Source organism: Populus nigra, chromosome 12, assembly GCF_951802175.1.
Source record: "Populus nigra chromosome 12, ddPopNigr1.1, whole genome shotgun sequence".
Lineage (NCBI taxonomy): Eukaryota > Viridiplantae > Streptophyta > Magnoliopsida > Malpighiales > Salicaceae > Populus > Populus nigra.
The window spans coordinates 5,956,245-6,100,423 of NC_084863.1; the positions used below are offsets into that span (position 1 = coordinate 5,956,245).

At 32.3% G+C, this 144,179-nt stretch overlaps 10 protein-coding genes and 1 long non-coding RNA gene across 23 annotated transcripts; 6 read left to right on the forward strand and 5 right to left on the reverse strand.

Annotated features, from left to right (window-relative positions):
- The first annotated feature begins 28,428 nt into the window (after positions 1-28,428).
- On the forward strand, positions 28,429-45,230 carry LOC133669721 (uncharacterized). Of its 2 annotated transcripts, XM_062089957.1 has the most exons (26): positions 28,429-28,714; positions 28,797-28,877; positions 29,106-29,243; positions 29,678-29,788; positions 29,882-29,932; positions 30,044-30,144; positions 32,043-32,136; positions 32,441-32,572; positions 32,669-32,929; positions 33,041-33,119; positions 33,887-33,978; positions 34,095-34,178; positions 34,956-35,030; positions 35,130-35,177; positions 35,718-35,813; positions 36,209-36,438; positions 36,736-40,241; positions 40,351-40,430; positions 40,642-40,722; positions 40,979-41,050; positions 41,136-41,241; positions 41,366-41,420; positions 42,033-42,161; positions 42,252-42,369; positions 42,839-42,921; positions 44,498-45,230. In XM_062089957.1, exons 1-26 carry the CDS (start codon positions 28,550-28,552, stop codon positions 44,922-44,924), a joined length of 6,495 nt encoding a protein of 2,164 aa, XP_061945941.1. In that variant the 5' UTR covers positions 28,429-28,549; the 3' UTR covers positions 44,925-45,230. The 2 variants fall into 2 exon arrangements, with proteins under 2 accessions (XP_061945941.1, XP_061945942.1); XM_062089958.1 differs by lacking the exons at positions 28,429-28,714; positions 28,797-28,877; positions 29,106-29,243; ... (3 more) ...; positions 32,043-32,136; positions 32,441-32,572 and having other exon boundaries at positions 32,775-32,918.
- Positions 45,231-47,833: 2,603 nt separating this feature from the next.
- LOC133670076 (xylulose 5-phosphate/phosphate translocator, chloroplastic) lies at positions 47,834-49,464 on the reverse strand. The gene has a single exon (XM_062090501.1). The coding sequence runs from the start codon at positions 49,346-49,348 to the stop codon at positions 48,023-48,025; it is 1,326 nt and encodes a 441-aa protein (XP_061946485.1). The 5' UTR covers positions 49,349-49,464; the 3' UTR covers positions 47,834-48,022.
- A 1,540-nt stretch (positions 49,465-51,004) lies between these two features.
- On the forward strand, positions 51,005-53,563 carry LOC133669644 (uncharacterized). 2 transcript variants are annotated; one of them, XM_062089861.1, is made up of 2 exons: positions 51,005-52,292; positions 52,719-53,563. In XM_062089861.1, the coding sequence occupies exons 1-2, from the start codon at positions 51,685-51,687 to the stop codon at positions 53,398-53,400; spliced, it is 1,290 nt and encodes a 429-aa protein (XP_061945845.1). In that variant the 5' UTR covers positions 51,005-51,684; the 3' UTR covers positions 53,401-53,563. The 2 variants fall into 2 exon arrangements, with proteins under 2 accessions (XP_061945845.1, XP_061945846.1); XM_062089862.1 differs by having other exon boundaries at positions 51,005-52,289.
- Positions 53,564-55,291: 1,728 nt separating this feature from the next.
- Positions 55,292-70,438, forward strand: LOC133669669 (DNA-directed RNA polymerases II, IV and V subunit 8B-like). 7 transcript variants are annotated; one of them, XM_062089896.1, is made up of 8 exons: positions 55,292-55,543; positions 55,655-55,742; positions 67,217-67,297; positions 67,400-67,513; positions 68,457-68,539; positions 69,178-69,335; positions 69,885-69,979; positions 70,144-70,438. In XM_062089896.1, exons 5-8 carry the CDS (start codon positions 68,473-68,475, stop codon positions 70,253-70,255), a joined length of 432 nt encoding a protein of 143 aa, XP_061945880.1. In that variant the 5' UTR covers positions 55,292-55,543; positions 55,655-55,742; positions 67,217-67,297; positions 67,400-67,513; positions 68,457-68,472; the 3' UTR covers positions 70,256-70,438. The 7 variants fall into 7 exon arrangements, with proteins under 7 accessions (XP_061945880.1, XP_061945881.1, XP_061945883.1 ...); XM_062089900.1 differs by having other exon boundaries at positions 55,301-55,376; XM_062089897.1 differs by lacking the exon at positions 67,217-67,297.
- Positions 70,439-71,643: 1,205 nt separating this feature from the next.
- On the reverse strand, positions 71,644-73,743 carry LOC133670057 (uncharacterized). Of its 4 annotated transcripts, XR_009834002.1 has the most exons (4): positions 72,703-73,743; positions 72,525-72,592; positions 72,314-72,391; positions 71,644-71,989 (listed from the first exon to the last, which is right to left on the reverse strand). XR_009834002.1 is itself a non-coding variant. In XM_062090479.1 (3 exons), exons 1-2 carry the CDS (start codon positions 73,416-73,418, stop codon positions 72,352-72,354), a joined length of 756 nt encoding a protein of 251 aa, XP_061946463.1. In that variant the 5' UTR covers positions 73,419-73,743; the 3' UTR covers positions 71,644-71,989; positions 72,314-72,351. The 4 variants fall into 4 exon arrangements, 3 of the variants coding, with proteins under 3 accessions (XP_061946463.1, XP_061946464.1, XP_061946462.1); XM_062090479.1 differs by lacking the exon at positions 72,525-72,592; XM_062090480.1 differs by lacking the exons at positions 72,314-72,391; positions 72,525-72,592.
- A 7,885-nt stretch (positions 73,744-81,628) lies between these two features.
- Positions 81,629-88,261, forward strand: LOC133669342 (AUGMIN subunit 7). Of its 2 annotated transcripts, none has more exons than XM_062089435.1 (9): positions 81,629-81,940; positions 82,142-82,227; positions 83,718-83,779; positions 84,205-84,296; positions 84,439-84,564; positions 84,946-85,036; positions 85,543-85,650; positions 86,402-86,500; positions 87,787-88,261. In XM_062089435.1, the coding sequence occupies exons 1-9, from the start codon at positions 81,711-81,713 to the stop codon at positions 87,982-87,984; spliced, it is 1,092 nt and encodes a 363-aa protein (XP_061945419.1). In that variant the 5' UTR covers positions 81,629-81,710; the 3' UTR covers positions 87,985-88,261. The 2 variants fall into 2 exon arrangements, with proteins under 2 accessions (XP_061945419.1, XP_061945420.1); XM_062089436.1 differs by having other exon boundaries at positions 81,631-81,844.
- Positions 88,262-95,348: 7,087 nt separating this feature from the next.
- LOC133670219 (glutathione transferase GST 23-like) lies at positions 95,349-96,449 on the reverse strand. The gene is made up of 2 exons (XM_062090733.1): positions 95,999-96,449; positions 95,349-95,907 (listed from the first exon to the last, which is right to left on the reverse strand). Exons 1-2 carry the CDS (start codon positions 96,308-96,310, stop codon positions 95,542-95,544), a joined length of 678 nt encoding a protein of 225 aa, XP_061946717.1. The 5' UTR covers positions 96,311-96,449; the 3' UTR covers positions 95,349-95,541.
- Positions 96,450-108,657: 12,208 nt separating this feature from the next.
- On the forward strand, positions 108,658-109,614 carry LOC133669912 (benzyl alcohol O-benzoyltransferase-like). The gene is made up of 2 exons (XM_062090243.1): positions 108,658-108,678; positions 109,123-109,614. Exons 1-2 carry the CDS (start codon positions 108,658-108,660, stop codon positions 109,612-109,614), a joined length of 513 nt encoding a protein of 170 aa, XP_061946227.1.
- An 8,841-nt stretch (positions 109,615-118,455) lies between these two features.
- LOC133668908 (uncharacterized) lies at positions 118,456-120,532 on the forward strand. Its single transcript, XM_062088913.1, has 4 exons — positions 118,456-118,802; positions 119,173-119,299; positions 119,429-119,501; positions 120,048-120,532. The coding sequence occupies exons 1-4, from the start codon at positions 118,775-118,777 to the stop codon at positions 120,315-120,317; spliced, it is 498 nt and encodes a 165-aa protein (XP_061944897.1). The 5' UTR covers positions 118,456-118,774; the 3' UTR covers positions 120,318-120,532.
- Positions 120,533-121,086: 554 nt separating this feature from the next.
- On the reverse strand, positions 121,087-123,722 carry LOC133669469 (uncharacterized). Its single transcript, XR_009833898.1, has 4 exons — positions 123,551-123,722; positions 123,426-123,479; positions 121,519-121,588; positions 121,087-121,416 (listed from the first exon to the last, which is right to left on the reverse strand). It is a non-coding gene; the product is annotated as an uncharacterized LOC133669469 (long non-coding RNA).
- Positions 123,723-131,885: 8,163 nt separating this feature from the next.
- On the reverse strand, positions 131,886-139,962 carry LOC133669391 (mechanosensitive ion channel protein 10-like). The gene is made up of 5 exons (XM_062089502.1): positions 138,496-139,962; positions 133,468-133,591; positions 132,772-133,065; positions 132,494-132,696; positions 131,886-132,251 (listed from the first exon to the last, which is right to left on the reverse strand). Exons 1-5 carry the CDS (start codon positions 139,752-139,754, stop codon positions 131,978-131,980), a joined length of 2,154 nt encoding a protein of 717 aa, XP_061945486.1. The 5' UTR covers positions 139,755-139,962; the 3' UTR covers positions 131,886-131,977.
- Positions 139,963-144,179: the final 4,217 nt, after the last annotated feature.

Here is a 144,179-nt window from a genome sequence, read left to right on the forward strand (position 1 = left end):
AGTTCTTAGAAGGCCTGGGATTAATAAGACAATGCTCACGGAGTGGTTTGAGCGCAACAGAGTTGATGTCGATGCACGAGATCTATATTACTCGCAGTTTCCAAGCAAGTATGTTTGGGATGCTAGGCAGAAAGAATGGATTATTAAATAACATGGATTTTGCCTTGGTCGCATTGTGTATGTCCATCCTGTTGCTGGGGAGTTGTATTTTCTCAGGATGTTACTTAACCATGTTAAAGGAGCAAAAAGCTTTGAAGACTTGCGGCAAATCTTTGGTACAGTGTTTCCAACTTTTCAATTGCATGCAAGGCTTTGGGGCTATTAGGAGATGATAAAGAATGGTCAGATGCGTTTAGTGAAGCTATTCCAACAACTTCCTCTCCGCAACTAAGGCAACTTTTTGTTAATATTATTATGTTTTGCGAGGTTGCTGATCCGAATAGTCTTTTCGATCAATTTTGGCATTTTATGCATGATGACATTGAATACCGCTTAAGATCTTCTTTTTCAATGTTGAACCTTCGTTTGTCTAATGACGAACTTAGAAACTATGTACTTTATGAACTCGAACAACTTTTAAATGCTTCCGCAACTTCATTGAAAGATCATAAACTTCCAATGCCAAATGGTCGATTGATGGACCAAACTTTTAAGGGAAGAACTTGACTATGATCTTGCTGAGCTTAGAAATAACCATTCATTGGCTATCCCACATCTTAACCCATGTAAAAAAAACATATATGACTCTGTTATTACATCAATACTACAAAACAAACAAGTGCTCATATTTGTTCATGGTCATGGTGGGACAGGAAAGACTTTTTTGTGGCATACAATTATTAATCGGGTTAGATCTGAAGGTTTAATTGTGCTTGTTGTTGCCTCATCTGGAATAACTTATCTTCTGTTACCTGGAGGACGAACATCCCATTCTAGATTTAAAATTCCATTAGAAGTTAATGAGAATTCAACGTGCGAGATCAAACACAACACTCACCTTTCACGACTACTGGAGATGACATCACTCATTGTTTGGGATGAGGCTCCGATGAATAATAGATTCTGTTTTGAAGCTTTAGACAGGTCTCTATTGGATATTCTTAAAACACCAGATGGGAGACGACTCAACAATCCATTCGGTGGTAAGTCCGTCTTATTAGGTGGGGATTTTCGACAAATTCTTCCTGTTATACCTGGAGGAACAAATGAAGAAATAATTAATGCTTCTTTTAGCACTTCATCGCTTTAGTCTGCATTCACATTCCTCACTTTGAATCAAAATATGCGACTATCGGCTGTGGTTTAAGCCCAGATCAAAAGGAAAAACTTAGACAGTTTGCAGAGTGGATACTTTTAATTGGTGATGGACAACTATGTGATTTGGTTGTTTTGAATGATCATGATGCAACATTTATCAAAATCTCATGTGAACTTCAAGTTCAAGTAATGGATTGTCCGATTGCAGTTATTGTCTCTGCCATATATCTTGACATTGAAAGGGCTTATCTTGACCCATTTTATTTTAAAGAGAGGGCAATTGTTACACCAAAGAACCTAACTATTTCTGAGATTAATAATTTTATCCTTGATATTATACATGGTCATAAATACAACTTTCTTAGTTGTGATTCTATCCAAACAAGTTTTGGTGACATTGACAACATAGATTTATTGTATTCAATTGAATTTATCAACCAGCTTGACTTTAATGGTGTGCCTCAGCACAATATTTCTTTGAAAATTGGCACACCAATTATGTTACTTCAGAACCTTAGTCCCTCTGTTGGTTTATGTAATGGGACAAGACTTATTGTTACATAGCTTGCCGAGCGAATTATTGAAGCCCAAATTATTACTGGTTCTAACATTGGAGATCGTGGAATAAAAAATTAGTTTAATAAGTTTAATTCTAGGATCTGATTGCTCCTTAAGCTAACCCTGTTGTGTGTACCTTTTTTCCATACATTTAAGGTCCATTCTCTTACCTTTCCGAGCAAATAAGACAATTTGATGTTTCCTAGTTTTTTTCCTTTTTGATGTACAGAGATAGTGTTTATGTTGCAAAAAAAAAAAAAAAACACTTAATGAGCAAAGGTTGCTTCCCTTCTAAATATGATTGCAATTATATTTGTTTCCATGTTGCATAGACTGACCCACAAGAAAATATAATTTTAAAAGATATCAGAAATTGTTTGATAAAATTCAATAACAAAAAAATATAGTCCCAAGGAATTAAGAGGAAAGACATCTTACATCACTCTGCCTTGAATGAAGCAAAGGATGCAATATAGGAATGAGAAGCAAGTTAAGCACCTTCTGCGTCACTACTTCACTCAAACGAGATTCACCAACACAAAGAATATCCTTTAAGAAGTACAGATCATCAACAATTCTATCAGTTTTTAAAAGTAGGTCCTTCCTTCTTTGATTAATGCCCATCTCCCTGCATAAAAAGGAAACATTCTTCATATAATATAATAATTATTATTATTATATTATAACTATTATTATTATTATATTATAATTATAAACTGCTCATTTTTTTTTGTTTTTTTTTTCATTCTTTTTCCTTTTTTATGCCTTTATGGCTTTTTTTTTTGCTTTTTTCTTTGTGTTTTTTTCTTTTAATGAGTTTTTTTTTGTTTAATTTAGTTTGTTAATGTTAAATTTTATTTTATTTAGTTATCAGACTTTCATGACATGGATCCCGAGTTAGACGGGTTAACCTGGTTTGACGAGTTAACCCGAATTTTTTTCTCTTTTTAATTAATTTTTTTTGTTTAGTTTAGTTTGTTAATGTTAAATTTCTTTCTATTTAATTATCAGACTTTCATGGCACATCTTCTGAGCTTGATAGGTTAACCCAGTTAATTCTGGATTAACCCGTAAATTTTTTTTCTATTTAGTTATCAAACTTTCATAACGCGAATTTCAGGTTTGACGAGTTAACCTGGTTTGAAGGGTTAACCCAGTTAATTCATTTTTTTTCTTTTTCTTCATTTTTTTTTCTTCCTGTTAGTTTTTTTTCTTTGTTTTTTTCTTTTTAATTAATCTATTTAATTATTACATTTTTATAACACGACCTTGCAACCAGACCCACATCCAAGGCTCTTGGGTCCGCTGTTGCAACTAAACTCAATTAAACTTGAGTCGTGTAAGTTTAATATTATTATTAATATTATTAATATTACTCTTGGGTCAAGCGTTGCAGCTAGACCAAAGACTCTTGAATATATCTTTGCTGAAAGACTTAACACTCTTAGATCTTAGTATTTTTTGATGTTTTTTATGCAAGGAAAAAAATGACCCGTGGCATATGCCTTTTTTTTTTCTTTTCCTTTTTAAGTAGTGTTTTAAGACCCGGCCCGGCCCGGCGGGTCGACCCGGGACCCGGGCGACCCGGGTCTGTGGCCGGGCCGGGTCCAAGTAAAAAACAGGCTGGGAATTGGCCCGGCCAGACCCGGTCGACCCGGAGGGTCGACCCGGGAACCGGCCGGCCCGGCCAAACCCGGCTGAGACCCGGGTATATTTTTTTTTATATCCTCATGCCCGAAACGACGTCGTTTTGGCCTTTACAATTAAAAAGCCAAGACGACAACAGCAGAGGGACGAAAGCATTGCAATTTACAGAGCACCGAACTGCAGAAGTGAGAAGAAGGCCTAATTAATTTCAAGAAATTTTCAAACCCATTTCACTCTCAGTCGCGAAGAAGAGCAGATGAGCAGAAGACTCTTGAATCCTTGATCGCCGTTTCAATTCTGAGCATAAGGTTAGATGAGCTTTTACTGGTTTCTTTCTTCTTTTGCCTTTCGCTATCCTCTATTTCATCTTCTTCCCTCTCGATTGAACTTGCAGGAGAGTATAACAGTGGCATCGGTTCTTCCCTCTGTTGACCCATCAATTCTTCCCATCGATTGACCCAACGATTCTTCCCACAGGTATGTATCTCGTTTTCTCTGTTCTTTTATTTTTCTGCGATTTCAAAGCCTCGGTCGGAGACCTTTACAGTCACCTCCTTTATCTTTATAGTTAGTGGTTCTATCTTAGTTTCTTTCCATTTTCGTTTTAGATTATTATTTTGTGTTTTCGACAGTACTGGATTGTGAAAACTGAAATGTGAATATTTCGTTCTTTAATTTTTGTAGCTGTGAATATTCTGCAAGTAGCTGTGAATATTGTTGTTAATTTTTGGCCGTCCCTGTTCGTTTACTTCTGCTTAAGTTGATATTGGTTGACTGTTCGTTTGCTTCAGCTTCAGCTTCTGCTTCTGCTTCTGCTTCCGTGATGTTGATATATTGATTTTATGAATGGTGTTGGCCATTTTAGTTTTCTGTGATGTTGATATAATGGTTGGCCGTTTAACTGAATTTGTGAGAATTAGTTATTAGTTATTGTTGAATTGAACTTGTTGAGTTCTAAGATAAGACAGGATGAAGTATTGTGTGCAGTAGCATGAAATCAGAATTTTGTTATAGAAATGAATTGAAACTTTAATTATGGTAGTAATTAGTAATCTCGTTGAAAGAATTTTCCAATGATATCTTATAAATTATGCCAGGTCCTTAAAATGTCTTCACATGATGGTAGTACTCCAAGTAGTGATCCTTCAACGGCCCAATCATCTCAACCTTCAATTTCCATGTCAAGTGGTAGTAGAGGAAGAACAGATTTGGCATGGGGTCATTGTAGAGAAGCTCCTGAACTTAGTGTTGGATGTAAAAAAACTAAATTAGTATGTTTATATTGTGCTAAAGTATTTGCGGGTGGTGGCATTAATCGATTTAAGCAACACTTAGTTGGAGCTAAAGGAGAAGTTGAACAATGTCGCAAATGTCCTCCTGATGTTCGACATCAAATGCTTTTGAACCTTAAAGGAAATGTTGAAACAAAAAAAAGAGTTAGAGAAATGCAAGCAGATTTCAATCCATTTAATGCACAACAAAGAGAGCATGAAGAGATGATGATTAGGCAATTAGAAGATGATGGTGATGATGATGATGAGGAGGAGGAGGATGAGGATGTCAATACTAAAAAACATATGTTACCACCGAAGGTTGCAAAAAAGAAAAAGATTCAAAGCACCAGCACTGTAAAACAATCAACTACAAGTTATGGAAAGCAGAAGAAATCTGCAACATTAGGGACATATTTCATGCTGAGAACAACTCCTGGTGCTCAAAAGTCTCTTCAGAATTGTTGGCAAAGGAAAGAAGCAGTTGAACGGTGTGATCTTGCTTTAGCGAAGTGGATGTTTGATGCATGTGTGCCATTTAATGCTGTTAACTCTGTGTATTATCAGCATGCCATAGATGCTGTAACAACCATGGGTCCTGGTTATAAAGGACCAAATTTACATGCTATCCGTGGTTATTACTTGGCAAAAGCGGTTGATGAAGTGAAGATTTATGTTGAGAGTTATCGAGAGATTTGGAAGAAGACTGGTTGCACATTAATGGCTGATGGATGGACTGATCAGAAGAGGAGGACTTTAATTAACTTCTTAGTATATTGTCCTAAAGGAACAGTTTTTTTAAAAACCGTGGATGTATCAGATGTCTCAAAAACTGCTAGATTGTTGTATCAGTTGTTTAGAGAGGTTGTTTTATATGTTGGGGTAGAAAACATTGTGCATATGGTGACTGATAATGCTGCAAATTATGTTGCTGCTGGCAGGTTATTGATGGAAGAATTTCCTTCAATATTGTGGTCTCCTTGTGCTGCTCATTGCATCAACCTCATACTCCAGGACATTGGTAAATTGCAGTCAGTTTGTTGTGTTGTTGAGCATGCTTCTGGTATCACAAAGTACATTTATAATCATTGTTATCCATTGTATTTGATGAGGAAGTTCACTAGAGGAAAAGAAATACTTCGTCCAGCTCCTACTCGTTTTGCCACCAATTTCATTGCATTGCAAAGCATTTTAGCTCATAAAGATGAGTTGAGAGCTATGGTGACATCTAGGGAATGGGTCTCATCTGCTTATGCTAAAGATATCAAAGGAAAAAATTTTGTTGACAGTGTGCTAGACTCTTTGTTTTGGGAAGAATGTGTAATAATTGTGCGAATGAGTGAACCTTTAGTTCGAGTTCTACGATTGGTTGATGGTGATGATAGACCTTCTATGAGATATTTGTATGATGCTATTCATCATGCAAAAAAAGAAATGATGAGGAGATTTCAAAAGAGAAAGCCTAGAGTGAAACCTTTCATAGACATTATCAATAATCGGTGGGATGGACAATTTTATAGAAATCTTTTTGCAGCAGCATTTTGGTTGAATCCTCGATTTTAATATGATGCAAATATAATGGATAAACATATGAGAACCATTTCTGGACTTCTAGATGTTCTTGAGAAGTATGCACATGGAAATCTACCATTGCAAAGTAAGATTACAAGTGAGATGAAGTTTTTTAGGAATGCTGAACATGACTTTGGTCGAGCGTCTGCAATAAATAATCGCACCCTTATGCCTCCAGGTATATAATTTTTATATTTAAAAATATTATTTGACATAGTCTTTCACAATTGACATAGTTTTACATTACTTATTATTTTTTTGTATAGATGAATGGTGGATGACATATGGAACCAGCGCTCCAAATCTACAACAATTGGCTATACGAGTGTTAAGTCAAACTTGTAGTTCTTCGGGATGTGAGAGAAATTGGAGTATGTTTGAACATATTCATTCCAAGAAGAGAAATAGATTGGAGCACCAAAGGCTTAATGACCTTGTTTACGTCCACTGCAATCTAAGATTGAAGCAAAAGTATTTTTCTTTTCTCTAATTCCTTAAATATTATTTTATCTTGTTTAGTAGCATTATTAATACTTATATTGTGTTTACCTTCACTTTTAATATATAGGAATTATTGGAAAGGAAGAAATTATGATCCAATTAATGTTGAGACAATTTTTGACATTGAAAATTGGGTAGTCGAAGATGACCCATCAATCTTGACAACGGAAGAAGTAGAGAGTTTTCACCAAGCTCTATCAACTATGACCATACAAGATACTTTAGATGATGGTAATTAATGATTGATTATTTAGTGATAAATATTATTTAAAATAAAGTATTGTTTAACACATAATATTTATTTGTTAATTATGTTTGAAATGTAGATGTCATAAATGTTAATGAGATTGAAGATGATTGTGATGATGAAGTTTCAAAGGAGCATGCTGATGATTTATTAGGTGTTGACAAGATTGGCTCATTTCCATCGACATTTGATCCAAATTTTGCTGCCATAGACACAGAAGAACTTAATGTGTTCATTCAACAAAAGTGAATGTGTTGTTGATTTAGAATTTATGTTGTTGGATGTTTTGTTTAAAATATTTTAGAATTTAATTTATGTTGTTGGATGTTTTGTTTAAAATATTTTAGAATTTTATATTTGGTTTGTGCTTTGGATATTGAATTAAATTTATGTTGTTGGTTTAAAATTTAAATTTGGTTTATGTAAGTGTTGCATTGTAAATTTGTAACTAATTAGGTGTTTTATATATGTGGTTTTTTTTTTTTTGGGTTGACCCGGGTCAACCCGGGTCAACCCATCTGACCCGTGACCCGATCACTGGACCGGGTCGATGACCGGGTCGGGTTTTAAAACTATGTTTTTAAGCCTTTTACTGTGGACTGCACAGTGCAGTCCACAGTGAAAAAGCTGATGCCTTTAGTTTTTTTTTTGTTTTTTTTGTCTTTTTTAATTATTTTTTTAATTTAGTTTTTTAATATTAAATTTTTTCTGTTTAATTATCAGACTTTCATGACATGAACCCCAAGTTTGACGGGTTAACCCAGTTGATTCAGATTTTTTTTCTTTTTCTTCATTAGTTTTTTTTCTTCCTGTAGGTTTTTTTCTCTTTGCTTTGTCCTTTTTAATTAATCTTTTTTTACTTATATATAATAATAATAATAATAATAATAATAATAATAATAATAATAATAATAATATTATACTATATTATTATTATTATTATAACATATACTAAAAGTACTCAGTGTTTCACTGTGCACTGCACAGTGAAACGTTGAGCTGTCTTTTTTTAAAAAAAATTTTTGTTTTTTTCCTGTTTTTATTTAAATCTTTTTCTATTTAGCTATCACACTTTCATGATTCGGATCTCAGGTGTGACGGGTTAACCCAGTTAATTCAGATTTTTCTTTCTTCATTAGTTTTTTCCTTCATGTTGGTTTTTTTTCTTTGTTTTTTCTTTTTAATTAATCTATTTAATTATCATATTTTAATGACACGGCCTTGCAGCCAGACCCACATCCAAGACTATTGGGCCTGGTATTGTAGCTAGATCCATTTAAACTTGGGTCATGTAAGTTTCATGTTATTATTAATATTATAAATATCACTCTTAGATCAGGTGTTGCAGCCAAACCCGAGACTCTTGGGTATAGTTTTGCAAAAAAACCTAACACATTTAGATCTTAGTGTTTTTTCATATTTTTTATGCAAAAAAATTGAAATTGAGGGAACATACTTTAAAGCATGGACAAGGTTGTCTACATGGGTACAATACTCTTTCAAGTTATGAATCAAATATGAGAAGTAACTTGAAACTGAAGGAGTTGTTATGAACTGATAAACCATATCATCACTAACTGCAAAATCAAAAGAGTAATGTTGCAAGCTACCGATGACCTGTTCAACATTCATAAGGAAACAAAGATAATAATAAAATACCATTATATATTTTGAGAGTCAATGCACGTATAACAGTCTGAATCATCTTTTCCCTGTGCTGAGCAAATTTAAGAGCCTCGTTGTATAGGGAGAAAGAGACAACAGCATCCTGCAGTAGGATAAATACATAATAGATAGACTTAGGTCAGGCCTCGCAAAAATTAAATCTTATTGGTACAAAAACACAGAAAAAACACAGTAATGTTGAATGCATGCAAGCAAGAGTGCTGGAAAAACTGGTAGCAGCTCCAATACACTCCGGTTCCAATTAAAACGTACATGTGCATGTTTGAAACCCTGCTCTTCTGCTAAGTGAATTCAACACATGGACCTGGGGGGGAAAATGAATCATAAACCTTCAATTTAATCAAAATGATGACCGCTGATATTTCATAGAACATCAGATCAACCACACACAGCATCCTTATCTGACAAGTATATAACAAAGGGCACTGGGAAGCGAAACTATTTTTGCTGTAGTTTAATTAAACCAATTTCCTAATTTGATTTCGTTAGCATAACATTACACAAAGGGAACTTATGAAAAACTTTGACCTCTTAATTTTTTTTGCGAAGTCTTCATAAAGAAACAAATATGTGCTTGATAACACTATGGCTGTGTGGAAGCATTCTGTATGTTTTTGCAGCCTTTATGCTGCTTTGGATTGATTGGTATTATTTAAGAATAATTTATATATTAAGTCAATTATGTTTCTTAATGTCTCTGCTTTTAGTTTGGTGGCAATAAATTTTCAGATATTGGTTCAATATCAAATGATTTGTTTTTGAATTGTGTTTTGCGGTTTCATTGTTATATACTGAGAAATTAATAGAATGCATGGTCAAACAACTTTTTTTATTTTAGTTGCTTGATGATTCATTTTTCATTTACAGGACATGTAGCTATGGACGATCATGACATACATGTGCTGGATATTGTTTTGCAGCTTTTGCTAAAACTCACTTCTTTTAACAGCATTCGACTTGATTCTTGCTAGCACTGCTATATCCACCTCTTTTTTAATTTATTAAGCGCTTTTTTGTTCTAGAATTGTTGGATGCCAAATATTTTTAACTCAAGATATTATTGCTTAACAATTACATTCATTACCTTTTAATGAATTTAGATCCTACTTGCATGCTAGGAAAGTTCTTCGTTCTCTCTCGTGCTATGAGATTTAGGTTTCATAAATTTATAATTATCAAGAAAGCTACGGCAAGATTGCCCGCAGCAGCGCGCGGCCATACAAATCATTTCAAAAAATAGTATGAAAGATCTGTTAGGCTAATTCTTGATTTTTATTGTTTCTAACCATTTATTTATTTCGTATACTAATTTCACCTCTGCCATACATGTATATATATATATATATATATAAACAACTACCATACATGTATTAATAGTATGAATAACATTTCAGGAAATTACATGGGATTTATGCTTTTATGATGACACTTTCTTACCATATTGTCTTTATATTTAGGGATTTAAGGTCCATTTGGCTCTACTATTGTCTTTATATTTTAATCTCATATTTAGCTATTCGCTTATTTGTTCAGTTTTTGCTTGCTTTTTTTATGCAGAGTAATGGCTATTCATTTGTAGAACATTAAAAAATATGTTTTCTACCCTTTAATCTGAGCTCGGGTATGTCGTGTTTGGATTCCAAAACAAAATGGACAAGCAGCTAACTTCAATTGTCTATTTGTTGATCGCGAGGTATGCAACATATCTACTAATATGACCTTTGTTATTATCTTATTCAAAGTCTTGCCTCTGTTTACATTCTATTTTTTAAACCGCATCTTTTAAAAGCAATGATGTATTAAGCTTTTATAAAATTTGAAATGGAATCAATCCCTTGAGCATAATTATGTTCAAATACTTACATAATATAGTACCAAATTTGCTCCATTGTTTAGTTTGCCACCCAAATGTTTTTCCTATTTCTATACTCTGTTCAAACTTAATAAACTGACCCTAACTATGTAGAGATGCTGAGAATAATTCATTCATTAATAATGGTGGTTTAAAATTGTTACCGCAAGATAATTATGCAGGGAAGCCATTAAACAAAATTCTCTTCATTCTTCTTCTAAGATTATAACCAAAAACAACCACCAGTTGTTGTCTACATTAACAAAACAAATTCTTAACAATAACATATACATACATGCTATCCAAGAGGAAGATGATTTTATCAATGTCACCTAAAAACCAAAGGTTATGATTTTACCATGCTCAAAATTACTTTTTCTACTCATCCATCATTCTACATATTTTAACCTTACCATTATGCATTCACACCAATTATTGCCTCTTTTTTTTCTGAGCAAGGGTGGTGCAATACAAGGATCAGCTAAAACTAGAGATGTTGCACATTTTGCTTCAATCATTACTGAGGGTGACTATTATGAAGTTAAAAATTTCTACACCTTTAAAAATCGATATATGAATACTGTTGTTAGCCATGAAGCTATTATTGATCTTAAGTCTGACACCAAAGTCACTCGCCTCGATTCTCTCTCACTTTCCATTCCACGATATTACTTTAATTTCACTGATTTCACACATGTCCTTAACAAAGGAAAAGAATCACGACTTTTCATAGGTATTCTTCATTGTTACCCTTCTATAGCAAACTGTATCATGTATAAATTTTTTCATTTCGCTAATATGATTATTCAATGAGTTATATAGATGTTCTTTGTAGACTAAAAGCAATACAACCGATTGAGAAGATTTTGGTTCGGGGGCAAACACTTGAGGACAAGAGGGAGTTCATTCTTGAAAATATACGGTTGATAATAAATTAAAATTATTTATTATATTAAATTCCTCCTAGCATTAGTCTAATTTACTTTTATTTTGTTTAGAGGTGAAGAGCTTCGCATTACTTTATGGGGTGACATTGCTAGAAGCTTTGATGAGGCTTCTTTGGAAAAACAAGATTCTCCGGTCATCGTTGCTTTTACTGGTTTTCGTGTTTCTGAATTTAGGGGTATACTTAACTCTATGATCAAAGCTACCATGATTTCATTTTCTTAACTTTTCAATTAAAATTTCATAACCTCCAGACATTAAACATACACCAGTAAATATGTATTTGTTGCATTCTTTATAGGATCTGCAAATCTGATTGGCACCGCAGCTTCACTTTGGTATTTTAACCCAGACATACCAGAGTTATTAGCATATAAACATTAGTAAACTTCTATATTCTTCAAACTTTTTACATTTATTCAAATCCAATTTATGTATTAATATTTAAATTAATTCTCAACAACTTTTTCTTTATCTTTATGTAGTTATGCTCAAATGCCTGTTCACTTGCACCAGCTGCCTCCATCATCACGAGTTGTTCTATCATTAGAAACTCAAATAAATTTAAATAGAAGAACAATCAGAGAGATCCTCTGTATGAACCCATTCAAGCACAAGGTATCTATTGTATTTGTTTTTAAATATTTCTTATTATAAGCAAAACAAAGCTGTAGAATTATTTCTAGGACAAAAATGACTTATAAATGACTTGATATGATCTTACATATGAGAATTAAGTTAATGTGGTTGCCTCATGTTGTTGATTTATTGCTTGGAAAAAACATTCCTTCATGATAATTTAGATATATTTGTTCGCTTACCATGAATATATATAGATAAGTTTTAATTTATATTCATTCGATTTGCTAATACTCCAACTAAATACTATCATTATGATTATAGTACTATTAACAATTGCCAACACTGCATCACCTTCATTTTTATAAAAAAAATTGTATGACTTTCTACTTTACTTGGCACGTGCAGAATGAAAGATTTACATGCAAAGCTTTCATAGTGGATTATGATCTCTTCAAGGGATGGTGGTGCAAGAGTTGTCCAGATTGCAACAAGCCACTCTCTGGACTGCCTAATAATTTGCGATGCATGGAGCATGACTATCCAACCTCTGCTCCAGTTCCATGGTTCAACTACCATACATACCAAGACAACCTTGTATTTTCAAAAGTTTTAAGCGATTTTTCCCCTTGCTTTTATTTCGTTATTAACTAAAACACTTTTTCATGTCTTTTAGGTTCAGAATTAATTGCATCGTCAGCGATGGTCAAGATGTCATGAACTTTCTTCTCTCCGACAAGATAGCTGAGTATTTTTTCAATACTTCAACTCATCATTTGGTGTTCGACAAAAAATTCACTGACCCATTTATTGTTCCACCTCAAATGATTGAGAAATTAAACAAAACAAAAATATTTCAACTTTGATCTTGAGCCTACAAATTTGTACTCAATAGATGTGAAATATATGTTTGCAACATCTTCGATGACATTGCAACTGAAGCATATATTGACCCGGCTAGCCCCATTAAAGTTGCTGACGCAATAGGCCCGATAGCCACTAATGCTGGAAGTTCCATACCTGTCACCCCTCCAACACCAAACCTTGCAGATCCATTGAGTGTCGATCAGTCTCAAATTCAAACTCCAGCTTCACAGCAGCACACCTCTCAGTAAAAAGACACGTTCTATGACAGCTGTCATACCTAGTCAAAAAGAGCATTAATCTTCACTGATGCTAGGCCGCACGACAGGTATGGTTCGCTTACTCACACATAAACAATATTTCATGTATTGTGCCATAAATTTCTCATCCTACGCGATGCTCCTTCAACCATGATAATTTTATTTGTTATTTCCCAATACAATGATTATGCACCAGCCGAGGCCACTGTCTCATTTGCTCTACGTACATTCCTTTAACAATTATTGCTTGACTGTTGTGCGAATATATAAATGGTTTTCCCTTTCATTATTAATATGTTATTCAACATCCAAATATCATCATGTGGAATCCTTTTTCAACCATATCATTGTTTTAATTGTTATTTTCTAATTTCAAGATGTTGGGCTGACTGACACCACTATCTTATAATTACTCCACATTCGTTCCTATGACAGTTATTACTTAAGTGTTCTACTAATAAATAAATTGTTTTGCCTTTCATTCATATTGTTTACACTTGCCATTGCTTAAGTACTTCCTTTTAATATATGATTTAGCACCTAACTTCCCCAGCCAAAACCCTTGAAAGATTATGTAGACTCATCAAAGGAAAACGTCTCTACGAAGATGACGATGATCCTACACCAGGACTTTTAAAGAAGCAACGCCTCTCCATTTCATCACCTGAAAAGGTATGCATCTACAAACCACCTCTTTGTTTAACAAAAAATAAATCAATCACAATTAGCTATACCATTCTCACTTTCTATTTGCCTTCCCTTCTTTATGAACTCATATACTCAGCAACAATTATATCTTTATTTCTCATTTCTAATTTATCTTTAAGAATATTTAATGTTTATTGCTTTATGGAAAAATTATAACTTACAGTTACACTTATCTTTTGCTGTAGGGAAAAAATTAGCATTCAGTTAATCAATGTTTTCTTATCCAACATCGCAAGCTGATTGGATGTCTTCATCATTTGCTTTGTTAATACAACCTACCACTCATTGACGTCCAATTCTCTATCTATATGTATAAAGCATAAAATAGTTAACTTTAGATACTTTTGTTATACTTCGATTTAACTATATTTACTTAACTTTTGCAACTAACTTTATGAATGTGATATCTTTTGCTATATAACATTTCTAATTAATTTATAAGTGTTTATCAACAAAAAAATATGTTTGTCCAAAAAATAAAAAAAAACTTGTGAATTTTAACACCTGCAGCATCGCGCGGTATAAAGCTAGTATGTGTGCTAAAGTGTGTGTGCGGGAAGAGAACATTTAGGGACATGGAAGGCATTTTTAAAAAAGTTATATATATATATATATATATATATATATATATGAGTGCAAGTGAGTGTGTGCTGGAAGGAGAAAAAAAAATAGAACAAAACTTGCTTTTCAAAGAGAAAGAGCCATTCGGCCAAGAGAGGAAAAACCAATTCAAGCAAGGCAAAATTTTCAATTCAAAAGTGTTAAAGCTTTGGGTATTGCTTGGTAAGGTGCCTTCACACTTTTAAATAAGATTCTTGAAGAATTAATGCTTTAAATTGTTTGAACTTTGTGAAATGAGGAATTAGGGTTCATGATAAATTTTGAGGAAAATTATAATTGATTGTGAAATTGTGTTAAGATTATTAAAGTGAGTAGAGAAAGTAAGAAATTATGGTAAATGAAGCAAAATTTTAGGTGCTCTTGAAGAAGGGATTTTTTTTTGTTGAAAAAAATGATAATAAGAAGAATAAATTTTAAGAATTTGAATAAGATGATGAGTTTGTATAGGAAAGAGATGATATTAATGTTAAAGAGTGAATAGATCATGAAATTTTTTTATGTTTTCCTTTAATTTAAATTTTGGTAAAATAAATTAAATAAATACATTTAATATATATATATATATATATATATATATATATATATATATATATTGTTTTGAATGATGAAATGAATTGTGTTACAATGTGGAAATTGAAAGGATAGGAAGGAAATAACAAAAGGAAAAAGGGAATTTTCATGTTTCTCTCTAAATTTTATTTTGGCAAATGAAAGGATAATTGAAAGGATTTTATTTATTGAGTGTGTCAATATGGAAAGTAGAATAATGATGTGATATACTTGTCAATTCAGGAGAGGCTGCCAGGCCGACACCACAGCAGGGAACTTCGGCTTGAGCTTAGTCGTCAGGTAATTACACGATGCCTGAATTTAATATTAGTCAATATTAGAAATTATTATGTTGATTACTTGAGAAAATAAGATATGCGATGTGATGAAATAATTCCTGAATTAATTGGATTAATGCCCTGGTGAATGGGCGTGATAAGGAATTAATTTCCTGGTTAATGGGATTAGAACCCTGATGATTGGGCAAATCGTTGAATTAATTACTAAATTAATGAGTTCAATGTCCTGGTGAATGGGCGTGATGAGGAATTGAGTCCCTGGTTAATAGGATTAGTACCCTAGTGAATGGGTAAATTGTTGAACTAATTCCTGATTTAATAGAATTAGGGCCCTGGCAAATGGGCGAGATGAAGAATTAATTCCCTGGTTAATGGGATTTGTACCCTGATGTATGGGTGAAACGTTAAACTAATTTTTGGACTGATGACAATAGTGCTTGTTGAATGGACTGGTAGAAAAATTAATCATCTATTGGTGAATGTAATGTCGTGTTAATTGGGCGATAGGAATAATTATATTTTGTTGATGTTAAAAATAAAAAATAAAAACAAAATCATAGATTATTCTGAAATTTAATTGATATGTAATACTAGATGAGTAAGTTAATTTAATGATTTTTTGACTAAATTTACAATAAAGAAAGAAAGAAAGTACAAAGAGTTTTATGGATATTTTTTTTCATTTGTCTAATTGAATTATTGTATTAAATCTATTTTCAGGTACATTCCCCTATCGGACTGAATAGTAGATTAGTTTCCTTATATTTTGTTGGATATCATGTTGTAATGAATGAATTTATCATTTTATTATGTAATATAATGCTTTTACAGCTTATTGAAAGCTTTTTTGTGTAGTATAATCTTAATTATGAATTTTTTCTTTAATTATGAACTTATTTCGATTATAATTTCGTTAATGGTCCTTATTTGTAAATCTTTTAATGGTGTAATATACTTCAGTTACAATTTTTAGAATAATTCTTTAGATTGCATCCATGCCAATATGGGATATTTAATTGTTTTAGACATGTGTAAATTTGATTATTGAGAAATTATGATGTAATGAGAGGAGGATGTCCTGGATGATAGGATGAGTAAGAGATTTGTTAATTGGGGATTGTGGAAGAAGAGTCGATAACTTGGTACCTCAAAATATAGAGGAAACTCTGCCGAATTTTTATTGATTACAGGAAAAAAAATCCCTAATTTTCATTGAATTGTTATGTCCTTGCTCTTTGTTTAAATACAAATGTTGGGATTGTTACATGTTATCTTTGAACCTGGTGATTAAGTTTGGTTATATATGAGGAAGAAAAGATTTCTAGCCTATAGAAGATCAAAGTTGTATCCTAGAAGGGATGATCCATTCCAAGTTCTTGAATAGGTTGACAATAATGCATACAAGTTGAATCTTTCAAGTGAGTATAATGCTAGGCATTACATTCATCGTTTCTAATCATTCTCTTTTTGATGTAGGTGATGATTTGAGGTCAAATCCTTTTAAGAAAATAAAGAATTATAAGAATCAACAAGCAACACCATATGATCTATTATATGTTTTGATTGGGCCAATTACAAGGGCAAAAGCCAAGAGGATCAATATATTATTCAATAGGATTATTCAAGATATTTGAGCAAAAAGAACTTTGAGAATTCCTTTTAAGATGAAGTTGAGCATTAAGTTGAGTTTTAAGGATGATCAAACTCTGATTAATGTAATCCAAATTACAAATAAACAATTTTAGCTTGCTAGATAAGACTTATTTTCCTTATGGCTTGCGAATTTGGGCTAAATTTTGGTTTAGAGCTGGTTTTCCTTGTGACTAGTAGATTTGGGCTAAAACTCATTCTAAGAGGCGGTTTGGGCAAAATCCTAATTTTATGTGGATTAGCAACTTTTTATCAAAAGACTTATAACATAAGTCTTATAGTTATTAAGCCTAGGGCTTTTTTATTTTATTTTAAAAGTATTCTTAAACTAGTTTATAATTGGGTTTTAATTTCAACCTAATATTCTACTATGGTTTATTTTATTGAACTATAAACTCTTTCTTTGGTTTGTAAGTTGTGACAACTTGATGATTTCATAAATAATAATGGAGATGATTTCTCTTGTTATTGGTTCTTCATTAAACTATACATAACTTATCAAATATTCGTTCTTTGTGGCATTCAACCTTTATAACTTTGGTTCGGGTAATCATTATAACTTTGATTTTGGCTTTTTTATGATAGTATTCAATCTTAATTATGGGTTATAGGAGTCTTACCCTTTGGGTTTGTATAGGTTAGTCTACACCTTTTTGTTATTTCAATTATTTAACAACAAGTCTTACTTTATATTCATCAATAGTTTCATTATCTTTATTTTTCTCTTGAAGATCCACTTATGACCTAATAATTTACTTTAATGTGAAAGATTCACTAGTTCCTATGTATGATTTTACATAAAGGATTCAATTTTATTATTGATTGCCTCATTTCAATAAAAAGCTTCATGATAAGATATTACCTCAGAGTAACTTCGAGGTTTATTTTCTAATAAGTGTGTTATAAAACCAAGACTACACATTTTTATTATTCTTTACCCTGTTACTCATTATTGGCTCAACTTCATAATTTTCTATTTGAGGATGACTATTTAAGCTTGCTTCGTTCATTCTTTTAAAAGAATAAATTTTTTGTGACTTCTTAAAAGAGAACATATATTCAAAAAACGTAGTATTTCTTGATTTCATTATTGTTTTGTGATGAATATCCTCAAAACTTGACTTTTATACGAGAAATTGATATGTATTTCTATTGTAAGTGTATCCAATAAACATGCAATCCATAATTTTATGTCTTATCTTGATCTTTCTAAGATTTTATATTGTCATATATACAAGACACCCTTACACTTCGAGGCATTTGTAAAAAAAGGTTTTCTATTTTGTCATAACTTATATGGTATCTTTTCCAACTTCTTATGTGATACTTTATTAAGTATATAGTTGGTAATCAAAATTTCCTCCCCTACAAGTTTGAAGGTGCTCCCGAATTTATTGACATGACATTCATCATTTCTATAAAACTTAGTTTTTATGTTCATCAATGTTGTCACACCGGACATTGTGGCGACCCGTAAAAAAATTTATCAATCTATCTTGATTTGGAAAAAGAACAGATATCTAGCATCTTGTTGTTTTCAGAGAAAATGTCTTGTTCAATGAGTCGCCACCTAATATTATGGTCACTAGGAACCCTAACTGGTCAACAGAGATTCTACGGTATAGGACTGGTTATGCGAAAGGAAAGATATTATCACCCCTTAAGCATCCTACCTGAGGCAAGCTGCATTGCTGGTTTTGTCTTAAAATTGCTAAGAGTTTGTTGTATTACGCTTTTCATGGTCCACCTAGGATATTCCTGACTCTGGCGTCAGTGAATAATCAACTCCAAATATTTCCAACTCTGGCGTTGATAAATATTGCACAACCTAAAAGGTGCAGTATTCCTGACTTTGATGCCAATGAATAAATCCGCAAAATTCTGTATTAAAAGAAACATAAACTATTATTTTCTTTTTCATCATTTTTTTGTTTATTTATGTAGCCCGGTCTTAAAACTAAAAAAAAGGGTTGGGTCACTAGTCCAAACCAGTGACCCGGCTGGCCATTGTTGCATGCATGCTTGAACAACTCACGCATGCATGCTACAGTAGTAAGGTAATTAATTTGGCAAAACAGGGGAAGAAAGACTTAACTGGCAAGGCAGCGGCTGGAGGTGTTGGTGGAGGAAGACTGGCCGGCTGCTTTCTCTTCCTTTTTTGTTTCTTCTTGTTCTCCACTGATATTCCCTCCTCTCTGTTTGTCCTGTGCTTCCTCATTTTTATGAATCTGTTTCTGTAACAATACAGGACAAAGACACTGGCGACGATCAAGCAACCGCTCACGATTGAAAATCTCGTTTGCTGTTCTCTGTGGTGTGGTCGTTCTGGAGTTGCATGTCGCTGCTGCCAGAGGGAAGCTTGTGGTGCTGGGCCTGTTGAAGACACTGCGCTGGTGAGGACAAAAATGACAGGGTAAAGGGCTGTCACGGTTGAGGATGGCGGTTTCCGGTGTTGCTGAGATCGGTGCAGCTGCTTCAATGGACGATTGCTAGATGTTCCCAGTGTGGAAGAGCTGTTGGGGCTGGTGCAGCTGCGGAGTGAAGGCAAAGACGATGACGATGGTGATGGAGGGTTGCCTGACTGCTGCTGCTTTCCCCTCTGTTTTTTTTTTAGTGTCTTGCCAGTCTTTCTTTCCTGTTATGTTGCTTTGTGCTATTATTGGGAAATGAAGGCGAAGACGATGGTGATGGTTGTGGATGTTTGTTCGGCCGAGAGGGGAGGCTAAAGCTGGTGTGGTTGCGGTTTTGGTCTCAAGCCAGAGAGGAAAAGAAAAGCCATGGAAGGCTTGCTCTAGCTGTTTTTTGGTGACTGGGGAAGAAGAGGAGGAAGGAAGCTGAGTGGAAGGGGCAGCGGCTGCTAGTCTAGGATTCGGCCGCGCCCCCTCCTTTCTTTTTGGTAAATGTATTTTTTTTATTTATCTTTTTTGTAGGGTTTTTGTTAATGGCCTTCTCCAGATTTTTTCTCCCTCTTCGGGCCTCCTTTTTTTGCATACATTGAGATCTGTATTTATAGTACAAGAGTCTCATTGCTTGCGAGAAGTAAAGTCTCAATCAAACTCATTCTCTTTTTTGAAGTTCAAATTAGAATCGAATTCGAAAATAGACAACTATCAATCTTGAAGGTAAGGATTATCTTGAAGGTAAGGATTATCTTGAAGATAAGGATAGAATGACAAAAGCACATTATAGTCCCTAGTTTCCGTACAAGTTGACAAATCACTTTTTTTTTAATTTTACATTTTGAACCCGTAAAAATTAAATTAAAAACCAATGGGCCAAAATTGGGTTACAACAAATGTTATTTTCTCTAGTGAATAAATAGCGATAATTTAATAGATAATACCATTTTAGAAATATAAGTTACTAAAATAAGCTTCATAATCAACACTTTTATTGCTTATTATTACCTTTATCTTTTTGTTTAGTTAATTTTCAACTTTATTCTTGTGATGCTTAAACATTTCAAAATCTCCATCTTTGCTTCTAAGCAAATTGGTATAACAATAATTGTGCATTCATTAATAAAAAATAATATAATATTTTTTTCATCTTTAGTTTGCATAAATTTTAAATCACCAATAAATAAATTTAGAGGTTCACCACTTGTTTTAATTGTTTAAAAACAAGTCCTTATAAATTTTAATTCTACATAAACTTCACATTTATAATTTTTTTTAAAAATCATTGTTGGTAATAACTCCAAATTAATTAATAATTGTATAAAATTATAATTTTCATGTCCTAAACTGACATGCCATATATCACAAGCCTCAAACAAGTAAGAAGAAGATGCATTATTATTATTATTATTATTATTATTATTCATCTTTTCCTTGGTTACAATGTCATTACAATCATTTTGAAGATGTAATCACACACGCGCGCGCACACACACACACACATATATATATATGTGTGTGTGTGTGCGTGTGTGTGTGTGTGTATATATCACCTATAAATATCAAATGTTTAGTGACTATAAATTTATCACTTTCAAAGATCATTTTGAAACTATTTTTGTTTAATAATAAGCTGATACTAAATTCTTTCTAACATTAGCAATATGAAGCATATTGTTGAGGTTGAGAAGCTTTCCAAAAGTGATATTCAGTATGACCTTTCCAATGCTTAGTACCTTTGAGGTTGATAGATTTTTCATATGTTCATCATCTACCTCTAAGTAAGTGGAGAATATCTTCTTTATAGCGACCCTTATTTTTAAATTAATTTTTAATACATTGAATAGTTACAATCATGTAAAAAGAGTTGAATTATATAAATATGTGTGTGACATAAGCATGTTTTTAACTTGCCTCGGTAAATAACATTTATGCTTATCCTATTATACTTTATAATCCTCATGTATCATTGTACATGCATGTTTTCCTATTGAAAACTTGATAATTAATCAAAACAAGTTTTATCTCAATTTAACAAAATTTATTTACATAATTTACAACACTTAACATGTATTTAAATATGCTAATAGAAATTCCATTTAACAAATAATGAGTGTATCTAATTTATAAAAAATTTGGCAGAAATTTTCACTATACAAGGCCATATCCAAAATTTTATTCCATATTTAACTACTTGCAAATTCAACCACAAACCATTCACATTCAATTAATGCAACCCATACTTATATAAATATGGCCTCAAGCTCATAATCCATCAATCTCATCAAGAGCATTTTGGCACAATATACATATACATAGTCATACAACTATACTTAAGTTTAAGCTAATGTTTTATAACTAATTACATCCTTAAAAAATTAAGAGATATCATCTCTCTTACAATATAAAAATACTTCAAATAAATATAAACAATAAACATACATACAATATCATAGTTAAATTTTTTAAAAATAGCTAGGTAAAACTAATTAAAGTAGAGCTTGATGTCAAGATGACAATGGCATATGTAAAGAACTATAAGACACATGATTCATATGAAATTTCTAACTTGAACGTAACTATGAATCATTAGTGATAATTTTACATACTATCCTTTAAAAGACATAGAATCCACAATTTTGGTATTATTGCTCCCTAACTCTATATCAAATCCACTAGACAAGAAACGTGATTCCGAACTGCTGCTGAGTCGTCAGACTTATCCACCAAGGGATTTGTGGAATTTTTGTGGATTGCGTTGGGGGAAATCTGATAAAGCTAGGTAGATAGATAGACTCATTTCCTGCTTATAAAGGAGAGCAAGAAACAAAATCAAATGATTGTTTTTTAATCAACGCCCCTTTTTCTTTGGGGTATGCAGATATTAAGAGTCCTCTCACTACCAGCCAGCAGACATTATCTGGCTAGGTCTTATCGGTATCAACAATGAGAAAAAAAAAACCTCAATCATTTCTTAGTCTTTTACATCTTGTTATTACTTTTAAACCCCTGCCACTTTTATTGGTTTATTGTTATGTATTAATTCTCGTCATTAATACATACATTATATCCCACCATTTTCCATCTAAAAGCATATTCACGTATGATTTTGCCCAAAAGACATAAAATCTATAAATCTCTATGCCCAAAGGCATAACATTCATAATATATTGCTTTAAAGGCATGATACTCATATATTTCCACCTAAAAGGTAGAAGAAAATTTATATATGTACAAGCAACATGTATTTTAACATGATAAGAGTAACTTAAACAAATTTAAAGATAAGGGGTGAACCTTTGCCTAAAGCTCTTGTAATGCATGCTCTTTAGAAAATATGTCCTACACTGGATGCTTCTTCTACAATTTCTAAACAATAACAATTAATTTCTTGTTTGACCAAACATATAAATTTGTTCATTTAACAACCAATTTAGCTCACCTTAGCCTATATAACATACACATAATTAATTCATTCTTTAACAACAATATCATTGCATTTGGCCATTTGTACATCTACATGCTTACACACTATTTGGTTTAGCAACCACCACTCATATGCTAACCACCACTCATATGCATATTTTTTCAACTATAATAGCCCATATTTACTCACACAAACATTGTCATCATAATCCCAATTACAATGCGTTTATGGCTGCTATAGCAGCCACACTCTTATACATCCAAGTTTCCATAACAACTTTTTTTTTCTTTTATTTGGGCTACCATAATAGCACATTTTTGCTTCTATTTAGGCTACCATAACAACTTATTTTTCTCTCAATTTGAGCTGCTGAAGTAACCCAATTTTTCCTCCATTTGGGCTATTGTATATGCTTCTTTGTTCACATAAAACCCCTAAAAAATTAACCCAATTCCATGTCTCATTTACCTCCAAGTTAGCCAACATTTTTTGCCACAAACACACACACACACACATTTATTTTATCATTTTTGGTTCCCGTCATCAATTCACACCCAACACAAAATTCTATATTTTTCTTTTCTTCCAAAGGTATGCCAATAAGGATTGAAGCATATAATAACTTAATTATTCAAACCTTATATAATTAAACTTTCCAATCCTATGTAACCAATTTGATTTAGGCATAGTTTTTCTCATTCCATACTTTCACACAACCAAACATATTAAAACAATAAGTTTAATTAAATTTCCAATTTTTCATCATTCAAATGTATAGCCGCCTTCAGTACACTTTTAACGAATCACGTTAAAACATCCAAAACCAATATCAAACATTCCTAGCATCATTAAAAACATCAAATATCATATAATTTAATTAAATTTCCATGAACTCCTAAAATCTTACCCATGGTCGGGCCACAATAGGGTTTAAATTCCCAAAATTGTTTTCAATTCATCCAAATTATGTTTGTTACAACATTTCCCACACCAAAATAACTAAAAGATTGATCAATTACCATTTTTATACCAATTTACACAAACCTTAGAAATTTAAAATATGAGGGTTTTCTTCTCCTCACCTAAAAATAAGAAAGAAATGAAATTAATTGAGGGCAAGTTCCTCACATTTACTAATTTAACTCAATTTAATGAGTTTTTGCAAAAACCTCTAAAAAATTCTCTTTCAATTTTTAAGCTTTCTCTCTCTATTTCTCTAACTCCCAACCTCTTTCTCTCTCTAAAGTTCTCTAATTAGGTTTGTTTTCTTAATAAGATTCACTTGAAATCACTCCTCCAATCTATAAATTTGAGAGAAACTTTTATAAAATGAAGAAATGAGAGGAAATTCTAAGCTCTTTCCCCCTTCAATGGTCGTCGACCTCTCTAAAAAAAAGAGGGAATTTTTATTTTAATTACAAGAATGTCACGTTTAATTGCCCTATATGTTATTTGTAGTCAATTACCTACTCATCGGTGTTGTTCGCATACTGATTTATTACTTTATCTCGTTCAAGATTTTTAAGCTAAGTTACTTGGAACTTTCACCCCTAATCATAATAATTTTCTCTTAACTTATTATTTTTTCTATTGTGGATTACATTATTTAACATTGATTTATAAATTTTAGGTTGGGGGTTTACACTTTTCTTGGTATAAACATGGCTTGTAGCACTGGTATTAATCAACTACTACCCAGGATTGTTGATTAGGTTGACTGTGGAGACAACCATCGACAAGCTCATCTCCAACACTTTATTTGTGAGGTTATTAACCTTAATGACATTAGTTTAAATGATATCTTTCAAAGTTGCCTTGTTGAGCCCTATTTATGTGATTATTGGCTTATTGTCTAGTCTTATTATAGATAAAGCATTTTTCATTGAATTTTTTAGCAATTCCATTTCACTTCACAACAAGATTCTTCTTTGATTTTTATTGTTGTTCTTTGTTGTTTGTTCAATAATATTTGCATTTAGAGTCATAAAGGAAAATTTAACTCTTTTTTGGAACAACTTATTATCCTTTTCTATCTTCAACCTTGGAATGAATTTTCCAACTTCCATGTTACTATGCTTATCTTTAAGGTAATTCTTGAAATCTTTCTAATATGATGATAATTTTTCAATAACTACATTCACTTGAAAAGATTCACTCAGAACCACCTCTTCAACATGAATATCATGCAAGATGAGTTACAACTTTTGAACCTAGCTAATTATATTCTATGAATCGATTATCTTGAAATCAAGAAATTCATTGACTACGAGCTTTTTCATGCTAGCGTATTCAACCTTGTACTTTCGATCCAAAGCTTCTCATAATGCCTTTACACTCTTGATTAAACTAAACATATTATACAATGTATTATCCAAATCATTTAAGATGTAATTTTTATATATGAAATAACTATCATTCTATGTGTCCACACTTGTCATAATAATGAAATTAAATCCATCATCTGACAAATTTGACACATCTTCAAGCAAGAACTTCGTTAAGTTCAAGATGGTTAGATATGATAACATCTTTTATTACCACTTCTTAAAGTTCAAATCAATGAACTTTTTAGGTTTCTCATCATGCACTACAGAAGATGATAGTGGAATCTTAATTACCGAAGCAGTACTTGTTGTAGTATTTATCAAAACAACATTGGTTATCATAACCATTTCTTAGGTTGAAGACAAAATGACTATTCTAAAACAATAGATAAATGTATACGAAAAAAAAAATAAGTAACAAAAATATAAATTAATTAACCACGAAACTAAACTAAATAATTAAACAATTAGAAATCTTGTTTTAGACTTAAAATTGTTAGGAAAAATCACAATTCATTATCAATTCAATTTTCATATGCAAGTTTGGTTCTAATTAAAGCAAATAAACTAAAATTGCATACAACTTAACAAACTAGATTAGATCAAATTTCTAGCATAGAAATACGTAAAGCTTTAAACTAAATTATAACATTAACAAATAGAGGAAGCTTTAAACTAAATTATAACATTAACAAATAGAGGCAAAACCTTAAGATTGCTAAATAATAATGTATTTTAATGTTTAGTTTTACAGGATATGATCTGCATGAACATAAAACTAAATTTCTTACCTTGTTAATTTTGTAAACTTAACTTTTTTATATACTTATCAAACAAACACTGCATCTCTAAGGATAAAATAAGCATACAACGAATTGCATATAATCTATTTCAAAAATAAAATGTATAATAAAACCTAGTTTAAATAGAATATTTAGCACACTTGCTTATTGAAGTACTTAGTATGTATAGAAATAGATGCATACCATGTTGTTATCAATGATTATGTCCCGTGTTGTTAAGGCTTTATTACTCGGCAATTGAATTGCAATCAACTTTGTAGGATAAATTTATTAGGAAAAGCTATATGCACTAAGATTCCATAAAAAATATTATCAGTTGGGGTTGATTTGTAGTTATTAGGGATAACTATAAATTAGACCCCAACCTATTATACCTATCATAAATTAAGATGAACTTGTGAAACTTCATTAAAAATAGCTTAAGCTATTAAGGTTTTGGTAATTTAGTGACCGTTGTTGATTTTTTTTTAAAAAAAAAGATTCATGTTAAATTTGAAATTTTTTTTTAAAAAGAAATAATGATGACTATCCTTTAAAAGATAATAATTTTAAAATCATTGGATAATATATAAAAAAAACATAAGTAATACATAACTAAAAAATAAAAAATAAAAAACAAGATAGTTTATAGCTATCATTAAAAATGGATTCTTCAACCTTCAATCATTTGAAATGATTATTCCTTTCTTAGAAGATTAGAAATTTGAAATATATGAAGTAGTAATTTCATCCAAGAACCATAAAAACCCATTAATTAAATTCATTAAATAACACTATTATAGAACTAATCTTTATAAAAATTGATCATATAAAACCACATCTCATAAATTAGCAAACTCACATTATTAGCATCCAAAATCAAAGATCTTCTCAAAATCTACAAATATGAATCCACCACCATTATAAAATCCTTCATCACTACTAAACATAAAAAGCATCTGGACATATTTCAATGTTTGAATCTTATATACATTGATTGAGTTTTTGCATTTAAAAAGAAAGGATTATGTTTAAGGGTTTTGAGTAGGGGTGTTCACGGTTTGGTTTTAACTCAAAAATTCAACCGAACCGGAAAATAGTATTCTTTGTTAATCCAGACCGAACCAAGAATTGATTTTGTTCGGTTCGGCTCGGTTTTTTAGCATTAAAAACCAGAAAAACTGGAAACCAATAAAGATTTGTGGAGGCCTTCGTGAATGCTGGAATGAGATTCCTTGATTATAGGAATAATGAAGTCAGATGTGGGCAAGAGATAGATTCAACTGTTAAAGAGAATTATTCCTTCCTTGAATAGCCATCAACTTAAAGCTTCTCCCTTGATTTTCTTCACAAAGTCCTGCAAGTGTGGGTAACCAAGATATGGTTTCAAAGACTCAAAACTTAAAAGTAAGATTTAAAATTAACATACGAGAGAAAATGAGAGAGAAGAGCACAGAGGGAGGGAGGGGTGGGGCGGCTGGAAAAGGGAGAAAGGGAAGGGGCAGCTAGAAAGGGAGAAATTGATAAAATGATTTAGGGTTAGGGATTCTTTTTTTATACTTTTTTTAAGTTATTTAGATTTAATTAAACCGGTTCGGTTTGGTCCGGTTCAATTGGTTTAAACTTTTTAAACCAAAACTGAACCGGACCGGGTGATTTTTTATTTTTTAATCGGTTTTTTTGGTTTTTTTATCGGTTCAGTTTTTTCAATTAATTGTTTCTTGATTTTTTCAGTTTAATTGGTTAGTCGGATTTTTTTAGCACCCCTAGTTTTGAGTGAAGAAATAACTATAAAATGATGATGAGATGAGAAAAGAGTGAACAACAATTAGAAGAGGAGAGGGATTAATGATTTCTATTTTTGAAAAACAATTTCATTACCGAGAGATTGAGATATTTTTTTATATATATTATGCCAATGTAATATATATTTTTAAATTAGCTCCAATTTAATTTACTTCTAGCATGACATTTAATAAACCCAAATAATGAGTATCATATTATTAAGAATTTAATTGGTTGAGTTATTTTAGAGGATGTTTGAAAGGACAGTAAATGTTATTTTTCAAAGTATTTTTTGCTTAAAAATATATTAAAATAATATTTTTTATTTTTAAAATTTTATTTTTGATATTAATATATTAAAACGATTTAAAAATACTAAAAAATTTAATTTATTTTTTTTAAAATTTTAACAAAAAAAAAAGTTAAATCTAAATTCCAAATGGGTCTTTCAATAAGATATTTTCACCTTTAATTTGAACGTCAATGGACTATAATGCTCGTTCTTTGTCCATAACTGTTCCAAGGAGACTTTTTTTTTTAAAAAAATATAAACTGATTAATTGAGAGATTAAACGTTCAAGTATATATATAACAAAAGATGCAAACCTTAGGGACTGATATGTATTTATTTTGATACCGACGATAGTAAAGAAAATCGTCGTACAAGTATCTAAAGAAGAGTCATCGTCGTCGTTCTCTGGCATCCCTAAAATGGAATGATTGAAGAACTTAGGAACCCTAAAACCAAGAAGAAAAGAAAATCGAAATGGAGATAGAAATGGAGGCGAGAGTGAAAGCACTGAGCTACAAAGTGAAAGGAATGTCAAGAGAATCTCCTTCTCAAAAAGCCTCTCATGTCCTCGACACTGACCTTCGCTCTCACTGGTCTACTGCCACAAACACCAAAGAGTGGATCCTTCTCGAACTTGATGTATGCAATCGTCATTTTTCAATTCAATATCATCTTCTTCTATAATTATAAACTCAATTTTTAGCTTGATTTTGATTTTCAGGAACCTTGTTTGTTATCGCATATTCGAATATATAACAAGTCGGTGCTTGAATGGGAAATTGCAGTTGGTTTACGTTATAAGGTAGGCCAGCCATTTAGGTTTTGCTTGCATTTCATCTATTTTTTTTGTGTTTTTATGTTTTTTATTGTTAGAATGTTTGCTGGAAACTAGAGGCTAGGAGTATTCTTTCTCGCTTTCTTAAAATTCGATCCGGAAGCTTTTTAGGTAGCTTTTTTTTTGTTGCTGTGCTTTTTGTGTATTGAATGTCTTGTAGAGCGTGGTAATGATTTTTTTTCCCTGTATAACTAGCCGGAGGCATTTGTTAAAGTTCGGCCAAGATGTGAAGCGCCTCGTCGTGATATGATTTACCCCATGAACTATACTCCATGTCGTTATGTCCGGATATCTTGCTTACGGGGAAATCCCATAGCTATTTTTTTCATTCAGGTATATGAGGATTAATCTGCCCTTTCTGCTTTGGATCACCGTGGTATCATAATATCATATAATAGCTTCATTTTCTCTTTTGATTCAGCTCATTTTTGTTATCTAGTAAGTAGTGCCTTTTTGAACTATCTAGTCCCGTGCCAGCCACTGATTTCTTCTATAAGGCATGGGAAATAAATATTGTTTTACTGATAACAAACTTAACAATAAGGGATTTAAGTATTTTTCCTTAAAACTTTTGTAATTTTCAGATATTCGAGATTTTGTATTGGTTGATATTAATGGCCTTGACTCACTTTCAGTTAATTTCATTACTCACCCTTTTCTGAATTGCTTAATGTAACTATCGAGTGCAGTTCATTACTAGCTCTGCAATTACTGTTTGATCTCTGTTTATTGGTGCTAAAGTTGTTATTGCTGTTGCTGCCTTGCAGCTGATTGGGGTTTCGGTGGCTGGTCTTGAACCGGAGTTTCTACCAGTTGTTAATCACTTGTTGCCAAACATTATATCACACAAGCAAGATGCTCATGATATGCATCTTCAGGTGGATCACGTTATTTATACAATCTCCAATTTAGATGTATTTCTTTAATCAGATTATCATTTTTCCTTGCCTTCTGACTGCTGTTGTTTGTAGTTGCTTCAAGACATAACAAACCGGTTGCTTGTCTTCCTTCCCCAACTTGAGGTATTGTATTTGCTTATTTTTTCAGAGGAACTTGATTTTGATTTTTATTATTACTTCTAATTTTGTTTATCTGCTATTATAGATTAGCATACTGTTTTCCTTGCTTTGCAGACCGACTTAACCAGCTTCTTAGATGCTCCTGAGCAAAACTTGCGTTTTCTTGCAATGCTTGCTGGTCCCTTGTACCCAATACTTCACATTGTGAATGAAAGGTTGGTTAACTTGCTAAATATCTTCCATGCATGTTCTAAGCATCAGCTTTCAACAACCTTTTAAAAGATGTCACTTCCAAAGCTTTTGTGTTTCCTACTTTCTCTACCTTATGTCTATTCTTCTCTGGCATTTTGTCTTTCTCATCCAAATATAGGGTTGTAATCGTGGTGGTGTTTATATTACAAACAATGATGTATAGTACAACTGAGGTTGACAACAGGATAATTAAGTTTCTAATTGTTTCAAGAGAAATTTGTGATTGCAAATGTAGAAATGATGTCAATGATTTCTGCCTCGTCACTGAATCATTTTCCACCTTCTCAACACATTGCCTGTTGGAGGATGAATGGAAGAATTTCAAAGAAAATGTTTTTTCAATAATTAGAAATTATATCATATTATATTTTGTTTGTCAACTTAAAAATCTAGCTATTTTAGTCATATAATATTTAGTGGTAACTGTGGAATATTTTTGTCCTAGTTTTTTTTCTTAAGGTTTCATTAGGGTTTAGCTATCCATATAACCTATTGCTATGCATGTGCTATCTGGTTTAAATTTTGGGGGCAACCAGGGGTAAGGTCAACTAGAGATCTTCATCCAATGTTTTTCAAGTTCTAGATAGTGCTTCTATAGGATCAAAGATTTACCCAACTACTGTTGCATGCTTTAAGAGTGTCCCACTTCATGGCTTTAAATAGCTAAGCTTTCTGTGAGAGTTAAATTGTAAACGCAGATTTAGCCCTTATAATCCAAAAGGCCTTGCTTAAATTTAATGTTGAATTTCATGAAAATAAATAAATAAATAAATGAAATAGAAGTAGTCAAAATCCAAATGAGGAACTTGACAGTAAACTTTTTCATGCAATTAAAGTGCTTTCGACAGAAACTCTCCTAGTTAAAGTGCGGAACAATAATGTGTAAAGAATCACTTTGGTTTAAGGTTTTTTTCTTCTTTTCCTTTTAGGGATTAATCAATTTAATTTGATCTTAGTTTGTCTTTAAGTTCCTAAAGTTTGGCACAGTTAAAAATTTAAATGATGTGCTTGTAGAACCATTATAATATTCTTTGTAGTGCACGTATTTTAGCGGGAAAGGTGGAGTATGGAGGTTGTGATATTTCATTGCATAGTTAGATGTTAGGGACTCCTGTGTGGTTTTAGAAGCAGATGAACTTAAATTTCACCAAACTAAAACTTAAGGATTTGAAAATAAATTATACTTATTGTAATTGTTATTATTTTTTCCTTTACTGCTGCCTTGACTAGAGTGAATAATAGTCATTTGAGCTGGTATCGGTCTTCTCTGTTTTATTTGTGTGTTATGGTACGTGGATTTTCATTTCTGGCAGATTAGAGTAAAGGGTAATTATGTTGACTTTTCTGGATTTGTCCTGGCATTGTGGAAAGAATGGATGCTTGTGCTGTTGGGGATGAGCCTAGAAGTGTCCTCATCCTCTTCGACCTCTTGTATACTTAGGAACTTCATTCTCAAAGAATTATACCCCAATTGAGCTGATCATTATGGTTGGAGATTTGTAAAGTAGTGATGCCTGGATTCTATGTACTGTCTTGCTATGAAGCCTTTTGCCGAGTACATGCTCCTGGAAGTCACAAAAAAAGGATTCCGATTTCCTTGTGAATTTTAAGACGTCCCAAGTTTGGCACAGCCAATTATTTTCCTATTTTTTATCACCATTCATCTGCTTCTTGGCAAATTTTCTTGTATATAATGATTTTGCTTACAATTATCTTTTATTTTTTTCCTTGGGTTTGGTTCTGATGGTTTTTTTGTTTCTTTTGCACTTGTAGCATCTTCAAGATGTATTTTCCTTTTGGACACACTCACATATCATGGGAGTAATCTAACTCAATGGTTATTATTGTGTTGATACTACAGAGAAACTGCGAGGTGTTCAGGCAATATCTCTGATCTTGATGTTCTTAAGAGCAATCAACCATCATCTTCCTTAACTGTTTCTTCTAACTTTGAGGTAGCATCTGATATTCTTGTTTCTTTGTCATCTGTTATGTTTTGCTTTGGCTTGATGTGCATAGTCAGTCAGCAGTTTGACAACTTCAAGTTTCCTAAAGGATTGAGAAACTACATGTTCATATATATAGGGTTGACTGTTGTTGGATGAGCCTTTGTTCAGTGTTGTTTTTCTAACTATCTTGCTGATTAATCCTGTATTAAGCATTTCCCTTGCACCTTGCTTTTCAAATGGACCTTTTTTTCTTCTCTCTTTTAAATTTTCTTTGAATGGAGATGGCGTGTCTGACCTTTTGCACTTGCAGCCAAGAAGATCACGGAGCACTTCTTCATTTGTCCCATCCAATTCTAGTTCCATGGTATTCCGACCTGATGTGATTTTTGTGCTGCTGAGAAAGACATATAAAGAATCTGATCTGGGCACTGTTTGCAGAATGGTAATGGATCTATCTTAGCCTCTTCACACGTTAGTGCTTTATTGTCAACTTACAGGCACTACATTTTAACTTACTGATAGATTCCCTTTATTTTAGGTGTCTAGAATCCTGCATAAGCTTATAGAGCCTGTTGCAGTGCAAGAAACATCAACCACTGCCAGTGATGTTACATCTGTCATGGATGAGACATCAAAATCTGAATTATCTAATCCTGTTCCACTTCTTGATTACTCAAGCTTGTTTGGAGAAGAATTCCAGATACCTGATGATCATTGGGACTCTAGCATTCTTAGTGTCCTTGATATAGGGGCAGTGGAAGAAGGGATTTTACATGTTCTTTATGCTTGTGCGTCACAGGTTGATTTCAATTTTATTGATACAATACCCTTAATTAACCATTATTTGATGTCTTTCTTTTTGCTACGTTCTTATGAGTGAATTTTCTTTCAATTTCTGTGTATTTTGCAGCCTTTGCTTTGCCGCAAATTGGCAGAGAACACTTCTGAATTTTGGTCTGCTTTACCACTTGTACAGGCATTAATTCCAGGTCAAGTATCACATAACGACCATGTGTACCGGAATTTCTTAACTTGCAGTTGTTGTTTTAGCATCCGAGTTTCCATATTATCTCGTATAACTTCCAAAATAATAATATTCTGCTTGGAGGTTATCTTATTTTTGTATGTGTTGAGTTTTCCCTGGTATTATCTTGTCAAACTCTAATTATTAGTTTTCTACCCCAGTGGCAAGCAATAGCCTAAGATTATTATTTACTGGAGAAAGAGTCAAACTGCTGTGTAAAACTTGTTATGCAATTAGAATTTTGTCTATCTAACTGTAATCTTTGATCTTTAAACAATGTAAATCAAATTCTTAATTTCGAAAATCTTCAGATGCCAATTGGAGTTTGACTTGCATAGCTCCTCTAATATATTTTTTTGTTGTTTTCAGAAATGAAATTTTTATAAGATAAATGGAATACTTTAAAACATCATATTTGAAAATCAACACCCATAATAAGAAAGTGCTCGACAGAACATTAAATTTAATGGTGGCTTGAGGGCAGTTAGATTTTTACAGAAAGTTATGGTATGATGTTAACCTATGAGTTACTCCTGGTGTAATCTAAACCTATCTTTTATGTATTATGTCTCATTATCATGAGAAGGTCATTTAATTGCTGGCTATGCTGTAGTTGGTTTTCAATTCTGTTGTATTCCAACATTTTCATCTTCAAGAATTTAAAACCATTGTTCACCCAACTTTCTTGAGACTGCCTTGCTGAATTTGGCATATTCTTTTGTAATTTATTAGCACTTCGGCCATCTGTGAGCAGCCTTGGTGATAATTTTGATGACAACTTTTCTCCATGGAAACAGCCTTTTGTGCAGCAAGCCCTTTCTCAGGTTACAGTTGCTGCGATCATTAACTTTTTAATCTTTATTCTTTTTTGTGCTGTGTGATATTCCTCGAAAGCCATTTCAAGATTGTATTGTGCTTACCATTGTGGTTATGATTGCAGATTGTAGCTACATCGTCTTCGACATTGTACCACCCACTTCTTCATGCCTGTGCTGGATATTTATCGTCATTTTCACCATCACATGTTCGTCATTCTCAATTTGCTTTTCCTATCCTCATAGCATGTGACCTCTCTTTTCTCTATAATGTCAGCCTTTTGTTTTCATTTAACTGAGAGAGAAGTTACCCTATAAGTTCTTTGTTTCATCAAGCTTACATAAACAGTGGTGTGACTGAATGTTGAAATTGGAATTATGAAGTGGTTATACCTGTACATAATTTGGCCATTCAGATGCAAATCTTAAAGGGTATTTTTACCTTTCTATTAACATGTAAGGTTAAAAATATGATGCGTTTTTTTGGTTTGGGTTTCTCATCAAGCTTACATGGACAGGTGATTGAGTGGCTGAATTGAAATATAAAGGGGTTACATCTATACATAATTTGGCCATTCAGATGCAAATCTGAAATGTCTTTTTACCTCTCTAGTAACATGCTAGGCAACAAATGTGCTGCATCTTAGTTTGGTTTTCAAAAAGCACCAAAATGTGAATTTTCCAAGACCACATTTTGATCAATTTCTAAATTCCAAAATCATGGTTTTGGAAACTGTAAAAAACTGAGTGTGTATGTTTTGGCTCCAAACTTGTCTTTTCCCAACTCTGACAATCCCAAACACAATTTGTCTGGTGTTGATGGTTCAAGGCACTAAATGGGACTATAAGAATTTACTGGTGTGTGCTATAATACAGCTGTCCCTCTGAAGAAGTAAACCTTCTAAGAAGCACTTATTCCTTTCTTTCCTTGAAATTCAATGCACTCGCATAGGAAACAACCACCATAAGGTTTACTTCTTCTGCAGGCCAAGGCTGCATGCATTCTAATTGATCTGTGTTCAAGTGTCCTAGCTCCTTGGATGGCTCAGGTCATTGCAAAGGTTGGTGGTGCACCTTTTGCCTACAGTTTGGTTTTTGATTTCTTATTTCACATACTTATCTTGTTCATGATATCCTGATTTGAACTGATAATGATACAGGTTGACCTAGCTGTAGAGCTTCTAGAGGACCTTCTGGGCACAATTCAGGTGTGTGTATCACTCTTTGCATTATTGTGTTTATGCAATTTGTTGAGCAGAGAAAACATACTTATGTGCATGAACTTTCACTGCTTTATTACTTTCGAAGTAAAATATCCGAGTCCAGGAGATCAATATGATGGACTCTTACAACTTAATACCAGTTTCTTCCAAATCAAGATATCTTTGCTGGATCTGCTGTCACAAGCATTGTTTTAACTTTTTTATGAACCAGAATAACAGATAATGTTAGGGAGGTTTGCCATCCTAATCAAGTTGATTGTTGTTGGATAACATTATATATTTATCATATTTTATAATATAGTTGTGTTTTCTACTATATATTAAGATGTTCATGGTATCCACTCATGTTTGTGCAATGTGTTATGTATGCAGAACTAAATTTGTGATAAACATTTAAGAATGTGTACTGGAAATTGCTAATGCACTAAATGGTTATTCTTCTATTTATTTCATAATTTGCTGCTGACTACTTTTTCTTCCACATGTATATTGGAGGTTTTAGGTTTGTTTCATTATGCTTTTCAGGGTGCTCGTCATTCTTTGGCTCGAGCCCGTGCTGCCCTCAAATATATCGTGCTGGCCCTTTCTGGGCACATGGATGATATACTAGGGAAGTATAAGGTACGCAGTCATATTTTAGTGGTTGTGTTACTTGTATGTTATATAGTTTTGTGGATCTAAGTGCCCCAGAATTTTGACAAAGAAACTCATGAACATTAGTCTCTCTCAATGGTTAAATTTGAATGCTGTCTTGAATATGAATGATTAGTGCTCCATAATTGCTGTGGAGATTTTACTGTTGAATGCTGCCCACGTTTTGCCTAATTATTCTAACGCGGCAGTGATTATTGCTACTTTTCTTGTCATTAATAGTGGTGTGTATTTTTTGCCCGTCTCAAATAGAGTAAAGGGAGAGAACTCGAATTGGGAAAGAAAAACTAGGGATTTTAACTTAATTACTCTCACCCCTAAAGAAAAGATAGGCGTTCTTATTATCGTTATCATGTAACTTTCAGGAAGTGAAGCTCAAAATTCTCTTTCTTTTGGAGATGCTAGAGCCTTTTCTCGATCCTGCCATCTATGCACTGAAGAGCACAATAGCTTTTGGAGATGTTTCTTTCACTTTTCTGGAAAAGCAGGAGCAGACTTGTGTAACTGCCCTGAATGTCATCCGTACAGCAGTGCAAAAGCCTGCTGTTCTTCCTTCTTTGGAATCTGAATGGAGGCGTGGATCAGTTGCCCCTAGGTATCAGATACCTGCATCGTGATGGTGATAGAGTCTTATTTTTAAGTAAAACCAAACTTTTCTTGTTTTTCTTGAAAAACATCAAAAGAAAATTGATAGAAAGCTCATGCATATATTTTAATTTTATATAACTTGTGACAAATAATAAATCAACAACTACCAACAGGTTCAAATTTCACTAGTCTTCATTCAAAATATTGAATCACTTGTTTCATATTCTTCTTGTGAATTAAGACATCAGATGATATGCTCTTCTGTTATATTGGATTAATAATGGATTCACACTGTTTTTTGCAGTGTACTTCTCTCAATATTGGAACCTCACATGCAATTGCCTCCTGAAATTGATCTTTGCAAGTCTTCTGTTTCTAAAAGCCTTGAGCATGAAGCATCAACCGCCTCCTCTCATGCTTCCCTGGTTCGCCAAGGGGGAGATTCTTCAAAATCAAATAACCAAGATGAGGTGGATGTTTCTGATACAGGTGTAAAGATGGATATATTCGAAGATGTCAGTCTTCTTTTTGCTCCTCAAGAGCTACAGACCATAGTACTGACAAATGTTTCAAGCAGTCCCAACAAGCATATCTTGGATTCCAACCACAAGGATGCCAACTCAGAGCTGAACCATGTAATTGAAAAAAAATTTGGTGACCAGTTGCAGAATGGCTTAGTGTTAGATTGTGGTTTCATTGCAGAATACTTTAACTTGCAAGCAGACTATTTTCAACTTATAAACTACCGTGATTGTGAGCTTAGGGCCTCTGAATATCAGCGTTTGGCTTTGGACCTACACTCAGAGAATGAGATTACCGTTGAAGGTCATGATGCTGCTATTGATGCTTTGCTTCTGGCAGCAGAATGTTATGTCAATCCCTTTTTTATGATGTCTTTCAGATCCAGTCCAAAGGTGATTCCCGTTAACATTGGTGACAATAAAAAAGGAAAAAATTATGAAATCTCAGAGCTGCGGAATGCTTGTAAAAAGAATAGTTGTGACTTGGAAACAATAGCTCTTCTCGAAAAAAAAAGGGACAAGATTGTCCTTCAACTACTGCTTGAGGCTGCTGAATTAGACAGGAAGTTTCAGAGGACATCAGATTACTACCCTGAAGGAATTGTCCAACAAGTCATAAAGTTGTCTCCCCTTGATGTACAATCTACAGATGCAATTACCTTGGTTCGACAAAATCAAGCTTTACTGTGTAGTTTTCTTATTCAGCGACTGAAGAAAGAGCAACACTCCATGCATGAAATTCTTATGCACTGTCTTGTCTTTCTGTTGCACTCAGCCACACAGCTCCACTGTGCTCCTGAAGAAGTGATTGATTTCATATTAGAATCTGCTGAGCATCTTAATGGGATGCTAACCTCGCTCTATTATCAGTTAAAAGAAGGCAATCTGCGGCTGGATCCAGAAAAGATACATGGGGTACAAAGGCGGTGGATGCTGCTTCAAAGGTTGGTAATTGCTTCAAGTGGCGGTGAAGGTTCAGATTTTGCGGTCAATATCAATAGTGGGTTTCGGTGTGGAAACTTAATTTCGCCATCAGCCTGGATGCACAGAATATCTACATTTTCTTGCAGTGCTTCTCCTCTTGTTAGGTTTCTTGGTTGGATGGCTATATCTCGAAATGCAAAACAGTATATAGAGGAGCGGCTCTTCCTTGCTTCAGATCTGTCACAACTTACACATTTACTATCTATATTTGCAGATGAGCTTGCAGTAATAGATAATGTCATTGACCAAAAATACGAAGATGATAAGATTGAACAATCAGGAATTAAACAAGATATGCTGATTCACCAAAGGTCTAAAGCTGCTGATCAGCATGGAGACCAGTCTTTTCATGTCATCTATCCTGATCTCAGTAAATTCTTTCCAAATTTAAGAAAGCATTTTGAATCTTTTGGGGAGAACATTTTGGAGGCTGTTGGATTGCAATTGAGATCTCTTTCATCCAGCGTTGTGCCTGATATATTGTGCTGGTTTTCTGATTTGTGTTCCTGGCCATTTTTTCAAAAGAACCAAATTACTTCTCAAAATAGTTATGTTCATTTGAAAGGTTATGTTGGAAAGAATGCCAAGACAATCATACTCTACATTTTAGAAGCCATCATAATCGAGCACATGGAAGCAATGGTGCCAGAGATACCTCGGGTGGTGCAAGTGCTGGTATCCCTTTGTAGAGCCTCTTATTGCTGTGTGTCATTTCTTGACTCAATAATGCATCTGTTGAAGCCTATCATTTCATATTCATTATGCAAGGTATCTGCTGAGGAAAAAAAATTAGTTGATGATTCGTGTCTTAATTTTGAGTCACTGTGCTTCGAGGAGCTTTTTCTTGATATTAGACAGAAAAATGAGAGTCAAGATCTGACTGCAGGAAAGGACTACAGCAGAGCATTGACAGTTTTCATTCTGGCTTCTGTCTTTGCTGATTTGTCTTTTCAGCGTAGAAGAGAAATATTACAGTCCTTAATTTTGTGGGCGGATTTTACTTCTTTTGAGCCAACCTCATCTTTCCATGACTACCTATGTGCATTTCAGACTGTTTTGGAAAGCTGCAAGATTTTGTTAGTCAAGACATTAAGAGTCTTTGGTGTTTGCAAATTGCAGATGCCCCATGTTTCTGATACTAGCACAGGAACACTTAGTGATAGTAGAACAGAACTTAGTTCGTGGTTTCTCAGTGATGTCTTCCATAGCTCTTGTCCACCCAAGATTTCTGAGGAGCTGGAAAGTAATATCTTTGATGATATAGCCTCAAAGCAGAAGGATTGTAATTTATCTGTTGAGGAAATAGAAGACTTTTCTAATGTCTTAGAGAATCTCATTGCCAAGCTTAATCCAACTATTGAGCTCTGCTGGAATCTACATCATCGGTTGGCAAAGAAGCTGACTGTTACATCAGCTCAGTGTTTTATGTACTCAAGATGCTTATCTTCAATTGTGCTGCAAGTTCAAAACACTCAGGAGAATGACAGTGAAAATTCTTGTGCGTTCAAGCCAGTTGACTGGTTTCCAGTTCATTGGAGGACTGGTCTAGAGGCACTTGCTGAAGTCATTATGAAGCTCCAGGAAAGCCATTGCTGGGAAGTTGCTTCTCTCATGCTTGATTGTCTACTTGGAGTACCTTGTTGTTTTCCGCTGGATAATGTTATCAATACCATCTGTTTGGTAATAAAAAGTTTTTCTTGCTGTGCACCAAAAATATCTTGGCGCTTGCGATCTGATAAATGGTTGTCGATGCTGTTTGCAAGAGGTTTCCATAATCTCCATGAGAGTGATGGGCATCTTGCTGATCTGTTTGTTACACTGCTGGGTCATCCTGAGCCTGAGCAACGGTTTGTTGTTCTTCAGCACTTGGGTAGATTGGTTGGCCAAGACATGCATGGAGAACCAGTTTTACAGTCTAATACCATTAGTTATAAGTTACTATCACCAGACTTAGTTCTTTCAGTTCCCGATTCATTTCTGTCTCTTGTGGTGTCAAGTACTTGGGATCAAGTGGTTTTGTTGGCATCATCTGATTCTTTATTGCCTTTGAAGACTCGCGCTTTGGCACTTCTTGTAGCTTATATGCCATATGCAGGCAGGCAGCAGTTACAATCCTTTCTTACTGCAGCTGATAGTGTTCTCCATGTTCTGGGAAAGGTTACATATCCAACATGTGAAGGTCCATTATTACGGCTTTCATTGGCACTTTTTGCTGGTGCCTGCCTGTACTCTCCTGCTGAAGACATTTCCTTGATATCTCAAGATATATGGAGGAATATAGAGACCATAGGATTGTCAAGAAGTGGTATGTCCCTTTGTTATTTTGTGCAGCATAATAGAAATGTGACCAATGTGATACCTGTTCATTAATGTAACTTCTTTTCTTCTTCTCTCTGGTTTCCCTTATTTTGCAGAAGGTAAGCTTGGTGATCTGGAGAAAAATGCTTGTGAAGTCTTGTGTAGATTGAGAAATGAAGGGGATGAAGCAAAAGAGGTGTGTTCTGGAATTCAGCTAAGCCTTGGCAAATTTCCTGACTGCTCTTATAAACATATTGAAAGCTCGTATGGATAAAGGCAGAATATATCTAAAGAGTTCTAGCATATTGACTAGTCTTGCAAATTTTCTTCTCTCTTGAAGAGTTGAATTTAGCATTTAGTGTTTTTTAGCAGTTTAATAATTTATTGAGCTGTTTTTCTTGTGCAAGGTTCTGAAAGAAGTGCTCTCTAGAAATCCCTCAAAACAAGTAGACCCAGATTTTGGGAGCACCCGGGAATCAATTCTTCAGGTAAGATAAATGGTTAATTATGATAGCTTAGTTCAGCTCCTTGCACTGGTGAAGGATATTGAAACTCTATCTTCAATTAGGTTGAAGCAGCACTTTTAAGGCCCTGTCTTGATTACAATTACTTGATTAATCCAGAACTTTTTATAATAAATAACCATGTTAATCATCACTCAATATTTTTGCTTGCCTAATAGCCTGAGTTAATTGTTCCTTGCTATTTTTTACTTGCTAATTTTTTATAAGTCAATTTATACAGGTCCTTGCCAACTTAACTTCAGTTCAATCGTGTTTTGATATGTTCTCAAAGAAAATTGACCAAGAGGCAATGGTAAATATGTTCAACCATTGCATGTATGTTGTGTTTTTACATCCCAACTGACAAGATGGACTTATTTAATCTGAATATTTTGTAGGAACTAGAAGAGGCTGAAATAGAATTAGAAATTCTTCAAAAAGAACATGCAGTACAAGAATCATCAAAAGATTCCAAAGAGGAGAGGGATATTCCTTGGATAACTGGTGATGATTAACATCCCTTATAGTCATATGTTTCTTATTAGCTGCTGAAAATGAAAATCTACTTCTGGAATGATTTCTTTCTTACTGCTGTTATTTAATAGTCTTCCAACCTTTAATTGTCCAGCTTCTGTGAAAGAGGATAACCGCCTTCAGGAAATCAAGGATCGCATTCGCTCCCTGTATGTACTATGTTTTATTTTCCGCTATAGTTTGGGATAAGAAATTCATTGAAAATAGGAAAAAACTGTAATGTGGAATACCCGCAAACTACATAATTGGCATTCATTGACTGGACAATTAAATTCATATCATGTTTGTGATGCTCATTCTATTTATTGCTTAGATGTTTCATGGTTACATGGATTCAGTTTAATACTGTATAGCCTTTTTAACATTGTTCATTCAGGAAGTTTATAAGACAAAGTAGAAGAAGTATTTTGACAAGATGTTGTTAACAGTCATTTACATCATGATTTCTTTTTATGGTGTTTCAGTTTCAGCCAGAGTTAGTTATAAACCTGCAAGAACATTGTCTGGTGAATGCCACAAAAAGGGACTTTGTGCTCTACTTTTCTAAACCATATAAAATATCCATGTGTCTTGAAATGGTTTCCACTTTCTATTGTTTTGTTCACAAAGTGCAACATCTTGTGTATTTTCGAATATTAGCATGCAGAGTAGCTTGATTTTACGTTTTTTGTTTTCCTCAACAAGCACCAAGACCCTGTTGCTGAACAAGTGACAAATTCCCATAATGTTATGTGCTGATCTGTTGTCATCTGTTTAATCAGAGAAAAGTCCAAGCTCCAAGAAGACATAGTAGCCCGCAGGCAAAAGAAGCTTCATGTGAGACGTGCTCGTCAGAAATATCTAGAAGAGGCTGCTATACGAGAAGAGGAACTTCTGCGTGAACTTGATAGGTTTACATATGTTCATAAATTGGATCAATTCCATGGAGAGGACATTGAGAGAGAATTGTCACTAACAGCTAGCACTCAATGTGTTTTCAGGGAAAAGGCTGCTGAAGCAGAAAAGGAGATTGAGAGACAGCGGTTGCTGGAACTTGAGTGCGCAAAAACTAGGGAGCTCCGACACAATCTTGACATGGAGAAGGAGAGGCAAACACAGGCAAGACCCTTCCCAAGTCCCAATTCTTTCCCTATATGGAGATTTAATTAAACACACGTCAAGAATTAGTTAGACCCAATATTGTGAACTCTTTTGGAAAAAATGTTTTTTGCTCTGAAGTCTTGTTTCCTTTTTCTTTTTCCTTGTTTTCTGTCATGCCATAGTTCAAAGGTTTGGTGAGTATTGTGATCTTTAATGTCTTCCCTGTCCGTGTGTGCATGGGGAGGGGGAGGGGGATGGTTTGCCAAGGTCTTCCCTGGCCATGCATGTGTGATTGTTTGCCAATCCGCTCCATTTTTATAATGGTTTGATTTGCCCTTTACAAGATTGATTGTATGCTAATGAGTCATTGTTTCAACTTTGCTTGCAACAGTTTTTAAGGTTTTCATGTCTTTAATGCTTGAGGAATGACATGTATTAGTCATATCATAAGTACAAGCAAATAACTTAAGTACATATTTGCATGTAGAGAGAACTTCAGCGTGAACTGGAGCAGGCTGAATCTGGACTACGATCATCAAGGCGTGACTTTCCTTCATCCACCCATGGCAGGTATATTTCATACACCATTTGTTAAAGCTTAGTGATATTTCAGGGAAACAATACACACATTTCCACGTCCTTGATTCTAATGGAGCAATGGATTGGAGGAAAAAGGAAGATTGAGGAAGAAAAGAACATGGATCAAAATCATAGTTCTTGTAGAGCTTCCTGGTCCTCTATTGCCATACAGTTTCTGTAAGAATCAAGAGGCACCACTAGAACTGATGGAAATCGGTCTTCAGTACTTGCTTGTAAATTATTTCCGGAACCCTTTTTTGCAAGATGACCAATGGGTAGTACCTTTAAGAGTAACTGCACTGGCAAAATACATTTTGAAGTACAATGGTTTGGTGCAAATCTGAACAGACAGGTTCTGTGAATGAAATTTATCCTGAACTCCTTCAGCTAGGTGCCTTGCAAAGTCACACCATAACTTCCCTGCTTTTTCCATGCACATCTCCAGCTTGTTAATTTCCTTCTGTATTAAAACCCTAGTCTACTTAATATTCATTAGAGCAACCATGTGGCAATCTACAAATATGAAGCTTATCATCGATCTGTGCCCAAAAGGATTTGGTTGCTTTGACAAATCTGAAGCTGGAATCACAACCTCCCTCAGCCAAACTCCCATGGCCTATTTCTTGGATGAGGCATTTGGTTTCTGGTACTGCTCATTGTCACCATCGATTTGGAAAGCTTTCTGATTGGTCAACATGTCAGCTCTGATCAGGACTACCAGGATCTTTAGTCACACTTTCACTTCTGCATTTGCTTCCCCACTCTTAATTTCTCCTCTCTTTTTTCCAGCTATTCTAGACTAGCTGGACTGAATATTACAAATTCCAAACCGGGAAAAGGGGGGATCTCCACTCTATTAAATGTAGGATTTAATCTCCTATAAGAAAACTGAAAGTGATATCAGGTTTATGTTGTTAACTTTCAGTCAATGGCATAAGGCTGTTCTCCAAGGAAGTAGAACATGTCTAGTAAAGTGTCATTTGTAAAACCATAATCCTGTGTATTTCATGTGCCAAACCACAGAGTACCGAAGTGTATTTTGCCCATACCAATCCCTTTTTATTATAAAATTACCATTGTATCTAAGAAGCGCCTATTCCTTGACTAACAAGGTAATACATTGGGTGGGTGTTGAGAAAGTTTTTTACAAGCGAGTTTAATGAGAGCTGTTCTTTTTTATTGACTAAATGGTTTTGGTAGGAGGGCAAGTTTCTTCAACACTTGCTCATCAAATCTCAATTTTTTAGGCTTCATTGACGAGTGCAGAAGGAACTGCCCCCCTCAAGATCAATGATATTAGATTATCATTTTTTTTCCTGTAGCAATCAAGAAGAGCTCTTTGTGATTCTGTTATTCCAAATGCGTTATGAATGACCAACTGTATATAGCTCTAACAAATCATTATCATTCAATCTACCATATATTGCAAAATGTTTGCTTTGATAAACTTTTCCTTAATGAGAAAATGGAAGATTTATAGAACTAGATGATATGGTGGTGCCACCTTAGCGCCAATAATTTTGACTGTTGTGTTTTCTTTTTTTTTTTGAAAAAATTCTGTCTGCAGTCGGCCTCGGGATAGGTACCGAGAAAGGGAAAATGGAAGATCAAGTAATGAAGGGAGTGCAAGAACAAATGCTGGCAGCTTGCAGCCTGATACCGCCACTAGTTCATCAATGGCTACGCCAGCTATTGTGTTGTCTGGCTCTCGACCATTTTCAGGCCAGCCACCAACCATTCTTCAATCTCGTGACCGTCAAGATGATTGTGGCAGTAGTTACGAAGAAAATTTTGAAGGAAGCAAGGACTCTGGCGACACTGGCAGTGTTGGGGATCCAGATTCGATAACAGCATTTGATGGGCAATCTGTTGGATTTGGGTCCGCACAAAGGCATGGATCTAGAGGGAGTAAGTCCAGGCAGGTGATGGAGCGGAGAGAGGGAAGAGAACGAGATGGAAGACGGGAAGGTAAGTGGGAGAGAAAACATTCATGACTAGTGACCTGCTGAGTTAGATGTAGGTTTAGGATTAGTCAGTGTATATACATCATCAAAGGTTTTCATTTACCGTTACAGATTGACACTGCATCTGATCCACCATGGGAAAAGTGGATGAATCACGTAATGTATCTCTTAAAAAGAAAATTTACCGATGGAATCATCACAAACAGTTGTTGTAGCTCTTACTTCAGTGATTTAAACGAATAGAAACAATGTTTTCAAGCACTTCTCTCTCTGTAATATTGGAATCTTGTCTTCGTCAGAAATTGAAAGAAAGATGGAACAGAGTTTAGTAGGTTATTTTTTCTTATGAAGACATGTTGTGTTAAATAATGAATAATGGTAGCTTTCCAGCAGATATAAATGCAGCCCCAAGTCCAGCTTCTGTGTTAATGAGTTGCTGTCAAGTAACAAAATAGGAAAAAGGCTGCTGATAAAATAAGTGATGGTGGAGAAATTCCATGTAAATCTTACTTGCTTTTTGTAGCTTAGAATAACCTTCCCCCCCCCCCCCCCCCCCCCCCCAATGTTTTATTAATGTCACGCTGTGTACTCTCGTCAGTGTAGCCATCCAACATGTACAACAAAAAAATAAATAAATAAATAAATAAAACGAAAAGCAAAAAAGCAAAATTCTTTTCATTTTGGATTTGTATCTTTTGAACATTTTTTTAATTTTATCATTACTTTCATTCCTGTGGCTCCTTAGTCATTTTTCATCTTCTTCTTTGAGAAGAAGTTTCCTTTCTTTTTATTTTTTTTTTGTATTGTTTTTTTTTTATATCATTTTATTTCTTGTGCAAGAACTTATCAACTTGTACCAAGTCACTCTTATTTTTCTTGTATTTTCTCTTGATGTAAGAACTCAATTCTCTTATTGAAATTTGTCATCTTACACCTTTTTTTTTTCTTAGAACGTCATCTGATTATCCACATGATTTTGAGATTTCTCCTTATCATGAGTTGATATATCATTAAAAAATGATAGTAAATAAAATATTTGATAAACAACGAAAAGGATTGAAAACAAAACGTTTTTGAACAGACAATATAAAGCTGTCAATAAAAAAAACAGAAGTTTATATTTAGAGTAGAAGTTTATATTTAGAGTAGAATATGACCGATCTTAATACCAAGAAGAAAATTTAGCATAGAAGATGATGTTATTATTTGATAATTTGATATATGTTTTACATGAATTAGACATATAAAAAAATAAAATAAAATAAAATAAATTATAAAAAATGCTTGATGATGTCCTTTAATTAAATGATTGAAATAATTTTCTGATTACCTAGTTATTCAATTTCTTGATTTCTTTCTTTTATTGATTAGAAAATAATCAAGAATATTCACCTTAATTATCTCCTAAACAAATTCATGATACATGCCCTCATGAGACTAGCAGGAGGAACCTTATCATCTTCCATCTTCTACAATTTTACAAGCAAGAATTTTGTTCATGTCCTCAGTTCAAAAATAATATTTAAATAAGCAGGAACTAATATACCATTTCCACCCCAATAGCTTTCAAATTCACAAACAATTGGTACCTAAGCCTCAACTGGTTCAATATTCAGCATGACTAGAAAATCTTCAATGCAACCTAAGACTTGAAGAAAAACTACAAAATCAAGAATCAAGCTACAAATTTATACTAGGCGCGCGCAGAGTGCTAGGCCAGATGGTAACTCCCAGCCTTACTCATCTCCAAAGTATTGCTTACCATATATCCTCTAACCCAGTGTAAACGCTGATTTTCTTCAATTTCTCAGCATTCCCACTTCTCATGTCACAAAAGTGGATACAAACATTCTATTAATTTTCTGTTCCACGTTTTGCAATCCACCCTGTAGCATAGCTTGTCATTGATCAGGGAAAGAGCAGACATTTCAAAATTAAATTTTTAAGACGACAACTGGGACAAAATTTGGAGCAGAAAGTCAAGCTCAGTTCACTTGTGCATAGCAGGGGTAGGTTACAAATTTTCAAAAGTGTTGTCTTTCTCTTCAGGTCAAACAGGGGCACAAGCAGGGTAAGTTGTGGTGGATAAAGCTAATACACTATTACATGAAACATATAACGCTTATAGAAGGAGAGAGAATGGATTAGGGTGGATATATTGATTCTGAAACATTATTCTGTTTTTCCCAAGTTTTTTCCTCTGTTTCAGAACCACCAACCAAAACTTTCTAATAACTGGGTGGGAGGCACCTGAATTACTCTATTATTGTTGGGCTTCACTGTAAAAAGCTTTCATCAGTGAGGCAATTAATCACAAGTGGACCTGGAGAATTATTGATCACCTAATCATATCATTCTTGAACAAAAAAACCTATTTGGCAAATGCTCTCAGGTATAGACACAGATCTCAACTCTCCAGCGTATTCTATTGAGCTCAACGGGTCAGGACAAGGATCTTTACGTTGAAATTATGTCTTCTGTCCAAAAATAATTTTTTAATATATTTTCAAGGAAAAAACACCACATTTCCAAACACCCATTAGTCAACCAATCCAACAGGTCTTGCGTACAATTCATATTTCATACTCAAACTGCATTACTGATATGTAGCCAAGTTATAGTAATGTAAAGTAGGCTAACCTTGGATGGGCATGTCATAGGAAATCTAAAAATAAAGAGCCATTAACCAATTGACCTGGCCATTTTTAAGGAATTAATCAGGTACATAGTATAAGCAATGTGTGACTGAAAAGGTCAGCATGTTCAAAGTTCTTCAGTTCATGAATGGATAGATCTCACTCTTAGGACATTTATTTAAACCAGAACCGAAGCCATTAGAAGCTAAATTACAGTACTTTGGCACCAAATAATGGTAGAATGGGAAAGCCTTGCTCTAACCAACAATGTTTTACTGAACTAAAGATAGTAAGAAACTAAACTAATGAAAGATAAAACTCCCATTTAAATCTTAAATGTCATGTATGGCACACAAAACCATAGATGGCAAAGAAAACAGAGAACAGAAGGGTATCTTGAAACTACGACGGCAAGGAAATATCATTAAACTGTGGAAAAGGAGACAAAACAAATTTATTAAATCCAAGAGTATCAAAGTCTACTATATCCAACTAGTTCTGCTTTTCGACTTCAGGTTTCTTGGCTTTCTTGGCAGTTACCTGAGAGTACAAGAAAGTCCCAAATATTGCAATGGCTGATCCAAGTGCATTCAGAGGCCTAACTGGATTCCCGAACACCAAGACAGTAGAAATAATCACCACAACTCTCTTCATAGTGTTACCTACCGAAAAGGTTAAGGGGCTAATCTCGTCAAGTGCCTGGTAGGACGATTGGTTATAAAGATGGTAAAAAACACCAGATAGCAACACCCATATATAAAATGTTGATGATTTTCCAACAGCCTCAATTGCCTTATGATACCCTTGAATCCATTGAGACCCTTCAATCACAACCGCAACAGGAAAGAGATAAAACAATGAGATTATGCTAATCCAACCATACAAGTTAAGTCCATCAACTTCCTTGAAGTTCTGCAAACTCCTTTTTGAGTAAATGTTCCTTAACACAAACCCAACATTACTAATCAAAGCACCCCACAAGCCTTGGAAATTAAAGGACACTTCAGTGACAGCAGCAAGGGAACAACCAAGGACAATAGGGAGAATAGAAAGCCAGACTTTCAAAGGGTAAGTATCACCAAGAAATGAAGAAAAAACAACAGAGAAAACAGGCTCCGATGATTTGATAACATGAGTGAAAGAAACAGCAACCTTGGAGAATGAAACACAGGCTGATATGTGGCCTATTGTGTGAAACAACGCAGGTCCAAGAAGAGCAATAATGAATGGCTTTGAGATCTTAGGACATGGTTGAAGCTTCAATGACCATAAAATCAACATCCAAATGGACCCAACAAAAAGCTGAAAAGAAGCAAGAAACCATGGAAATGGAAACACATTCAATGCCTTCTTGTTGTAAATATTAAAGACAACGTTTTGGAAGTACCAGAGACCAAAGACAAGTGCAAGTTGGAGAGTTTTAGACTTTGGCTTTGAAACTGCACTAGCATCTCCTTCTGGGCTGGATTCAGATTCAGATGCCGCTGCTTTGGTGATAAAAGACCCAGACTTTGAGCAAAACCCAGATTGGTTTTCATGGATTCTGTCAAAATGGTCCCTTCTGAAGCCTGAATAATGGATCTGTGAAGTGGATCTTGAAGAGCGGCCAAATGGGTAACCATGAATTTGGCCAAAGTTTGATACTTTGGTGGTTAATGCACCAATCTGAGTAGAGGGTTTATTAAATAGGGCAGTCTGATTATGAGTCCTACTGATAAGATTTGGATTTAAAAGTGAAGAAGCATTAATGGAGTATCTATGGTTGGTGGATTTAGAGAAAGTGACAGGAGAAGATTGTGTAAGATTCAAAGTATGCATTTTTTTTCTCCTACTAGCTTTAGTGATATTAGAGAGAGAGAGAGAGAGAGAGAGTCAGTGAATGAAAAGCATGAACATATATGGGAAGGAGATTTTTTTGGTGAGTAGGTTAGCTCCACAAGAAGCAAATGCCAAGCTTAAAAAGTCAAGTAAAAGAGGCTCCTTTCCAAATCTTTAGGGTACCGTTTGGATGCAATTTGTCATCTATAATAACAGTGTTAGTTTTGTAATTTTATTCTTTCAAGATTTTTGGAAACCAAGAAAAAAACAGGGGGAAAGAAGTATAAAAAAGTACACAAAATTATGCCATCGGATACAAGGTACACTTCTTGTTTCTTATTAGCTGGAGTCTTTGGCAGACAGATGCCACTTTTTTACCGACCAAATTTTGTGACGACCGAAAGACATATAATTATTGTATTTTTAATATCAAAGCAAATATATAATGAATAACTAAAATTAAAAAAAATTAGTTAAAAAAGAAGAATTTATATATCAGGTGGAATTATTTTTTTTTGTTTTTCTTGATTTTGACGACGATGTTATCTTTTAGCTTGATATTAATTTAATGATTTGTTGATTTTATAAGATGTTTTTCAACTTGATATTAATTTGATGATCTTATAAGATGTTTTTTATTATACAAATTTGAGAAAGAATCTTTTTAAAAAAGAGGAGGATGATACAAATTAAGTCAGGTCTGAGTTTGACCCTAAAATATATACTAACTAATTTTTCGAGATCATGCATATCTCTAAAAAAATACATTAGATTAAACTAAAATTTTATATAAAGATACTTGTTTGTGCATGGGAAAACATGTTAACAACCCTTATAATTCTTTCATGTATAAGGTATAAGTAAAGTTGTTAAAATCACGATTTAACTTGTAAAATTAAATGTCTTGGAGCAGGGTAAAATGTTCAGAACTCTTTAATGATCGGAAGATTTTGTGATCTTTCTATTGAAGCTAAATCTTAGTCAATACTTCACCAAGTTTAAGAAAATCTAATGTGACACCAGCAATTGGCGGTTCTTCTCTCTGTTTTGTTTTACAAGTGTGATTGGATTATATCAATTCCCTGGGGAATGAATTAGATTCTAACTGGACCATTGCCATTTATATGCATGTCATCTTTCTCAAGTCTTTATGTGAATCAGATAAGAGCACAAAATAAAGAAGATAATGGGTCACACCATACATGGTGCCATATGTTTTTATTTGTTGATTTAAGCTTGAAACTTCCAATGTAGGGCCGCCATGTTTTTTTTTTTTTTTTTTTTGATTATCGTGGGTGTCCGGGCCAGCTTGCGCGCACCTCGACTAATCCCACGGGCCCTGAAGTTAACGACCATGTAAGCCTCCAGTGGCCATCATATGAGCAGTCATAGGGTTTGAACCTGAGACCTAAGAGGGAGCAAACCCCTTAGTCCCAAGCTCTTACCACTAGACCACCACCTAGATGGTTATAGGGCCGCCATGTTGCTTTACCTTGTCTGTGCTTTTTGTTTTTTTTTAATCTAGTTTTGACAATTTAAAAGTACATGTGATAGTAGATGGAAATCCTAACTTTTCTGGATGTTTTGGATTAGTCTTGTTTGTTCGTAAAATGTTCGTTTTTTTTTCTTGGCCTCCATTCATTATGTTTCTTTACTGAGCTCCTTAGGCCTTTCTGATGAAAATCAAGCTTCAGTATAGCTTCTCGTGGTTGCTCTTTCTAGACTAATAGAATGAACATTAAAATATGAGAAGAATTGCATTAACCAGAAGACTTGAATATTCATTTACTCGCAAATTTAAAATCTGCTTCAATCTGAATATTTGATATTTCAGATCTATCATGGTTTGATCTTTTGGTTCCTTTATGCATTTGGGATCTTCCGTCCCTGGTTTTGAAGTAATAATTTTTTTGTCTTCTTGAATTGTCTTATCTTTTTCCATGCATGTTAGCTTAGGCTTAGTAATCCCAAATGATGAGTGCCCATTCTTCCTCTTTTGTGACGTGTTAAGACTGTATTCCATGTAGCATATGGATTGCTGTCCTGCTCATTGAACATCAACAATTGACAAATTCCAGAATATTGAAAAATTCTTTTTGAGTAGCCTTATTGAGCTTGTAATAAGATATCTCTGTGCATGGTTGATAATATAAAATGCAGCACCAGTAGAACTAAACTGTTCTTTAATAAAATGATGACATTCAATTATCTCCAGAATTGACTAACTGCATTTTATTCTCAGAATGAGATTGATTGTTACTTGTCTGCTGTGACAGAATACCTGAACTGGCTATGCATAGAGCTTTTGATCCAATGGAGAAAGATTTGTGACCATAATGGATCCTCAGGCTTTCATCAGGTTGTCAATAGGCTCCCTTGGGCTGAGAATTTCTGGAACAACTTTAAATTCTGCACAATCTGGACTCCAGGCATTCTCTGCTCCGTGTTCATGTGAGATACGACTTCGAGGTTTCCCTGTGCAAACAATAGCGGTCCCTTTGTTATCCTCACCTGAAGTGGCACCTGAAATTCACAGCATTGCCTCAATTTTTTATCTTGAAGAATCGGATCTGAAAGCATTACTGACACCTGGCTGTTTTTATGCTAATCAGGCATGTCTTGAGATTGCTGTTTTCACAGGGAGAAAGGGATCACATTGTGGTGCTGGCATCAAAAGGCAGCAGATAGGAACATTTAAGCTGGAAGTAGGCCCTGAATGGGGTGAGGGGAAACCGGTGATTCTTTTTAGTGGCTGGATAGGTATTGGCCAAAACAAGGAGAGTGGAAAACCTGGAGCTGAACTTCATTTGAGAGTGAAACTGGATCCTGATCCAAGATATGTGTTCCAGTTTGAAGATGTGACCACATCGAGTCCTCCGATTGTTCAGCTGCAGGGCTCAATCAAGCAGCCCATATTCAGTTGCAAATTTAGTCGAGACAAGTGGTATGAATTATGTGTTCTCTTTTTACATAATGTTTGTCAATTGCTTATCTTGCGCTAGATTTCCTAGATTGCTAAGATTTCCACATTCCTTTGGCTACAATGATTTTTGGAGCTGATTCTCAATTGAATATCTCTAGCCAGTACAACTTTGTATGTGCACAGTCCATGTGCACTATAAAGAACTTGAGAGGGAAAAAGAGAGGGGGAAAAAAACAGAAGTAACTGCAGTTTTTCTTGTACCCTATTTGATTCCCGTGAAGCATTTAGGGAGCAGTTCTTTTCCATGACAACCGTCTCATTTTGCACTCTGGTTTGGTATTAGTTTCTTCGTAGTTTAGTGGTCCAACAACTTAACATGATGCCCCTGCCATTGTTCTAATTATTAGGTCATCGTTAATGAAACTTTTGATGGTTATGAATTGACAGGGTCACCCAGGTAGATCCCTTGAGTACCTATTGGTCAACTTCCGATGATGGTGCTGATGTTGAAACAGAAAGAAGAGAACGGAAGGGGTGGAAGGTGAAGATACATGATCTTTTTGGCTCGGCTGTTGCAGCAACCTTCATAACAACTCCCTTTGTGCCAGCAACAGGTTGTGATTGGGTTGCTAGGTCCAACCCAGGAGCTTGGTTGATTGTTCGTCCAGATGCTTGCAGGCCTGACAGCTGGCAGCCATGGGGAAAGCTTGAGGTATGGTGTGAACGTGGCATCAGAGACTCCATTTGCTGCAGATTTCACCTCCTGTCTGAAGGCCAGGAAGGTGGTGAGGTTCTCATATCTGAGATCCTCATCAGTGCTGAAAAGGGTGGGGAATTTTTCATAGACACTGACAGGCAGTTGCGAACTGCAGCAACTCCAATACCAAGCCCACAAAGTAGCGGAGATTTTTCAGGACTTGGTCCCATTGTTGGTGGTTTTGTTATGAGCTGTCGAGTGCAGGGGGAAGGGAAGCACAGCAAGCCATTGGTTCAGTTAGCCATGCGACATGCGACATGTGTGGAGGATGCTGCAATCTTTATGGCACTTGCAGCTGCAGTTGATCTTAGCATTGTAGCTTGCAGGCCTTTCCGTAGAAAGCTCAGAAAAGGGTCTCGCCATTCTTTATGAAAAACACAAACTAAGGGGATTGATTTTCATGAACAAAGAATGGCTCTATTTTACTCTCTTTTTTCTTTCATTGTTGTAAAATTGGAAATGTACAGGAACTCTTATTTACCTTTTCCTGAAATTGTCAACTCAATCATATAGTACAACTTCAGCCACATGAAAACTCTGCCCGGACTTCATTTTCGGGACTTAATGCTTATGAAAATTACTTGCTTTATGGGTTTTCAACTCTGTGGCGGCTTCGCCATTGAAAACCTTTTTTCAGGTTAGCTTGACACCATCTTTCTTTCAGGAAAATTGTCAAATGCATTCCCAGCTTGACCTCAGAAAAGGGATTAGTTTTTAGGGGGCATCACATAGTGGCTCTGGACAAGGGCAACGCTGGTTTGCAGATGAAGAAAATCTTTATGCCGACTGTCCACAAATATCACCACCGATTGGTTGCTCTGCCGTTTTAGTAGCCATAGTTGTAGCCGAATTAGCAGGTGGCGTAGAGCAATGTCTGTGGGGGTGGTGGACTCCACCAACTACCTCGAAGCCCTTTCCTTTTCAGTAAAACAAAATGAAGAAAAGTCAGCTGCCTATTTTCTCTACCAAACTGAATTATGGCTTCAATTTTCAAATGCTTGTAACGAGTCTAAGTGAACAAGTAATGCTAAATCTCAAATGTCTCACAGATTGTGGACCCAAGATGAACTATCTCGTGTTTAACGGCAGAGTTAAGGCACAACCTTCATCCATATGATCTAACCTGCCTTGCTGCGCAGCAACTAGCAATCAGCATATACAGATGCCTGGGAAAATCATTGATGACTTTCGAAACAAATTGGTGGTAAATATGAGCTTGTTTAATTATCCAATAGATTACCACCATTGCGGGATTGTAGCCCTTTTCCAATTCAAACTATTTTCGCATCCAGTCCATATTCCCCTGATGGTGGCGCATCTGAAGAATGCTAGAATAAAGTGAACAGAATCTATAGTTTTAAAATTTGATCCAGGTTCTGTTCTTGAAACAGCACCGAACAACTTCAAAATTTGATCGGAACCTCCTACCATTGAATTCTTGGGTTTTGAAACTTAGTTCCAATCCAAGGAAGCCTCTTTGTACTGATATTTGATCATACAAAGGAGGCTTCTCCAGAGCAAGCATTGAAGCAATTAATAGAACTTGAAAATTGCATCACAAACGGGCCCCTTGCAGGGGGGGAAATGTTCCAAGGATTACAATACTTGTTTTCAGATAATCTAGATGATAACATGTTCTCTCCAAGAACCTGTACAAGACTTGAAATCTTATGAGATGCATTTTACGGCATCTTTAATAGGCATAGAAAATATCAAAAACCAATTAAACTAAAAATAATTAAATTAAAAATTAAAAAATTGATTAAAACGTCTTACTTTAAGCTAAGTTTATGAGATGCATTTTTCATGTGGTGAGGAAAATATCAAAAAACTGATTAAACTAAAAAAAATTGAAAAATAATTATACTAAAAAACCAAAAAATTGATCAAATAAAAAAAAAGTGATAAAAAACTAATGAATAATTTCTTAAGAAAATTTAGTTTAGTTTCGTTTTATAGGGCTGAAACGAAATAGTCAAACCAGTTCTGATAAAAAGAAAAAAATGGAGGTATTATAAATTAAAAAAATCTGCCTTTTAAATTCTAGATGTCGTCCCTAATATTCCGGCTATGGACTCAATGAATACTAATCTGAATTTACTTGAATGAATATGAGTTTTTTTTATCTATTCAAAATCAGGTAATACCCGAAATGAAAAAATCAGGTTCGGATAGGGTATGGATATTGCTTCTACACAACCCGAGTCTCGATTAAGACAATTACATTTGTGTCCCCCTATATATTTGGAGCAAAAAATAGGGTTTCTCAGTTAACTCTGCAAGCAATCTTCCCTTCTCTTTCTCTACCCCTCTCACTCTCTTCAGTGTTCAGTCTTTTCCAATCTCCGGTAAGCTCCCACACGCCACAGCCACCCTTCCAAAGTTTCAATTATTCTTCAATCTTCATCTCCATTCTCCAGATCTTGCAAACCATTAGCCCCCTCCTAAGCTCCCACACGCCACACCCAGCCTTTCAATCTTCATTCTTTAATCTGCATCTCTAGATCTTCATTCAGTATGTTCTTTCAATTCCTGTTTTCCTTTAAAAAAAAATTTCTATCGTTTTGTTTATGTTCATTGCCATTTTTACAACACCATCCCTAACTTCTGATTGTATGTTGTACAGGTACATTTTACAGCTCCCCTAGGCCTCGGCAGCAGTCCATATAAGCACCCTTCCCTTGTATCTCCTCTGCAAAGTTCACTTCTTTCTTGTAAGATTTCTCTCTGTCTTTCTCTGTTAGGTTTTTTTTTTTCGTTGGAGGATGGTGGCTGAATTCTGGCGTTCCTGGGTAATAACATAAAGAACAAGTGAACTTGAAAACTCAAATATATACATATAGATAAGTCTTAACTCATCCAGTATGGCATCAGAAAAGTCAGGCGTCACTGCAATTAAAAGTCAAAGAGAAGAAAGCCTAAGACTATTTAATGATTGCATGAAAGAGTGAAAATCACTAAAGAAGCTAAAATAAATAATTTTTCCCTACATTCCAATCAGAAATAACCATTACATTTGTTCGATGAAAAAGATGAAATGACTCTGTAAATGGCAAGAAAACAGCTAATTACACTAGGTAGTATTGATGAAGTTGAAATCTGAATCTTTCAAAGCCATTGGTGCTTTATTAAATGCTTTTCCTCCTTAACCGTATCTAATGATGTTAATTCAACCATAAGCCGATCATACTCCTGTTGAACATCTCCTAGTTCCCTTCTTAGCTGCCTCACCTGCACAAGTATGATCATCAGCTTGATATTTGATTAATCATTGAAACTTAACTCGTCATTTCTAGTTTGGATGCCAAATGGGAATCAACAAAACTTAAAATCATTTTCTAGTTTATTGAACTCAGATCCCCTATTGTAGTTATTATTAAAAAAAAAAAGGCTTTCTAGAATGATGGAATTAAAAACACGAAGTCCATGATTATACCATTCCACTGATTAATACAGGCAGGCAGGATCCATACATATATACTGAGATGAATAATTATGTGTGTAACATCTCCAATGGACTGCTATACACTTTGAAGCGTGATAAAGATGCTCATTTAATTTGAAAAGGAAGGAAAACATAGAAAATGCATGTAATTATTAATTGTGGCATATAAAATACCTTAAGATCAAGGTCTTCCCTCCTTTTCACGAATGCCAAGAGAAAATCTGTTATTAGTCCCATAAACATCGTTTTCACTTTTGAACATGCCTACTGCTTTTGTGATTATGGCACGACTTTTTTTTCTTCCCTTTTATAATCAACAATGACAAGATCGTTGCATTGTAGTGGGTATAGTGGGTCACTAGAATGGTCTCATTTTTTTTCAAAAGTCTCCTGTACATGTTAAAAGCAGGCTCTACTAAATTTTTTGTTGTTGTTTGTTCTCTATTGGACTTGTCCCAACATGTTTTTTCACACATTTAACTCAAAACTATGTCAAAGTGTCATGCTTCATGTTTTTTGCGTATAAACTTGACAGATTAAGACATGTTTATAAACATAACTAATGAAACATTGACCCTCTTTTGTAAAACCTGTTCATTTGGATAAAAGAATTGATATCTGAATTTTCCTTCTCTTTCAAAGTGCAAAACTTCTTGTTGTTGAAGCTTGATTCAATACATAGATGTATCCAATCTTGCGGTGTAGGGCTTCATTTATTTTTATTTTATGTCATGTTTATACTAAAGCATTATAATTTGTAGATCCCTGCAGTCGTGACAAAATAAGAAAGTACAATATTTAGATATGAACCAAAAACTATTATTGATTAAACAACGATATGATTGCAAAATATTTTTTCATTAACCAAACCCAAGTCCAAACTCATGAGTCATGAGCCTATAAGCTCATAGCCCAATCTACAAACTATTTTGGGAATAGTTTGAAACTTTTGCTATTCAAATTCAAATGTTCATTTATAATAATTTCTCATTTATTTTTATTTGGTTTTTTATAACATATTAAAGTAGTAGTGTTAAATCACAAAATTAAACATGGTTTTAACCTGAAATGGGAATGGATCTCACATATAATTTGGCCTTAGAGGCAATTCTAACATTTGTTAGAAAACATAATGCAAGATAGATGAGAGAGCTAGTTTTGGCTTAGTGAATGTTGATTTAGGGTTGGACACAATTTTCTTTTTATACCTTTTTTTAAGTGCTGGTTTAACCGGTTCGTTTCAATATAAATATTAATATAAATACCTTTTTTTTCTAGAAACTCGAATAAACCAACCCAGAATTACAGTAGGAAGGGATTTAGTTCCAATTCAGTTAAATAACATACAATATAAATATCTCACAATAAAAGGTCAAATTTCAACCCTGAAAATCGCCAAATAATACATTCATTCCAAGAAAACTACTTAATATTTGAAAAAACCCCGTTGCAGTAGAGATCAAAGCAAACATTAATTTCTTAATGGTAAAACTATATTGCAAGATATCGACAAAGAACTAAAATTCAAGTCCTCGTGGAAAAAAAATTAAAGAGAAACAAGACCCTTTTATTCATACCAACTTACTAGCAGTAGAAATCCCAAAACAAAACCAAGAACATAGTAAAAAAACTTATTCTACTTAATCGAGTTTTTAATTCAACCATAAAGCACCAACCTTTAGCAAAGAAAAAACTACCAAGTACTAACAACCCAGAAAAGAACTGAGAAAAACAAAGTGATCAAACTAAATAATATAGTGAAAGAGCCAATAGAGTTCAAAGGAAAAAAAACACAACCCTTTGTCATATTTCTTGCCATCAGGGTTGAGCTTCTCGATGACAAAGAAGTCAAGCAAATCTTCCATTCACAAAAGATGATACCTTTCAAAACAAAGAGATAACATATAAGAAACCCAAGAGAAAAACAAAAATGAAAATGTAAACAACCACAACGGTTGTCACAAAAATCGCTTGAACCTAAAATCTACGAACCAAGAAAGAAAGAGAGCAAGTAAGAGCAAACCAGGGAGCTAGGCGGAGAGGGTCTGAACTTGGCAAAACCCTTCCTTCTATGTTTTAAGGGTTTATTTGTATACTATATGTCGGTCGATCAAGGATTTCTAATGAACAACTTGAGGCCCAGTTTATGGAAGTTTTGAGCTTTGGATCATGATTAAATATTTCAATCCAGCCCAATTTCATTTACGGCTCAACTTTTTTTTTTTCTGAAGAGTGTGTTTAAAAATATGGTAGCAATTGAGGTTCAAAGTGTTTTTTTTTAGAAATGCATCAAAATAATATATATTTTTTTTATTTTTAACATCAACACATCAAAACGATCGGAAAATACAAAAAAAAAAAATTAAAACAAAAAAAATTAATTTTTTAAAAAACACAGCTTGAAACGCGTTCCAAACAAACTGAAATCATGAAACTCTAAACTCTAGTTTTTGGATTTTAAAACTACGATGGAGAGTAGGCAAGTTGGGTAAATATGGCAAATTTGGATGTTATTTGTCTATTGTCAAATATCCTCTTCCTTAAACTTTTAAACTTAGCCCATGTTATAACAATATATTTATGGTCTCTCCTTAAAGGTAGCTAAGTAAATACATTGTCCTTCAAACTTTTTTTTTATTTATGCTGGGTTTTTTGTGATAATTTCAAACTACTCAAAAGGTATAATATAATGCCCTTATTGGTTCTTTGATTGATAAGGTTTATGAGGAGAAGGTTCTCTTGTAATTTATAGAGGCTGCCATCAATAATGTTACTACTCACTAATGAAACATTGCTTGTGGTGAAGGGCGGGGTTAAAAACTAGTCTACATCTAAATTTAGATGCATTGTTAACAAATTATTTTTTTCTACCATACCTTTGGATTAAGATCTGAGATAATATATATAATATACAAAAAAAAAAAAAGGGTTTGTGATGATACTTTCCTATTCATATGAACAATAAAGCACTCACCTCACCTTTTTATTTGTTTTTATTGATACCCGACATCATGATGACCTGCTCTATTTCCTTGGAATTTGAAGGAAAAGATTTTTTTAATGTTTTTAGATGGGAAAGGTCTATTCTTATGAAAAAGGAGTTGTCATCTAGTATTGTGATTACTAGAAACCCTAACTGGTAATTGACTGATTATGATAAAGAAAATATATTATCGTCCCTAAAGCATCATACCAGAAGTAAATTGCATTGCCTATCTTGTCTTAAATTGTTAAGGTCTTGTTATGTTTAAATTACTTGTAGTCTATCTATTGGGTGAATACGAGTCTACTAAGATGGTAAAACCCTGAATAAAAATTAAATACCTATCTGTTATAAAATTCTGGTTGGTTTTTGCCACTTCCAACTGATTGATGGGTTGATAACTCTAAGGTGTTCATTCTAGATTACAACTTAAGTTATGTCCATAAATGTACTAATATACCTATGTTAGGTCTATAGAACCGACCCAAATCCTGGAAAAAATCCAAAGAAGGTGCATTGAAGAAGTTTATTTGTCCTATGATACCTTAGATATTCCTAATTCTAATGCTATAGAATGTTGGATTGAAAATAACTCTAATTGGTGAGTATTTCAGGAAATTTAGTTTTACTCTTAATTGAAAATTTCATTGTTACTTTTCTTTAAGAAAATTATGGTGAGGGACATTTCATATTAATATCCAAGTATTTGCTCGCTATGAGTCCATGTACTGAAATATTAAAAGTGAATAATGAAAATTTTTTTTATTGGGTTTTAAAATGGGCATTGAACCCATATGGATGACGAAAGTAGGCTTTGCCCATTCATACATCATTACAATTCAAGCTTGCAAGTTTGTCAATCATTTTGTAGATCTAACAACTTAACTTACACATTTATAAATCTAACAAATTCAAATTAAAAATAATGATATGCTTTTATATTTTCCAATCCTTTCACACATGCACGTATCAAAATTATTTTCAAAATCAATGCAATTCTCATTATTCATCATCTCAAAATTATATTTTTATAATCTAATCAACACTAACAAAACTCATCAATAATATTTCACAATCATTCATACAAATCTATTTCATTTTCAAAAATCATAACTCAATTATTAACCATAAATTTATAAACCATTTTTAATCTAATAATTTAACCAATAATGTACATTTTTTTTTAAATTCAACAAAATCACAATCAATTCAATGGCACTATTCAAAATCATAAAAATATCTCATAATATCACTATAAGATCCAATCATAAACATCACATAATTCCTTTTATTTCAAAGTAATATTTACCCATTCAATTAAACCTAAACAAAATCAATCCATGTATTCAATAAACTCCACAATCCAATGGTTTAACAATAAAATCTTAATTATTGTAAAATTAAATCCTTAATCAAATTTTCTTAAAGTTCATTACAAACGCAACCACACATTAAAAATTCAACAAAATCCATCACAAAACCATATCTCACTCACATAAAATTAGTATACACCAAAAAATTCAACTTAGAATCTTATCAAGTTAAAATCACAAACAATCAAGTATTTGTCTACTCAAATCATTCAAACACATATATATAAATAATGAAAATATTACACAATGTTTAACGATAACCCATACACAAAATAAGATCAAGGTGTCATGATTTAAGGGTTCAGAAGTTCAACCTTCAATAATGGATGGAATGTGAACCGAAACTACTAGAAGCCGATGGAAGCAGTGGTGGCAGTTATGCCTCATGTATAAGAGGACCACAAGGGTTGTTAACATGTTTTCCCATGCACCGACAAGGACTGGAGGTGTGTGACAACTTTTAAAGGGTGCACCAGTTCTTATTCTCCCCACCGATACTAATGGTGTTGCTCGCCATCATTGGAGATGGGAGATCAATTAGCTTGAAGTTGTGGACCTTTCTCTCTTTACCTCACTTAGCTTTCTCTTTCTAGTCTTGCGTCTTCTCTTTTTATTTCAGCTTGTATTTGTGGTTTTCATGGTTTGCTTTTATTAAGATCTTGAGTGATTGGTGAGGTTTTTAGGTGAGAGGTTATGAGTTCCTTTCGTTTTAAAATAATATCTAATTGACCAGAACAAACTCAAACTAAAAATAATTATTCAAAAATAAATAAATATAATAGGATAATAAAACAAAGTCTTTATACTGAAATTCCTCCATATAGCTCGAATCTTTATTTTTTGCATATTTTTGGCAGATTTCAGACTTAAATTCAAACACATCGTTATCTCTTGTATGAATGAATTACTTGGCATATCATATATGATTGAAAAGATTAAGATGTTTATTTTCTGGACTTGAAACACAGCAAAATTCCACTCGTATCTCTAGATATATTCCAAACCGTATATGAAGGTCTAGTTTGACAGATTTGATAAGATTCATATAGTAACTTCGACCCTCTAAAATAATATTTTTTTGAACTCCATTTGACTTGAAAATTGACCAAAATATAATTCTATATGTCTAATATCTCTTTGTAAAATTTCATATTAATCTAATGTATTTTTTTTAGAGATATGTATGATCTCGCAAAACTAGTTAATAGATATTTTAAGGCCAAACTCATACCTAACTTGATTCGTATCATCTTTCTCTTTTTAAAAAAGGTTCTCTCGAAAAATAGTATTATCATCAAAACCAAGAAGAACCTTGTTAGCAAAAAGGTCCACCTGATATACAAACTCTTATTTTTAGTCATCCTCCCCGTCTTTAATTTCAGTTGCTTCTCGTATATTTATTCAGATATTAAAGATACAAAAATCACATGTCTTCTTTCTTGTTTATCACAAAAAAATTTTTTTGTTAATCTTGGATGTCTGGGCCAGCTTACGCGCATCTCGACTAATCCCCCGATGCCCTAAAGTTAACGACCATGTAAGTTTTTAATGGACCTAAGATTTGTGATACTCAAACTGGTAATCTTTATTTGATGCATTTCTATAAAAAAAAATACTTTGAACCTCAATTGCTATCATATTTTTAAACTCTCTTCAAAAAAAAAAAAGTTGAGTCGTAGATGAAATTAGGCTGAATTGAAATATTTAATCATGATCCGAAGCTCAAAACATCCATAAACTGGGCCTCAAGTTGTTCATTAGAAATCCCTGATCGACCGACATGTAGTATACAAATAAACCCTTAAAACACAAAAGGAAGTAGGGGTGAGCAAAAAAATCGAAAAACCGATTAAAGTGAAAAAACCGGAAAAAAAATAACTGAAAAAACCGAACTGAAAAAAACTGATTAAAATTTTGAAAAAACATAAAACCGAACCAAATTGAACCGGTTCAATTTAAAAAAAAAGTACTATAAAAGTCCTCTTTTTTTAACCCTAGCATTCCTCATCCAACGCGTATATTTATTTAGATATTAAAGATACAAAAATCACATGTCTTCTTTCTTGTTTATCACAAAAAAAATAAATTTTGTTAATCGTGGATGTCCGGGCCAGCTTACGTGCATCTCGACTAATCCCCTGATGCCCTAAAGTTAACGACCATGTAAGTTTTTAGTGGCCCTGAGATTTGTGATACTCAAACTGGTAATATTTATTTGATGCATTTTTAAAAAGAAAAAATACTTTGAACCTCAATTGCTACCATATTTTTAAACACTCTCTTCAAACAAAAAAAAAAGTTGAGCTGTAGATGAAATTATGCCGGATTGAAATATTTAATCATGATTCGAAGCTCAAAACTTCCATAAACTGGGCCTCAAGTTGTTCATTAGAAATCCCTTATCGACCGACATGTAGTATACAAATAAATCTTTAAAACACAGAAGGAAGTAGGGGTGAGCAAAAAAACTGAAAAATCGATTAAACCAAGAAAATCGAAAAAAATAACCGAAAAAAAACTGATTAAACCGTTTAAAATTTTGAAAAAACGTAAAACCGAACCGAACTGAACCGGTTCAATTTTAAAAAAAATACTATAAAAGTCCTTTTTTTTTAACCCTAGCATTCCCCATCCAGCGCGTATATTTATTTAAATATAAAAGATACAAAAATCACAAGTCTTCTTTCTTGTTTATCACAAAAAAAAATTTTTGTTAATCGTGGATGTCCGGGCCAGCTTACGCGCATCTCGACTAATCCCTCGATGCCCTAAAGTTAACGACCATGTAAGTTTTTAGTGGCCCTAAGATTTGTGATACTCAAACTGGTAATCTTTATTTGATGCATTTCTAACAAAAAAAATACTTTGAACCTCAATTGTTACCATATTTTTAAACACTCTCTTCAAAAAAAAAAAAGTTGAGCCGTAGATGAAATTAGGCCGGATTGAAATATTTAATCATGATCCGAAGCTCAAAACTTCCATAAACTGGGCCTCAAGTTGTTCATTAGAAATCTCTGATCGACCGACATGTAGTATACAAATAAACCCTTAAAACAAAGAAGGAAGTAGGGGTGAGCAAAAAAATTGAAAAACCGATTAAACCGAGAAAACCAGAAAAAAAATAACCGAAAAAATCGAACAGAAAAAAAACCGATTAAACCGATTAAAATTTTGAAAAAACATAAAACTAAACCGAACTGAACCGGTTCAATTTAAAAAAAAATACTGTAAAAGTCCTCTTTTTTTAACCCTAGCATTCCCCATCCTTCTGCATCCAGCGCGTATATTTATTTAGATATTAAAGATACAAAAATCACATGTCTTCTTTCTTGTTTATCACAAAAAAAAAAAAATTTGTTAATCGTGGATGTCCGGGCCAGCTTACGCGCATCTCGACTAATCCCCCGATGCCCTAAAGTTAACGACCATGGAAGTTTTTAGTGGCCCTGAGATTTGTGATACTCAAACTGGTAATCTTTATTTGATGCATTTCTAACAAAAAAAAATACTTTGAACCTCAATTGCTACCATATTTTTAAACACTCTTCAAAAAAAAAAAGAAGTTGAGGTGTAGATGAAATTAGGCCGAATTGAAATATTTAATGATACTCAAACTGGTAATCTTTATTTGATGCAGTTCTAAAAAAAAAATTATTTTGAACCTCAATTGCTACCATATTTTTAAACACTCTCTTCAAAAAAAAAAAAAGTTGAGCCATAGATGAAATTAGGCCGGATTGAAATATTTAATCATGATTTGAAGCTCAAAACTTCCATAAACTGGGCCTCAAGTTGTTCATTAGAAACCCCTGATCGACCGACATGTAGTATACAAATAAAACTTTAAAACACAGAAGGAAGTAGGGGTGAGTAAAAAAACTGAAAAACCGATTAAACTGAGAAAACCGAAAAAAAATAACTGAAAAAACCGAACCGAAAAAAAACCGATTAAAATTTTGAAAAAACGTAAAACCAAACCGAACTGAACCGGTTCAATTTAAAAAAAAATACTATAAAAGTCCTCTTTTTTTAACCCTAGCATTCCCCATCCTTCTACAACCGAACCGAACTGAACTGGTTCAATTAAAAAAAAATACTATAAAAGTCCTCTTTTTAACCCTAGCATTCCCCATCCTTCGGCAACCGAACCGAACTGAACCGGTTCAATTTAAAAAAAAAACTTGAAAAACCGATTAAACTGAGAAAACCGAAAAAAAATAACTGAAAAAACCGAACCGAAAAAAAACCGATTAAAATTTTGAAAAAACGTAAAACCAAACCGAACTGAACCGGTTCAATTTTAAAAAAAATACTATAAAAGTCTTCTTTTTTTAACCCTAGCATTCCCCATCCTTCTACAACCGAACCGAACTGAACTGGTTCAATTAAAAAAAAATACTATAAAAGTCCTCTTTTTAACCCTAGCATTCCCCATCCTTCGGCAACCGAACCGAACTGAACCGGTTCAATTTAAAAAAAAAAACTTGAAAGTCCTCTTTTTTTAACCCTAGCAACCCCCCCTTAAAATTTTTTGAAAAAACGTAAAATCAAACCGAACTGAACCGGTTCAATTTAAAAAAAGTTACTATAAAAGTCCTCTTTTTTTAACCCTAGCATTCCCCATCCTTCTACAACCGAACCGAACTGAACTGAACCGGTTCAATTTAAAAAAAAATACTATAAAAATCCTCTTTTTAACCCTAGCATTCCCCATCCTTCGGCAACCGAACCGAACTGAACCGGTTCAATTTAAAAAAAAAAAACTTGAAAGTCCTCTTTTTTTAACCCTAGCATTCCCCATCCTTCTACAACCGAACCGAACTGAACCGGTTCAATTAAAAAAAAATACTATAAAAGTCCTCTTTTTAACCCTAGCATTCCCCATCCTTCAGCAACCGAACCGAACTGAACCGGTTCAATTTAAAAAAAAAAACTTGAAAGTCCTCTTTTTTAACCCTAGCAACCCCCCTTTAAAAAATTTTGAAAAAACGTAAAACCAAACCGAACTGAACCGGTTCAATTTAAAAAAAGTTACTATAAAAGTCCTCTTTTTTTAACCCTAGCATTCCCCATCCTTCTACAACCGAACCGAACTGAACTGAACCGGTTCAATTTAAAAAAAAATACTATAAAAATCCTCTTTTTAACTCTAGCATTCCCCATCCTTTGGCAACCGAACCGAACTGAACGGGTTCAATTTAAAAAAAAAATACTTGAAAGTCCTCTTTTTTTAACCCTAGCATTCCCCATCCTTCGGCAACCGAACCGAACTGAACCGGTTCAATTTAAAAAAAAAAACTTGAAAGTCCTCTTTTTTTAACCCTAGCAACCCCCCCTTAAATTTTTTTGAAAAAACGTAAAATCAAACCGAACTGAACCGGTTCAATTTAAAAAAAGTTACTATAAAAGTCCTCTTTTTTTAACCCTAGCATTCCCCATCCTTCTACAACCGAACCGAACTGAACTGAACCGGTTCAATTTAAAAAAAAATACTATAAAAATCCTCTTTTTAACCCTAGCATTCCCCATCCTTCGGCAACCGAACCGAACTGAACCGGTTCAATTTAAAAAAAAAAAACTTGAAAGTCCTCTTTTTTTAACCCTAGCATTCCCCATCCTTCTACAACCGAACCGAACTGAACCGGTTCAATTAAAAAAAAATACTATAAAAGTCCTCTTTTTAACCCTAGCATTCCCCATCCTTCAGCAACCGAACCGAACTGAACCGGTTCAATTTAAAAAAAAAAACTTGAAAGTCCTCTTTTTTAACCCTAGCAACCCCCCTTTAAAAAATTTTGAAAAAACGTAAAACCAAACCGAACTGAACCGGTTCAATTTAAAAAAAGTTACTATAAAAGTCCTCTTTTTTTAACCCTAGCATTCCCCATCCTTCTACAACCGAACCGAACTGAACTGAACCGGTTCAATTTAAAAAAAAATACTATAAAAATCCTCTTTTTAACTCTAGCATTCCCCATCCTTTGGCAACCGAACCGAACTGAACGGGTTCAATTTAAAAAAAAAAAAAACTTGAAAGTCCTCTTTTTTTAACCCTAGCACCCCCCCCCCCCCCCCCCCCCCCAGCCAAAGCCTTCTTTTTTTAAGCATTCCCCATCCTTCCCCATCCTTCTGCATCCAGCACCCCGCCCCCCGCCCCCCCTAAAAGCCAAAGCCCTCTTTTTTTTAACCCTAGCATTCCCCATCCTTCTGCATCCAGCAGCCCCCCCAAAGCCAAAGCCCTCTTTTTTTAACCCTAGCATTCCCCATCCTTCTGCATCCAGCAGCCGCCGCCCCCCCCCCCCCCCCTCTAAATGCCCTCACAAGCTACAACTCTCAAATCTCAATCTCTCACACTCTCGGCTTGATACATATCTAACAACCCAGGACACCAGGTATGATTTCTTCATCTTCAATCTTCAAGTTCGTGCTGTTTTGTTGGATAAGAAGCCTGAAGAAGTTCCAACAGTAAGAATATATGCACCCACTGCTACTGGTTATTTTCTCGGGAATTATTAGAAGCAAATTTGCATTTGCGTTATATTAATGTTCTGTGAAATCCATGCTCAGATTCTGAGGCTGCCAAGCTTCCCCAGTATTTCATTACAAGGAGCTCTCCGTGTACAGTGTTTTTGTTGCTAAAGTTCAAATCTTCTTTCAGCTTTCCTGATCTTTTCAAGCTAGGTACTTTCTTCCACTTGGGTTTTTCATTTTTTGTTTTTGCTCTTTTTTTCATCTGGGTTTCCGCTGTTGGCTTGGAAGTTTTGGAGCTGGAGCTGCATTTGTTGTCCTGACAGGCATAGTATCTGAGCTTTACTATGTTAGCTACTACTCTAACGTGTTCACACAAAGTAATGATATTCGAATAGTACATTTAAAATGGAATACTATAACAATATCATGAGAAGTTACAAAAGAAAAAAGTCAAAAACATTTCTGAAATGTAATTGAAATTTAGAAACTACAGCATTTGAAAGTTCTTGACTGTCTATGATTAATCAACAAAGCAGTAATCATACATGACCTGAATTCACTTCAAAGGGAACACTAACATCAATATGCCAAAGCAATCATAACAGACTTATGGGTTCATTTGGGAGATAAGCATTGGACAACAAGGCCGATCATTAACATCACATGAAATTCAAGACTCGCATTCTTTGTTTTGGAAAGAAATGTCCCATTTTTTTACACCACAACTTCACTGTAGGACAAGCAAGACATTCTTTTAAAATGAATTGTCAAGACATAAGTCATCATGGAACATACGAGTACAAACTTACTTGCTGCGAAGTTTGAACAGGTAGCAAAACAAATAAATGCTCATAGAATATTGTGTGACCAAGAACATCAATGTGTTGACTTGAAACCGGTCGGTTTGAACTGGTTCCGGTTCAAATTTTTTAGTTTTTCAAAATTTTATTTTGGTTATTTTTTTAGATAAAAACTGAACCGAACCGAAAATGATCACCGCCTAGCTCCCTGGTTTGCTCTTACTTGCTCTCTTTCTTTCTCGGTTCGTAGATTTTAGGTTCAAGCGATTTTTGTGACAACTGCTGTGGTTGTTTACATTTTCATTTTTGTTTCTCTCTTGGGTTTCTTATATGTTATCTCTTTGCTTTGAAAGGTATCATCTTTTGCGAATGGAAGATTTGCTTGACTTCTTTGTCATCGAGAAGCTCAACCCTGATGGCAAGAAATATGACAAAGGTTTGTGTTTTTTTTCCTTTGAACTCTATTGGCTCTTTCCCTGTATTATTTAGTTTGATCACTTTGTTTTTCTCAGTTCTTTTCTGGGTTGTTAGTACTTGTTAGTTTTTTCTTTGCTAAAGGTTGGTGCTTTATGGTTGAATTAAAAACTCGATTAAGTAGAATAAGTTTTTTTACTATGTTCTTGGTTTTGTTTTGGGATTTCTACTGCTAGTAAGTTGGTATGAATAAAAGGGTCTTGTTTCTCTTTAATTTTTTTTCCACGAGGACTTGAATTTTAGTTCTTTGTCGATATCTTGCAATATAGTTTTACCATTAAGAAATTAATGTTTGCTTTGATCTCTACTGCAACGGGGTTTTTTCAAATATTAAGTAGTTTTCTTGGAATGAATGTATTATTTGGCGATTTTCGGGGTTGAAATTTGACCTTTTATTGTGAGATATTTATATTGTATGTTATTTAACTGAATTGGCACTAAATCCCTTCCTACTGTAATTCTGGTTGGGTTATTCGAGTTTCTAATCGGCATATGTTGACTTTCCTTTGCAAAAATTGATAGAACTAATAAGACTGATAAACTTGTGTTCATTTGTACTTTTTCTGGACTAATTATAGTTTGTAAACTATGCTTTTGTAGTTTCTCGTGTTTTATCTCGCAGTGAGAAGGGGGATTTGTACATGGTGCTTGATGTACACACGGAGATTTATCCTATTGAAGAAAAATCAAGGTATTTAGTCCTATTAACTGAAACATTGAACACTGATGGCACTCCGGTTGACCCTCGTAATGCGCAGGTAATCCTCTTCTCTCTGTTTTGGTTTTTGGTTATCACTCTGACATGTTTGGTGCTGGGAATGACTTAGATACTCTGTATTCTTATGTTTCTTCTACATGTTTGCATTTTATTCCTCCACTGTATTTGTCTTGGTTTATTATCAGTACTAACAACATTTTTTTTTTTTCACTTTCTTTTCAAAGCCATTGACAATTACCTGGTTTTCAAAAAGTACAAGTCATGTGCTGTTATTACAACCAACCTGTAATGATGGAATAGCGACCTTGAAAGTTTATTAGTTGATTTGCATGATGTGAACTTGTCTACTAGTTTTCTAGACAAAATCGAAGTTCTATTGCTATTAGGTCACTAAAACAAATTGGGGCTGATACAATGATCTGAGGCTATGTGTTAGGGCAGGATCTCAGCAATAACATACTTGAACAATGTAGTAGAAACAAATTTACATTATGTTAGTGATGTTTGTTTATTTGTTTCTTTTAATATTGCGATCTTACAAATCATTTCTATTAATGCTGCCTACTTGCTGTATCCCATCCTCTTACAGGGTAAGCAACCATCCAAAGAAGACAAGTTTGAGTATGTGACACACGGGAAACTTTACAAAATTGACAAGGAAGGTTCAGGAGCTGATTTCAAGTTGTATGTGCCATACTTGTAATTACACAAAAGTCGCTTTCGTCGAGTCTGTTTAGAAGTCATAATGCATCTTCATTCATAATAGATTATGGGATAGCTTATTTCATCCAGGTATATGGCTATTGGTCTTGTAACTGATATATGTATCTCTTTTTTTTTGGCTTTAGGGAGATCTACATTTCATTTGGTGGACTTCAACTGTTGCTGAGGGGGAGTCCTAGCTCGCTTGCCAGGTTTCAGCTTGATAAAAACTATTTTATGTTGATGAGGAAGATGTAGAAGCATGAAGAGTTCTGTATAATTTTCTACTTGGTTGCATGCCTACTAATTCAGCTATGATGAAGTTTTAGTTACATATAATCCAAGAACTAAATGATCGGAAGAAAGTGAGGTTTGCGGAATCTTTTTGTGGCTCGCTTACGAGTTGTTCAATGAGGTCTCTCTGCTCTTTTTTTTTTAAAATTGATTTATTTTATTGGTTTTAATTATTTTTCTGTATTTTCATATCGATTTAGCATATTCGTATTAAAAATAAATTTTTAATAATAATAAAATATTATTTTGATAAATTTCTAAAAATAATAATAATAATTAATAACGAGAAGCTCAAGCAATCTATATGCTTAATTTTAATAAATGAGTCCACTACTATTGATTAAATAACCTCATTATTCTCTACTTAATAGTTGAATTTTTTATTACTATTTCACACCAACATAATTATGAATATTAAATTTTGTAAATACAAGATAAAGAATTATGATTGATTTTAAAGCAAGATAAAATCAATAAAAAATTATTAATAATTGAAACGTGATATACCATCAACCATGAACTCATTATTCAGACACCTTCATCTTTTGCAAGTTAATCATCGAAGGTTAATGATGATAATTTTTGAAGGAAGATGTTAGTGCTTTATCAAATTTGTTTCGGTGTAATTGTCATGAAATATAAATCTCAAATTGAAGAAATATGATAAAAACAAATTGTGGGATTGTAGGAAATATACCAAACAACCATTAGCTAATTGAAAAACTAATAAAATAGAAGGAAACTCAAAGAAAAAAACAAAACAAAACAAATTAGAGGTGGAGGATCCGTCCTCGGCATGGAAATTCAAGGATTGTTTCATACAAATATACTACTTCAAGGATTGAAGTGAAAAGTCTTAAACGGTTAATAAATATTATAATGAAATAATTTAGTATAAAATAATGGGATTTATATCCAATGTCAAGAACAAGAATGAAGATTACTGGGTCTCCACGCGATGCAGGTATCAACCATTTCTCAGCTGCTCAGCATCAGAGCGTCTTGGCTCTAATAGGGTTAAAGTCCCGTTCTCTAAACTGGATTAATTTTGTTCTTACTTGCTAAATAAATACTCAGTATACATAGAGATGGGATTTATTTTTTTATTTTCGTCTATATTTTTATTCTTATTCAAATCTAAAACATTTAAAACATTCTCTATATTTTTAACATATTTTTTTATTTTTTTTTGAAACACAAGCCAACTATAACATATATAGAGCACAAGAGCTTTGCACTCTGGGCTTAAGTTCATGCATCAGAAAACCTCCAAGCAACTCCTACTTTCTAGAGTACAGATGAAATTACTGGGATAAAGGTTAACCATAATTGTTGCGAGTGCACAAAAGAAAGAAGAAAAAAGGCAGGAGAAGTCATGGAACAAAGATTTTTGAAGTACATCCAAGAGGAAAAGTTACTGAGAAGGTAGCATACAGACAACATGCTCCCAATCAGAAATGTAAAACTGAAAAAACAGAAAAGTTCACACAAGCACATCTTACAACCCTTAGGTACCTAGGTTTCTTCAGTCATCAGAGTTCAGAACCTAAATGGTGCCACCAGGCTGCATGGGTTAAAATGCCACTGATCCTCGGGTAAGAGACAATGACAGTTCTAAGGGAACAGTAGATGGAAACTGGGGCTCAATGAAGTATCTGGTGTGTAGCATCAAGGATTATGTTCAATGTCGTAAGAGCTCTGCAAAACCACAATCAGTCAAAGTGAGTTGTACTTTCAGCTCAAAACTACAGATTAGAAAAGACAGATTCAATATATGACCAGAACTGAGATTAAGGTTTGCAATGGCATGCTATTCCCATGAATACAGGCTTTCAAAGAAGCTAAAACTTGTTCACTAAAACCTAGCCTATAATCTCCTTCAATTGTGTGGCATTAATTCTGGTTTTAGTCATATATTATGTTTCCGCGTATAGCATGTCAGATCATTGCAATTATTACTGCTTGTGTTACAGCAGGTAAGTGCAAAAAAGAAGAAGCAAGAGCTGGTATAAATATGTTAACCTCAAATAATTTCAACATGAATTTATCCGACAAATACATCATCTGCATATCACCATATGCACAAAGCAAACGCAATAACTGCACGTCAAGAAAATACATCATCTCGGATAGTTCAAACCCAGAATTATCCGACAAATACAACATAAGCACATCACATGTGATCAAGCTAAACTTTAAATACTATTTATTTTACAGCTAAACCCTAATTTACCTTACAATAATGTGATCGCGCTTGTTAAACTTATCCACGAGTAAAACAACCCAAAAACACATGCATCACTAAACATATAAATCAGAAACCACATAACATAAGCAAACATGACAAGAAAATAGAAACGATCAAATACAAAGCAAGGAAAAAACAAGATCAAGATTAGGAAGAATCATACCATCCACTTGAACTGGGCCGATTTCCACTAGATCTGGGTCTAACGAAAGCCAGATTTGATTCATCACCTCTCCTCATCGTCTCATACCCACCTGACTTGGGCCTTCCGTCTTCACCAAACCGACCCGGAGAACCGAAAAACTGTTGCTGCTGCTGCCTTTGACCCACCTCCTTACCCCTAAAAACCTCCGGTCCAGGCCTCTCCTCCCTCCCAGCAAAACCCGGTCTAAGATGTGGTGGCACAAACTTATCCGGTTTAGGCGACCCCAGACTAGCCCCAACCTCCTTCTGCTTCTCCTGTCCACGAACCGGAGAAGAAACAATCGAACCAACCCCGGTTCGACCTAGAGGACGTAGAGAAATACGGTCCTGTTCCGATTCAGCCCCTGTTTGAACCGGGATTTGAACTTGAGCTGGATGGCCTGGTGGGGTTTTCGGAGAGGGAGTCAGTGGTGTTGTTTGGATAGTGGATATCGGTTTAGGTGTGGGTCGGGTCAGAACCAGCATCCGCCCATGGGTTCGGGTTGATGAGGATGGAAGATGGCTTTTGTAGAGATTGTTCGGGCTCTTAGGTGATGATGTTGTCGAGTAAAAAGAAGTGGAAGATGGGTGCTTCGATGGGTTGTTGTTCGTGTTATTAGAAGAGGAGGATTTGCTTATGTTTTTGTCATAAACATGGTTAAAGTTAACGGAGGCATATTTATTGGCTCTTGCCATCCACCACCAGCAACCACCACTAAGTAGACTCTTGTTTGCTTGTTTTTAGAGAGAAAAAGGACGGATCTGTGGCTGTTATACAGAGGAAAAGGTCCGAGAGAGAATAGAAGGATTGGATCTTGAAGTTAAAAGGGAAAGAGAGTACAGAGAGAGGGGAAAAAAAAACCGCCTTCTTTTTTGTGCTATTGGGTTTTTTTTTTAGTGAAAGGAATTGAGAGGAAGAGCAGTCCGCGGTTTTTAGGGAATGGCGGTTTTCAGTTGCTTGCGTGGCGAAAAGTTAGTGGATCTGTGAGAGAGAAACAGGAGGCAGTGGCAAATTCAAACACTTGTGTTTCTGTACGAGGTGGTTTTGCTGAATATACTAATTGCGTGTCCAACAGTGTAATAGATATTATTTTAAAAAATCATTTTTAATATTATTATATTAAAATAATTCTAAAACACTAAAAAAACAAAATTAATTTAAAACTTTTAAAAAATATAATTTAACCACGTTTCAAACACACCCTACAAAAATTTATTAGCTAGTTGGATATAAAACAATTTAAACCTAGAAAGTGGATTTAAACTATTAAAAAAATATTCATTTTGTTATTAAACTTGTATAGCTATTTAAATTTAAAAATTTCTACTCAATTTTCTTATTGATATTTAATTAATATACTAACTGTTATAGATTATTTTTTATTTTATTATATCATAAAAAAAACCAAAAGATATAATAAAAAGTGGTAAAAAATCTTAACTCAACTCTTTAATTAAAACTCATATTATGAATACTATTTTGATTGATTTAATTTTATGATAAAAATATAAAAAATAATTTATCTTCATTCAAATAGTAAAAAATAAAATTAAATAAAAAATTCATTCTAAATAATAAATTATAGAAACAAAATAACTAAAGAAAAAGTCCAGTCGTGTTTGACTGGACTTAACCTGAAAAACCAGGAGTACCACACTTAGCTTCTTCTTTTTTTTCTTTGTACAAGGCACCTTCCAAAAAAAACAAAAGGTCATTTAAGTAAAATACTCGCTGTGGGGGGAAGCACCCCCACATTTGAGTTGCCACGTAATTTTGATCTAAAATAATTAGAACTCGAATGCATGACCACAGAAGCACCTCGCGCTCTTGAGCTATCACAGAATTGCTAATCAAAGTTGCTTAGAATAATACGAGAAGAGGAGGAGGAGTCTTGTTTGCATCGGTGTTCGACCGTAAATGGTCTCGGTCTGGCTTGGTTTTGTCTATTTATAGTGAGTTCTGAAGATAATTCAGCTAAGTTCTTTCTCGAGAAAATATAAATAATAATTGAGCTCCTGTATATTCATGCGTTGCTGCAGGTTTATAAAACAAATATACTTAATAATATTTATAAAACAAATATACTTAATAGTGTTATAATTATGAACGAACGCTAGATAAGTAATAAAAACTAAAGGTATGATGAAGCCAATATTTCATAATAGAAAAAAAAATTGTATTGGTGATCAAAAACTTAAAAACTGAATAAAATAATTGTTTTCGCCATATTTTGTAGCTTTTTTGTTAATAAAAAGAAAAAAAATTACAAAGCTAAATTCTCTACCAACTTAATATTAAAAAAAAACCAACAAAGATAATCTTGGAAGGAAAAAAAACCACGAGGAAAAACGTTGTAGCAATGACAATGTTTTATGAGGAAAACTACAGTACTTTCTCCAAAAATAAGTCATTTTGGAAAACAAAAAACAAAAAAGAAAAAGAAATGCACTGTGGATTACTATTATAATGCACAATGCATTGAGTGTGGGTGAACAGTGAATTCCTCACACCCTTTAACTTATTACTTAATTATAATCCTAACCAGCTTAATATAAAAAAAAAATTAATAAAGATAATTTTAGAAAAAAAAAACTATATGGGAATAAACACTGTAGCAATCCACAGTAATTTGCGAGAAAAACTACAGTGCTTCCCTTATATATTTTAACTGTAATTTTAAACCAGCTCAATATCAAAAAATAAAATTGAAAACGATAATTTTAAAGAAAATCATAAAAAACAAACAAAAAAAACATGTGGAGAAAAACTGTAGTAATCAACAATGTTTTAAAGAAAAAAATTACAAAACTAAATTCTCAATCAGCTTAATATTGAAAAAATAAAATCAACAAATATAATTTTAAAAAATAAAAAAATAAAATAGAAAAATCATGTGGAAAAACACCATAATAATCCACATTATTTTAAAGAAAAAAATTACAAAGCAAAATTTTTAACTAGCTCAATATTAAAAAAACTAAAATTAACAAAAATAATTTTGGGAAAAAAATAAAAAGAGGAAAAAAATGAAAAATGAAAAAAAATAAAGTGAAAAAAAATGAAAAAAGAGAAAAAATAAAAAAAATCAACAATATTTTAAAGAAAAAAATTACAAAACTAAATTCTCAATCAGCTTAATATTGAAAAAATAAAATCAACAAATATAATTTTAAAAAATAAAAAAATAAAATAGAAAAATCATGTGGAAAAACACCATAATAATCCACATTATTTTAAAGAAAAAAATTACAAAGCAAAATTTTTAACTAGCTCAATATTAAAAAAACTAAAATTAACAAAAATAATTTTGGGAAAAAAATAAAAAGAGGAAAAAAATGAAAAATGAAAAAAAATAAAGTGAAAAAAATGAAAAAAGAGAAAAAATAAAAAAAATCAACAATGTTTTAAAGAAAAAAAAAACAAAACTAAATTCTCAATCAGCTTAATATTGAAAAAATAAAATCAACAAATATAATTTTAAAAAATAAAAAAATAAAATAGAAAAATCATGTGGAAAAACACCATAATAATCCACATTATTTTAAAGAAAAAAAATTACAAAGCAAAATTTTTAACTAGCTCAATATTAAAAAAACTAAAATTAACAAAAATAATTTTGGGAAAAAAATAAAAAGAGGAAAAAAATTAAAAATGAAAAAAAATAAAGTGAAAAAAAATGAAAAAAGAGAAAAAATAAAAAAAATCAACAATGTTTTAAAGAAAAACATTACAAAACTAAATTCTCAATCAACTTTATATTGAAAAAATAAAATCAACAAATATAATTTTAAAAAATAAAAAAATAAAATAGAAAAATCATGTGGAAAAACACCATAATAATCCACATTATTTTAAAGAAAAAAAATTACAAAGCAAAATTTTTAACTAGCTCAATATTAAAAAAAACTAAAATTAACAAAAATAATTTTGGGAAAAAAATAAAAAGAGGAAAAAAATGAAAAATGAAAAAAAATAAAGTGAAAAAAAATGAAAAAAGAGAAAAAATAAAAAAGTGCAAAAAAAAAAAAAAAAGAAAAGCACTGTGGATTACTGTTGTAATCCACAATGATTTTGGTGTGGGGGAATCACGAGGGAACAGTGATTCCCCCACACCATTTAGAGTATTACTAGCTTTGATACCCGCGCGATGTCGCGGGTCATTTGTTTTGCATAAAAAAAATTAAAAGAAATAAAAATTTAAAAATCTTGGGTTTTTCTGCAAAGTTATACCTAAGAATCTTGGGTTTGGCTGCAACGCCTGGCCTAAGAGTAATATTTATAATATTAATAATAAAATTAAACTTGCATGACCCAAGTTTAAATGAGTCTGGCTGTAGCACCGGACCCAATAATACTGGATGTGGGTCTGGCTATAAGGTCGTGTCATGAAAGTGTGATAATTAAATAGATTAATTAAAAAAACAAAGAAAAAAAATCAACATGAAGGAAAAAACTAGTGAAGAAAAAGTGAAAAAAACATTGAATTAATTGGGTCAAGCTTTTAAACCAGGTTATCCCGTAAAACCTGGGATTTGCGTCATGAAAGTTTGATAACTAAATAGAAAAAAATGACGGGTTTACCTAAAATTAACCGGGTTAACCCATCAAACCAAGTTAACCCGTCAAGCTCATGATACGTGTCATGAAAGTCTGATAATTAAATAGAAAGAAAATTAACTTTAACAAACTAAACTAAATGAAAAAAATAACTCGTCAAATCAGGTTAACCCATCAAATCCGAGATTCGTATCATGAAAATCTGATAACTAAATAAAAAAAAATTAACATTAACAAACTAAATCAAACAAAAAAATTCATTAAAAAAAACAAAAGAAAAAAACAGTTATATAATATAATACAATATAATTATTATTATTATTATAATTATAATGAAAAAACATGAGGAAAATTTAAAAAAATGAAAAAAAAAGTGGGGAAAGCTAAAGCTAAAGCTAAATTCTCAACCAACTCAATATTGAAAAAATAAATTTAACAAAGATAATTTAAAAAAAACATGTGGGGGAAACACTGTAGCCAAACAAAAACCATGTAAGGGAAACACTGTAGTAATCCATAATATTTTTTTTTAAAAAAAAAAGCTACAAAGCTAATCTCTCAACCAGCTCAATATATATATAAAAAAAACTCGACAAAGGCTATCTAAAAAAATAGAAGTCAATTTTGGGTAAAAGAAATGAAAAAAAATGTACAAAAAAGGAAACAAAAGAGGAAAAAAAAACACGTTGTGAAAGCTACAGTGTTTTAAAGAAAAAGACAAAAAAACAAAATTTTCAACCAGCTCAATAGTAAAAAAATAAAATTAATAAAAATAATTCTGAAAAAAACAAAACAAAAAAAAAAGAAAATATGTAAAAAATGACAATTTTAGAAAAAAAGAAAAAAAAAACATATGGGGAAAGATAAAGTTAGATTATCAGCCAGCTCAATATTGAAAAAATAAATTCAATAAAGATAATTTTTTAAAAAAATATATGGGGAAACACTGCAGCAAAACAAAAACTATGTAGGGGAAACATTGTAGCAATTCATATTATTTTTTTAAAAAAAAAACTACAAAGCTAAATTCTCAACCAACTTAATATAAAAAAAATAAAATCTACAAAGACCATTTTGAAAAAAAATAAAGAAATAATAAAAAAAAGAAAACAATGTATGAGAATATTATAATAATCCACAATGTTTTAAAGAAAAAAACTACAAATTCAACCAGCTCAATATTTAAAAAAATTAGCAAAGATAATTTAAAAAAAAATTAAAAAAAAAACTAAAAAAAAAGAAGAAGAAATCAATTTTGGGTAAAAAAAAAAAAACCTTCTAAAAAAAACCTACTACAAAAAAAAACCTGCTACAATGAATATCCCACGCGTTTTAGAGTTCTTTAATTAATATTGACAAGTTTTGTTGTTCATATTTATGAATGGTGAAACCGACTCTATTATTTTTTTCATTGGTTGGTATAATCATCAATTTTTTTGTGTTTATTACAATGGTTAAATGTGGTCCGAAACTAGAGGTGATTATTTTCGATTCGGTTCAGTTTTTATTTATAAAAACAACCAAATTAAAATTTTATAAAATACAAAAAATAAAACCGAAATCGGTTCAAACCGACCAGTTTTGGTTCGGTTCAGATCGATTATTTTATATTAAAAAATGAAACCCAACCGGCCTATTTTGGTTCTGTTCAGTTTGGTTTTGGTACGGTTCAGTTATTTTATATGAAAAACCAAAAATTATATTGTTTTTTGGGGTTGTTTTTAGTCTTTCTAATGAGCTTGGTTTCGGTTTGATACGGTTTTTTTTGGTTCAATTTTTCAGTTTCATGCTTATGAAACTAAAACCAAACCGAATATTTTTTTTTTAAATATTCTAATCAATTTTTTTTATGGTTCGGTTTTTTCGATTATTTATTTTTGGTTTAATCAGGTTTTTTATCCCACCCTATCTGAAACAAGAGATTGATTAGATCATTATTTAAGGCGGGTTTCTAATTGAATTGAGTTAAACATTGATTTGATAAGATTCAATTTACCCAACTGGGTTTATAATAATCTCATCAAACTTAATCTATGATAGGCAAGGTCAACAAATAAGAAAAGTAAAAAAATAACAAAACACTTTATTTTAATAAAAATGGTTGACTCGAATTAATCTTATAATTCACAAGTTGATTCAATAATTTAGAGATTTAAGCTTTTTTCTTGGTCGAATTCGGATCAAATTTTACAATTGATGAATAAATTAGTTTCTTATATTATAGCATTGAATATCTTAATCTTGAGAATATTATGTAATATTAATAACTTGTTTAAAGTTCTCTGTGTGTGTATGTGTGTGTGTAAGATGACTTAATCGTTATTAAATAATGATAATGTCCTAAAAATCAAAGTAACTTAAGAACAAGGCATGTTAGATAATCGGTTAATCTTTTAGTTTTAGCAATTTGATTCATTTTCATTAGCCTAGATGGCTGATGATTAATGCATGATACCTACAAAAGATCTTCTTTGATGAATTTGGAGATTTTTTGATGCTTAAGTAAATATCTTTATGAGGAAAAAAAAAGTAATGATATTTTAGAGAAAGACTTTGAAAATAAATATGCAATAAAGAATGGAGATTGAGAACCCTCTTCTTTTAAGGATCTCATGGGTCTTTATAGCCCATTATTTTTACTTTTTGGTCGAGATGAAAACCAAAAAGTCATATTTTTCTAATAACATTAAATCATCTATTATGTGTTAAAAAATCAAAATATCTCTAACTCATCAGAGGAAAAATATCTTTCACTGATAAAAAAAAAATTCTGACTCATTAGAATCTCGTGGTCCAATCATAGAGCCTAACAAGATTCTCAGAGCCACATGTACTTAGGCTTGGCAGTTGGTTGAGCCCGAGAATGTTAGGTCTGATAGTTCGTTAGCCTTGTATATGTTTAGGTTCAATGCTTGGCTGAGCTCTAAGATGCCGAATCTAGCAGCTCGTCAGACCCTTATATATTAGGGCTTAGTGCTTGAGTGAATCTAAGGATGTTGGGTTTGACAGTTCACCTGACCCATATATATTTGAACTAAACACTTTGCTGAGTTTAAGGATATTAAGTTTGTTAACTCACCCAACTAATATACATTTAGGCTGAGGGCTAGTCAAAGATTGTAAATAATGAGTAAATAAAGTATAAAAAATAACAATTCACATAAAACTCAAAATAATAGATTGGCTTACACATGTTCCTTAGACATTTCATCTTGTTAGCTTACTTTGATTTCATCATATATAAAAAAGAAGAAGCTAGCCTCGTCACTGTCACTGACCAAAATAAACCCTTGGAAGATTTTAATAAGAATAAACTAATAATATTATCAATAATCCTAGGTTATTAAAAATAAAATATCCTTAAATTAAAAAATAACACTCTCCACGTATTAATCTTAGGCACGTTACCCCTAGGAGAAATTCCTCATTAACCTAAAAATTACATTACATAATATCCTTAGAATAGGATGAGAGTTAGTATTTACTTGTCATGTTTTTTTATATCTACTATCCATTAAATAAAATATTTAAATATTTATATTATATTATTATTTATTATTTTAAAAAATAATATATATATATATATATATGTTTTGTATTAGTTTTTCAAAAAATTAAATGTTTTATGTATATATTTATATAATATAAATATATATTTTGAGTTAAATTTGAGTCAGATTTAACAATATTAATATTTTATTTATTATCTATTGGGTAAAATATCGCAAAAAACTTATTTATTTAAGTCAATTTAGATTTATATCTATTAAATTTAAATTAAATTTAAATTGGAATTAAATTGTTATTCCAAATTTATCTATTTTGAATCTATTAATTAGCCCTAGATTTTTAAAATTAAAATAAAGTGGGCCCTTGCATCATCCATCGAGGAGGATGGACAAGTCATTTATACTATTGTTATGATGCAATTTAACTCAATTTTTAAATAAGTGTGTTTTTAATGTTTTTTCTTCTTCAAAGTATTATATTTATGTATTTTTTATAATTTTAATATATTGATATAAAAAATTATTAAAAATATATTCAAATTAAAATACATTTTTACAAAAACACCCTAACATATTATCAACAACTAAGAAACATATTATCAATAACTAAGAAAGAAGCTAATTAAGATAATTTAAAATTAAAAGGACTAATATGCAACTTAATATAAAAGTGTGGGAAAGAAAGGATACATACGGACATGATGGATATTTGAAATATATTACAGTTACTTTTTAATTTATTTATTTTTAATATCAATTATTAAAATATATTAAAATATTAATTTAAAATAAAAAATAAAAAATTTTAATTTTTTTTTAAACAATAAAACAAATCAATTATATCAAACCAACAGAGCAACCACCACGGTTGTTCCTTGGCTCCCTGTCAACACCCCTTCCCCCCCTAAAGAAAAAGAAACAATGGCAGCGAAGCAAATGGAAGATATACAGAGAAAACTAGGGATGCTGAATTATCCAAGAGCCAATGCTCCTGCTCAGTCTCTTCTTTTTGCCGGCATGGAACGTTACGCTCTTCTCGAATGGCTCTTCTTCAAGTACCCCATTTCCCCTTATTATTATCTCGTTCTTTGTCACTTTGTAAATGGCTTGTTTAATTACTGGGAAAAGCGGCTCAAGGAGAAAATTAATTTGTGAGATTTTCCTTGTTACTTCTTGATGATGCATGTCTGCTTTACTCGGTAATAGTTGATTGCTGAGAAACTGTTGATTTGACCCAGAAATTTGGTTACATATGAATTAGTTTAGCACTAGACATGTTAATTTGGCTGTAATTGAAATAGTGAATAGCTATCTGAAGGGCATTTAAATGTCTTCTGTACTCTGAATTGCAGGTTATTGGGTGATAAATCACCATTCTCGCAGCAAAATCTACAAGGAGATGCTATGGATCGTGACGAAGAGACGGCTCGTATCCAATGTAAGCTTTTTTTTTTTTTTATATATATATATATATCATTCTGGAAATTAAGTTTTTGTGTTCCATTGTACATTTAACAATTTTTATTTTTGGAGTAAAAAACAATCTGAGAATAGATTATGAAGGACTTGTGCTGATTTTAGTGTCTTCTCTTATTTTTACTCGAGTCTTTTTTATGTAGGACAGTTATAAGGGTTTATTGCAAGCGTAATAATTATTGATTAGAGATGTGGATGGCTGTGCCTTAAATCTATTTTAGGTGGAGTTTTGTGTGGTAAATGGTCTTGAAATATGCATGTGATTTGGCATTTCTAGTAAAATCTGGAATCATTTGAGGAGAAGAAACCAAAATTCAATGGTTGTTACAGCTGCTGTTGTAGCCCTGCAAGTTCTTTTTAGGATTGATGTTAATTGGTTCATGGATTGCTTTATGTTTTCTAAAACATGATTTAGGGTTCTAGGATAAAAATCAGGTTTTTGTTCTTAATGGAGTCACTTTAATTTTTTTAGAAATGTTAGAATATCATGTTTAGAATTCTCTTTTCACTACACTGAGAATCAGGGTTTGTTAGTGTGGATTTCATATATGCGCATAGACTACCAGTAATGTTATCTCATAAACCCATGAGACTTGGAATCTTGGAAAGAACTGTATATTTCTTTGGTGGGTGACTGGATTTGGAATCTTGGCTTTCTTTCAGAAACTGATTCTCTTTGGCAATAAGGTTATCCGTAGAAGTTTAGGCTTCAATCTAATCGTTGGAATTCTTAGGTTAATCTTGCAGGTCCCCCCCCAACCCTTCTTTCCTTTGATCAAAGATGAAGTTGGTATTGGTTATTTCATTCTCCTCTGGGATGTGTTGAGGAGCACCCATTGTCTATTGATTTTAAAAAACTTCATTGGTTATCCAGGCTTCATCTCAAGCCTGTTTATAGTTTATAACTAGGGGAATAGTATTTCTTTGAAGTTTCATTCTTCAGTAATATGATTTATAGGGAAACTAAAGATCTTCTATCCTTGCTTCCAACTCTTCTTGTTTCACCTTAATGTCTGGTTGTAGAGGGATGGATATTCTAGAGTTCATTTTCTTCTCGATGATCTCAATCAGAATCCAAACCCATTTCAATTTAGTCTTAACTAGCTTATATGGAAAGCAAAAGTTTATTTCTCTGTATTTAATATACAAGGAGTATTTTGCTAATTTTCGTTTTTCCTTTTTCATAAAATGGATCCGGGAAAAAGCTTGGTAGTTTTCGCATTGGTCATTGCAAGTGAAAATGTTTGAACTTTGGCTTTTTGATACACCTATAGGCTTCACTGCCTATGTAACTTATATTTTATAACTGTTCTTTCTTCTGGGCTCTGTGGCATCTCTGTTTTTGTCATTCTTTTCTCTAAGATCTTTGTAATAACTTCAAAATGGTTCATTAACATTTTTGATTATATTATCGTTGTTACAATTAAAAAATAACTATGCATTTTATTGCAGATCTGGCAGAGATTGCAAAGTTTCTGGGCATCACTTCAATTATAGATACAGAAGCCATCCAAGTAAGTTGCTTAATTCTGTATGTAAAATAGCTACTTTTTAATCAATGATTGCCTAACTAAGTAACAGTTTTTATACATTGCACTTCTTAGTTAACTTCAACGAGGTTAATTACAATTGAACATCCTTCTTAATCCCAACATATTCTTTCATTAGGAACACTTGGTAACTTGTGAATTTGATTTCCTGTTTTTTTTTTTACAAGTGATGCATATGCTTACATCTAGTTTGTATAATCTACAAGTTTAAGATGGCCTGATAGATTAATGGTTGGTTAAGTAAAAGATTGTGTGTCTTTTCAAATGAATTGAAACGTCCAAATTATAAACAGTAAAGATTACTAAGGTATATGAGCAAGTCAACTTGGACTAGTTTGTTGGATGTTCCAATATCAAGTGAGTGCAATGTCAATGCCTTTGTGTTTCAGGGGCGAGGAAGCTATGAAGACCGAACTGAAATGCTTCGCCTAATTGTAGATCTCGTGGAGGCTAGCATCTATGCTGATAATCCTGAATGGAGGTTGAGTTTGCTTAAAGTTCACTATTTGAATTTGTTTCAACATTTGTTCATCAACTCTATGATCGTAAATGTTGCTACTTTTTGTTGCTTGCATTTCTTTACATCCTTTGTTCTTCTAAAATTTGTTTGTATTATTTTTCAGTGTAGATGAACAGGTGGCAAAAGACATACAACTCATAGATTCTATTGCAGAGAAACAAGCTCTAATATTCTCAGAGGAGTGCAAGCTGTTCCCTGCTGATGTGCAGATTCAATCCATATATCCATTGTAAGATTATGTTATTCTCCACTCTTATTTTGCCTGTTCACTCCTGTTTCTGAAGTATATTAAACAATGCCTATTAACCGGTATCAAACACAAACCCTTTTGGTGATTTTCAAGTTTGCCCATCTAGGTTACCTAGATAAGTGTTAGAATCTTTTCACTGGACAACCAAGTTTATGATAACCTGTTTTATATGGAATGAATTCCATTGTAGTCCAGAAGAAGACATATAAAAGCAACTTTTAGAACACAACTATAAATGCTGATGCCAAACATTTATAACATGATTATTCTTTCCAGTTATACTGGTAAATGATGATTATTATTTTTCCATGTCACTAGATATAGTAACATTACCTTCCTTTTATCTAAGCACATTTGCAGACCAGATGTATCTGAGTTGGAGACAAAGCTTGCGGAACAGTCAAAAATACTTCAGAGTCTTCAGCAGAAAATTGATGACTTGGCATCTAAGGTTCATCCACTTATCTAATTCAGTTTTGTTTATTTATTGTTTTCTTTTATGTTCAAAAGAGTCCTATGTATTTCTCACATTAAATCAATTTGATGTTACCATGTCTTCAATTCACACTTTGTGTGTGTGTGTGTGAGAGAGAGAGAGTGTGAGTGAGGGAGAGAGAGTTTATTGCTCACGTAGCTCTAGACATAATGTTGTCATTCTTGGAGAAACTTTTGATATGCTGTTCTCTAGAACAGCTGTTTACACACACACACACTCTATTGTTACACTGTTGAAAACACGTGCTGCTTTGGATTGTTGCATGTTCTCCCCTTGAAAATACAATATTAATTCTTAAATTCCCACCTTTGAACAAACTGTTTTTCTGAATACTTATTTTCATCTAATGTGGAGCCATTCCCAATTTCTTGTACTGTGAAGTATTAATGCAGCTCATTTTTTTCCATCTCATTTATATCTTATTTTCCCTTGTTTTTAACTCTATAACACATTTTGTTTAGCATGCATACAATCCAGATGAGGAGTATTCTGAGGTGGAATCTCATCTCCGGGCACATTTGGAATCTTTCCTAGAAACTGCAAGATCATTCAATGTGATATACACAAAGGTCTGGATTTTCTTTGCTAGGTCTTAATTTATTATTTAAATACTCTTGTTGCTAGCTTTATCTGAACAAAGAAGTTTCTAGGAATGTTCTTAGAAACTTTAAGATAGGGATGACAGTGGGTACCTATGAGTCGGATTTCTTGATATTCATACCCTACCCTTAATCATCAGGTAAGAAATTTAGATATCCATAAACTATCCATTGGGTTTCGGGTATCCATATGGGTATTTATTATCTGAATATTATTAATTACTCAATAAAAAACACAATAGTTAATATATATTTATGAAATGATAAAATAATAAATATTATACGTATACATGTGTTCTATGTCAATATTAAGATATATTTATCATATTGTATTAAAAAGTCGGATCGATCATGTTCGAATTAAATTGCCATCCTTACTTCAAGATCATTCAATTTATTTCTGAGGTTTCTCTACTCCCTTTGAATATATCTGAACAAAAACTTTTCTTATCATGCTGGATCTCTTTCATGCATCTGGTGTTGTGAGTTGGTATGCTCATTTGTTATGTTTCTTTGTTTGGTTGATTATGACTCTTCATAGACACGCTTTAAGACATTTTCAGTAGAAACTCTCTCAAATCTTTAACTTGTCGTACATTTTTACTGTTTTCAGCATAAAACTTTAGTCTTGAAAACTTATGCTTGAGCATCTCTATGATAATGAGTGAAAGTGTACTCTTGCTACATTATAACTGTAATGTGTTCTTTTTTACCTTTTTAGGAAATACGCCCTTGGACGCACATGATGGAAGTGCCACAGCTTCATGGGTTTGGACCAGCTGCCAACCGGTTGTTGGAGGCATACAAGATGCTTTGGAAGGTATATCAGCGTCATTTCATGTTTTTAATGTTTATCTTCTCGAACGGTTGCATGGTATCAATTTAATAATACTTCTAAATCCTATCAGCACTTTATTCAGTCATGTCACCACACAATTGTTCATCATTATATAAAGCTATGACCTATAAGATTTCACCTCCTTTAGTTTATATATTTCAAAATCCCTCCCTCAGGGAGATGAGCTCATGAGGACTCTAGTTCATTAATGCTGTCTTGTCAAGAACACTGACAAAACAAAAGTTTAAACTTTAGCCAGCACCTTGACCTTCCAAATAGTGGAAAAATTGAAACAATTGGGAGTAGGAGAGGAATTAAGATGTGTCGAGTAAGATGTGGTAAGTAAATTTCTTAGACCCCTTCATAATCGGAAACATTCTGCGTGTCCTTCATAGGAAACTGAAAGGGTGGGGGGAAGCCCCAAGTAGTTGAGGGTATTTTAAATTACTGAAAAAGTTGAAATGCTAATAAAGCTCATCTCCTTAAAATAAAAATTTAACATCGGGGCATCATATTTTATTAGAAACATGAAGCATTGATAAAAGATTGATTCTTGTATCGAAAATCTTTTTAAAACTCTGACGATTATCACTGACATTATATGTTACCAAAGGAGAAAAGTAAGAGAAAACCTTGAGATGAACTTCAAAGGGCTTGCATAGGCAACACTGACCCAGCCTTGGCATACCAACTGTTCTATTGGAAACTGACATTCTTCCCATCACCATATGCTAAAGAAGATGTGGTCCTACACCAGGGGGAATCATGCAATTGTTTTCCTACCAAGGCATTTTTCTTGAACACCAAAGCATGGAGACCTAACATGCCCTTTCCACAGGCCTAAACTAGAACTAGAAGTTCCCTTTTACTCTTTTTTTTCTTCCGGTTAAATTCAATGTGAAGATTTTATTCATTTTCTGCTATACATTTGAATTTATATGGTTAGCTTTGATGTTTTTGAACAATTTGAGTTTTTCTCCTTTTGTTTTCTTTTTGTATTTCAATATTGTGCTCAAATGTTTTGCATGTGTTTTCCTGCTAGAAAATTATCAAGCACCGCACTAGCGAACTTTAAAAGCCTGAAAATAATGCTTTCTGCATTCTTATGATATAATCTAATCAGTGGTAATGATTGATGGAGATGTTCCATTTAAGCTCAAAGCCATTCACAGCATTTGTGAAACTCTGCTTGAACTTGTATCAAGCAAACAAGAGAAGTTGCCATGCATGCTTTCATGGGAATTGACTTTTTTCTGCTTTTGTGGCAGTTCCTAGGGAACTTAAGAAATCTTAGAGACTCGCATGCAGCTCTTGCTGTTGGATCTTCTGAAACAAAAGCTGGCGAGCCCTCTTCTGTTACAAGAATAATTTCAGAGTGCGAGTCTGCACTGACATTCTTAAATCGTGATCTTGGCATTCTCTCGGCTTCGATTTCACGTGAGAAAGGTAACAATGCGAGTTTATGATGAATGCATCAAAAGATAGCTAAAAACTTCTGACATGACCTTACAACTCTTTCTTGGGAACTTATTTTGTGGAATATTTATATTATGTTTAAAGGTTGATTGAATTGAATGTCACAATACCACTGTTATTTTAGTGAGTGTGCAGTGTTCACCATGTCGGAGTATATTAGTTTTGATTTGATTCTTGATTCTTGATTCCTCAAACCTTGAATGTATCATGTGAAATGAATGGCAGACTATTCCGTATGCTATATATGATGATTAGAGTTGGGGTTTATTGTCTCCACTAGAAAGTTGGATAATATTATTTTCTAAAGCAAAAAAATGAATGTACAAGCAAGGTTGTTAAAATCTCGTTTTTAACTCCTAAAATCGTACGATTTTACGAGTTAGTGTATGTTTTCGTGTTAAATCGGCTTATAAACTTGAAAAATGGTAAAATCGTAGCAAAACATTGAAATCGGCTGAAAACGTTTAAAATCGCTTTTTTGAACCCTGTTTTACGTGTTTAAAAGGAATACACACACACTGCAGTTTGCACTACAGTAAGCCAATAAGAACATTAAAAAGTAAAAAACCTAGCGTCTCCTGGCGCCTCTCTTTCTCAATATCCTTCTAGTTCTAGTTTTCCAATCCAAACTTCCAATTTTCAAATTCAAAACGAATCATCTCTGCAACATTTAAGTAAGTTACCATCCAGTGTTCCATACTTTCATCTCTTCAATTTCCATCTCTTCGTAACTTACCAATTTTCAAATTCCACTTTTATACAATTTACCACTCTTTCCATCTCTTCAATTTTCATTTGGGTATGTCTCTAGAATATATGCATCTGCTGGTAGATGGGCTGATGTCTCTAGAATGAGAGTGAAGATGAAACAGGGAGGACTTGCGAAACAACCTGCAGGATCCAGTTGGGTAGTTTTGAGGGGAAAGAAACATGAGTTTCTTTTTGCAGACAGATCCCATCCTCTAAGTGAGAGAATATATAAAAAATGGACTGGTTGGGAAAAAAGTTGAAGGAATTTGGTTGTGTTTCTGATAAAAAAATTGCTCTACATGATGTCGAGGATGAGCGGAAGGAAGTGATGTTGTCTTTTCACAGTGAGAGGCTTGTTATTGCGTTTGGGCTAGTTAGCACCGTGGGGGGGTAGCACAATAACAATCATGAAGAATCTTCGTGTATGTGGGGATTGTCACTCTGTTATTAAGCTTATGTCAAAGATTGTAGGATGCAAGATTGTTGTTAGAGATTCCTGCTTTCACCACTTCAAGAATAACATTTGTTCTTGCAGTGATTATTGGTAGCACTATTAGGGTTTTTTCCTTGTTAAATCTGCTGGATCAATGTGCTGATTTGGGATGCCTATAAGCACATTAAAGCATCTTCATGATGACCAAAACAAACATTTTGAAGAGGAAGAGAATAGAATTATGCAGATAAATTTTAAGATCATATAGGAATTTTATATAAATTATTATTTAAAACATGTAATTTAAGGTACTTGAACTATATATGAATTTTTATTTGAAACATGTATTTTAAGGTGTTTGAACTATATATGAAAAAAAATTCTTTACGATTTTACAATCTGATTTTATTTTATATTTTCCGTGCCGTGTCAAAAATGTGTTTTTGACAACCTTGTATACAAGTATTAATGTGTTTTTTGATATCAAGAAAAAAAAATATAACTTTGCATTGATTATATATAATAAAATAAAACGAGGAGAATCATATGTATTAAAAATAAAAAAGTTGTTAACCCAACCTCGCGTGTAGGATTTAAAGTTTATTTGTTATGTAATATAAAAATAGGATAATATTGCGAGCATGTTTTATTGTATCATATTTTTTTAATTAAGAAATGCAAAGATGATGTTTACAATAATTTATTTTTTAAATCTATAAACTGATAAATTGAAAAATACTTTTTTCTTTTTAATTTCTTATCTTAAAAAGTAATTTTTTTTATCAAGAAATAATATCCCATGAAATTAAGTTATAGAAAGATTAAATAAAAATTTCAATGATGAAATATAAGAAAAAATAATATAAAAAAGGAACTCATTAACACAGTATTTCTCAGATATATCCATGCATCAAAATTAAATAGTAGGAAAAAAGAGGCAAATATAAACATCCTAAATAATATTTAGATATAAAGACTTCAGAATAGAAGGTTCTATAACCCATACTAGAGCAAAATTAAAAACAAAAGAGCTATTTTACGGCTCAATCATCCATGGGATCATTTTCTTCACTCATAACATCGATTGGGCATGAATGTTAACTCACTCAGAATTTGCTGCTCAAAATGGTTCCTTCCATCTGTGAGAAGCTTCTCTTCCATACCCCTTTACAGGCCATACCTAAATGCGCAATCGGAGGTTCGCCTATGAACAACTAATCTCCTCTACTTTATCACAAAGGATCTACCCTTTCAGATCTATTAAAGCATTTTATATCATAAAAATTATAAAATAACACAACTTAAAACAAAATATCTATAACTAGGGAATTCAATACATAAATTAAAATCCAACTCTTTTATAAATAATTCAAAATATAATTAAAATCATTATGTGAAGTATCCATGAATAACAAATAATAAATAAACTAATAGCTTCAAGGAACAAACATGGTATACCGACTCAAGAAGTAGGAAGAATACAACCAAAGATCCTGCTGCTGAAATTGAACTCAAGACTTGAAAATTTTGAATGGAGTGGTGAGTCCAAACACTTAGTGGGAGGTAATAACTATAATACATGCTTATATACATTTTAAGATAAATGAATACGATTACATAAATTAAGTACAAAACGAAACATGTATATCAAAGGTATCATATCAAATGGCGTACAAAAAAAATATGCATGTCATAATTACATATCATATTATTGACGTCCTACTCGTTTGCCAGGGTGTATATAAATATCATTTGAGCTCATGATTCTTGTTATCCCATTTGGATCACTGTAAGAAACTTTAGATTAATGCAGGGTAGTTAGCTACTCTATGTTAACGGAGACTAGTTAACATATGTGTACATGATATTCTGTTTCCTAGTTAGCATATATGCACATCTTAAAACTCTAAAACACTTCCTTAATCCATCAACTATCAAATCCCCAATCGAAAACAACATAAAAGGTAGCCATAATTCTTACTTGTTTTTTTAACCCTTCTTAAAATTCAAAAGTTTAAGTTTAAAAATAGTTGAATCCCTTGATGTTTTAAGAGAAAAGTCACACTAAAAGAAGAAAAAAAAGAAAACATAAACAACCTTTGGTCACATACTCTTATATCTGTAGGTTAAGTTAGGTTTTTGGACTGACTTGGGTTCGAGCTTGATCCAAGAATTTGAGCCTCCGTTAAACAAAATTCACTCTCGAATTTGAACTTAACAACTTAAAACGTACAATATCACAAATAACATCATTAAATAAAAAACACAACAACAAAGAGGTGAATATAACATTTCTTGTTAAACATTTAAACCTCTTTTTTATGCTTATAAACATAAATATAAAACAAAATTAAATAAAAAAAGATCACCAGGCCATAAAGAACCTACTTTTGGATAGAAAAGTATATCTAAAATAACTACTCTCTATTTGTATTTTTTTTTTTTGGAAAATTTTGCCTCTCATAAACTTGCAAAGCTAAGAAATCTTTTGTTTAGGCTCTTAGATCTCTACACTTGTGTTTCTTATTGATATTTCTCTTGTTTTTTTTTCTTATCCTTTCTTTTCTTTTTCTCCTTTTCCCTACCTTCAAGTTTGTGGGTATTTATAAGTTTTTTTCTAGGGTTTTGGGAGGTTTTAAATCCATTTCTAACATCTTGTTATTGAGGAAAGTGTTGTAAACCCTTGATAAGGATCCATTAAGAAGGCTTTGTGTGTGAACATAAATAAAATAGGCAAGTTTTTAGATGATAATTGCACCGTCAGGATTGACTGAGTTGCCTACTTTTGAGACCTTATCGGAGTAATTTTGATGTCATTGTTGCATGAGATCATTTGAAGTTGGTAGAGGGGATAAACACCTTTTATTTGAATCCAATGTTGCTCAATTTGGAGGTCTGTAGCTCTATATTTATGTATTTGAAGTTATCAATTCAATCAACCAAAACTATCAGGGCTGACTGAGTTGCCCACTTTTAAGATCCTGTCGAAGCAATTCTAAAATCATCGTTGCATGAAACCACTTGAAGTTGATAGAAGGGATACATGTCTTCCATTTGAATCCAACCTTGCTCAATTTGAAAGTGTGTAGCTGAACATTCATGCGTTTGAAGTAACCAATCTAGTCAGTCAAAACTGTCAAAAATAGAGGCCAATCGATCGAATAACATGCCACTTACCTTCTCTTCTTTAAGTCTGAATGAAACGTCATTTAGGGATTTTAATTTGGGATTTGAAAATTTCAATTGAGCCTATATTCTTCCAATTTCTTTTAATTGCACTCATAATTGCCTTCAAACTTTTAATTTCATGCACATCACCCTTGACAAACTCAATTATTAGCTCCTAAGTTGGTTTTCTTTTACATTTTGGTCTTTAGTTTTCAATTTTTGTATTTTGACCCTCAATTGACTAACAAATTTCTAATTTCTTCAATTTGGCTCTTATTTTAGTCAATTTTAGCCCCTATATTCATGCTCCTTTTCTAGTTTGATCCTTGATTTGGATTTTTTCAATCAATTCCATAATTGCCTATCAAACTTTAATATTTATGCAATTAATTCCTTGATTTGATCAAATTAACTCCTAAAAATTGCAATTCGACCCCTAAACTTTAATTTCTTCTAATTAAAGTCTAAATTGACTTTAAAAAATATTTGTTTCTTGCAATTAAGCCCTCAATAAATTCAATGAAATTTTAAAAAATTCAATTTTAAAATTTTCTCCTTAAATTGAATTTTCTTTACCAATAAGACCTTCATCAGTCAATAATACACTATCAAATTTTTCAATCTTGTACATTTAATCTTCCTCAATCAGTTTTCGACAATTTATTAGGCATTCTTGCATACTTCTCTCTCCTCTCTCTCTCTTTCGCGCGCGCGCGCGCACACACACAGATATTTTATTTTCTTCCATTTTTTAATTTTTTTTGTATTTTCTCTTTTTTAATTTTTTTTCTGTTTTTTTGTTTATGTAAGCCCCAAAATAGGTAACAACACTTATAAAGTTTTTTTGAAAAGAAACTTATGGTTTAACCATGACTAAATTCAGTCAAGGAAGAACTCCAAAAGGAAGTTAAGAAACTTGAAATCTTGTGGAAGAAAGGGCTAGGCAAGTTAATGGACTTTTGTTTTTGAACTTGAATTGGAAAACATATGTATCTAGCTTAAGTTTGTGTTTTGGACTAGGTGAGATTGGAAGAGATTTCGAATGAAATAAAGGATTGATGTGTCCAAATTTATAATCTAGGGTTGAAATGTTAAAATTTAATAGGTTTAGATAGAGCTGAAAGAGAAAAATTATGCAAATAATGATTTTTCTTATTATAGTTGTGAAACACATGTTGAGAAAAAAAGAGAGAGAAAGGAAATGAGTCATTGTACTAAGTGAAATTGTGCTAATAATCTAAGAAATATAGTAATGTAACATATTTTAAAAAATGTTTTGGCTAAAAGGTATTTTGCTAATGTATAAAAGATGTGAATGATGCTTTTATTGTGTGTTGTGGTATGTATTCCATAATGTACCCTATATTAATTGTTGAATTGGGTTTGGACTAGTTATGAGAACTTTGAAAAATGTGAATAAATGATTGAAAATGTGTAATTTTCTTTGTTTAAAACTCATGATATTATATGTTAAATAAGGACTCTAGTCATGGTCAATGTTATTAAACCCGGCCTGGCTCGACAGGTCGACCCGGTGACTGGACCGGTCCAAGTTTAGTAAAAGACCGGCTGTGATAACAGCCCGGCCAAACCCGGGCGACCCGGGCAAACCCGAACGAGACCTGATTTTTTTTCCCTTCAAATGTGAGATTTGAAACCCATTGGTATATATACTCTATGTTTCCAAGAAAAAAGTCATGTTTTTTCAATGTGGGATAAAAAACCTTTTGGTTTAAATACTTCAACTTAAAAGGATAATATGATATCTTTTCAGTGTGGGATTTGAAGTCCTTTCATATATATACTTCATATTCCCATGAAAAAAGTTATGTTTTTTCGATGTGAGATTTGAAACTCATTAGTATATATACTCTATGTTTCTATGAAAAAAGTAATGTTTTTTCAATGTGGGATTTGAAATCCATTAGTATATATATTCTATGTTTTCAAGGAAAAAGTTATGTTTTTTCAATGTGGGATAATTTTTTTTTAAATATTCTTTTAAACTTCATAATATGTATAATCTATATTTACATGAATTTTTTCATATGAAATATTAAAATTTTATTTTTTTTTAATTTTTTCAGATTAATCCAAGCTAATCCAGATTAATCTATAAAACTCAAAACCTAGCTTCTTAATAAGTTAAACCCGAATCAAGTTTAATAACCATGATTATGGTTCCTATGATAAATATATATGTTGGTAATGGTTTAAAGTTTTGTTGGTACAGGGGAGATTTATGGAGCACAATCTCAGAAAAGGAGGAGCAGGATCTTCACAACAGTTGTTCTGAATCCTATCAGCACTTTGTTCAGTCATGTCACTACACAATTGTTCATCATTATATAAAGCTATGACCTATAAGATTTCACCTCGAGTTTATATTTCTCGAGATCCCTCCCTAGGGAGATTAAGCTCATGTGGACTCTAGTTTATTAGTGTTGTCTTGTCAAGAACCACTGACTCTTTTATCTAACACCACAACAAATCAACTCAAGGGAATATAATTGCAAAAATCAACAAACCTTTAGAGTAAAGCCCACCTTTAAAATCCCACCTACTTCATAGTTAGCTGGTATATTAAAAGCTTGTTTGGAAACGTAATTGTGATGATATTTTTAAAAAATTTTAATTTTGTTTTGTTAAAATTTAATATAATTTAGATGTTTTGGATTGTTTTAATGTGCTGATGTCAAAAATAATTTTTAAAAAATAAAAAAACATCATTGATATATATTTTGGCACGAAAAATTATTTGAAAAGCACCCACAACTATATTGTGAAACACGCTCTAAAAATTAAACAACATATAAATACAGGACAATAACTCAGTGTATTCCAAAGACTTCATGGATATTGAGATTTGAATTTCATGCAGTGGTGTATATCACCTATATATATTAAGGCCCAACCACATTAAATATAGAATACTAAGTATAGAAAAACTACTAACGACTCTACAACTGGGAACACAAACATAGCAATTTAAGATATCCTGCCTGCACTAATCCAAACTTACACATTTAATATTATAAAAATAATAAAATAACATAACATAACATAAAACAAAATATTTAAAATTAAGAAATTTAATAAATAACTTAAAATCCGACTCTTTCAACCAATGCGAGACATTAGCCTATTATCTTTAGTTCAGACAATATGATTTGCTGACATGCTACAACTTGATTGCTCAGGCATGAGGTGCTGCTGCAAGGAGGGACTGATCACGAATGGCACGGAATTTGCTGACTAGTTTTTCATGTGGCGGCCAGCAATCTGCAATTACTGGAGCCTTGGAGAACTCCTGCATCCACGCATGTAGTAATGGAAATCTTTCCTCGTCTATCATTTTTGCTGCATGTATCTCTTCGAAAACAGGGACCAAGTTAGCAAGCCAACCGAATGCAATATCCACAATTCCGATCCTCTCTCCGCCAAAGAATTGTTTTCCCTTGAGTTCTTCCTCCAAGAATTTCAGGTTCTCAAAAGCTGGTGCAAAAGCACACTCTTCCTCTTCTCTGCCCTTGATAAATGCTTCCCATATTGATGGCATAACCTGAATTTCAAAGAAAATGCTTACAGTAATAAATATCTGTTAAGATGCATGCTCACTCTAAATTTACCTCCATGCACAGTGATTTACATACCTTGTCATCACCAAATTTTGCCCAGAAGCGAGCAGCAGCCCTCTCCAGTGGATCTTCTGGAAACAAGGGATTTTGCTTCCATGTCTCTTCAATATACTCAAGGATTACAAGTGATTCAGCAACTGGTTTTCCGTCGTGTACGAGGACTGGAATCTTTTTGTGAACTGGATTGTATAGGAGAAGTGGAGGGCTCTTGTTGATGAGATCTTCATCTATTGGTTCAAACTGGACTCCCTTGACCTTCAATGCCCAAACAATCCGGATACCAAATGGACTTGACCATGTCTTAAGAAGTTTCACTCCCTTTTCCATGGTTTCTTGCTATTCAAACATCTCGATAGCTGAACATTTATGCATACAGACCTCTTCATGTATTGCGTATATGTCCAAAAACTAAGCCTTAATTTGATCTTGCTTGTCTTGAAGTGCATTATCAAGGTAGCTTATTGGAAACTACAAGAAAGTTTTTCATATTAATTTGTCATGATGTGTGAAGCCGAGTCATATTAATGCAATAAACTACCTTTTACGCTAAGCATGTACCATATCCATGCTCTATAGTATAGAACGAAAAATATTCAACTCAAACAAGTAGAGAATAAAAAATTTACCATCTAAAATTAATTGGAAACTACAAGAAAGTTTGTTTTTTTGTTCATTTTGATAAGTTCTAATATCAGTATTTGTATGATAAACTTACGATAATGATATCCCATAAAATATATAAGGAAAAGAAATCCTTAAATTAAAAAAAAAATAATTTTTTGAGTTTCTCTTTGGTATTTCCTGCCATTGACGATAATGTGCAAAGAATCTAATGCCGGCCAGCCTCAGTATTATGCCCAGAACACAAGACAAGTTATGATTATGAGATGTCGTTTGCCCTTATACTAGGAGAGCTTTGTTTTTGTTTCACATGGATAAAGACCAGGTATGAAGACTATGACACCCAAAATCGATCGATGATTTACCATATTAAAGAAAATGGAAGAATTGGGCATGGTGTGATTACAGTTTGAGTAATGCCCTAACACACATCCAAGTCACACATTATTATTGACAATGTCACACTAGAAAAGCAAAAAAATAAAAAAATTGATTAAACTGAGAAAACTAGAAAAAAATAATTGAAAAAACCGAATCATGAAAAAAAATCGATTAAACCGATTAGAATATTTAAAAAACCAACTGATTCGATTTCAATTTTATAAGTCTGAAACTGAAAAACCAAACCGAACTGAAAACAAAAAAAAACTGAGCCAAACCGAAACCAAACCTATTGGAAATTAAAAAAACCCTAAAAAACAATATAGTTTTTGATTTTTAATATAAAATAATTGAACAGAACCCGAACCCGAACCGAACCAAAATTAGTCGGTTGGGTTTCGGTTTTTGTTCTAAAATAACTGAACCAAACCGAAACTGGTTGATTTGAATTGGTTTTGGTTTTCTTATAAAAAATTTAGTTTGGTTATTTTTATAGGTAAAAACAAAACCAAATCGAAAATAATCAACCCTACCTAACATATCACATGAGTATTAATTAATAGAACTGAAAATGTTGTCCAATCTCCAAGGTATAAGTAAAAAACTATTCAAGCGGAATGCTTTTCTGTATTGATTAAGTTCAATATATATACAACATACATTAGGGTTCCCTTATACATCAGAGACTGATAAGGAATGACAGCTAATTGAATGCAGATTAATACAAAATATTTTTACGCATCTTTCCTACTTATCTCAAGATATAGCTTTCCTATTTACATCAAAACACTATTAATATAATTTCCAACACTCCCCCTTCAAGTTGGAGAGTGAATATCAATAACTCCCAACTTGCATATGAGTTGTTTGAACTTCTCTTTTCCCAAAGCTTTTGTAAACACATTTGCTAATTGTTGTGAAGAAATCACGTATTGAGTAGCAATTTCACCTCGTAAATTTTTGTCCCAAATAAAGTGGCAATCCATTTCAATATGCCGAGTTCTCTCATGAAACAAAGGATTTTTTGCAATGTGTAAGGCAACTTGATTATCACAATGAAGAGTAACAGGATCTGAAACTGGCATATGTAAATCTGTTAATAAATGTCTTAACCATGTAAGCTCACAACATGTACCTGTCATTGCTCTATATTCAGCTTCCGCACTTGATAAGGAAACTGTCTTTTGCCTTTTTGTTCTCCATGAAATTAAAGAATTTCCAAGGAATACACAATACCCAGTGGTGAAGCGGCGAGTGATAGGATAACCCGCCTAATCAGAGTCACAAAATGCTGTTAAGTGTAATGAGTTATTTGAATGAAGAAGCAAACCTTGACCGGGAGCTGATTTTAAATAACGAACAACTCGAAGAGCAGCAGCCATGTGAGGTTGACGTGGTTCATGCATGAATCGGCTGAGAATATGAACTGAATATGTGATATCAGGTTTAGTGATGGTTAAGTAAATTAATCGACCAACTAGACGCTGGTATATACAAGGATCTTTGAGCAATTCTCCTGTATTTGAAAGTCTGCATTCCTCCATAGGAAACTCAACTGGTTTGGCACCCAAGTATCCACTGTCTTTGATAATTTCCAAAGCATATTTGTGCTGGGAAATGTAAATGCCTTTCTTGGAACGGGCTATTTCAATGCTTAAGAAGAATTTCAAATCACCAAGGTCTTTGATGCAGAAACGAGTATGAAGGAATTGCTTTAAACCTTTGATGGATTCAATGTTGTTCCCGGTTATCAAAATGTCATCCACATAGATCAATAGGATAGCAAAAGATGTGCCATCTCTTTTGATGAACAAGGAATAATCGGCTTTTAACTGAAAAAAACCAGCAGCAAGAACAACTTCTGTGAACTTAGAGAACCACTATCGAGACGTTTGCTTAAGGCCGTATAGTGATTTGTAGAGGCGACACACAATGTTCTCCCCCTGTCGCCGAAGACCAGAAGGAGGAGACATATATATTTCTTCCAATAAATCACCATTTAAGAAAGCATTGTTAACGTCTAGCTGATGCAAAGGCCAGTTCAGACTGGTAGCAATAGCAAGGAGGCAGCGGATAGTGACCATTTTTGCAGTGGGGGAAAAAGTATCATGATAATCAATTCCAGCAGTTTGTGTGAAACCCCGAGCGACAAGGCGAGCTTTATAGTGCTCAACAGACTTGTCAGCCTTGTGTTTGATGCGATACACCTATTTACAACTAATCGAGCGTTTGCCAGGGGGCAAAAGAACAAGGCTCCATGTCTGATTGTCAATGAGAGCTTGAAGCTTAGAATTCATAGCTTCCTACCACTTAGGATCAGTCATAACAAATTCATATGAAGGAGGTTCCTCATCACGACTAACATTAGCAATATAATAGAGATGTGATGAAGAATACCGATTATAAGAAATAAAATGACAGAGAGGATACTTCGTACCTGGTGTAGGTGCAGACGAGGCTAAGAACAATTCGTGTGGAGGCAAAATCACCTGCGAGCAAACATAATCCTTGAGGCGGACGTTGGCTTTTCGAGGGCGTTGGGAACGACGAAGTGGCTTATCAGGAATAACCAGAGTAGGTTCAGAAGGACAGGATCATCCGGCTGAATAGGGGTTTGTTGTGCAGCTGGTGGAGTTAATGGAGTAGAGGAAAGTGGCTCAGGAAGAGAAGTTGCTGAGTCGGTTGGTGCAGGTGAAGAGGAGATGAGGGGATTAAAGGGGTCGATGATGACTGATGAGGGAGGAAGATGGGAATAAGAATCAGACACAATAGGAAGAGGAATAGGCAAGGCTGGTGGATTGTGTACTGGAGAATTGACTTGTGGTGGATGATAAAAGGTTTCCTCAAGAAATACCACATCCTAATTGGTGAAAATTTTCTGAGTTGCAATATCGTAAAGTTTGTAAGCTTTTTATCCCATAGGGTAACCAAGAAAAATACATTTTGTGGCACGGGGAGAAAATTTTGAGGATGGATTGGCTATGGTGGCAAAAGCAACACATCCAAAAACTCGCATGCGAGAATAATCAGGAAGTTTGTTGTAAAGAATCTCAAATGGTGTTTTTTTGTGAAGCAACAGAGTAGAAAGGCGATTAATAATATGGATGACAGTAAGAATACATTCTCCCTAGAAAGTAATGGGTAAATGAGATTGAAAACGTAGAGCGCGAGCAGTTTCAAGGATGTGTCTATGTTTGCGCTCAACAACACCATTTTGCTGAGGTGTATATACACAAGAGTGTTGGAAAAGAACGCCTTCCTCAAGAAAAAAAATTTTTAATGAAAGAAATTCAGCCCCATTATCAGAATGGAGTTTTTGAACCTTTGTATTGAATTGAGTGTGAACATAATGAAATAACTGACGAAGTAGAGTTTGTGTCTCACTCTTGTTACGCATTAAAAAACCCATGTAAAACGAGAAAAATCATCCACAATGGTCAAAAAATAAAAAGCACTAGAAATAGAAGGGGTTTTATAACGACCCCAAATATCACAATGAATAAGAGAAAAACACTTCGAAGTTGAAATTGAACTAGAAGGAAAAGGTTGACGAGTTTGTTTTGCCAATGAAAAAACGCCACATTTATAACTGGAATCAAAATTAAATTTAAGCAAATTATCAGCTAAAAGTTATAAACGATTAGAAGAAAGGTGTCCCAATCGGCGATGCCAAAGATTGGATGGGATAATCAAATTGCAAGCAAAACAGGTAGAAGGAGGAGTTGAAGCCAACACCACAAGGTAATACAAGTCATCATGTCGCTTACCCACACCAATCATTGTCCTCGTAGCCAAGTCCAGTGCTGAGCAATGTAAATCATCGGTTGTCTTGCCAACAGACATAAGATCAACTTTAAAACGTGGCACACAGAGGACATTATTCAATTGAAGAAAATTGTTAAGTTAAATTGAGCCAGTCACAGTAATTTTAGCCACGTCTCCACTAGGTAAGGAAACAGGTGCCAAAGATTGATTCTTGTCGACATGCTTTAATAATGTAAGAGAAGAAGTAATATGATGGGTTGCCCCACTGTCAAGTATCCAGTGATTGTGAGCAACCAGTAATAAACTTGATGTATGTTTGAAGGTTGAGTTAGCAACAACATTAGCCTGTGGAGTGACAGGCTTGGTGGTCAAGGCACTGAGTATCTGAACATATTGACCCTCAGTTAAGTTGAGCAGAGAGACCTGGAGTTTCTGAAAAGTGGGATTAAAATCCACTTGATTTGCAAAGGGGTTACCAGATGCAGAGTGTGAGTTATGCCTGTCATAGCCTTGGCGCTGGTGTGATGCCTTTTCTTTACTTTTTGGAGGACCAGGAGGGTAGCCAATTAATTTGTAATAAGTTGCTTTCCTGTGATATATATCACCATAGTAAGTGCACTGAAAAGGCTCTTTATTACATGAATTGTTTGATTGATTCCCATGAACTTGATTATTTTGCCGACCCTTAGACATGTTGTAATTGCCACGCACAACCATGGCTGCTGTATTTGATGGTATGGTGACAGCAGCCCCCAACTCTCGTTGTTTTTCTTCCTGCACAACAGAGGCATAAGCTTGATGAACTGATGGTAAAGGGTTCATCAGTAAAATCTGACCTCTTGCACCTGAATATGACTCGTTGAGTCCCATGAGAAACTGTATAAGTTTGGTTTGATCATTCTACACACCACAAGTACATGTTTTTGAATTAAAGGATACAAGCTCGTCCCATAAACCCTTTAATTTTGTGTAATATGCTGCAACTGACATCTGACCTTACTCAATCCTATAGATGTCTCGCTGAACCTGAAAAATATGAGGAGCGTTCCCTAAAGAAAATCTTTCACGAAGATCTTCCCAGATGGCATGAGGAGTATTGCATGAAAGAACAGAATCGGCTAACTCTGGCTCAAGAGAATTTAGGATCCACGAAAGCACCATCTCGTTACAACGCTGCCAAAGGGCATGTTCTTCAGGATTTGAAGCCTCATGGGGTTCTTTGATTTTGCCAGTAATAAAACCTGTCTTATTCTTGGCACTTAGAGAAATTTTCATAGCACGGTGCCAAGAATTATAGTTGTCACCATTCAATCGTTTTGAAACAAGAAGCAAACCAGGGTGATCTGAGTGGTGGAGGAATAATGGAGAACCAAGGGTGCTGGGAGCAGAGGATGAATCGCCAGAACTCAAAAAATCAATATCATTAGTAGCCATGATTTAAAAGAGAAAAAAACAGAGGCAAGGCAGAGACGCAACAAACAGATGCGTTGAAGAAGAAGAAAAAATAGGTTTTGGTCATAGCCTGCTCTGATACCATATAAGTAAAAAACTATTCAAACGGAATGCTTTTCTGTATTGATTAAGTTCAATATATATACAAGATAGATTAGGGTTTCCTTATACATCAGAGACTGATAAGGAATGACAGTTAATTGAATGCAGATTGATACAAAATATTCTTACGTATCTTTCCTACTTATCTCAAGATATAGCTTTCCTATTTACATCAAAACACTATTAATATAATTTCCAACACAAGGTTTCAAACATGCCATAAATATCTCCAGAGCTTTCCTAATGACAAGAGCTCTTGCTTCATTAATTAGACTCTTTAATGCTCATGGGACAAGAGAAGATATAGAGAAAGTGACCCTTATGGTCCCTCGAAACACCACCAATTCCTGACCTTTCTGATATTTCAAAAGGAGAGGCATCAGCTTTAAAATCACTTTTCTCTTACTATTATGAAATTATTAGAAATTTATAATTTAAAGTGCTATGTGAAGTTATATGATTTTTATATAATGATATGTAATTATATTTTGATGAATCTTATAAAGAGGAAAAAACAAATCTAAGATCAAATAAATTAAATTATTAAACTTGAACCTGCTTCATTAAAAACACTTTTTTTTTATTTTGGGTGGGGGGGGGGGTTGAGAAACAATAGTGTTTTTTAGGAGAGAATTATAAGATTATTTGATTGTTTTTTGTTTTTTTTTTTGTTTTGGTCTTTTTGTTTTTGTTGCAGCAGATCAGTACTAGTTTTTTTTTTTTTTGTAATCTCTTCCTCTATTTCTCTATGTCTCTTTTTTTTTCTATTTTGTTTTATTCTTGTATATTGCTTTAGCTATTGATTTTATGACATTTTCAATATATTTTTTATAATTATAAAAAAAACACAATTAAATGTTTAATGTTTAAATTGTACCTTCTTATTTGGATATAGGAGGCCATAGTTAATGTTAATATTTATTAATCTTGCTATCTAGTCGCCAAACTACTGGAAGAATGAGACTATCTTTAACTGTATTTAGAATTGTGGTTGCGGTTGTTTTTTACTCGAAAATTTATTAAAATAATATATTTTTTAAAAAATTATTTTTAACATCTACATATTAAAATAATTTGAAAACACAAAATTTTTTAATTTAAAGTAAAAAAATAAAATAAAATTTAATTTTTTTCAAAGCGTTTTTTAATGTAAAAACATTCGGTTAGAAATTAATAGTATTTATTAATCTTGCTATCTGCTCGCCAGACACTACTTGAATAATAAAACTATTTTTACAGGTGTTTAAAACTATGCTTGCGGTTTTTTTTATTCGGAAATGTATTAAAATAATTTTTTTAAAAAATTATTTTTCACATCAACACATCAAAATGATTTGAAAACATAAAAAATTATTAATTTAAAATTAAAAAAATTAAAAAATTAAATAATGCTTTTGAATGCAAAAAAATTCGGTTAGAAATTAATTTTTCTATGGATCTTTTGATGGAAAATATCCGTTAGAAAAAATTCCTTTAGTAATTAAAAAATTACCTTCCGGATTTTGTAATGAAATTTTAATTTTTTTTTTAAATTTTGTTAATAATTTCATTGGTAATTAAATTAATTTTTTTTAAATAAAACTTGAATTAAATAAAAACATTAAAAATAAAGACCCAAATATCCCCTCTCTCTCTATATATATATATATAGACACATATAGACATACAGACACACACACCGTCGATAACAAATTAAGTTATATATATATGTTTTTGGAATTAAACTCAAAGAAAAGAAAAACTAAAAAATCAAATTATATTATCTAAAACAATTCCAAAAACTAAACAAGCCCATCATTACAAAAAAAAAAAACACCAAATTCGTTACTTAATAAATCAAACATATATTTTTCATCATTACAACACATAACTTTAAGACTAAACTTGTAAATTTTGATTGACCATGTATTTTTCTGGTATTTTAAATGTTAGTCATCTATCATTTAATTTAGTATATTTATTATAATTTCAAATTTAATTTCATCTAATGAGGCTATAGTAGAATTCAATTAAAAAAAAGTTTGAAAATAAATATCAAAGTCCCAATTATAATTATAATGAAGGTAATTAACTTGAACACTTAGATGAGAATATTGGAACAATTTGTTAATGAATATGCTCTATAGCCAATCAGATGATTATAAGAAGCACTAATTTAATTCATGTAAACATTTATATTATTAATAAAGATTTTTTTTATCTTTAATATTTAATTATATTTGATTAATAAATCTATAGTAAAAATAAGTTCATGGAACAAAAATACTTTGCATAAAAAATTATAAAGTTGTTATAATTATAAGATTCATATTGCATTAAAGCATTTTTCCTAAACGCTTATAGTCAATGTTCTTTTAAGACTAGATAGTAACTAGAGCTATTAAGACCATTGCATATTATATTATTTCTTTTATGAAAGGAAGCAGCTGCTATCATAAACTAAGACATGAGGGATACCTGGAACTAATATGTAGGTGCTTGTTAGATGACACGTACATTAAACTGACCCGCAAGAAAATTCCATATGGAGAGATCGTCTATGTCTATGGAAAGACTCATATAATAGTTGTGTAAATTATCCTTATACTTGAGACCACTAAGTTGTCTTATATAGAAAGTGTTATGCTTTGATTCTGACCACACATTGTCCTAATTAAAGGTAAAAAACAGACAGATATTAGGTATAACATAATTTATATGAATGTATTTAAGTAATCAAGATAGGATTCATCACTGTAGGTGAATTAGAAAAAAAAAATGTTTCATATATTCTCAAATAGTATTAATTGTGAAATCATTGGCAAAGGTGGAATGAGATTTGAAAAAAGTTTCAAATCTTATTAAAAAAATTAATTACTATAGTGTTGAGAACAAAAATAATTTAATAAAGCATACATACTATATGCTATAATGTCTAAATAAAAAGATGGTGAATCGCTTGAAGAAGGATTGACATGATATAATTATAGAAGCATTATAAGCTTATTATACTACATTTTGAATGCTAACTCAAGCTACACCGTGTTTCTTGGTATACGATGTTGAAGTTATTCTTCCACTAGAATGTTAAATTCCATCTCTAAGAATTGCAATCCAAGAAGGACTCTCCAATAAAGACAATGTTTGTTTACGCCCTGAAGAACTTGAAGCTTTAGATGAAAAACATATTGAAGCATAATAATGATTATAATTTTATTAAGCCTGACTTTACAGAGCTTTTAATAAGAAGGTGTGACTGCGCTCATTCCAAATAGGAAATCTTGTCTTGGCAGTACAATGCCCAATACTCATGTCAAAAAGTATGGGTAACAAGTTTCTCTTTAAATAGCATGGATCTTATGTGGTTTAAGAAGTCTACACCAATAGAGCATACAAAATTATCGATGAGAATGGATTGAGGATTGGGCCTATCAATGGTAAATTCTTAAAGAGATATTATACTTGAAATTTAATGTAGCTCCTAGCTCGCATTAGCTAAAACTACAAACAACACAAAAAATAATAATTGAACTATGTTATGACTTGATTCTTTATCCACAAAGATATACATAGGTAACTTTAAACTTGTTTTGGGTACACTCATGCAAAAAAAAAATTGAACTAAATTGTGACTTGATCCTTTATCCATAAAGATACATGGGTAACTTAGAAATTATTCTAAGTATATTTACTTCACCCCTTAAAACTATTACCTATTTGATTGTTTGCATATTAAAAAAAAGGTAATTTGATAACGCAATCATGACATAAGAGCATAGGTAAAAAGATTGCAAGTACAATGATGTTTACAAAAAGAAGAAGAAAAGATTTGAGAACATACCTAAATCAAAAGTGAAAAAAAAGCTTCTCTCGTGTTTGATAAGAGCTTGTGAATCACCAAAATTGACCGTTGAGAAATGGCTTTATGAGCTTTATAATCACTAAGAAATGACTCTTCGAGATCCACAACTGTCATTGAGAAATGACTCTTTGAGTTCAATAATCATTGTGAAATAATTCTTCAAGATCCATAACCATTGAGAAATGATTCTTTAAGATCCACAACCATTGAGAAACAACTCTTTAAGATCCATAACCATTGAATAACAGCTCTTCGAGATCCATGATTGTTAAGAAATGGCTCTTTGAGTTCTGCAATCTTTGAGAAATAGATGTTCAAGATCCACAACCATTGAGAAACAACTCTTTAAGGTCTACAACCATTGAGAACGTCTCACGAAAAGCCATAACTGTTTAGAAATGGTTCACACACCATGTCTCATAGAAAAGCAGAGGTCATTGAAGAAACAATTATCACCAAACACTATGGGAAAATTGAATCACCAAAATAAAAAAAAATTCCTAATTTGTGTAAGGTCCCAAGTTGTGTAAAAAAAAGAAATTTTTTTTGAATCTATGCAAAGATTGCCAAGTCAGTTTATTGCACGTTGTTTGCTTTTTTCCCTTACACTAGTGTAATGAAGCCTTTTTTTTTCTTACAATAAAGGAAAGAAAGGAATTGTAAATGGAGGCACGCAAACCAAGACAAGGAAGAGAAAGAGAGATAAAAAACTTTTCATCATTCATAACTCATTAACCATTAGTCAAAATCTTCAACAAATTACGCCATGACAATGAGATCTTCAAAATAAGATCTCATAGTAGTCACTTTTAACAAAAGAAAGAAGTCCTCCGGGTTTATCAAAGTTATTGGTTACTACTATTCATGCATAAGAATAAATTTTATTTTGTCCCTAAAATTTGCAATTGCTTCAAATAGGATACTAAACTTTGATTCTATGATTTGATTTGATAAATATCAATTATATTTTATCTTATTTGATTTGAATTTTTCTAAGAATATATTTTATCTATTATATCTTATTTTCATAATAAAATAAATCTATTTATTCTGAAAATTTAATATGATCAAATCAAATTTTAGTAAAAAAAAATATATTCAAAGTATAAAACTCTCCCAACTATATTTTCAAGACATGTCACTTATTTTTGAGTGTAAGTGAACTTGTCTTAAGGAGGCATATGTAGAAACAAAAAAATGTTCTACAAATCAAATTCCGCCATGTCTCATTTTTATTTTATTTTTACATAAAATGATAAAATAAAATAAAAATAAATGACATGAAAAATAAATGAGCCTTCATATATTTCTTGGCCAATGAAAGGTTGATATATGAGATGAGATATTTAAGATGTATTTTTATAAATATAAGATCTTATAAATAAAAATCAACCAATAAAATAATATCATGTGACATGGGAAAAATGACCTGAGAGCTTATACAAACTTCTATAAATAAAGGACATTACCCTAGACAAAGAAAAAAAAATTCTTAGAGATACAAGATTTCTTCAAGACAAGTACTTCAAGTAAGGAAGCTATCTCAAAAGTTCTCAAGCTTTCTTCATCTACACGAAGCTCTATTGTATTAACCTTAAATGCCCTATGAGAGTTCTTCAATAATACTTTGAAGACAAATCAAAAGTACTTTTTAAAGTATCAAATTATCAAATCTCGTTCTGCAATACATGTCTAAATTCATGTTCTTGTAAAACACAAATCTTGACTTGATTTCACAATAAATTAAGTCATCATATATGAATTCAAGGAAAGAATTAGATGATATATATATATATATATATATATATATATATATATATATATATATATATAATTTCAAGTGCTCAAATCATACATCCGTTTGGAGATCTAATTCATCCTCTATTTCCATGCTTTGAAGAACTTATTTTCAAAGTGCCGGGAAAAGAAGGGTTCCTTAACAACCCACTGTTGCATATTCAGGGTAGTAGTTGGGTTTTTTTTTTTTTTTTTTTATCATTAGTAGATATAATTCTCTCTTTTTTTATATTCTCAAAATCTCGATGCAATTTTGAGTCAAAATTAATAAATAAAAATTCTGATTTCAATCGAAAAATATTTTGTGGATTTAACACATTAACTCAACGGTTTTATTCTAATTAAAAATAAAAAGCTTAACTTAAATTGCATGGTCATATTTCTTCATTTTGGAAAGATATTTTGTCAATTTTGGATCCAAATAGTGTTGTCGGCTCAGTTTTACATCAAAATATTAAATTCATGATTGGTGATGGGTCCTCTGTTCATTTTTGGTCTGATGTGTGGATAGGATTAAATACTTTGTGTTGCATTTTCCATAGGCTTTACAAAGTTTTTGCTATTTAGAATGGTTTGGTTCATGAGATGGGTCAATGGATGAATGATAATTGGCAATGAAATTTGGTTTGATGCAGGAACCTCTTATCTTATGAAGAATAACAATATCATTATTTGCTCTCAATGTTGAAGTCAATGATAATTCGGCATAGAAAAGATGACAAAATCATATGACCGTGTAATTCTGATGGAAGCTTCTCAATTAATTTTTGTTGCACCCTAATTGATAGTACCTCTTCTGCTAATGATAGAGTTTTTGAAGTCAACATCTAGATTAAACGGGCCCCTCTAAAAGTTAAAGTGTTTCTTTGGTTGACAGTTTAGGACAAAGTTAGTACAAAAGTTTTTTTCTATCACCAGAATATTTTGCCCGCCACTCAAGCTTTATGTGTCTTTTGCAGCTCAGATTTAAAAACTTCAGAGCACCTTGTAGCATATCAGTCTTTTAATTTTTTTTTTTAAGTTTGTTTTTTTTTTGTTAAGTCTTTGTATTTTGTTTTGGTTATTAGTTTCATGACCTTTTAAGTATCCTTTCGATGATTAACCAAAAAGAAAAGATGCTTAACCCAATGATGATTATCATTGATGATGCTAGTGTGCTTGAGTTTTTCTCTGCACTAAGCGAAGGGGAGCTGATGTTCCTTCAATTCTTCCTGCGTGCGAAAGGGATATCCTCAATGCTAGGCTTACACCCCGCGTTACATGCACACACAATGAAGACGTTGATGATGAAGATGATGCCGAAGATAACATCCGCCAGTTCGATGGCGTGGCCCATCGCCGTTTCTTTATTAGCCCCAAAGAACTATCCAACCTCGGCACAATGATTCCTTCTCTTTTAAGTCGTTGTACAGCCCTTGAAGTATTGAGTGCATGCGCGTGGAGATGCTATACTATAGCATCTAGATCAAATCCCAAGGCAAAGGAAAAAGGTAGCTCTAACAAGTTAACAACTGTTGGTGAGCTTTGTCAAAACCCATTGGGGTATGCCCTAGAGTTGATCAGGGATACCAAGGCTGTAGTAACTGAGGAATACATGAGATCTTTGGCAGATCTAATGGTGATCAAGCGCCAGCCTAAAGGATTGGAGTTGTGTCAGATGTTAGAAGAATAGGTTTTGATCATGTGGACTATGGATGGAGCTAGCTACTTTACAACGGGCCACCTAAGGCCTGGGAACTTGACTATATCCCTGGTGCCAGGGGCTCTTACGTGCCTTTCAATATTAGGAAAGGAGAGCATGGGATCGTGTTGGTCATTTCTTTAGTTGCATCAGTTACGGAAGGATTCACAGCATTGATGGAGGGAATGCTCGAACATGACCCACAAGGAAGCCCACCACAACTGGGCATCCAAGTTCCGATAAATTATTCAACATCTATCAGAAATTGTATTTTCTTTCACATAAAAGTAGGATTTGTAATTTTTTTTTTTTTGGGGGGGGGGGGTAAAATTCGTGTTTATGTGAGAGAGAATTACAACTAACTGACATATCAAATAATTTCTGCTGTTAATTGTCTGCAAGTTTCCTAATTTGTGTGTTCATTGTTGGGATTTTCTAATTAATCTTAGAAGAGGTGATTTGGAGATTGAAAGAGAGGTTCAACGTCTCACCTAAATTGAAATTAGGACATTCTGCCTAACAGGAAAGGAAAAAGTTAGTGCTGAAAAGCCGATTATCAATTAAAAGCCTATGTCTATAATTAAATTAAATTTGGACTTTCAACTCATATCAACTTGTAAAAAAAATAATAAAAAAAGTTTAAACTCAATTACAAAAAGTCTAATAAAATAAAGACATGGGCTATGATCGCATATCAAAGTCAAAGCTTGATTTGCACATATCAACCTGCCATCTCACATAAAAACAATGAAACTAGATTCAAGGTTTGATCTCAAAGTTAAAAGATCAATAGCAACATATCAACCTGCCACACCACATAAAATACTAAAAACTAGATTCAAGATCTAATTTCAAAATTGAAACTCAATTTGCTAGAGGAAAAAATATTAGTGTATATGTCATGTAATCAATTAGTTGGTTACATGTGACATTAATTTTATTCATGTAAATATATTTTATTTATTAATAAAAAATATTTATCTTTAATATTCATCAAATATTTTATTAATGAATCTAGACTTTAGAGTAAAGATAAAATACTTGGGACAAAAATATTTTGTAAAGAAAATTATAAAGTTATAATTATGAGATTTCTATTGCATCAAAGCATTGTTCCTAAAATCTTCCTAATCAATACTTTATCAAGACTATATATTAATTAGAGCTGTTGAGACTGATACATATTACGTTTTTTTTTTTCTTTATGAAAAAAAACAGTTGTTTTTATAAGTTGAGGTATGAAAGATATCTAGAACTAATGTATAGGTGTTTGTCAAATGACATGTACACTGAATTGGATCGCATGAGAATCATCGACGTAAAACTCGACCCGATGGGTTGACTTGGGACACAGGGCCCTGGACAGTTTTAAATGGTCTAAACTCGAGCTTGCAATTAGCCCAGTAAAACCCAAGTGACCTAACGTAACTTGGGTAAGACCCAATTTTTTTTTTACATTTTTTAATAAACCCCAAAAATATAAAATTAATTTGTGAATACTTGGCTTCACATATTTTTTTTTTATAGCCTCTATCCTCATGTAATGTTTTTTAACTTTTCCATCTGGGATAGTTATATTTATAGCTTTCATTTACATGAAATATTTTTTAACTTTTCCATGTGGGATAACTATATATATAGCCTCCATTCATATGGAATGTTTCTTAACCTTTTCATGTGCGATATATATATAGCCTCCATTCACATGCATTATTTCTGAATTTTACATAAAATGTTTCTTAACTTTTTCATATGAGATATTAAAACCTCAAAAAAAAATATTTTTTCTCGAGTTGACCAAGGTCAACCCGTATAACCCGGGTCCGACCCTTTGGCCAGGTCAACCCCCGGGCTGGATTTAATAACTATGATGAGAATCTTATATGGAGAGATCACCCGTGTCTATGGAAAGACTCACATGATGGTTGTGTAAGTGATCTTTAGACTTGAGATCACTAAATTATCTTATATAAGAAGTGTTATGTTTTAATCCTAATAAAGGGTAACAAATGTGGATATATTAGGTATAACATGAACTATATGAAGGTATTTAAGTAATCAAGAGATGATCCATCACCTTATGTGAATTAAAAATATATATTCTAATTGTTCTGAAATAGTATTCATTGTAAGTCCTTGTGTAAGGTGAAATAATATTTAAAAAGAGTTTCAAATCCTATTTAAAGGATCAATGACTATGGTGTTAAGAACAAATAAGATTTGATATAGTAGACACACTCCATGCAATTATATCTAAATTAGAATATTATTGATAAAGGAATAATAATTATATTGAGAAACTAGTCATTAGGAGGTTAAGTCATACCACTTATGACTTTTCTAATATATGAGGACCATGACAGTTTGCTAAATATTGTACCTGATATTGAAATATAAATCAATCAATTATTGACTTAATAATAAATAAATTTATTCAATTTATTTTACCATATTTTATTTAGGATTATGATTTATGTTTAGGCGAACTTATTATGAACCTAATTGGTCACACAAATAAAATCAAGTGGTCAGAAATTAAAATGAGATGATTAATTAAGTATGACTTGATTGTAAATAAGTTTTAGAAATTAAGGACTATAATGTAATTTCTATAGGGAATTATAATTCTAGATTAAAAAAAACAAGTAGGGACTTGAATAAATAAATTTCTAAAATTATCTTGAAATAATATATATGATATTATTTAGGGGGCAAATTGTTATTTTACCATTTATAAGGTTTTCAGGTTTCTTTATAAATAGAATGTTATGCCTTTTATTTTCTGTATAGTAAATTGTGCATAAACTACAGAAGTTACAGAAGGCATGAAAACATAAAAGAAAATAGTTATCACTCAAAGACATAACGATATCTCTCTTCTAAAAAGGTTTATTAGATTTCTTATTAGTGGTTTATGCGGATTACTGTTAGAGGCCGGACACTTGAACGACTTGTAGTTTACAACAACCTATCCTTGAAGTAATTATTCAAAATTAAAAAGAACATTTAATCTTCGGTAATTTTCATGTAAACCTTAAACAACCCTAGATATATCTAATGAGATCCTTGGAACTCTCGAAAAAATTTTTAATTTATCATTTACATTGTATGTATATATTTTAGGAAACCCAAGAGTTATAATAGAGCCATGGTTAGAAAATTAGAGTTGTTGATTGCGTGTTATAATTTTTATTGGCATTAATCATGAATTAAATTTGTATGCAAAATTATTTCCCTAATTTTTTTCTCTCATGATTATTTTTTTAAAAAAAGTTTGACTATTATTCCAACCAGATCTAGCCAGATTATTTAAATCTTGTCAAAATATGCTATTTTGATTGAAGTTTATAATTAAAAAAAAACAAGTAGCATTTGGTGGTTGAGAAAGCCTACAACAACGTTTCGTGCACACCCAGCAAGTCATTAGCAACGAGACAGTAGGCTATTATCTCGCCACAACAGCACTGGACATTGCTGGTGAGGTTGATGCTTGACAAATGATGGCTGCTGTTGGGGGTGACACCATGGCTATTAGCACCAAGGATGGCTAACAGAATCGTGGTTGTCGCCGCCAAGGCATGCTGCTAGCAGCAGTGAGCCCATAACCGGCTGTAACAACCGAGAAGAAGATGATTGAAAAAATTACGATTCTGCTCCTGCATCTTTTATTATTTTACTTTTAGGTTTTTAAAGGTAAATTACAATTCTACCCCTACACCTTATAACTGGCTTTTGGGAATTTAACTCTGCAATTTATTCCTTATTATAATATGATACATGAAATAAAATTACAATTCTACCTTGTATATATAAAATGTTGATTTTATATTTTAAAATTGAAACCTAAATTAAATTTGTTGTAGAATTAATTTTTCTAATTGATTAGGATTGAATTAAAACTGTCATTTCAAAATTTTTGAGTTTTGTAATATCCTAATAGAATTTAAATTTAATACAAATTTTTAATTAAATAACATTTGAAAAATAGGTTTTCTAAAATAAAGAGAGTTTTTTAAACCAAAAACATTTATCTAATTGATCTTAAAATAGTTTGGGACATTAATAAGAGTTTTAAAATGACTTATTTTCTTATTAAATTTTGAAATTTTTTTGAAAGAGAATTTGTATTAAATAAAATTTATTATTTTGAAAAATTATCAAATTGGATTTGATTTAATATTTCTAAGTGTTATAAATATTATTTTAAATTTCATATAAAACCAATAATTAGAATTGAAGCATGAAATGTATATAATTATGTATATTAATATGTTCTTATATATAATGGATGATTAGGGACATTTAAAGACCATTGTGATTGTGTTTTTATTGTTGAATGGTTGTAATATTGAATAGGGCCCGAGTGTTTTTTTTTTTGTAAAATTATTTTCTCATATAATTTCCCTCGAATGTAACTTAAGGTTTTTTATACAATTATATAAATCTTATGTAATTTAGAAATGTAGGAGTTCAGATAGAAAATCTATTTTGCAATCCAAAACAAAGAAAAAATGACAAAAGGGTACAACCACAGTGTTAGTAAAGGACTTATGAAGATTTGCAATAGCTACCTAGTTTCTTACCAACTAATTCCTTTTGATAGCTCGAGGGAATTAGTTTAGATATATCTATAATCATCGAATTAGAATGACATGCTAGAAATGTATATTAATAAATAATGGATATGTATATATCAATTATGCCATGAAATAGGACCTAATTAAAATCACTCATTAATATATTCAGTACATGTTACGAATATGATTTGTTGCCTTTTAAATTTATATGCATAAACTAGAGTTATGTTCATGGATAACTTATTGAGCTACTAAAGTTTATCATTAACTGAATTTGTTTAATGCTATAAAATTATGTCTTACTTAACTAACTTATATAATGTGAATGAGTCACTTATGATAATATAAGATTATAAGTAGTAGTTGGGACAAACATATATGATATGTTTAGGTAAAGAGTTGTCGCCTAACTTATTTAGAAGTCACATAAAGATGTGATCAATAAGTTATGTTATCTACCTAATTTAATTATTTTGTTTTGTTGAGTTACTAAAGATCATATAAATTAAATGAAATCCTAGCCCATTAAAAGATTTAAGTGAGAATTTTCAAATTAATAGTGAGGGCTATTAATTTGTAGGAAAATAATGGGAGATCAAATTATGATTAAAGATCTTATCTATATTTGGTTATAAATATTTATGCATGAAATCAATACTCGTTATCTTTACATCAACCTATTGATAGATTACCATGAGTAAATATAAATATATCCCTACGTAGCATATTTGATGTTAATAAATTGGATGAACTAAACTTTTTGGATTGGTACCAAAATATGAGAATTGTTCTCAAATAAGAAAAAAAGGTTATATGTTCTTGAAAGTCTAATTCCTTCTATTCTTAACGAGGACACTGATGATGAAGTTAGGACTGAATATCAACATCATATTGATGATAATGATGATTAGACTACACGTATGATTTTAACTAGGAGGTCACTTGAACTTCAAACACAACATGAAAATATGGATGCCTATATAATAATTAAACATCTCAAAGAGTCATTTGGTACGACTAGAAGGATTGAGAGGTATAAGACCTCTAAGAAATTGTTTCTCTGTAACATGATAGAGGGTTCCTCGGTTAACACTCATTTGTTGAGGATGATTAACTATTTTAAAAAATTAGGTTAATTGGGCTTTGTTATAGACCATAAGTTAAGCATTGACTTGGTCTTGCAGTTTAAACATAAAGCCTACTTAGCCCATTAAGAATGACAAAGAAACTTTTCATCATTATGGTAAGGAAAGTCATTATAGAAGGAACTGCTAAAATTATCTTGCAACAATGAAAGCTAAAAAAGCTTATTGAAGCTTTTACTTCAGGCGTGTTAACTTTATGAAGTAAGCTAATAGTAAATTAGATCTACAAGATGATAATGAAGTAAGGATTGTTGCATTAACTTTGTGAAGTAAGCTAATAGTAGAACTTGATAATTGTTATTTTATTCTAGCACTTCTAGAAATATCGTATCCATTTTTTAATGGATTTAAATTTATTATTAAAGGCAAATGTTGTTCATTTTATAATAATGATGTTTATTATGGATTTAGTACTTATACAAATAAATATAAATGTGGTAATCAATATCCATATTATTTGTGACATTGTAGATTAGGTCATATTATTGAAACAAGAATCACTAAATTATATATATAAAAAGATATTGATCTTTTTTATTATAAATCATATGAAACTTATAAAACTTGTTTATTGGGTAAGATGACCAAAACACCTTTTACTAGAAAGAGTGAAAGAACTAATGAATTGTTAGGTGTATGTGAACCAAAAACAATTATGTGCCATACATGTTTCATCATTAAAGACCACATTGGATATGATCATGTATATTTGATAAAAGTTTGAATAATTTGAAAGGTTCAAAGAATTCAAAATTAAAATTGAAAAACAAATTAGAAATAATATGAATATACTTTGATTGTATCAAAGTAATGAATACTTCAACCAAGATTTCAAATTTTATCTAAAATAGAATGAGATTATATCTCATAATGAACATCTCTTAAAAGAAGAAATTGCACCATCCATGATAAACTATACAAACCTTCGACTTTTCTTTTGGATTATGCCCTACAAACTACTACTTAGTACTTACCTTTTCAATAGGGTTCCATCAAGATCTATTAATAAGACTTCATATGAGATTTGTAATGGTAAGAGACTAATCTTATCATATTTAAAAGATTTTATGCGTGACGCTTATGTGAAACATATTTTATTTGAAAAACTAGAAACTAAGTTAGATAAATATAAAATTGTGGGATATCCAAAAAAAACTATTAGATATTATTTATATCATTCCATGGAATAAAAATGTTTGTATCCAAAAATGCTACATTTCTAGAGAAAGAATTTGTTCTTGAAATGAGTAGTGAGAGGAAAATAAAACTTGAATAAGTTCAAGAATCAACAACTGACATCCAAATAAAACCTAATCATGAGGCTATAAGATCGGACATTTAACCTAAAGCTCAAGAAATATAAGAACTCTGTAGATTTGGTAGGACACATCATGCATCAATAAGATATAAACTTTTCATGGAAGCTAAAAAACAACAAATTACTTATACTTGATGAGTCTATCAATTACGTGGAACCAATATATGATATTGATTTTAAGAAATGACTTGAGACCATGAAACCTAAAATGGATTTAATGTACACCAACTAGGTATGAACCTTGGTTAATCCACATAAATAGATAAAACCCATTAGATGCAAGTGAGTCTTTAAGAGAAAGACTAGTATAGAAAATAAAGTATAAATGTACAAAGATAGACTAGTTGTCAAAGGTTACAAACAAAGATAAATAGGTTTACTTTGACGAAACCTTATTTTATGGTAACTGTATTAAAACCTATAAGGATTTTGCTTGTTATAACTACATATCATGATTATGAGACTTGACAAGTAGATGACAAAATTATATTCCTGAATGAGAATCTTTAAAAAGATGTGTATGTGACATAACTTGAAAGTTTTGAATTTAAAGAATTTGTCAATAAAGTATGCGAGCTATAAAAATCCATTTATTGACTTAAGCAAGCTTCAAGAAGTTGATATATCCATTTTGATGAGATAATCAAACAATTTGATTTTATAAAAAAATATGGATGAGTTTTGTGTTTATAAAAAAAATTAGTGGCAGTAGAGTTGTTTTTCTAATATTATATATAAAAGATATATTATTTATAAGAAATGACATTTATTTACTCTAGTTAGTAAAGATCTAGCTATCCAATAATTTTTCCATGAAAGATATGAGAGAAGCAATTTATATGCTAGAAATAAAAATTTATAAAAACTAATCTAAAAGATTGTTTGGAAATATATTAATAACATTGGCATATTTTTTTCAATTAAAATGAAAATAAAGCCCTTGGACATAAGTTTTAAATGTTTTTTTTAATTTCAAGGGCAACCAAGTAATTTTACTGTGAAAAAAATAAAAAAAACACTTTTCTATCCCTGCATAACTTGAAAAAAATAATTATATTATCGTGAAAGGATCGGAAAGTAATTAATCACTAAATTATTATAATGACTAATATTTTGTGTTTTGATACACATTAACTTCCATTCCAGCTTTATATTTTTGTTAATTACATATATTAACTTCCCTTCTAGCTTTATATATTAAGTTTGACACACCATTCATAAAAGTAAATTGAAAAAAAAAACATAATTCAATAAAATATATTAATAATATTAATACATTTTTTTCATGTTAAAAATTAATTTAAAATCCTAAGAAAGTGAGGTCTTATATTAGTCTTAAGATTCAAATTCCTTCAAACCAATTAATAAATACGTGAGTAAATCTCTTTACTCAGCAAATCAATTATTTAAAAGTGTAATACATTTATTTTTTAATATTAATTTCAATCATACAACAGTTGTCGTTTACTGCTACTGCTACTACTATTAATATTTAAATTCTAATCATATATACTTTCATTTTTGATAATATTATATTTAAAATATTTTTTACTTTAAAATATATTAACATAATATTTTTTTATGTTTTAAAATTTATTTTTAATATTAAAATATTAAAACAATTAAAAAATATTAAAAATATTAATTTTTAATTTTCAGGTTAGACTCCAAACTCAAATTATATTTAATGTGCGGAGATGTGGAAAATTTCTGTAAATGAAAGAAGGGACACGAAACTCTAGAAAGAAATAATTGATATTTTCGAAGTTGAATCTAACCAAATATAATATAATATTATTAATAAAGAGATACCAAGTGGATCCAAATCATGGAAGAAAAAATCAACATAGATAAGTAGATTGCTGCATTTGATTTCCATAGAAAGCAGGGTAGAAGAGAACCCATCCCTCTCACACACATGCGCTCATAGCCACAGATGTTTTTAGCTAACAAAACCAGTTTATGTACACAGAAAGACTGTTTCAAACTCAAAGATTCACCCATTCATTTCTACCTCATCTAATCAACAAAGTCTCTCAATCTCTCTAAACCCAGAAAGAAAAAAGAAAAACAGAAACTCCCTTTTCTTCCTATAAACTGAAGGATCATCGATGGGACAGGTCCTAGACAAATTTCACGGTACCTTCTTCCTCTGCATATCATTATTTTATTGTTGTTATTATTGTTATTATTTATCGTTAACCAAATCGTTTATTTGTCTAGTTTTTGTTCCAGTTTTTCTGTCTTCTAAAGCTTCATGGAAATAGTATTTTTCTTACTGTTCTTCATGTTTTTTGGTTACCTTTTCCTGTGTTAGAAAAAAATAATTTTTTTCTTTGTTGATGATCTATTATATGAATATTCTTTACTGGGTCACGAGATTTGCTGGGATTTTTTTTTCATGAAAGTATGTTACAGGTTCTTGTTTTTTTTGTGATGCCAAGTGTAGGACATGTGTTGTTTGTTAAGCATCACGATGCCATATGGTTTGGTTTACCAATTTGTGCAGGTAAGCAGTGGAGGGAAAAACAAATAAGGTTGATTGCAGACAAGGCGTATAATCACATAAAAAAACATTCGGGAAGTGCTAATCTCACTTTTGAAGACCTGTATATTGCTGTTCTACTTGTGTACAAGTATAAAACTGTGTTTTACTATCTTGTTTACTCATTTTATATTTTTTTCTAGCCTTTGAAATCGATTCTTTGATCAAAATTATATCTGGTGCTAGTCTTACTAATGATCAAGTTCATTTCTTAATGCAGTGATATTAACAAGCGCTTGCCTGGTCCCCATTTTGATCCTCCTTCGAAAGAGCAAGTCAGAGCCATGATGCAGGTACTCTACTTCATTTGATACAAACATAAATCTCAAAGCATTCTAGAGTTATGTTTCTATAGTGAGATTTGATGGCTTCTTGAAGTAATTTTACAGAGAAATAGTCTTACTAGCAGTAATACTTATGTGCTCCAGGTAGCAATACTGTTCATATGAATATCTGAACATTGTATTCATCACCATGGCATCTCCTCCTATACTTTAATAGTTTAAACAAGTGCTGCAGAAGTTATATATATGGTTCAGAAAGCATATCATATGATACTTGTATCAAAATGTATTAAAAAAAATGATAATTCTGATGAAAATAATTGAGCTTTTCTGTGAAATACCTTGTCTTGTTACCATTGTTTCTTAGTTGTTCACAAAGAATAGGAAGACATCCTTTCAGCCTAATTTCCATTTCCAATATTGTGGGAGGTATATGTTCAACAAAGCTGGGAAAACCTCGATGCCTTGAGTTTAGGACTCACTCTCTCTTTTCTGGGTACCAAATGTTTATGGTCTTACAAGTGAAGGTAAATCCATTGATTATTCTATATGCAGGAATGCGATATGAACCTTGATGGTGAACTTAACCATGAAGAATTTGTGAAGTTTATGCAGCAGTTAACCGCAGACACGTTCATTGTGGTTAGTCAGGGGTTGATTATCACTTTGGTTGTGGCCCCAACAGTTGCCATGGCAACAAAGAAGGCTACCGAGGGTTTCCCTGGTGTTGGAAAGGTGGTGCGAAAATTACCCACCTCAATCTATGCATCCCTCGTTACTCTTGCAATTGTGTGGTTTCAAACTGCACGTCAGGATGTTGACTAGAGGCTCCATTCTTGTTCAGTAAAAAATAATCCATCGTATAACAGTACAATGTACACATTTGCTGTTAGTATACTTTTTTTGTGAAATATGTTGCTGGTAATTAGTTTACTTCTTAATAATCAGGATGATAACTTTGCCACAACTTGGTGAGCTGTATTTAGTTGGTTTATATTGTTTGTCATTCAGGGTGCTTATACAGTAACCTGATTTTAATAGCTTTTTCTTTCTTTATTACTGCACGAGAGGTTTTAAATATTAGCCATCTCGCTTCTCTGCCAAGGTTGATTCTTTTGCCCCCTGCTTAAAACTGGCTGCCAGTATTGGATTCGCCTTGAGTAATAAAAAGAATCAGGATTGCAAAGAACCCAACAAGACTTTCTTAGATTACTGCGTGGAACTTCCCTTACAGGATGGGAACAAGGGAAATTTTTTGAAGGAACTCTACAAGAAAATTAAGAATTTCAATCTTTATAAAAAAAAAGTCACCATGAGATTACATGATGTTTCTCCAGGGATTTTCAGATTGGTAAACATGGATCATTCAAGGATGATACTCTGGTATCCACACAAGGGGTGAAAAAAATTTACAAGTGTGTTTCCCAAAGAATTTTAAGGCGTTAAAGCAACAGTCTGTGAGGATCATAATCAGGAGTTTGAAGTCTTTGATATACACATACTTTTGCGGATTGGCATGACAGTCAAATATTCGCAATCAAACATTTAGTTAATACCAGAAAGCATATTCAAGAAATGGAGAGGCCAATAAACATACGAAGAAAAACTGACACTTGGAAGGATTGAATACTCTATGTTTCATCTATGAAGGTCTAAATACATGGTCATGTCTCGTTCTGTTACTTAACAATTGTAGCTAACAACTACCAGTAACACTTCCCATCTGCAAATTCCAAGAGTTCAAAGACATTTCGCAGCTCTTGAATGAGACTTAAAACTTGAATAGCCAGCAATCTGTAACCACAAATGTCAGCACTACTGAATGCTTTTTCACCAGCAAGGTAGAGGACCAGTTTCAAAGCAATAGAGGTGAAATCATGTAGAATTCATCCTTCTAGCTTAGCCTTGGCCGAGTCAAGTTGTTCTGTACAATATTCACAAATTAGATATACGAATGCAATGTTGTTAGAGTTGCATGGAGAACATTGAAATATTAACCTGGAGTGGACGTGAAAAGATCTCTTACTTTGTTCAGAAGCTGTTGCTTTCTGGGCAGTTGTACGGAAAAAAAGGTTCCCATTTTTCTGATAGACAGTCTGCAATCAAGGAGAAACAATGTAATGTCCTCCGTAAAATAGGCTTATTACCACCATACAGGGAAGCCAAAATATAAAATTTAATTCGGTAAAAGCTAAACCTTAGCAGGCATATGACTAACAGCATTTAAGCAGAAAAGGCTGTATAGCCTGTATATTTTGGAAAACTAATAAGACTGTAAATAATATCCAAGCCATGCTCATAACCATTTTACATCTAACCATGAATATGAATTTGGTTTCCATGGTTGCAACTGATTTGAGCACTAGATAGATAAAGTGTTTGTTTAGACAACAGCTCGAGTTTGATATCCAAGCACTGCATTCTACAGTCCATTATTATATTAAATTTAGCTGGGAATTATAGGCGGAACAATTCGACCATATTTGTATTCAACTATTGGGAATAAAACAACTTGTAAACCAATCAATTCACTTAAAACCACAATTGAATACATTTGAATTCTCTAGTCTCTACACCTCCAAGGAACCACACTCTTGCACATCAAACAAAACAGAACCCAATTATAGAGCAATAGTCCAATGCAGTTAAACTGGAAATAACTTGTAACAAAACCATGCCATATTGATAAATGATATATATGACAGCTAAGGCATCAAAAGTTTATAGCCTGCCCTGTTAATATAATAATGGACTGTAGAATGCAGTGCTTGGATATCAAACTCGAGCTGTTGTCTAAACAAACACTTTATCGACCATATTTGTATTCAACTATTGGGAATAAAACAACTTGTAAACCAATCAATTCACTTAAAACCACAATTGAATACATTTGAATTCTCTAGTCTCTACACCTCCAAGGAACCACACTCTTGCACATCAAACAAAACAGAACCCAATTATAGAGCAATAGTCCAATGCAGTTAAACTGGAAATAACTTGTAACAACACCATGCCATATTGATAAATGATATATATGACAGCTAAGGCATCAAAAGTTTATAGCCTGCCTGACAAAGGAAAGGACTAATATAGCAACAAGATAATCAATAGCTATTTGGGATTGGTAAATTAGGATAGTCAAGTAGGGCAATTGCTTTTAGTAGATTTAACAAAATTTTCTACCAAGGTGGTGCGCAAGGAATTCTTCCCAGACATGGGTTTGAGGCAAATAAGTGAATAATAGCTAGTATTCCAGCTAATAAAAGATGCGTGGTAAGAAAATGCCTAAAAAGAATTGAATGGAAAAGAAGAAACATAAAGAGAAAACTGAAGCCTTCAAACAAAGACTATAAGCTGCTAATTTTCACATCTAATCTATCAAAAAGACAAGGATTACAAGTTTTCCCAAGGACTTGAAATAGTTGTTAGGTGTTCCCTCCATCATGCTAATTGCCACCCTATTCTTCTCTGTATAGTCGGTATCATATAAACACACTCGACTGAAGCTATAAAAATCAGGGGAAAAAAAGGAATGGAAAGAAGATCAGCATCAATGAATCCAACAAAAAAGGAAAACAAATTCCATCATGCTCAATTAAACCAAGGCTAAATGTTCATGACAACATCATTCCTTGACAGAAAGTAAAAGTATCAGAAAAACCCTTTTCAACAAGAAAATAAAACCATAATGTTTCTTATCAATGAGATGTTCTTCCTACCTAAAACCCACTTTTCATACGCCATTTTATATTCGAATAGTCAAGAAATTATCATCTTCTACTTGAACAGAACCCGAATGCTAGTCAAACAAATAATATACTGATTTTGATTCTTTTGATGCACAACAGCACAAGTAATCAAATAATCAGGGCAAGAGCAGAATAAAGACCCAAAACTGGAAACTAAAAGGAGATACTGTTGAAAGAAGCTTACACGAGACGATGAAAGATTACTGAGCTCTGCTATTGCTACTTCATGACTTCTAACCTGATAAATGGAACCAGCATAAATAAATTAGTCATATAAGAGATAGGTGAGAGATACACAAAAGGAGGTACCTTTTTCATGAGATCGAGATTTGTGCCCGTGGCAGAAGAGGAGGATGCCATTGTCATAGACAAACTATTTTTAGAGCTACCGGCTTCTTTTCTCTTTTTGGAGTGATGCCCAGAGAGAGTAAAAGAGTTTATTACTGAGTGTTTTATGCTGGTTTATTACATAGTTATAGACCCTAACTGGGGATTGATCCGATGAAGGAGTCCGATCCAGGGTTACAAGATTAATTTAGATCAATTTGAAAAAATATTTTTTTTAATATTTTAATATTTTATATAAAAAAATATAAATATAAATTATACATATTATAAATAATAAAATTTTAAAAATTATTTTAAAAGGCTTTTTATTCTACATTGAAAAAATATTTTTTTTTCTTATGAACATAGAATATATATACTAAAAGGATTCAAATCTCACATTGAAAAAATAAAACATTCTTCTAGTATTTATATAATTAATTTTGAAAAAAATTAATAATCAACTAAAAAATATATTAAAAAAAAGGGTCTTTAGCTAGAAGAAAAAACACATTAAAAAAAAACATGTCTCAACCGGGTTTTATCAAGTCGTCTATATCACTGGTCAACTGGGTTTTGCCAGGTTTTTGCTCATCCCTGCCTTTTACCTACCCGGATTGGTCGAGCCACCGGGTCGACTTACCGAACCAGTCCAGGTTTTTCTTTTCTTTTTTTTCCAGTGTTGTCACATTGGATCATGTATTATCAATTTGGTCAATTTTGACCTTAAATTACCATGTTTTGGATAAATTATAAGGTTGAGTTGGAAGCAAGACATGTAACGGCGCATGGAAATTTCCAAATCTAGATAGAAAGGTTAGAGCCTGAGCATAATTGGTGTGTGTGTATAAAATGATTTCTAAGTGAAACTAGTAAACTTTGTTAGTAACTTTTGAATTATGTATTAACTCATGATATTTTTTATAAAGTAATATATCTAATTATGAATAATATCAACTTTGATGTGATTTTCATTTTATTTATATTGCTCGATTTAAATAGATATTATATCTACCATATATCAAGCATTGTAATGCTAATAAGGTGATCAATACCTATAAGTATGTGTGTGTGTGTGTAAAAGATAAGATGTACCTAAAATATTAAGTTTATAAAGTAAAGACTTTATTGTAGTTCAGCAACAATATTAGTAATAGCTTTATATTCGGTTTCTTTAAAAAAACAAGCAATAATACATTATTTACTACATTTCTAAGAAATCAAGTTATAACCAAGAAAAATAATATAACCACTAGTAGACTTTCGATCATATACACTACTAACCTAAATAGAATCATTAAAACCATTAAGGAAGAAATCATTTTAACATGTCCAGTGCAACCTAGTGAACGAATTGCAATGTAGAGAACACAAGATGCAGTTAGCTACCAACCAATGAACATCAATAGGAAGAATGTATGATCTGACATACCTTGTTAACCATAAAATAGATATCATGTCATGTGAAAATGAGTCAATCAAACCATATCGTCAATATATAAGGTGGGCCAACATCATTAATGGTAAACTCAATATCTAAATGTATGATAAGATGCTAAAGAAAAGCAAGATTATTACTAGTTAGTAAAATACCACCAACACAAACTAGAAGGAATACCATATCCTGAGAAAAATGAACAAGAAATTATCAACTTTAAAACTATTACATCGTTAGAAAAGAACCAAGAACAAACGAAGACGATCAAACCATGTATGAGATGCTTATTTCAAACCATAAAAAATGTCCAAGTTTGCAAGCATGATTTGGGAACTATGGATCAAAAAAGCTCATGGGCTAAGTCATAAACACATTTGTATCAAGAAATTTATTAAAGAAAGTATTATACACATTGAGTTAATATATCGACCAACCACGAGTAATGTCGATACTAAGCATTATCCAAATAGTATTAGGCTTCATGATTGGAATGAGTGTCTCCTGAAAATTAACCTTTTCTTACTAATAATAGCCATTGGCTATTAATTATGCTTTGTAGCACTCAAAGTTCCTATTTGTCTTGTATTTAATCATGTATACCCATTTATAATATACCACATTCATAGTCAAATCATATGGTATCAAATACAAAGTGTTATTAAAGGCTAAAGTAGAAATTTTTATAGCCATATCAAATTACCAGTTAGGATATCATTTTGCCTTAGTAAACTCTAATTTTTTGAATGAAGTCCCAAGACCATATTGTATTGTTTTTGGATAGTTGGAAAAGATATTGAAGAAATAGATGATGTAGTAATTAAGTTAAGACCAATAAGAAGATTTAGGTCAGGAATGGTAAACAATAGCAATGAGAACATGTGTGAGCAAGAAAGAACACAATGAGAGAAAGGTTAGGGGATGTAAAAGACCAAGAGAAAGAGGAGACAACTCTGAACATGTTGGTGTTTGTTGTGAAATAGGTAGAGATGAGACAATCTAAGGGGGGATTATGGAATTATTTCGATAGTGGTAGAATGATGCAATTTGTAGATGTAGAGGTTGGCTTTAAAGAGGATTTAAAAAGGAAAACATTATTTGGTATTGAAAAATGTAAAATGTCATAACTCAATTTTAGGTTTACCCTAAAATTTCCTTTTTCTTTTTTAAAAAAAATCAAAAAATGAAATAAGAAACAACAACAAAAATGATATTTTTGCAAAAACAGACTAAGAAAGGTTTCAAATGTACTAGAGTTTAGGATAAAATTAGGATCCCAATTGTACCTCATTGTACCCAAGACTGAAAAGACAAGTATAGGAACTTAATTAGATTTTTTAATAGGTCAATTTTATTTAATCATAGGCCCAATTAAATATTTAATTAATTTTAAGAGTTAATTCTGGTCAAATTTAAAGATTTAACTAGGTGCAATGATTTAATTATACTTTTAATGAGTCAAATTAATTTATTATGGGCTTAATTAGTGAAAACAATTAAGTGTAGAGATCTAATTTGAATTTAATTAAAGAAATTAGAATATTAAAGGACTATATTTAATTTTTTTAAGCTCAAATTAGAAGCTTAAAGCTCAATTAAGGGTCAAATTGAAGAATTTCAAAATCAATGAGCACTTTGTAAAAAGCACATAAATTTAAGGGTCCAATCAAAGAAAATCAAGGGTGAAATTGTAAGGAATCCAAAAAATTAAGGTTAATTGAGGATTCCATTACAAAATCTCAAAGGTTTAGGGATCAAATTTAAAAATACTATAATTTCATTATTCATTGTCTTCTTCCCATTAAAACAAGATGGAATGACCAAGTACCCACCTTTCATCCCTAATTTCTCCCTCACCCATTCACAATACCACACAAATCTTATGTCAATTTATACTCTAGTATTTGTACTTCATTCTAAGTCAAAATTCCATCTTTAAAGGCACTCAAAACACCTGCAAATTCTCTCCTAAAAACACTACCCAACGTTGTTTTGCCTACAAAAATAGTCTTCATCCTCCATTTTTCAGTTGCATAGTAGTACAAGTTTTTGTTCATACGACACAAATCTTATGTCAACTTATACCCTTGTATTTTTGCTTTACTCTAAGACAAAATTACAACTCTAAAGGCATTAAAAACACCTGCATATTCTCTCTAAAAAACAGACCTAGCACTGTCTTAATTGTAAAAACAGTCTTGGTCCTCCCTTTGTAAGTTGCAAAGCAAAACAATATTTTTTTCTTAGCTTCAATGAATGACTAAGATCTATTCTCCAACATTAAGGGTTAAGATCCCATTAATACATAAGCCCTAGAGCCTCCCTATTTATCCTATAAAAACCCCATAAAACCCTAACCTAAACAACCTTGATAAAGATGAACATTACTATAAAAACCGCCATGAACAAACCTCATAACCATGAAAACTTTAACCAAAACACCTTAAAATAGACCCTAAACTATACGAAGCCTCAACCACTAAAACATCATCCAAACAACCATTTTCCATGCTAGAAAATCCCATTTCCAAGCCACTAAAGACAACCCTTAAATCATCACAAAAAAGCCTTTACAAGCAGTGGCAATAACAACCAACTATGAAGAAAAACAGAAGCAGAGATCTGTTTGTAGCTACGCTAGTGGGGGATTCGAGAAGGGATGTAGTAGTTTGAGATCTTATAAACTTTTCTCTCACCAGTAGCAGCATTAAAATGCAGCAATAGGAAGAAGAGACAGATCAGGATTAAAAAATATGAAGAAGACTAAAACTTCAATGGAGCAGAACTCTTTATAAAAGTGTCTATTTGTTGCACCATCCGTAAGGAATCAAAGAGGAAATAAAGGAGTTTTAGATTCATGCGGTGCTCCTCCTTTAGTTGTAACAACACAGGATTTCATATACTAGCAGCGACGGTATTGATTGTACACGCGCCGCTGTTGATCCAATAGTGCCCCTTTAGCATAATTCCAGTATTTACTGGACACGCCACGCCAAACACCTTGAAAGGTTGATTCATAACCTTACATTATTTTTATAATAAATTGCTAAAATATGGTGAATTTTGGAATAAATTGCATAAATATTGTGACTTTTGGGATAAATTGCTCATTGTTGTCTATATTCTTGGACTACTTGGATATTATTGGCTTGGATTGATGTGTGTTTTTAGTTTGAAATTATTTGGTGATTGGTGTTGATTAGTGAGTTTATTTTTAGGGTTGTGATCAATATTTGAACATTAAATATTGATACATGAATAGTGTTTGGGTTTGTATTGATTCGTTTGGATTAATATGCAATTTGAATATAATTTGTGAAATTAACAAGATTTGATATTTGATTGTTTATTTGTTGGATTATTAAGTTGGTGAATAGTGAACGAGTAGCTTATTTTGAATTAGTATCTTGTTTGATTTATAACACATTATTGTGTTTTTTCAAAAAAATCCCAAATGATTTCAGAAAATTATAAAAAACATTTAGGTACCATTTTGAAATTAATTGTGGGTCCCTTACATGTTTTTTCAACAATTTTTTCTAATTTCGGGCTGTAAAATTACAGTGTAAAATACAGACATGGTATTAAAAACACTTTATTTTTTTTCTTCGCAATTCCAAAAAATACAAAAATATGTTTTGTTTTCGTGTATACAGCCAAATCTTAAAGTTTTTTCATGTATATTTTCTAAAAAGAACAAAATCATATTTTTATCCTCTTAAAAATACAATATGGATATCATAACTAGTTTATAATTATTTATTAGGGTTTGATCAAAATATCAAAAATCTCACAACATTTAATTAATATTCATAGTATTAGAACTTAACTGTAAACTTTAATATTTAGGGGTATACAATTACACTATAAAATATACCCTCATATATTAAAGATAAAAAATAAAAAATAAATGTAATGCTAAAATTTGGGTTTTAAAATAGTTAAGATTTAACCTGATAGCATAAAGACTTCCTGACAAAGAGAGATCTAATTTGAAGCTTTGATGAGACCAATGTATAAAAACATGTCTTAGATTGACAACCAATCAACAATGCAATTTACCATAGGTAGGGCATGTTAAGGGTGATGCATATTTCTCTTGTACAATTAGTCCCTTTACCTAGACTCTCGTAGACTATTAGTTTTTCTAGTGACCTAATACTAGGTGAGGACTCTTAAACCTTTTAATTATAACTTTATAATTAAACCCAAAACTCCTTTAATTCTAGGAGGCAAATCCGTTATTCGACATCATACACGCCACGATAGAAAAGATGAATCATGAAAGTACAATTACAAAGAATGTATATATGGTAAGAATTGATGTCCATACATTATTAACCAATATGAAGTAAACTTTAACTTAGAAAGATGTACAATGAAAAGTGAAAATCCATTCTATGATGATTGTATGGTTAGAGATAAGAATAACACAAGCAACCTAAAATTTAAAGTATTGTCGGGACAAAATTGAAAAACAAATTAAAACAAATATTTGAAACATAGAATTAAAGTTAGCATGCAATTAATAAGGTATAATTGGTTTTAAAAGCATATGACCTGAAAGTAAATGGCAACGATGTTTGAGCAAGTAGTGCAATCCCTACTTTAACAAAATATTAACGATAATGATCTACACTGTTAATTTTCTCATGAGTGTAAGAGTAAATGGCATGATAAGGAATACCATAATTAAAAAAATATGTGAAGTTTTATAAATTCACCACTCAATCAGTTTGCATGTTGTTTATATGAGTATGAGATTAATTCCTAAGTTATGAGAACTAAATACAAATATCATAAACTTGAAATTCAACTTGCATACAGTAACAAGGCTCTAAACATCACTAAATATTAAATTTAGAGGAGCGATACTTACATATTTTAAAGGATATAAAGTTGATCTAAAAGATTCGCCAAACAACAAGTAGTGCAATTGAAATTTTTTATTAGAAATTAAATAATGTAGAAATATATGAATGAGGATGACGAAGACAACAATATCAAAATTTAGGTAATACCTAAACAATAGGAAAGGTATGAGGACTGGATAAAGAAGCTAGAGCATAAATGATGTACAGAGACCATCCTTAATGATGTCAGAAAGAAGGATAGCCTTGGAAGTACAATCCTTGACGAGATAAAAACCATGAAATTAAGGAAAAAAAAATTATTATCAATACAAAATTGACATAGAGAGAGCAATAATTTGATTAAATAAAAAACATATAAAATAAAAGATAAATTTAAGGTATGAATAGGTTTGTGAATGTGATTATGACTAATAATATATTAATACTTACCATCCTCTCACTTTAAGATGATCTGAACCATTATATAAATCTATATGTGAGAGGCCAGTAATATCTAAAGTGATATGATGACTAGCTCTAGTGTTTGTGTGCTAATCAAGAAAATTAGAGCTAGCAAAACTATTACCATTATTTATCAAGAATATTAAGTTTGTTGATTTAACATACCATAAGTTTTCCTTACTTCTAGATCAAGAATTATTTTTTCCTTTATTGTTGATCTAGAGAGGGCAAAAGGTGGCTAAATGGTCATTATAACCATATAGTTGACACCATAAATGAGAATACAAATTAAACTAATTTCAATGGTGTTGAGAAAGAAAATTGTAATAGAAATTACGAGTTAAACCCTCACCATATTATCAATGACCTCATCTATAAAAGTTAAACCCCCACGATCATTTGAGAAATTATTACTAGAGTATTAACTTCAATCCTATTAAGGTAAAAAAATGTGGGCAAAGTGAGTAAATAGTTTGAGAGTCTTCATATCACTATCTTGTCAAATAAAAAAGTAATGAAAAATGTTCTTATTAATAAACTTATTACTTAATAGTAAAAATATAGTTTAGTAAAGAATACCGATTATATCTCATTCATAAGAGTAATTACAAGATCTTTAAATTATGTATAAAGTCATTTCAATAGATAAATATTAAATTCTATAGGGTTAGAGGGTTTAACAATCATTGTGAGTTCATTACTTTAAGTTTCTCCACGTTGCAAGTAGGTTATCTTCATAAGGTTTTTAACATTGTTCAATCAGGGTTGAGCATAGATATAATGCATGTTATAATGGGAGATATAATTGTTGATGCTAAAGTGGACCAAATGGTATAAGGCATAGTATAACCCAAAATCAAAGACAATACCTTAGTTGAAAGGAATGTAATCATAGTGCTCATCAGTACTTGGTCTTATTTCACTTATATGGTATAGACTGGATTTATTTCTATAGTGTTATTAATGATTATAGTTTTGAGAGGACATGAATGATTATCATATATGAATATAAATAAGCCATAACCTATTAGAATGGACTAAACATGTGCTCTTTAAAAAATTTAATTATTATTTGTAAGTTTTAGAGAGAAATACGCATAATGAAGGTTAAAACTATTATAAATATGTGGTGTAGAGCCGACACCACGAGGGTTGGGTGAAAATGGCAAGACTAAGGTAGGGTTTATTGTGGGTTGTGGTTATGATGTAGAGGAGGTATGTGAAGGAGATATGTTTTTTGGAGTAGCCATATATGTAGTTATGCAATAAGATCTAATACTATAATAGAATAATGGATAAAACAAGTTTGAGAAGAAGAAGAGATTGTCATGGCTGATGAATCATTGAAAGTTACTATGTGTTATTCAAGTGTGTGTATGTGTGTATGTATTGGGACGTAGATAACAAACTTTATTATAATAAATAAATACCAATAATACAAAAATAAATGGGTTTAAAATTATAATCAATCATATTGCTTCAATAATTTTTATTTTATTGTCCATCCATCATTAGTTATGGTTGTAATTTAAGCTAAAAAGAAGTTATAAAAGGAAAAGAAAACACATGCAAGAGAATAGTCGATATGGCCATATTGAATTAATGTCTGGGATACATGGTGATAATTTTCTTTTTGCACTCCAAATAAATGCGTTCGTATCAAGATTGCATTGACATTCCCCCATTGCTGATCGCATTTACATGCGTAAGATGTACTTGTTGGGGAAGGAGATGGTACTTAATGCCAAGCTTGTCAAAAATCTTTTTTAGTTCAAAAACAAGATCTGATCTTCGATTGCTCTTTTCCCCGTAATTTTGATGGTTCATGGTGTGTTGAACACATAGAGTAAGCTTCAAATCTTTCCCATTCTCTATCTCGCACACCATCAATGTGTGCTTTGGGTTCCAGTGCTTTGGTTTGCTTTCAATGTATCTGCAGTATTCCATAATTGTAGGTTTCTCAAGCTAATAAATTCATTATTGCACAATAAGAAATTTTTAATATATATGTTACATAATATGCTAGATATATAGATAAAAATCAATAATAATTAACTAATATCTAGAAAATATTGATTTTTATTAGCAAAACAAGTGTGGTTTAGGCAAGCTAAGTACAATTAATTTTGTCTAACACTAAAAATATTTTGAATGCAAGTGAGATTAATAACTTACATTTGTATAGCTTTCTTGAGAGCATTAAAGTCATCAACAGAAGTGGAGACATCAATAGTGATGTCAATACCATCCCCCATGTCTGGACTTCTTCTGAAATTACTGATAGGCTTTGTAAGAAGAACAGAATTGGGATAATATATCTTCTCTGCATCATACCGTAAGAACACAGTCGTCAAAATGTTCATCTCTTCCACAACCATCTGCAATAATATTAGATAAAAATATATAAAATCTTCTCACTCAACCATCTCTAAGAATTAATATATTTTTTTTACCTGGACGCCATCGACAACACAACGATCGCCAACATCAAAAGGATGCATGACAAAGACGAAGATGATAGACTCAAAGATGCTTTTGCAAGTGTTTTGGAACATGAAGCCCACAAGTAGTAGTTGCGATGTAAAAACAAATAAAACCTTGGTCGTCGCCAATCCCGTCACCAAAAGAGAGATCACAATTATAATTAGAGTCATTATTGCACTTGCTAACCTGTGAAGTTGCTGGATAGCAGTCTTGGTATCATTCAAGGAATGTGCCAATGCTTTCCTTTCAACGTAGGCATGTACCTAGCAATTGAAAACATAAACATAGCAAAGAAGGAAATTATGTGTCTTTGAATAAATTGTTGATTGCTTTCCCTTAAATACAGGAAAAAGTTGATCCTATTTTAGTCCTTGATTAGAGAGGTTAAAGGAGAGAAAATGGAACTGTGTATGGAATTCAGGAATCGAATCCACACTATATGGGCTTGATGTGTTGATGATGGTGTGATAATTAATTAATCATCGAATCTCCATGTTAACTGCACAACAAATTATTGATCCTAATTTGAAAGTAAGAAGCCTTTAATCACTAAAAATAAATAAATAAATTATTTTTATGACTTTCTTTTTTATTGCGTGTAAACATAGTAAAGTGAGGGCTTTAAGACCAATTGTTTTTTTTTAAGTGGGTTTTCGGCTGCTTACCACCCAATTTCTGAAAGAGGATTTTGTGATTTTTCCAGTCTCAACAGCTCCTTCAAAAAGAGGAAATATGGAATGAACCTCTACAGTCTTTAAGAACCTTAGTAGATCTTCCTCTTCAATATACCTTAAAACATTCAAAAAAGGAAAAAATATGTTAACAAAAATACACACTTAGTGATCACTAAATTATTGTCTGTGTTATACTGTGGATGATGCTAATTTTTTTTAAGTAAATAAAAATGTTCATATATTTTAAATAGTAAAAAGATTAGAAAAATTACTCTAATCATATGTATTTTATCTTTATTCTTTTAGAAATTACAATTTAATTCCCAATTAATATAAATTTTAAATTTAAATAAAAAATGTCCTCTAATATATAATATAACATAAACACTCACAAACTCTCATCCCTAATTTGTAAATCTTAACCCGTACACTAAATTTCCAAATTTTCTCCTGGCTACTGCATGATCTACCTTCACTAGCTCTACTGAGATTACTTGACTGAAAGTGGCCTTCAATCAACAGTCACTGCTGGCCTAGGTGGGTGTTGTTGCCTCTCTTTTCTTTCCCTGCCCTACTAATTCCTTAGTTCAACAATCTGTCTTCTGATAGCGGCTTGACTTACCAAACATGTGGATAGATGCATATCATTGCCATTGAAATTTTTCTTAGGTGGACTTTTTTGTTTGTTTGAGAAAACATTGAAAATCCACCCTCATTATGTATATTTTTTCCAATTAGATATCAATATTCACCTTCCCGGAGTACTGGATTTGAGATTATATACATCATATATTTATTTTTTTCCCAGGTTTAGTCAAGACTACAAAACTTTGCATGATCTATATTGATGTTTATGTCGAATAATTATCTCAATCAAAAAATTTAAGTTATCAGATGAGATCTTAATAATAGTTTTATATTACTCTCTAATACAATTCCTCAAGTAAAAAATTTTAAGTTTGAAATTTGTACATGTTCTTATTATTTTATGTTTAATTTTTATTAATTAGAATAAAGATTATGAGATTTGAAGCACTTAGTCAACAAGATTCTAATACCATGTAAAAAAAACCATTTTAAATCCAAAGTTTAAATTGTTTGATGAAGTTCTTAAAATAGTTTTATATTACTCTTTAATATTTTATGAGCAACATGTAACCGTATGTTGCATTCCAAGCTACCAAATTTATTTAGCAACAAGTGATTTTTGATATTTGGTGTTGCTTAAACCACCCATTAGAAGAGACATCTAAGCTGGGATAACAGGCAATGGTTTCAGAGAACAAAACTTTGATGTGCTGCTCAACCAAATGGAATTTTATCTCATTTAGTTTTTGTAAGGTCTCATTTATTGTTAAAGTTACTCTGAGAGGGAGTTTGTTGGGATTGGGTTGCCAAATTCTGGCAAGTTTTTTTTTTTTTTAATTTTATGATAATTTTATAATTTTAACAATAAAATGTCTTCTTAGTTATCAATTAGAATATAATTAATTACAATCTTGTGAATAATTAGATTTTTTTGTTGACTTTTTTAGACAATGTAAAATTTTATGAATTTATAAAGTTCATGATGTAAACTATAATTTTTGAAAAAATTAAAGAAAAGTGAAAAATAATTAAATTATAGGATAATCAAAGTAATTTTTTCAAATATTTTTATCATTAACACAAAATCTGATGCATGCATTTAACAAAATAGATTGAAGATTATATGTTTTAATAAATATTAAAAACAAATATGATGCTAACTAAAGACTAAGTCATGAAATTAAAAAATAGATATAGATAAAGTATCTCATCACACGCTACAAAAAGCCTTTAATTTTGTTTACTTAATTATATGATACTAATATTTTTTTACAAGAAGATTAGTAATTTAAATTCAATTGAAATAAAATAATTTGCTAGTATAAATCTATTTTTTCTTATTAATATCTTTAATTTAAGGAAATATATCAACCTTTTTTGTCTTTTATTAATACAAATAAAAATCATCAAGAAGACGTACCCAAAAAAATAAATACAATTTAAAATAAGAATAAAAAAGATATATCTCAAACTCAATCCTTTTGTCTCATTGATGTGCTTTTTTCTTTTTAATTTATTTTTATAAGAACAGTTCTTCCTTAAATAACATTCTCTCATCATTCCAAAAGCAAGTTTCAATTCTAGTAAAATAACATCCTAATTAATTGAAAGCGTGTGTATAAAAAAGTAATAATTATATAACACTTATGTGTTGTTGCGAGAAACTCTTTGGAATTTTTATTAAACCCGACTTAGTTAGTCATTTTGAAACTTTTTTAATATTGAATCTTTTCCTAGTTGAGGTTTTAAATTAAATTATGTGGAGGTTGTTATAATGTGACTCAGTGAACTTTGCATGTTTAAAGGTAACAAAAAAATTAGATATAAACATGGTTTTACTTTAATTTTTTTTTAAGACGATACTTTTTAATAATATTGAGATGACGATATATCAATTCAATATAGGTCAACCCATCAAACCTGCAACTTAAATCATGAACTCAATTACGTTTATTTTTCTGAAATTATTTTTTATTTAATTATATAATAACAAAAATTAGCGTCCATAGTAAAGTAACCAAATAAAAACAATTATTATAATGGGTTGCAGAAAAGAACTATTGTTCAAGAACATAGTAACAATTAAATAGGATTGAATAAAGTAATATAAAAAAATATCGTTAATTAATTAAAAAAATTAAAAGAAAGTGAGTGCATATATATATATATATTTATATCTTTTGTGACAGGGTAAAACCCAAAAGTTAGAGAATAAAAATTAATCTGAAATGATGATCCAAAATGGAAACAGATCAGATTATTGGATACCGGATATAATTTTAATAAATAATTTTAATGATAAATCTGATGTTTATTTGAGAAAAAAAAATGAATATACGTAATATAATTGCTTTAAATCATAATGAAAGAAAACAATCCACCTCAACTTCTACTGCAATGTCTGTAACCCTTCCCACATTACCGGATAGATAGATGTGATCATTTTTTATTTGGTTTAGTTTTGAATAAAAATAAAAAATTATTTATTTTTCAAAATTCAAACCAAAATTAAATTGAATTCGGTTTAAATTAATTAATTTAATTCAAATTCAGTTTATATTAATAAAAACTAAAATGCAAGATTAAATGAGGTAGAGATTGAGGTACATATAGGTGAGAAAAAAAAAAGGAGACTTCAATATTTATACACCTAGCCTGGCTTTTTAAACTCTATTTAGTTTGGTTTGGTTTATTTAATTTTAATTTTTTTTTAAATTAAATAGAATTGAGTTTTTATTTTTTTGTTTTCTACTCAATATTAATAAATAAAGAGAGTTAAATTAGAGATCATATGAGAACATGCCTATTTACCAACACCCCTACTTTACCACCTAACCACCAATCGATGATTTTCCACATTTTTTTTATTTTATCCATTTATAATATGGACCGCACTATATTAATTAGTTTTTATTTTATATTATATGGTAATTACCCGATTTATCCACCAATAATTGGGACTGACTACCCTTCCTGATCGTACTCCTTGTTTCGAAAGCTAAAATCAGAAAGGAACAAAGGAGGATGGAGGTTTCCCAGGTGTGAATTTTGAAAAAGATGAACGTCAACCCCACACCATCAAATGTGCCACTGCCAAGAAATTGTCAAGGATTTATGTGCCTCGATAGACTCGAAAAGTTGAAGGTCTTTTACCAAAAAGACAAAAAAAAAAAAAAAAAAAAAAAACTATCAAGAGGTTAAAAGGGTAAAGGCCTCCCTTACCGTTTAGAAATAATGGAAGCTAGCAAATCACATGACATGGAATTCAATCAATTTATCTAGAAATGGTTGAATCTAATTTTTTATTTATAAATTTTAGATATAGATATTAATCTTTTCTTCTTTTTTTTTTGTAAGGGAAGAAATATGCCATTCTTTATGTATTTCTAGCCAAATTAAAAAAAAATTAGATTGATTAATGTTGATAAAATTAGGAATTCCTAATGGATTGAAGATTATTGTGTATATCAAATTCAAAAAAATTGATATTTTTATTTAATGTTTTATTATTTATTAATAAAACTATCTTAGAAAATGGGAGGAGGAGGAGGAGGATTTTATTTTATGGTAAAAAAATCATTCATTTCAATTATTTCATAAGAAGACAAAAAACCAAAAGAGATTTCAATTATTTCACAAGAAGAAAAACAAAAACAAGGAATCCGTTAAATTTCACTTTAGAGTAAAAAGTTCATTCATTTCAATTATTTCATAAAAAGACAAAAAACAAACAAGAAATCCGTTGAATTTCAAATAGTAAGTTTTACTAATAAGATAGAATTGCATAGAAAAAACTATTTATCTCAAAAAGATTTACAAAAAAATTTTAGGAGAACGTCAACAACTACTGTTTTATTATAAGTAATGCATTAGAAATTAATAATTTAGAATTTGTTTGGCATGATTTTTAATTTTAAATCATAATCTAAAAGTTATTTTTATAAATAATTTATGAAAAAAATAAGTTATAACCATTTTAAAACATGATTTATAAAAATAACTCAAATCATTTTTCTAAAGGAAGATATAAGTCAGACTTTTCAAATTTTAATTAAAAAACAGAATTTTAACTCAATTTTATAATAAACTTTTGATCCAAGTCAAAAGTTATTCCTAATATATCTGTGACTTGTTTTTCATTTAAATTAATTTACAAAAATCATACTAAATATAACCTAAGTTTATAGAAAAATGTCCAAAACTTGACTTTGTTACTGTAACTTTCATCTTGCTCACATTTTATTAAAGATTAATAAATAGAGAATTAGGTATGTCAGGATTTATATTGTTACGAAATCAAGTGACAACAAACGAAAATAATTAAGGAAACCCAATTTCAATTTTGGACAACATAATTGAAACATTGTCGAGTTTCTAATAATCATCGTATGATATGATTCGAGAAAGGTTAGCAGAAGAAATTGAACTTACTTGGCACCAGGTTTGGCGACATTCTTGAAACTCCTTTGAGCACTGCATCTAGCCTCCCATTCACTGTTGATCTCCGATTCTGCATTACTAAAATCATCAACCGTCCTCGAAACCGTCGACAATCCCGATGACTTAATGTAACTCCCCAACCTCTTCACATTCCAAGCAGTTGCCCTAGTCATCATACTTAACTTCCTCAGCCTCTCCATATCGATTCTCCTCGACTCGTACCTCTTGGATTTTGATATAGGCATGTCTTGTGAGGCCCTCTCTCTCTGTTTCGCAGGCAATGTCCTCGAATGCCTTGGCGTCAGCCGGCGAGGAGTTTCCCTCTCATTCTCATCTAATGGTGGCCCGGAGAGTGTAACGAGAATGTAGTGGTGGAAGACGCTTTCTTTCATGCGGTCAAAGAAAGTAGCAACATGGAAAGATGAAGCAAGAACCTTGACAAGTAAAATCTTTAGTAACCATATGGTAGCTCCAATAAAGACAGCAATTAGAACACGGAAAGTCCTCTTCAAGGTCTTGCTGCGTTTGTGGGCATCTTGGAACGTACTCATCCATGCAAGGAGAACCAATCCTAGCCATGCACAATGCTGAAAACTCTTGCGCAAACCAAAAACAAAGTAGAGTACCTTTTCTCTGAGCATGAAATTGCGTTCTATGAGAAAACCAAGAAAACCTACAAGCCAAACCGACACAAGGCGGCCACAGAAGAGAACCAGGACCATAAGGCACCATTTCCATAAAACTAGACCCCAAAGGACCTTGTTTCTGAGGGATTCAACGGTTAAAGAGAGAATTAAGCAGGTCATGCTTATGAGAAACAATATGAACTCAATCAAGGCTCTCTTTTTTATCTTTATTATCCTTCTCCTTCGATACTTGGAACGTTTAATGGTCTCTCCAACATCATCAACTTCTTCTCCTCCTCCTTCTTCATAGTCACACCATTCTTCATCATCTTCTTCATCAGTGGAGGTAGCGCTTTCGGGGGGGTTCAATAGTTGGTAATATTCTTCGGATTCATGGATGCTCCTGGAAGGGGGAGGGTAGTTTGTTTCAGTGAAACGAGATTTGGGTTTGGAGAAGTTGAGACGGCGGAGGGTATTTGTTCTTGCCAGGGTTTTAGAGAGGGGGGCTCTGGAGTCTGCTTGCTGTGGTGATGGTGACTGTCTGAGTTTGGAGTCTGGTTGATCCACGGAAAGAACCACTTGGTCTGTGTTGGGTTTTTGGTGCTCTTGGTTTTGAACCTCCATGATAGCCAGCTCCACCTAATTACCACACACAGAGATTTGAAGATTTAAAAGAGAAATGAGAGATAATCTGTGCAAGGACAAAGCATGGTTTACAGTAACAAAAGAAGAGACAAGAGAGAGTGATATTCGGAAGCAAACTTGTAGGGAGCCAGAGATATTATCGAGTACTGCAATAATTGTGATAATGAAAACACTAGGAAAAGTTGGGAAGCACTTGGTCTTTGCTATCATATATTTGTAGAGACAATGCCATGATGCAATGCAATCTTCATGTTGTCCACCAATTTTAGTAGGAAAGCAATTTCATTTAGATTTTTCATCCAAGGCTCCATTATTTATTTATGCGATGCAATATTGTGGTACTGTTTAATTTTTATTTCAACCACAAATTTAAAATTAACAAGTATTTAATTAATCAACATATATCATATATAGTTTTCTATAAATTTTATTAAACACTATATCTTAAAATTTTAGTTGAAAAAACTATAATTTATAAATTTTTTAAATTTAAAATTAAGAACTGTCATTGATCAAGTTTTAATGAATTTGAAAATTTAAATGTTAACCGTTTGATTATTGGCTAAGTAAATGATTATTCCTAGTGGTATAACCAGGCTATTTTAACCTGAAAACCTAGGAGGTTGCAAGGTTTTTTTTTTTTTGTTATTATTATTAGTATAAAGGAGTTTGCAAGTTAAACTGGTCAAGACTTTGAGTGGTAAACCCATTTAACCTGGAGCTAGGTTTTTAGTGATTATGATTTGGGAGAGTCAATTGTATGCAAAATAATAATAATAATAATAAAACCGTTAAATGAAGCCCTAACCTTTCTTTCTTTATTTGTTTTATTTTTATCTTCCTTTCTAATTTCCCCTTCGTCCCTGCGCTTGCACATGAAAAACAGACGTATTATAGCATAGGCCATATTCTATTAGAACTAGTAGGACTTCATGCCAACAGTCTAACTGTAATTGAATGATATCATCTAAAGCATCTGCGTAACTTTCTTTGGCGGAAACAGAGCGTATTTCTGATCATACTCTGATGGATTTGGGAAGATGCACTCATCCATGTCTGTCATGCAGGCTGCCCAGATTACCCGAGTCAGAAGGTTGAAACTTAGCGGAGTATTTATATACACGTTATCTTGTAGTATTTGTGATTAAGTTACAACGAGAAGGGAACATGCAGAAACTTGAATCATACCTGCCATCGTTCTGGAATTAGGTATCCTTCATATTCAAAATCTTTTAGGACCTTCCTGAAGGAACAGAACACAGGAACGGTCATCCTTACAGACTCCATTGCTACTGATCTTCATGTGTATTTCATTCTTGCGAGATCATCCCATTCTAATAGGTCCTTCGACAACTTACTCTTGGCAATGTCCTCTTGTTCTGCGGTCTCGAATTTTAGAGATTTTCATGAATTTGGGAAAATATTGTTTGGTCTTTGCGGAATCAATTTAGTCGCATACCTTGAACAATGCTGCCATAAACAGACGGATCATTGACTAAAAGCTTGATCAAGAAACTGAGGATGGAAGTTGTGTCATGTCCTGCTATCATTATATTGATATATAGCATTATCTACAATTTCATCATCAGATATACAATAAAATTGTCTTCATTTAGGAAACCAAGCAAGATATTGGTGATGAGATCTGGCTAAGGAATGGTGATTTGATGCTCCAATGTAGCCATCTTTTTATGTTTAAGATACAAGATGATCGTTCTGATTTTTTCTCTTGATTGGAGGCTATGATTGAAGCATGTGAAGGGGACATTGATCGGTACAGAAAGAACACTTTTCACCGGTTGTTGGTAGAGCTCTCCGAGTATGTCTCTGTTTGCACTTTGCGCTATTCCAAATATCAGTGAGCTCATAATTTTGAAGGTAGGTGTCTTCACTAATGGCACTGCCTGTGCTGCAAAGAGAAAATACAGATATACAAGGCAAAGGGATTCGAAGTGCAAGAAGACACAATATTCATAAATTCACCTGCGATTTATATTCAGAATCTAGGTCATAGATATGATCACAATGCAGTAAACACATTGGTCGACTGTCTCTTTCTTCTTCTTTTTTCTTCTTTTCTTGTTGGCCTTTATTAGGTTTCGATGAGATGAAATTTAATATTAAATTGAAAAGGAGGGCTTGAGCTTGAGTAGGATAAAATTAAAAAAGTTATTATAGAATCAAAGATTAAATTGAATGAAAAGGGCAAAATTTTTAAAAAATATAGTGACATTTTTTAATGTAAAAACAATGGGCAGGATATGAGAAATTCTTTGACAATATTGTCATTAAATTTGGTCCAACATGTCAACCTTGAAACCTTCTAACTTGATTTCTTGTCTAGATTAAATTGAATGAAAAGGGCAAAATTTTTAAAAATATAGTGACATTTTTAATGTAAAAAAAATGGGCAGGATATGAGAAATTCTTTGACAATATTGTCATTAAATTTGGTCCAACATGTCAACCTTGAAACCTTCTAACTTGATTTCTTGTCTAGCATGAGTTTCAAATTAAATCATATAGAAGTTTCCATGATGTGACATAATCAATTTGATGGGTGCAAATATCACCTAGATGACTGATAAAAAAATAGATTGGTGTAAAAAAAATTCAAGATGACAATTTTTTTTAATATTCAAACGATAACATATTGGATTACCCTCGGTCAACCCACTTAACTGCCAAATTTATGACCTGGATCATGGATATGATCATAATATGATAATCCAATTGGTTAATTATCTATTTCTTTTCCCTTGCATTCTTCTTTCCCTGATTGGGCCTTTATTAGGCATGGATAGGATATAATTTATGACTAAATTGAAGAGTTATTAATGTCCAATACATATAAACACATCAAAAATGATATTTTTTTTAAAAAAAAATTAAGATTCCTCAAGAATCTTGTTAGGCAATCTAAAATTGTACTTTGGGTTTAAGCGAAGATTGCCTGAAGATATGCTGAGCAAAAAACTAAAACACTGATTAAACCAAAAATAAAAAATAACTAAACTGAGAAAAAAGGCAAATTAACCAATTAGAAAACCAAAGTTAAGCCTTCTATTTCTCTTCAACTTGGTATCAGAGTTTTAACACATTTAAATTCTCTTTCACTCTCCCTAATGGACTCTACCTTGATTGTCGACTCTTCCTCACACCTAACTAGTGTTGCAGCTATTCACTTTGCCTTGGTTGTCGATTTTTTCCCACAACTGACTGGTATTGTAGCTCCTCCAAAGACTGAAAGACCATAGGCTGCTTGTGCTTCTTAACTACTACAGACCTTTTCCCTTACAGACCTGAATAATGGATCTTCCTACACTGTTATTGTCGTGCATCTTACCCCTATAGAGGCTTCGATTACAACAATTATTCTCTTGTCTAATACTAAGCAAGTGATGTTTTTGAAGCTAGTGATTTTTTTAAAGTTTACAAATATCAATTATCTCTATTGATGAATGCAGATGAAGCCATATCTTCTTAACTAGGGTATTTTCCACTTTGTTGATGGCTCCTTGTCGTGTTCTCCTTCTCATATGGTTGCTTTTGTTGGTTCTTCTCTATAAACTAATCCTTATATTCTTAATTGGAAATAACATGATCAACTTATTCTGAGTGCATTACTTTCTTCTCTTTCAATGGATTTATTGTATTTTGTTGTTGATTGTCAAAACTCGCATTGTGTTTGGTGTAATCTTGAGCAAGCCCTCGTTTCCCCATCTAATTCTTGCATTCTACAACTTTATGGATCTTTTCAAAATCTTCATTAAAGTGATACTTAAACCATTATATATATGTAAAAGGCCAAATCATTATTTGATAAATTAGCCGTTGTCTTGAAGATTTCAATTTGCTTGTGTTTTATGGTCTTCAAGGTGAGTTCAAAGACTTGGTAACTAGCCTTGCGATCAAGGTAGAACCTTTTTTGTATGCAGATCCTCATAGCCATCTCATTACCTATGAATTCCTTCACAAGACCTTCCTTCAATCCATGGTTGTCACTACTCCTCTCCTGCCCATGCCACCTTTGCAACCCTCTACTATTATTGAACATTATCAATCCTCTACCACTTATAACAACAGTCCTAATTTTAGTTGTGGCAGAGTTGATCCTCTAATTTTAATTTGAGGGGGTATATTATAGAAAATTACACAATATAGAAAGTATATATCTAGAAAATATTGATAGAAATTAAAAACAATTCACACACAATAAACCATTTTCATTTAATGTAAATATTAAAATAAACCAAAACATAATAAATAACTTACATAAAGTGGTAAGCATTTCATTCTATAAACAATTTACTGGAAAATAACTCTCTTTAAGAAAGGATTCCACCTTTGCTATCTATAATGGATGAGCCTCGGTCGATATCATTTGCATATGATGTCTCTTCA

Coding starts and splice junctions, on each gene's coding strand:
- LOC133669721 (XM_062089957.1), top strand. CDS start 28,550: ATGGAGATAGAAATGGAGGCGAGAGTGAAAGCACTGAGCTACAAAGTG. Junction 41,051..41,135: donor AAATTGACCAAGAGGCAATG/GTAAATATGTTC, acceptor AATATTTTGTAG/GAACTAGAAGAGGCTGAAAT. Junction 42,162..42,251: donor CTTCTGCGTGAACTTGATAG/GTTTACATATGT, acceptor ATGTGTTTTCAG/GGAAAAGGCTGCTGAAGCAG.
- LOC133670076 (XM_062090501.1), bottom strand. CDS start 49,348: ATGCATACTTTGAATCTTACACAATCTTCTCCTGTCACTTTCTCTAAA.
- LOC133669644 (XM_062089861.1), top strand. CDS start 51,685: ATGGATCCTCAGGCTTTCATCAGGTTGTCAATAGGCTCCCTTGGGCTG. Junction 52,293..52,718: donor AAATTTAGTCGAGACAAGTG/GTATGAATTATG, acceptor ATGAATTGACAG/GGTCACCCAGGTAGATCCCT.
- LOC133669669 (XM_062089894.1), top strand. Junction 69,336..69,884: donor TTGACCCTCGTAATGCGCAG/GTAATCCTCTTC, acceptor ATCCTCTTACAG/GGTAAGCAACCATCCAAAGA. Junction 69,980..70,143: donor TCAGGAGCTGATTTCAAGTT/GTATGTGCCATA, acceptor TTTTGGCTTTAG/GGAGATCTACATTTCATTTG.
- LOC133670057 (XM_062090478.1), bottom strand. CDS start 73,418: ATGGCAAGAGCCAATAAATATGCCTCCGTTAACTTTAACCATGTTTAT. Junction 72,593..72,702: donor CGGCCCAGTTCAAGTGGATG/GTATGATTCTTC, acceptor TTATATGTTTAG/TGATGCATGTGTTTTTGGGT.
- LOC133669342 (XM_062089435.1), top strand. CDS start 81,711: ATGGCAGCGAAGCAAATGGAAGATATACAGAGAAAACTAGGGATGCTG. Junction 82,228..83,717: donor AGAGACGGCTCGTATCCAAT/GTAAGCTTTTTT, acceptor ATTTTATTGCAG/ATCTGGCAGAGATTGCAAAG. Junction 86,501..87,786: donor CATACAAGATGCTTTGGAAG/GTATATCAGCGT, acceptor CTTTTGTGGCAG/TTCCTAGGGAACTTAAGAAA.
- LOC133670219 (XM_062090733.1), bottom strand. CDS start 96,310: ATGGAAAAGGGAGTGAAACTTCTTAAGACATGGTCAAGTCCATTTGGT. Junction 95,908..95,998: donor CAAAATTTGGTGATGACAAG/GTATGTAAATCA, acceptor TTTGAAATTCAG/GTTATGCCATCAATATGGGA.
- LOC133669912 (XM_062090243.1), top strand. CDS start 108,658: ATGACAAAATCATATGACCGT. Junction 108,679..109,122: donor TGACAAAATCATATGACCGT/GTAATTCTGATG, acceptor CTCTGCACTAAG/CGAAGGGGAGCTGATGTTCC.
- LOC133668908 (XM_062088913.1), top strand. CDS start 118,775: ATGGGACAGGTCCTAGACAAATTTCACG. Junction 118,803..119,172: donor GGTCCTAGACAAATTTCACG/GTACCTTCTTCC, acceptor CAATTTGTGCAG/GTAAGCAGTGGAGGGAAAAA. Junction 119,300..119,428: donor GCTGTTCTACTTGTGTACAA/GTATAAAACTGT, acceptor TTCTTAATGCAG/TGATATTAACAAGCGCTTGC.
- LOC133669391 (XM_062089502.1), bottom strand. CDS start 139,754: ATGGAGGTTCAAAACCAAGAGCACCAAAAACCCAACACAGACCAAGTG. Junction 133,066..133,467: donor CCTCTTTCAGAAATTGGGTG/GTAAGCAGCCGA, acceptor TTCAATTGCTAG/GTACATGCCTACGTTGAAAG. Junction 132,697..132,771: donor GTGTTGTCGATGGCGTCCAG/GTAAAAAAAATA, acceptor ATATTATTGCAG/ATGGTTGTGGAAGAGATGAA.